The 123,220-nt window shown below is 42.0% G+C and overlaps 3 protein-coding genes across 3 annotated transcripts; 2 read left to right on the top strand and 1 right to left on the bottom strand.

The window, feature by feature from the left end:
* The first annotated feature begins 7,549 nt into the window (after positions 1 to 7,549).
* Positions 7,550 to 18,100, top strand: LOC111238899 (ras-related protein Rab-4B). Its single transcript, XM_022768619.1, has 8 exons — positions 7,550 to 7,709; positions 11,369 to 11,449; positions 12,382 to 12,496; positions 12,754 to 12,816; positions 14,460 to 14,614; positions 14,742 to 14,837; positions 15,005 to 15,181; positions 15,339 to 18,100. Exons 1-7 carry the CDS (start codon positions 7,694 to 7,696, stop codon positions 15,118 to 15,120), a joined length of 642 nt encoding a protein of 213 aa, XP_022624340.1. The 5' UTR covers positions 7,550 to 7,693; the 3' UTR covers positions 15,121 to 15,181; positions 15,339 to 18,100.
* Positions 18,101 to 18,658: 558 nt separating this feature from the next.
* ap2s1 (adaptor related protein complex 2 sigma 1 subunit) lies at positions 18,659 to 26,589 on the bottom strand. Its single transcript, XM_022768618.1, has 5 exons — positions 26,459 to 26,589; positions 24,809 to 24,958; positions 24,172 to 24,285; positions 21,072 to 21,131; positions 18,659 to 20,278 (listed from the first exon to the last, which is right to left on the bottom strand). The coding sequence occupies exons 1-5, from the start codon at positions 26,459 to 26,461 to the stop codon at positions 20,177 to 20,179; spliced, it is 429 nt and encodes a 142-aa protein (XP_022624339.1). The 5' UTR covers positions 26,462 to 26,589; the 3' UTR covers positions 18,659 to 20,176.
* Positions 26,590 to 30,130: 3,541 nt separating this feature from the next.
* arhgap35 (Rho GTPase activating protein 35) lies at positions 30,131 to 94,823 on the top strand. Its single transcript, XM_022768594.1, has 7 exons — positions 30,131 to 30,546; positions 68,912 to 72,761; positions 78,857 to 78,998; positions 85,471 to 85,548; positions 87,010 to 87,141; positions 88,750 to 88,855; positions 90,609 to 94,823. Exons 2-7 carry the CDS (start codon positions 69,024 to 69,026, stop codon positions 91,126 to 91,128), a joined length of 4,716 nt encoding a protein of 1,571 aa, XP_022624315.1. The 5' UTR covers positions 30,131 to 30,546; positions 68,912 to 69,023; the 3' UTR covers positions 91,129 to 94,823.
* The last annotated feature ends 28,397 nt before the right edge of the window (positions 94,824 to 123,220 follow it).

Raw genomic sequence — 123,220 nt, 5'->3', positions numbered from 1 at the left:
AGGAGAAAATGTGTTCTATATGAACCCATACCTTGTACATCTGATCATCTTGTAGTTCGAATTACTTGAATTAATTGAATTTAAGTAATTGAACATCAAACAGTATGTCCTATCAGCCACGCACTGACACAGTATACTCTCCTCTGCGTGAGAAGAAAGGGAAAAAAAAGAGAACGGCAGCACGAGGCGGGGCTGAGGTTGTGTTCAGAGCTTTCTGAGGGGATGTGGGATGAGAACACAATTAGAGGAGCTTAAAGGAGGGCAGCAGCGGGGGGAGTGGAGTGGTGGGGAGGTGATGAAGGTGAGCAACACTCACCTGCAAAGAGCGGTTCGACCAAAGCACAGGTGTTGCACACCTGGGCCTTTGGGTGTCCCCATTAGCTATAGATTGACCCGCCCTACTGAGGTCAATGACCCTCTCTCCTGTTACAAATAGAGAGGAGATTTTGTGAGGTGGAATTAGGACACATTAGCAGGTTCAGGCTTTTGACAGAAGATCTTTTAAGTTTACAGATGCATTTATTGCATATAGGGCTGCAACTTTCGATTATTTTGTTATCGATTATTCAGTTTTTCATTCATTTATTGTTTAGTCTGTAACTTGTATACAAAATAGTGAAAATTGTTCATTAAAATATCCAAGAACCCAAAGTGATGACCTCAAATTGTGTCTATAACAGTCTACAACCCAAAGATATTCAATTTACAATGATACAAAACAGATGAAAGCATCAAATCCTCACATTTAAGAAGCCATTTAATTGGCATTTTTGCTCACAAATAGACTAATCTGTCATAGTTCCAACACCAATAACAAGTTAAATGGATAAGATCTTACTTTGCATAATTAGTTGTGTTTGGTTTAATGAATTCAAACCATAACAAAAACCACATAGCTGATAAGAGAGTCAGAAAATGAATCAAGAGCATTTCTGTGGTGAGAACATCTTGTGAAATCCTTCCAACGATTTGAGACACAGAGAGGATGTGCATCTTTTTGATTTGTGGCCATAGGCCTACAGGTACTGTGGTCAGTGATGTCATCCATCATGGCCCCTGACATCATCCTCAGGGGGCGACTGTTTTCCCTCACTGACACATCGCTGCAGGGCCGGCCAAGGGCGTGCATGAACCTGCAAGAGCACACAAATGAACACCATGTCTCAGAGAGGGGCTCCTGCTCACTTCCTCACTTTTGAATTTCATTACATAAAAGTTCCGCTGACCTAGATTGTGCCTGTTGTCCTGAACTTTTAAAAAAATATATTTTTATCAACTTCAGTTTGGGTTTTGTTTTAGCAACATGCCTTCTTTTAGAAGATTATAATCGTAATACGTAATTGTCCCCTTCAGGCAGGGATTTGTGTAACATCTGTAATTACTTCATACATATAATAGCAAACCATAGACGGTGCACGTTGTCTTTGCATTACAAAGTGTGACAATCAAATAATTATGGGATTATATCTCTGTGGAGAAGATACATTCTCCGCCTGTCTGATAGGTGTGAGAGGAAAGGGAAAGATAGAGAAGGGTTTGGCATATGTTTGTGCCTGAGGGAGGTATATGAGCCCGCTGAGAACATGAGAGATAACCTCTGAGATAGAGGAGTTAGTGGCAGAGAAAGCAATTCAGGGAAAGAAAAGATGACGTCAAAGGCACAGATTGAGTAACTATTAATTGGGCTGTGATGTTGTTGAGGTTGTTTTTGCTCTATACTATAAATGCATTCTGGAGTGAGAGATAATAGGTCAAGAGGCGTTGTGGGTAGCAGGGATTTCCTCCCTCCTCTGCACACACACACACACACACACACACACACACACACACACACACACACAGACACAGATACAATGTAAAGGACATAGGCTTTTCTTCCAGGCAAGCATCAGCCTTTGTGTACGTGCAGTCTGGCGTGTTTTTCTGAAAGGCCTTGATGTTTTCTGGAGGGGTCTTTTCAGTTAAGTGTGTGTTAAAAGAGCAACTGACAATCACATTTACAGAATACCGCATAAATGAAAAAAAAAATATGACAGTTATAGAAGTGAGGAGCTCTGGTGCCTCTGGCTACCCTCTCACTTTTTACTCCGGGGACCTGCAAGACGATCTTTACTGCAGATCTTTATGAATTCCATTGTGAATGACATCATGCAAAGATTCTTTAACAAGTCACATCCAGCAGTCATGCAAAGAGAGAAGATGATAAGACCTTCCATATGTCAATATGTGTCATAACATGAGGCAAAAGACTGTGATTGATTATTTTAATGGGGCCAAGTAGAAGATAGGAACACATTAGGGCATGTTACTAATTTGAATATCATGTGGTAATTTTTTTTTCTCTTTGATGATTCTAGCCAAACTTCGGGCTGATGATTCCAAGGTTTTGTGCAGCTGACTGATGCAACATGTGAAAATAACTACTTGATTTAGTTGAACTTCGACTGAAGCATGTAGGAGAATACATGTTTTGAACAACAGGAACCTATAGCACAAACAGGGTAGAGTATGTTGCATTGTCTTCTTTCTTCATTGTTCTCTTTTTCCTCCCCCAGCAAATGATTCTCTCACCCCAACTTAAGTTTTCTACAGTGCTCTTTTCAATTCTCAAAAACATGAGCTGTCTGCAGACGTATGATGAAGGCTTTGTACATTTTTGTGCGGTTTCCCAAGATTAAGGGTATTTTTCAAAATATAAGTCTTTTCCACATCTGATATTTTGACTTGTCACGGTAGAAAAAGCACTGGCGTTACTGTGCTGTACTGAAGTGTTCCTGTCAGTGTGCACATGCAAAATCAGGACCCTGAAAGTGAAGCCGCTAAATGGAATTCAAGCTTAATTTTATTGATTACTTACACCCATTTACACATGTCAATTGTGAAATATTTCACAAATGTTCACTTTGAAAAAAACGTTTCATTGTAATCGCTGCATATAAAAAAAAAAAGGTTTTAATCTTGCGAGGCTTAATCTCTTCTTTTCCACATTTTACTGCCAAGTGAAAAAAAAGAAACCTTCTTGCTGACCACAAACAACCTCTGGCTCCCCCTCCTCTTCTCCTCCAGGCTGTGATGTGACAGTGCGAAAAGCGGAAGGTGAGCAGAATTGCTGGTGTGAAGGTGAAGAGAGGTGAGTTTGCACAAAGATAGAGGAAGATATATGGAAGAAGCTGCTGGGGCCTAGATAGTGATCTGCCACTGAAGAGGTCAGCAGGATTCCTTCCACTAACATAGCCGGTCCTGTTCACGCTCTTAACCCTTGACCTCTCCGGACCACATCTCTGCTTTAACTAACCTCTCTCTCTCTCTTAAACTAACCTCTCTCTCTCTCTCTCTCTCTCTCTCTCTCTCTCTCTCTGCAAAGAGATATTGGTTGAAGAACCTACTAATATCCATACATTTAGTGTATCCTTGAGTAAAGAATTTGGATGGACAAAATTATAGCCTCAAAAATGACTGTAGAGTTTAACAGAAGAATGAACATTGAAACCATTGATGTAGGATTTGTTGAAGGACTGTTGTATTAAACTGCATTAGCATTATATGTCCCTAATCCTGAAAACTGTGTGTATTTTAGAAATGCAATTTTGATCAGAATTCTTTGAGCATAATTGTTGTGAACCCCTGAAAAATTCTCTTAATGTTTTACTTTGCGGGTCATAAATCCTTTTGTCCGGCCTGCCAGCTCATGTGGAATGGATTTACTATGTGAATACACAGAGCTGATATTTGGCGTCTAGGCTCTGACCTCGGCACTTCCCTCAAAAATACAACGAGCTCAGAGGAGATTTGGAGTGATGATGATTAGTGACATATTGCCAAGCATGCAAACACCAACTGAACAGAGCCAAGAGATCTACTCATGATATCCATGTCGGCCAAAGTAACAAAAAACTGAGCTTGTTGAAGTGAATTGCTGATAACATTAACTCTTTGGGAAGAAGCACCACGGACACAAAATTGACACGATCAGGCTGTTCACTGGTGATTAAAAGAGTGGGCAGAGCTTTGACGATGGAAAAAGACCAAATCAATGCAAAGGGGGGTGTTGAATATATTGTAGCAAGCAGAGTGTGCCATGTGTGAATGTTGCAGTACAATTGCCCTGCTTCAGTAAATTGACCCTTTTGGGTTCACCTTGGCTTCTACCACTGTGGGATACTATGAAATGCTTGGGTTGTTGCTGATTAGGGTTTGCTTGGACCCTTGAACTCATTGACATTCTTCTGTTCCTTTCGAACCAGGTCTCACTTCAGTACCTCTCCTCTTCATGCCTGCCTACAGAGTGAACTCACAGTAAGAGGATTGGAAGATAGGCTTCATGCTTCTCTGAATCTTCAGTTGAGTCCGTGCTTGTGTTCAGTTTTAAATCTGAATGACATGGAGTGTTTTCTTGTGTGGAACTGACAAATTCTAAGTTACATGAATCAAACAGCAAAAATACCCCAGTTAGTAAAAGCAAATTGAATGTCCCCCTGTGACACTGAAGTGAAACCAGTGGGTCTGTGGGTCTTTGGGTAGGCTGTAATGCCTCCTATTTTAGATCACCTCTCCGCAACTCCCAATCTGCTTCGGCCATAAAGGAAGTTGCTTCTCATTATTTAACTGGCACATCAAGATGACTTATCAAGAGGGAAGTGGTAGACTTCTCTGTAAACATGCACGCCTTCCCAACTTAACCAAGATTTAATCATTAAACAAAGTGAAGCCTTTCTGAGGAAACAACTGAAACAAACACCTGTTGTCATAGCTGCATTATATCTGTCAACTGTTTTTTTTTCTAATTGTTCTTCTTTGTCTTTTTTTTTTTCACATGTTCCAAGTTTCGTACCACAGAGACATTTGAGCAACTGTTACAACAGGAGGATACAGGAAATATTCTAAATAAATAAAGAAATAACGCAATAAAACTTTGTTCTAAAAACAGTATGGGCATGATAAGATTGTCATCCCTTTATGGTCTTATAGATAAAACGTAGTACAGTAGTCTGTTGTCTATTTATAGCTGATTGTGGGGGTTCCACCACATTACATCTCTCTTGATAATGGAAAGATGAAAGATTAGGACTATAAATAGCTAAAAGGAACTTGATATGCGAGACCTTTCTCTTTTATATGTAACCTTCAGTATGACTTTAAGAGATGCTCTTTTATTCCTCTCAGTCATTTCAAAGGCTGCAGTCCCCCTTATGTTAACATGTTGCTCACATTCCCTTTACTTACAGTCAATCAAATAGCCTGGGGTTTCTGCTCTAATGTGTTGCAACCTACTAGGGGTTTACTGACTTGGGCAGTGCAGATTGAAGTGCAGTGAGGTGGGATAGAAAATGAAGGAGATGTCCTGGATGTGCAAACAAACAAAGTGCAAAGGCACTACTGCACAGTGTAGGTATGCACACAAATACACCCCCTCGGACTGAATCAGAGCTGTACAGTTTGTTCTCCACTCTAACACACATACTGTAACTGTCTGTCCAAGCGCTCTGTTAGGTTTTTGACAGTTGGGTTTTAGATGCCTTTACAAAACTCTTGTTCTTGCTTCTCCCCATTAGTACATTCACACCTTATGGCTTTGTTTACAGCACCATGTGTCTTAATAGCTGTTACTTCATAGAATCCATTTGTTTCTGTATATAAAACAACAGGTTGTCAAGAATCCCGCTGTGTTTACTGTATGGGCAATGACTCATGATGTGGCATACACCTTTATATTTACAGTGATGCCAGCCAACCACAGAGCTCACCTGTCCCAAGAAGTGATTCACTCAAATGATCCTCTGGAAAATGACTCATTGTTTGTAATAAACATTGTGAATGGTGTTGGGTTTTGTGGGGGCTTCCCCCATGTGCTCATCATGAACACATTTGTTTTGATCTTAGGTTGAAACTGTCTCAACAGGACATGAAAGGGTCTGATTTCTGTTTCTATGCCGCCCCCCTTCATCGCTATTTTCTATTTGACATGTTTTTCTAAAAGTACACGTGATTCCAGCAGGCCTGTCCGCTGCTAGTTTGAGCTGTTAGTGACAGGATAGTCCAAGGTCAAAATCCCCAAACAACCCACACACAGTCACACACAAGCATCTTGTTTGCCCCGAAATCCAAACAAATGTCTGCTCTGATGATGACACCTGCAATGAACAAGAGGACAAGAATTAGGACAAAGAAACAATAAGACACCCACAAAGGTAAGCACCTAACGGAAGAGCTTTTCTTTCAGCCCGCTGCACACCTTTGAGGCCGGCATTTCTTGTAGCCCACCTTAGGAAAACATCCGTGCCCCCACACGACGCTGAGCCTTGTGTTTCCTTCTGTCTTTAATCTTAGTGAAAAGAGCTTTTAACAAGGCTGGGGAGGATGAGGGGATCTGCCAAAGCAGAACAAAGGCAGGGAGGAACTCGGAGAGATAGTAGCAGAGTGGAAGGCTCTGTAATTTATCACCTGTTGCCCTTGGGCGGTCCTGTACTCCACGCCCTGGGCTCTGTGTGATTTTGTGTCCGTATGGAAGTATGGAAAGGTGATGAATGAATAAGCAAAGAACAAGAAAACAGACATTCCTCATTCCTCTAAAACCTCAAAAGACATTGGTTTGAGCAATTATTTCCAGGGGAAAGTAGTCGTCTGCTTGCCAAAGATACCACATTTATGCATAACTCCCTTTACCACAGATTTTGACACTACATGTTTATGTACTGATCTCTTTTTTGGCCAAAAAATGGGGGGTTGTACAAGTAGAATGGGCAATATATAAATTTCCATAGCAGACATTTGATATACAACAGTGCAAAATTACAAAATTAACAAAATGTTCCAAATTTGTGAGATCATGTTATGTCACATCGTGTTGAGGCAGCAGTATCTTACCAGGTTACACTATGCTGTCTCAAGTCCTAAAGTCCCTTAATCTTTGCCTGCCACCCTCTGGTCTGTTGTTGCAATTACAGACATATTTCTAAAACTAAAAACAACAGTGTATTCGTAATGTTTAATTTTAAACTATAACTGATCAGATTATTCGGACTAGACTAGCACAGCATTTTCTGAATAAAAGCTGCTTTGTTTTTCAGTGAGAAATATCTGAGCAAAGGCGGTGAGACAATGCTGCCTTCCCGTTCTTTAAATCAGTATTTTCTTTTCATAACTCACAAAGACTTGTCACAAATATAAGTAAATTACAGACAAAATAAAATTAAAATTGTAGTATAATACCATTTTATATGTTTTCTTTTATCTTAAAATCTACGGGAACACATTTAACAAGCTGAAGAAAACAAGTCCGAATATGATGATAAATAAGCAAATTTGATCGAATTTTCTATGCAATCTAAAGGGGTATTATTGAGGTATCCGACATTTACTCCAAATACAACGCATGTACAAACCGCAACTCATCAAATTTCTGTTATTCCAAATAAACCCAAACTTATTTTCGTTCAATTTGTCGGGTTGGTCATGTGCAACTCCAACATGACCAACAACACCTGAACGCCACGCTAGACTACGAATGACGTAGCACGCAGTCGCTATATTTGGTTGTGATCGGGGCAAAGGAAGCTAGGAAGGGATCAAGGAAACCTCTAGCATCGTAGATAAACACCCCGAAGAGGTGTGAACCCAGCGAGCGCACGGCTGTCACAGTACCGAGAGGACAGTAAAAAGGCCCGATTGAGTCCTTCATACAGCAAGGGTCAACATGTCTGAGACATACGGTATGTTGTTACGGGGCGGCAGACTGTAATTTCATGCTTGCTAGCCGCTCCGTGCTCTCCTGCGATAGACTGGCTCTTAGCAACGCTGCTAGTTAGCTGGCTACATGGTTAGCTTAGGTTAGCTGCTGGCTAACCTGCCACCTCATCATGTCTGTCGGTTTAAGTAGTGATAACTAACGTTTGCTTTTGGCATTTTATTCAAAAAAACGGGGATAGTCAAAGCGTTTTTTTGGATTAACTGACACATCTGTCCTACGATGGCGAGTGTAATGCTTCCTTAAACGGCCATTAACATGAGCAAACAGATGGTGATACATTCCCAGGTAAAAGTTGGCCAAACTTCAGAAACAAAGCCACAGTAACATGTTGATACATGAGGGATGTGTTATCAGATGCTGAGTAGCCTGAGTTGGTTGAAACTGAAGCAGACTCAGTGACCTTGTAAGCTGCAAGACTGTTTGCTTTTAGTCCTAGGTGTTGTGTATTTATACTCGAAAGGTAGCTTTAGCTACAGGGCCTATTTGAGGAAGTCAGATAGCTGTGACTGATCATCCCTGACTTACCTATAGAGCAGCAGCTGTTAGGTATGTAGTGGTCCACGTCTGTTCACATCCTCAATCCGAGTAACTTCACTTCTCTATTCAGTTCATACAGTCTACTTTACAAGTAAATGCTGACAGGAGACATGGTTGCACCTGTCTGTGGACACTGACATTATGACTGACCACCAGTATTACTGACAGAAATTACTATTCTGCATTAATACGGTTAACATGACTCTGTCTGATAGTACTGGTAGCCCAATTGACCAGACACAATAGACCCAGTTTTGAAATGGCACACCATCATCCTCTGCTGTTGTGCTCTCATGCACACACTCTCATCTGTTTCCACTTGTTCCCTTTCTCCATCATTCCTTGTATGAAACTTCATCTCAATGGGCAGTATTTATGTTAAAGTGCCTGTGCTAATGGTAGCTGTAATGGCCTTTTATTGATTTCCGTCTCAGTCTCCTGTGCTTTCGCTTCTCTGTAGGGCCAAAAGTGGAACTGGTTAAAAGTATATGAATACCAGAGCTGCAAGAAATAGTCGATTAATCTCAAATGCCAGGATTTACTACTTTTCTTTGTGATATATGATGGTAAACTAATTATCACACTTATCACCACCTTGGACTATGGGAAATTATATTGGCCATTTTTCACTATTTGATGTAAAGGGTTATAATAAAATTAATTGTTAGTTGCACCCTTAAGGTATACAATAAGTACATGGCCAGGTTAAATAGATCCCAGATGAAATTCATTACATTTTTCATTAATTTGGTCCTTATTCAGTGTGGCACTCTGTCATTATTTTGTCTTGTAAAGTTTCAGAATGTGGTGAATATAAGAAATTATCTGGCCAATTTTAAAAAGCCATGTTCTGGGATCAATTATTCAGAGTCATTCAGAAATAAAGCCTTACACTGATACTATTTTGAAAAATGCCATTTTACTTGACTATGTGTTTGTTGTTGTCATTATTGTTGGATTGTTTCTGCTATAAAATGTCAGGAAATTGTGAAAAATGTCCATCAGAGATCAAGTCATCAGATTGCTTGATTGTTTGACCGATTGTCCAATCCCCCAAAATATTCAATTTACTATGATGTCAAACAGATAAAACCATTAAATCCTCACATAGATAATCTGGAACCAGATAATGTTGATGTTTTTGCTAAATACATTGCTGAATTGATAACTCAATTATCAAAATATGACAATTAAATTTCTTTTTTTTTTTTTTTTCATTTTGATCAAATTATTGATTCACTCATCCACTGTATGAAATGATAGTTGTGTTGCTTTGCATTGATTTTTGGCCAGTGTTACACATTACATTTTTATATAATTTTACTACAAGTGAAATTCAATCTAATCTCTCCAGTTTCCATATTTTCCCTCTTTCTTGCACTGTATTCTTTGAGTTGAGATAAATATTCAGTAAGGCAACATCTCCTGTAACTTAAAGTGTAATCGCCCTTTGCAGTTTGTCAGTAGATCAGAGGACACACCAGACATAGTCCTTAAGTAGATCTGGGCCTGAGTGTGTTAAGTGTTGTCACAGTGTACGTGAATGCAGATAACAGTGTTAGTCTTTTTCCCTCAGGAGTTATTTAATATTGATGTGAAAGAATACAATAGCCTGAAAGGCTGCTGTTGAGAGGGCAGCGCTGCATTCTTTGCTCCTCATTGCTTTGACATATTGACAGCTTGATTGTTGTATGCAGATCTCGCATGGGAATATGTGATGTCTGGGAAGACACTAAAAAGCTGAGGCAAGCTTTTAAAACAGAGCTGTTTGCCTTTGAATCTGTCAGTTCTGCTGTCATGGCCACTGACAACGTGTGGTGGAGATGTAACGCTGACTGCTGTTGCTGAAGAAAACTGCAAGTGCTTGTAGGCACCTTTGCTTTGCCATAGCTGTTCTGTTACCATGAATTTGACCTCTAGCTTGTGTTACTTAAGAAAACACCCGCCTCAACAAACAAAGGTGCACCATAAACTGAGATGGTAGTTGTGTGTGTGCGTGTGTGTGTTTGGGTGTGTGTTTGGGTGTGTGTGTGTGTTTTGACCGGTGAAGGTGGCTCTAAAAGCACTAGCATAATTAGGATAAATGTCACACAGGAACTAAAGATCAATTTCATCCACCCTTCTTTTTTTCTAAACTACTGTGTCTGTTGACCTTGTGTGGAGCTGAATATTCACAGGATGTTCACCTGGGTGGTAATCTCAACAGCAGTCACTAATCATTTGCCAGGCCAGCACTTCTGCCTGCAGAGCCAGCGCTTAAGCTTAAACCTAAAATTGCACTCTGCCTTCAAATTCCAACTGAAGCAGACTCTCAGGAGGAAAGGTGTAGTTTGCAATCTTTCTTTGCTTGCACCGTCTTAGGAACACAGCATCACTCGAGGATTTCCTGTTATTCTTTTACTACCTCTCCATGCATTAGTCACTAACACAGACTCGCTTATGATTCTCATACACATATGCACACTTTTCACGTCCTCAGTCATCACTTTGTTTCATGTCACATGGATCTAGTTCGAACTGCAGTGCAGCCTACGTATTCAAATGTCCCCTGCACTATCTTTGGCCACAGCACACAAAGACTGTCTGTACTGGCCTTACGTGTCAGGGGCCCCGAGTCATTTTCTATCATATGCGTAGGTTGGGTTGAACTCTCCAGAGTAAGGCCCCACTCTCCACAACAACAACATCTGTACAACCAGCTGGCTGTGGTCATTCAATCCTTGCACAAGTCAGTTACCCTAAGCCATGTTTAATAACTCTAAAGCTCTGGCTTTGCTCTGATGACTTGTGTTATTAAGTGCTGTTGCTTCTTCAAGGCCTAAACACACACATTCATTTTCCACCTCAGACAAACAAGCATATTAAATTAGAATCATAAGTAACATGTTGTACTGATTACATGCAAGGCGTTGTGATTAGTAGGCTAATTTAAGGTTGTTGAATACTGTGAAAGTAGTAGCTCAATGGGATTAAGAGGAAATCTCAGGATTGTCTCTGAGGATGGAAGTGCAGAGAGCAGCAGGCTCAGATTCTCTCCTGACGTGGGTGTTGCATTGATCTCTACCTCCTCTCTTCTGCTTTCAGACTTCCTGTTTAAGTTCCTGGTGATTGGCAGTGCTGGGACGGGGAAATCCTGCCTCCTCCACCAGTTCATTGAGAACAAGTGTAAGTTTTCCCTCTATAAAGCTCATTAATCACCTCAGGAATAGGTGAATTCCTCAATGAATTCATAATTGTATTGCTACATGCACACACAGAAATGGAAACGATCATGTGATTAGTGCTGTTAATTTTCCGAGCTGTTCCATTCTCACATACGTTAAATAAACCCTCTCACTCCCCTGTGAGGTTACACTGAATTTTTCAAAGTTCCTCCTGAGAAAGTTATTCATTAACTTCCATGTGGAATCAAACTAAAGAGAGTGGATGAATTGTGTCTGTCTAGATTCCTCACATTCTCCATAGATAATTATCAAGCCAGCAAGATATAACACAAGACACCAGAGTTCTCAGGTTCAGACTTTCCTAGACTAACAGGATATAAAAAGAAAATACGTGCTTAATGTTCCAATTTTTATTTAAATGGAGTTTGATTTCTGGGGGTTTTTTTTGTACCCTGGAGTAACAGTGATTCATTTCAGCTGTAGTTTTTTATGGTTACATGACAGTTAACAGTAAACAGTAAACAGAAATTTGCTTTTACAACTTGTATTAATTTGATTAAAGGCGTAATAGGTCCCTATGCTGTCAGTGGAGAGAGGAATAGAAGACAGGTTGGCAGTGTTAATCTCATCGAGGCTCCCTCTTGTCTCTGATGTGGATATGATCTTTGAAGATAACAGCTTAAGTCTTTTAAACAAGCACAGCAAACCAACATATTATAGATTAGAAGTAAAGATTCTGGGAGCAGAGTTCGAACGTCTCCTTTGAGGTAGTGCACACCTGTTGTATAAATAGAATGGCATCTCTTTAAACACCACATCATTTTGCAAAGGAATTGCATTACTACAAGGAGTGTACAGAAGTTTGTTGTTCTGCCGTACTTTTACATCACATTTGTCATTTTTCACACTCTGTTCTCTGCGTTCCTGTCGCAGTTAAACAGGACTCTAACCACACCATCGGCGTGGAGTTTGGTTCCAGAGTGGTCAACGTTGGCGGAAAGACGGTCAAACTGCAGATCTGGGACACCGCTGGGCAGGAGCGATTCCGGTAATGGCCTGCAATATTTCCCGCTAAGGGTTTGGCAAAGTTTTTACAAATACAAGGTTAACGTGAATTACTGAGCTTACATGCTCTTTGGGAAACGTCCAGTTACCCACAGTTGCATGTGGAGATGCTTAATTAAGTGCCTGATGATAATAGTTAAAAGCAACCAGCAGTTTCTCATTCACCTGTCCAAGCCAAAACTCACCAGCTGACACTGACATTGTGGATGCCTCATTTTGACCAAGATTTTTTCTCCACAGTTCTGTTACACGCAGCTACTACAGAGGAGCAGCCGGAGCACTCCTCGTCTATGATATTACCAGGTAAAACAATTGCTGCACTTACTGGCCCTCTGCCTTCCCACAAATTATACCTTTTGTGTAACAGAATTAACATTCACAAATAATAACTTTCTCTATATTGTTGATATATATACTTTTTCATTACAGGGCAAAATAGTAAATAAACCACTAAAAAAACACACAACATTGCATAGCATAGAGGAGCATACTACTAGATATTCACAGCAGTGATATTTTGAACTGCTGAAATTGGATCTGGCTGAACTTGAAATTGAAATTTACTGACCCATGAAGTTTTACCGTAAATAGTATTTCACTTCTCCCTTTACTCACCTTATATTGTACATTATATTGTTGTTTTCAGTCTGTGTGGTGTGAAAAACTATAGTGTGTCCATACCATCTCCAGAAATTGTGCAATTTAATGACTAGGTGCTTGGACCCATACAATGAGATATAAACAACAGAACCCAGTCATGGGCCTGTATTTCATAAGCTTTGGGTTACAATGGAGGGATTGTGAAATCAAGACTGAGTGAATGCAGTAATGCAGAGAGACAGGAATGTAATATAGTTTGTGTTTGTTGGAATGTATGGCCTTTGTAGAGGGGAGGGTGGTGGAGTGCAGAGTGGCAGGAGCTGGAATATAGAGGCATCCTCTGGCAGGCAACAGCAGTCGACAAAGCAAAAGTCCATCACTGAAAGTGTCATCTGAAGGGGGAAAAAACAGGGAGAGTGGAGGGAGAAAACTGTGGGGAGAGGCAGCACGAGAAAGAGGAGACGGGAAAAACAAGAGAGTGAGTGGGAGATGGAGACATGTATCACTTCTCATGGGTGAAAAGGTTAGCAGGACGACGGACAGGAAAGTAGCTGAAAGGAGAGCGTACGTGAGCTGCTCGGTCCCATCAGTGTGCGGACGAGGAGTTGTCATTCTTTGGCTGTTTCTGAAAGCAGCTGTTAAACATCTCTCTGCTCACTCTGCTGACCCACACCCTTCTGCTCACCTCACTGGCCTCATGTTACCATGGTCACCAGGGTCCTGTCTCCATGGTGACCAGTGGCGACAACACAAAGAAGTCTCCATGAAAGTTGTGTGACTCTATCTTCACTGCCCAACTTGGCCTTACAAAGGGAGTGACTAGAGAAACAGTGAAGTTAAAGGGTTTGAAGTTTGAAGGCTAATAATAAATTCTACAAAACATTTATAAACTGCAGTCTTTTTGGTCCATCTAAAGGAAAACGCAATATCTACTCACAAAATATGTTTTTGGGGCATCAGCTTTGTTGTCCATTAACATTTGGGAATTACTTTAATGAAGTAATTGTGAACTAAATGCATTTAAATATGTGATTTGAAAGAAGCTCAACCACAGGAAATCACATGAATACAAGAGGTTATTCTGCTAAGCTAGGCTAGTTAGCTTTTAGCGGGACTAGTTTTGTTACTTTTTTCCTCCGTTATAATCTAATATGCAGCTATTGTCTTATTTATGTGGTATACAAAACTCTGTGATGAAGAATCAAAATTCATTTTTTCAGTTCCATGAAACAGGATAAAGTGGGTAAACTGGTCTCTGGTAAACTGTCAACTGTTTCCTATACCCTCATCGGTAAACTGGCCATTGTGCCTCACTATGTGTCCATGTGTCCTGTCCTGTCTTACAGCCGGGAGACATATAATGCTTTGACCAACTGGCTGACAGATGCACGGACACTGGCAAGCCCCAACATTGTTATTATCCTGTGTGGCAACAAGAAAGACCTGGACGCAGACAGAGAGGTGACCTTCCTAGAGGCCTCACGCTTCGCTCAGGAGAATGGTGACTGATGCTGAATCGATCACACATTTTTGTCTATTATTTTCTCCACTTTCCTTTTCATTTACACCTTCAATTCTGTATTTTTCTCCTCTCTTGTTCATTGTTTGTTTTTTTTATGTCTATAAAGAGCTGATGTTTCTAGAGACCAGTGCTCTGACAGGAGAAAATGTTGAGGAGGGTTTTCTGAAGTGTGCTCGCACCATCCTCAACAAGATAGATTCAGGTACACTTCTTTTCTTTGTTTGAAGAGGTTGGGCGTTTGTGTGAGAGAATACAGTCGTTTGTACTTATGATCTCTGTGCATGAAGCCCTGCGGATCCGCACTTAGTCGAGCGTATTTGTCTGTATATGTTTGCATTGCTGACACGTTTTTTGCCGTTCATTTCAAAGGTGAGTTGGACCCAGAGAGGATGGGTTCAGGTATCCAATATGGAGATGCTTCGTTGAGGCAGCTGCGACAGCCTAGAGGAACCACCACACAGAATAAGCAGCAGTGTAATTGCTAGGGATCGGGGCCCCACCCTCACCTCAGCCCACAGGCCCACACAGACAGGACGTCCCCTACAGGTCAGTGGTGTGTACTCACCTCAGGCTGTAACTGTAGTACTTTTAAATAAGAGACTTTACTTGAAATCTCTTTCTTTTGATTTTTCTACTTGCCTCAATATTGATGAGGGCCTGTCAGTGATCACCTTCTCGTTTCCCTTCTCTTCCCACATTTCAGCTCCAGGTGTTTTTTGGTGTGTGGGATCCTTCTCTCTGCAGAGAGTCTCACACACCTTGGATCACCTGGATGAGTGGTCGTGGAGATCACTGCAACCCCTGACCCCTGACCTCTGGTAAGAGTTTCTACTTCTTACCTAGGGGGTCAGCTTTGCACCTGTGTCTGGACAGGGAAACCACTTGGTGTGAACACACCGGGATCATAAAGATGAAGAATTCTCTTCTTCAAAAATCTATTTCTCAGTTACTTACCAGACAGGTGAAGGGTTGTGTGTATGGGCTGCCCTACTGTTGTTTTATCTCTGTGCTTTTTCATTCTGGTTTTAGTAGAACCTACATGCTTTCTGCGTTTGCACGTCATTGTTTGTAAATTATTATTGGTAAACTATTTTGCGCATATTCCTTGTTCAGGCAATCTGGACGGGATTCATGATTAGTTTGGTCAGCGTTTTAACATTCATGAAGGCACCCTTTGGTATTTAGCTTTTTATTATCCATTGTTTGAGTTAACTGTATTTACCATAAATTCAGCCTATTGTTGATAGTGACTAAGTGATAAACAGTCTAAAAGTGACCTCTTATTAAATAATATGAAGTCAACTTGCACAGATTTTGGGTTAGAATTATTGTATAGAAATTTAAACCAGATGCTATTCAAATCTTTACAAAGTTTTCTGCAGTTGTTGTCCATGAATGCTTTTCATCTGATCTGCAAATTGAAACAGCTACTCAGCAGATTAAACTGTATTTCAGATTTTTAAAGTCAGACAACCCCAAATGTAAAACCGAGGACTTTTAGTCACTCTGACGTGTGTTACGAGTCTTTTAAATTTTTGGTTTGCCTTAAAATGCACTGTTATGATGTAGAGTATTGGCCTTAGTAATATACTTGATATTGTGGATCTACAGTATATTATTCCCAGCCATCATGTCTCTAAACTGTCAAAGGGAATGATCCAGTCACTCCACTCTACATTCACATAGACAAGCCTGTGGGTCAGGTTGAAAGCACAAAAAAGAGAATTGTTGCTCTTTATTTTACTCCAAAGGCCCCAAAGTCTGTAGATTTGTATTATCTGATTCACACCATGTTCAAGTCCCTGTGTCTCTGGTCCTATCACAGTGAAAGATTAAGAAAGGATCAACAATCTTTGCAAAGCTAACAATGTTTTTGACTCCTCCTGCTGGGTTTTTTCTCCATGACCTCCCTTTGATTCATGCTCTACATGCACATACTGTATAAGGGACGTCACAGGAAACCACAGTTGGTTTTGCCTCAGTGCCATGTTTGGGAAACTTTCATGCCGCCCACCCAGTTCCCTCATAGAGGTTTGACATTGTTTAATCATGCAAGGCTTTGCCTTGATAAAAGTCAGGATTCTGTTTTTAACCTTCAAAGTAGTTTTCACTTGTCAAGCACAGAAGTAGCTCTGCTCTGCAGCAAAATGTTACTGAGTTTTTCGAGCCGACCCAGATGTTTTGTCCTTAGAGCAGACCCTGTGTTGCCCCAGAGAGAAAAGGGGAATTTCCACTGAAACGTGTTTCCTCTCTTCATGTAACACTGACAGTATGGCTTGTGGTGCTGCTGGAGGAGAATGAGGTTAAGTTAATAACCCAAACTTCCCGCCCTACTATTGAGTCAAAGGCACTGCGTCTGTCTGAACCACTGAGAGAGCAGGTCATACTGACCCAGCCAAGAGGAGATCAAAACAAACTGCTTGCAAACTTATCTCATGTCTTCTCTTCAAATGTTAGCATATGGCCTCCCAGACAAACCATATGTGTTTAAGCTCAAGTGAGCCAGCACACTCGAGGGAGAGACATGGTGAGTTGTGCAAACATGAGATAGTATAGGATATCACGAGACAGATGGTCAAAAAAAATGTTTCATAAAATATTGGCATTGTGTGATAGTTTGTCTCTTCTGCAAGTGCACTTTTATTTTTGAATTTTCTTTTTTTTTTGTTTATATGCTGTAACTATAGAATTGTACAATTTATTTTACTTGAACTGTAAACTGTAATAAAGATTTTAATTGTAGATGTTTTAATTTCTTACTAAATAACAACTGAGATTCTTAGTTTGATTTCCTCGTTTCTGCTGTCACGAGGCAAGACTGTTGTCTGAGGTTTGATTTGTTTGTTGCTCACTGCTGACATGGAGGTAATGATGAAAGGATGTTGACTTCCTGAGCTGTAGGAGGCCATCGACAGTGACTGATCACTCACAGTCACAAGTTCTATCATCATCTGTATTCAGTAATCAGATGATCTAAATGGGTAAAGCCTGTTGAACCAGAGTGAGCTTGCATTCATTTGTATGTATTTATTGTACAGTTCATATTAAGCACTCGTCAAAATAGCCATATGGTAAGCATTGTTTTTTTTCACTTATTCTAGTCTGAATTCAGTCCTGATGAATGCAGTCCAACTCAGTTGTTGTTTAGTAACTAATGTTATATAATCAACCTTAATACTACTGTACATCTCAAGTAACCTATGCTGTAAATAAGATTTGTCTATTGTCAATTGAGGGTGAGTGTTGCTCATTGATTGTAATGATTATGCAATTCCCAGTAAACTGCTTGTTTTTTCAGTAAATGCTTTTCACTTGTCTTCTGGATGTTGATGTTTATATCTGTGCCTTGTCTCTTAGCCGCTGTAGGTTCCTGTCAGTTTGTGGCTCCAGGTAGTTGACGAACATCCGATCGCGAATATTGGTAAATCTCAGGTGTTTGCCCTCTCTCCTGTGTGCACAAATGTGAGCAACAACTTACTACACATCAGATTTATATCCCTACTGAATTAACAGACCCTTGAATTTAATAATTGAATCCGTGTACATGATTCATTTGCCTCATCTTCCATTCTTCAGTCAAATCATTTCTCTCAAAGGCAGTCAGGGTGAGGTTAGGATATCAGAGGACTCCTATGATGAAGAGTAAATGCCCTCCTTGTCCAATTGTCTGGATTTATGTTCCTGGGTCGATGGAGTAACATCTAGAGTGGTTTAATGTAGCTGAAGTGGATATATTGACTGATTTATTGATCCTAGTCAGGCTGTCAGGATGACCTCATAACCAAATTGCAGAATTTATTGTGGAAGAGCTGATGTTTTACCACTAGATGGTGCTAAAATATTAGACAGAAAAATCTCCAGCTCCTGTATTTAAAGACATTGGCACTTAGAGATGAGGTTCAGTCTATTGTTTTCTTGTAGTCCTTAAAGCTAAGGTTATAACAATATGTGGGATAAGTTAGGTCCAGATCTAATTTTAAGAAAATTCCCTTCTCATAGAGGATTAATAAGAAATAGATTATGTTCATGTATCACTTCATCTGTTTATTATTTACATATAATGGGACATATTGATGTGGGTAGTTGAACTGGAGACAGTAATACATACACACGCCTTCCAACAACAAACTCACAAAAGTGTAGAAGGGAAGCAGTACATATTTCACTATTACTTAATCATTAAAAAAAAAAAAAAATACAAACGTTCAACAACAGTAACATTTGAAACCACCTTCATGACTGGATATTGTTAGAGTACGTAATTTCATTAACATTTAAGTCCAGCAAATGGAAATTAATAAAAGTGTGTTTCATTGTCAGAATTCATGAGGCTTGTGAGAGGAATCTAAAAAAAGTTATTTTATGCAATGCTAGAGGAATTTATTGATCTTAAACATGTAAATACTGCTCAGACCATATAGTGAGCAAGAACCACTTTTTCTGGAATGATTGTGTTCATTTCACAATATTCAACACACGCAAGTTACACACTATGTACACAAAGCAAACTTCACAGTACTGCTTTATGTAAAATATACTTTTTATGTCCAGGTCTTCTTCTGTCTGAGTGCATTTGTGTTTTAAGTGTTTAATGTGTGACCAACAAGCACCATATAATATAGTTGTTTTTTTGTTTTTTTTATAAAATGATTATAGAAGCCATCTGAGCTAACATAACCTACACCATTTATCATCATCAGCTGTGAGGATGTCTGGCACAGCACAGGTTACCATAACACACCGTCAAAATGGCTCTCATCCTAAGTACACTCCATTCAATTATGAACTTGCCGTGCTGGGTCAATTGCTCTAAAGGGCTTTCTAGTTGTAGTTTGCTTGTACTATGATCCAGACATAAAATGCAGCGTAGCCATGGTGAGTCCAATACCACAAAACTTGCAAGGTCTTTCCTTACGTGAGTTCGTAGAAACGGCTGCAAGGCTGTTTTTATTTCTCAGTGCACATTGAATCATTATAGGAGGTCTCTCTTTATATATGGTGCTTGTTAGTTACAGTAGTGCCATTAAATGAATGTTGAGGTTTAATGAATAGGAAAGAAGGAGGAGGGCAGGAGAGAGCAGTGCAACACTGGTGGTTCTACATCAGTGTTTCCACGCTCCATGGAGATAAATGCAATGACTACCTACATGAAATTACGCATTTCTGCAGCCTCTGGCTTTGGGGATAGGGAACACAATACAAATATGACTATAACTCAGGTGGTGTATGAAATGTCAACATGTTGAAATGTACAGCCTTTATACTGGGTGACTTCATTAGCAGTACAACAGCTACAGAATACTGCAACATATAGACTGCTATGACAAAGAGATGAATTGAGCCTCTATATTATATATCCATATGTAAACAATATTCTATTTCTAAACACCCCCCTCCTGAAGTTCTGTAAGTGTTGGCTCTGTGGAGGCAGGAAAAAGCTGGGGGGGGTTCCTTTCCAGAGTGACAGGAACAAGGAGCAGGTTGGTTTAGGCGCCAGGGCAGCAGATTATTGGGCAGGTAGGACAGATGGTTGTCTGGTTTCTACTCGAGCGACTGGAGCATGAGTAGCTGCTTGAGGACCTTGGTCTGACTGGTCTCCCTGATCTCCCCTGCTAGGAACATCTCATCCACCACCGTGTACACCTTAAAGTGCAGAGAGAGGAAGTGCATTAGAGGGCAGACAGGGCCCAACACTGTGATCAAAAGACATGAGAGGATTACGGGAATTAAGGACTAAAATAGACTAGATAACTACAAACTGCATGTGGCATTGATGAAACTGAAACCAAAACGACATTATCTTCTTCCCTACACATGAAAGCTTTGGGGCTCCTGGAAAATTCCACCTGTGTTGTCAAAATGTAAAAATAACTACTGGATGACTAAACACACTGAGTGGTTAACATTAGCACACGTGATAAATATGACTGGATGAATCAGCTGCCTTGCACCACACCTGAGAGAAGTGGGTGACTGAGCTTTTGAAACCTTTTTTTTTTTTTTTTTAACCTTTGAGCAGCAGTATATCAGTGGATGGGAAGGAGAGGCAGGTTAGGTTCCTCACATTGTCCAAAAATGCTGGTCCACTTGTGGTTGTAAATGCATTGTGCTTCTAAGGTTACGCATGTGGGCGGATGTTCAGACACCTTAGCTAATTAGCAAGAACACTGGCAACAGTTGGGGGGAGGGAATTCAGGTGCGTTTGTTGCTTAGCATTTCATTTTATGAAAAATATATAAGATCATTTAGATGGATCTCACTGAATAACGGATGACTGCTCTAGTTGTAAATATTACATCGGTTGCCATGGCAGCGTAATGAAAGAAACATATTCTCATCTGCCTTTTGTCCTCCTCTGCACCTTCTGTTTGATCCAGGTGTTTATTAAGTCATTTGAAGATCTCACAAGGTAAAGACAATCTCTCCTTATCCTTACCTTGTAGAAGTTGAAGACAAGGTCCAATTCGCACACGTTGTGAAAATACTCATTCAGCACCTTATAGGAAAGAGAGGACACCTTTTATTAAATCAGATAGCAGACAAGAGACAGGGAAATAGTCTACCTTGAGAAAACATCTAGTAATTCTGTGTTTTAATGTGATGCATTAGTGTAGAAATATAATGACGCTGTAATAAGAGCAGAAGCCACTTAACAACCACATAATAAGATGATTTCCGCTGCAAGCACCTCCATCCAAAATACGCCAAATTAAAATGTACGTGGTCAGATCATTTTAAGCAGTGATACAGTGTCCTGTTTGAGTCTTATGTCCAGTTAATCTTGAGTGAGTAGAGGGGCTAAATAAAAAATAATCTAAAAAGAAAAAAGAAAATCAATTGTATTGATTTTATATTGGTTATTTCTTCTTTAAGCATTTGGCCATATGCAGCAACAAGCTTAGAAAGAACAAATGTAGACTGCTGTGTATTTCAGAATGCATGTACCTGCATTCCTTCATAGTCAAACATTACATCAAATGACCTTCACTCCTGAGGGCTCTGGATAGAAAATCGTTTACTGTTTGTCTGAGCCCTACACAAACAATAGATCTTACTTCAAGATCACAGTTAAAGTTGGTACTATTTGATTTATAAAAGTGAATGTGTTTAGAAAAAGAAAAAGCTGTTAAACAGCAATTAACAAACTACGTGATAGAATGAGATGCCTAATGCCTCCACATAATTACCAAGATTCAGAATAAACAGACAGTTATGCTGATTAAGTCATTGATTAAAGTATATGATGAAATAATAAGCACATAAAATAGTTCTATTTTAAAAGATATATCCATCATTTAAAACAATGACACTACCTAATCTTTGGTTCTCCAAAGACAGAATGATTTCTTCAATTACTGCCTGACAAAGTCAATATTTCCAATATATAGATTCTGTTTATTGGAATAAAATAATTCAGACATTTCTGTGTCACCTCACTTGTCTTCATTCAACACATAGTTGGTATGCAAATTTTCTGCTGCAAAATTTTATGATATTATCAGCTCCAAAGGAGAAACCTGTTGTGTAAGTATGGAATTTCTATCATGGATTTACAGTCTTTGAAAAACTCTGCTGCAGAAACAAATGTCAACATGGTGGCAGGCATTAATACACTATAATACACTGCAGCTGTGTGAAGGACAAATTAAAACAAGAGCAATGATCAATGCAGTCCGATGTAACCTGCTGTTCCACACAGCTCCCCAATGAAACACTAATTTTTCATCAAAACCACACTGTCAAAGGTCTTTGGTTCCCTTCGTGAGCTGAGTCACAACTCTGTTCACCAAAGAAAAAAAGTCTTGGGTCCATTATCATCAAATATCATCTAACTTTCATTTATTTTATTTGTCATAAATAAAAGCAGCTTGACTGATTCACTTCACTGAGCTCTATTCATTCTCCTTTAAAAGGTTAAGACAGGTTTTATTCCATATTTTCCTTTTTTGTCAACAAATTTCAGGAAAGGGCCAAAACCAACAATTTATCAGTCCATCTCTAAATACTTTCTGACCTCCCTACTCTGTCTGGGGGTCTCAGCCCTAAGCCCACTGGTCCTACTTAGACAGAAGTCTATAAAAACCCCTTACAAACATATAGTTTCATTTTTTTTAATTTCCTAAAACTGCTGGGCACTGTAACACTGTACACTGTGTAATATATCAGTTGGGAACTATTTTCTGTAGCGGATTGATGGACTTTTTACACCAGCAAAACAGAGTGTGTGGACCAACACAAAATAAAAAATGTCCACCATCATTGTACTAAAGATGTTAACATCACCCAGTGCAGCTTATTTAAGTATCTTTAATGCTTTTCAGATAATAATGAAGGTCTACAGCATAGAGAGAGATGATATATCAAACTATGGTTACACAGACAACTTGTTAAAAGGATCAATTTATTGTTGGTTCTGGTCTTTTCATGGAATTTGTTAACAATAGGAAAAAGTATCACCAGCCTTATCCTTAAAGTTAGTTCCTAAAAACCTTTTTAGTCTACGAACTGAAACGACTATGCTTTCGCAATTAAATACTCTGGGACTATTCCTTGTTTATTCCCATGTACCGATAAACAGAGTTTTGAAAAGCAATATTTGTGATGCAATGTCTGCTAATTATAAAAAAGATTAAATCATTAGTAGATCTCCTATCAAGCACATCTGAAATGATGAGCCACAGAAAATACTGAAAAGCATTTAGTTTGCCGTTTTTGCTGCAGTAGCACTTTTTGGTCAACATGAGCACTGGCAGGAGGCAAATGTGCTGAAGCAGGTCATACAGTAACTTGCACATATACTATTAGGAAACTGGAATTTTTTTATCTGACCAAAATGCTTGCACCTTATGAAAGCATTAGTTCCCAAATCTGAAATTATTTGCTCATTGCTATTGAGTAGCCATTACAGTGTTTGCACAATGTCTGTGCAGTCAGGCTGTGAAATCAGACTCAGTTTGTAATTAGTCAATTTGCCAATCAATTTGTTGTTTTATTGCTGACAACTTATTTCTAGCATCACTTGACCTTGCGTTATCAAACACTTATCAAAAGTCGATAATGCTGCTCCCTGAACATAAGAATGTAAATTTGATTGTATGGAAATTTATTTAAGTGTTTTGGAATTTGTACTCAAATGGATTGTCACGCTAAACGCTTAAACTGTGACTCATTTCTTGGCTTTGCAACAATCTGATAATCCATATTCTGTTGCAGACAAAACAATGTGATATTTATCACAGTGATTTAAATACCACTGTGAAATCATACAGTTACTGTGGAAAATGCATTTTATGTCAAGTAATTTAAGGCGTATCACTAGCAAACTTGAGCCCTGAATAAATCACAATTAATTTCTAATTAGACTCCAGTCCACACTTCTCACAGGTTTGATAATAAGGAGCTGCAAGTCAGTAGAGGACAGAAAACTCTGAAAGAAATCATCAACAGACATTCCTGAAAACAATCAGACCATAAGAACTAAGTCATCATAGTTCACTTACTAAATCTATATATCATGTGTTGTGTGCGTCAGTTACCTCTACAAAATTGTGGATTCCCTCGAGGTATGCCAAGTTGTTATCAGTGACGTCCACACAAATACAGAAGTACAGACCAGCATAACGCCTGTAAATGATCTTGAAGTTTCTGAACTGTGAGAAAAACACAGATAAAGCCTCTCAACAATTTTGACGCTCTCATATTATGACAACAGCAGATTTACTTGGGCTTAAGCTTCCCAGCTTTAAGACAAACACACACAGTATATCTATAATAGCTTTGGAACAATGCACATAATAAAACTGATGAGCAGACAAGGATTTTGTTTTCTGTTAACAGTGAATTTCCCTATAATGCCACCCAATGTTTATAAAGGTTCCTTTTCAAATTGCTTTAGAAATTGCTCAAATTTCTTATGAGTAGCTAGTGGAAAAAGCTTGTAATGTGGGACACACATGAGTCACCTTATTATTTTACTGTAAAGTAACCACAACAGAGATGTTTAATGACAGTGTGGTTTCAGTCATTTAACTGTGGTCCTAAATAGGATTTAGAAAAAAAGTTCTGGTTGAATTTAACAGTAACAAATTGGGGCATGTCACTGAACTGCCCAAAAAAAAACAAAGGATACATACAACTGTACATCCATACATAAGATACAGACTGATCCCATACCTCCACAAAGTTGGTGTGTTTGGCATCCCTGACAGTTACCACAGCATGCACTTCCTCAATCAACTTCTGTTTCTCATCGTCATCAAACTGCATGTACCATTTGGCCAGTCGTGTTTTCCCTGCTCGATTCTGAATGAGGATAAAGCGGATCTATATGGAAAAAAAAATAGACGAAAATAGAAAGACAAAATGAGATTACAACATGATTAGTTTTTTGCTTTTTTTTTAGATTTTTTGGCAGATTTTGCTTTTATTTGGCAGTCCGGAATAGAGACGCAAACAGGAAACATGGGGGAGAGAGAAGGGGAACACAACAACACCCAACAAAGGTTCCTGGTCGAAATTGATTATGGATGTGATTGTATGGCATTCGCTGTAACCATTCCTCTACCAGAATATAACTTTACTTTTATTCAAGTACTGTACTTAAATATACATTTATGCTTTCATTTTTTTTCAAGCCACTATAAAGTTTTTACTACTCAACTACCTTTCAGAGGGAAATCTTTACTTTTCACACCACTACATTTATTTGCCATACAAAACTTATGAAGACCTTATATAATATCATGTATGTGTGTCATAAATTACACTACCCAACAGTAAAGTGGAGCAGAAACTTGCAACTATTCTGATCACTGTTTAAGTCATTTTTCAAGCAAAAATTCCAAACTCTTCATGGTACCAGTTTCTCAGGATGATTTGCTGCTTTTCACCTTAATTATTTTAATTTGAGTTTTTTTTATAATCATATTTCGGTTTGGACTATTTTTTGGACAAGCATTGAGAAGGTTTCACTTTGAGCTCTGCAATTCTGAAGCACATTTCAGACTGGTTTCAAAATCAATCAAGAAAAATCAAAATGAATACATTATGAAAGTAATCATTAGTTGCAGCCCTATATAAAACTGTGAAAAACACATTATTTGCATCAAAAATATTAACGAAATTATATAAGTTAATAGCATATCAGTCAGGGCCATTTATCTGCATTAAGTAGTTTTACTTTTGATAATGTAAGTACATTTCCTGATTATAATTTCACAATTTTACATGGGATTTTGAACGCACTACTTTAACGTGGAATAGAATATGCTGAGGCATTTGGTATTTGTAATATTACTTAACTAAAAGATTAGAATAGCTACCTCCTGCACCTCTGAATTAAAAGTAGAGAATTCAATGACCAGACACGACAATCTAACGTTACACTGTTGGCAACTAGCTATCATCCGTTTATTATATAGTTACCGTTATAAGTTGTTAATATCTAGCAACCCAATTAATGGACATCGAGGAGCCTCTCATTAAACTGCAGTTATTTCATTGTAAGTAACTACTGATTAGCATTAGCTTTAGCAAACGTGAAAGCTAGTGTTAGCTTAACCACACCCATTTATTTTGACAGCATGATTGAGCTAGACATTAGAGAGGGTAAAAATGATTGACATGTGATGTATTTCAGCTAAGTGGTGGTTAGTCTCTGTGGTAAAACATTGTGACTTTAAGTCTGTGGCCTTAGCGTGCTAGTTAGCTAACTAACTAGCTTCAGTTACCGTTTCCTACTGACTGAATGAAGTGGTTATTTAGCGCTAACATGCAACTGTTATGAGAAGAAAATAGAGCAGTATTCATCTGTGACATATTTACCATTTTCGTCTCCTAAATATGGACCTTAGAAACTCCACAATAGCACGTTCCTGAACAATTATGCTGCGATTTTTTATAAACACATCGGTAATTTTTTCGACCGCTCGTCCGCTATCTTCACAGAGCTAACAGGAAGAGCAAACTGACGATAAATTGCGGTGCATGATGGGGGCTGTAGTTTTTGTTGTAACATTTTGAACACATTGAAGACAATATGGCACTACAAGAACCAGTGTCCCTCTGCTCTGTATTTTGCTTTGGATCACATGAGGAGCAAAAGGGATGTTACTTCTATTTTCTGTAGCAGTCTGTGTGTAGACGTGTAGTTACTAAATCTGAATTTAACTGTGAAGATAGATAACGAGGGCAAACGTTTATGAAATAGTGTACCACCTTACATCACTGAATTGAACGAAACAAAAAACTTAACTACTTAAAATAAATAAATAAGACTATCCAACTCAAGTAACATTGAAATGTCTTACATGAAACAAACAGTATTTACATGTAACATATCAACGATATAATATAAATCGTTTTTTTAAATAGTAGGCCTATTTTAGTCACTTCTTAAAAATTGTGTTTCATTGTGTGTGTGGTTACATGTACCACATTTGTGACACACCTCAGAATTATTTTCAAACACAGAATGCAAAAGTAGCAATATACATTTCCAGCCTCTTGAGGTTACATTATTTGTGGTTGTTTTCTGCAGAGTCAGGGCTCAGAGTTTGTTTACGGGTCTGGTTGGGCAGCCAAGTCACCGCAGAACATTGCCCAGACAGCTTGGACAGCTCGCCTCTCTGAGTGTTCAGGGCGTTTAGGGAGTCAGAGGGGGATGGGGGAACTGTGATTGTCAGGGATTGCACAACTGTGAGTGGAGGAATGTGCTTGCCCTTGGGACCCAGAAATATTTCAGCTGCAAATACAGAGAGGGTTTAGGTGGGACGGGAAAAGAAATAAAATGAAAGAGAAAACAAACCAGTGATAACGATAAGTGTCGAGTTTTTCTTCTACATAATGCTTGCAGCTGTGTTTTTATAATGGTGTGTCCAACCCAGTGGTAATCTTTATATGAAAATGAAATAGCACAAATAAGCAGTGGGTGTCATAAATGAACAAAATTTTTATGATAGAGCCTTTCCCAGTGGTAGAAGAATGGGATGTAAAACAGAGGCAGATTATTCAACAGAAACTTTGACCCCTTCTAATCTTGCGCTGTATGATTGGGGTCATGCAAATATTGCTGAGAACACAGTGACTAATGTGACTGGACAGAAGCTTGTGGACTTATTCAAACAGAGGGCAGTGCACCTTGAACCCTGCCTGGCTGTGTGTTTAACGGTGGGTCACATTTCAAACTGTCAAAGCACACATAGTGCATTTTATACATCATAACTGTACAGCTCATGTAGGAATAATAGATCTTAAATTTACACATTATTTCTTATGTTTTGGTTTTCAAATGCATGAATACTGAATACTGTAACAGCTTTACTTTTGTTGAAATTTAAAAGATAAGCTTCTGACATGATGTCTGTATTGTTTCTAGGGTGTGATGTTTCAGTTTTAAATTTCCACTAAAGTGTCAAATTCCATTTCAAATCAATAAATTGTATTTTTTTTACAGCCATCATATCACAGAGTTTAGATTACCAGATTGGAATTACATGTTCTAGGAAGTTCATGTGTGGACTAATGAGGAGAGAGAAAAGAATTCCAGGAGAAAGCCCCAGTGCAAGACACTGAACATCTGTTTGAACTGTTAGTACAGGCAGTTGTCTTGTACAACATTGCAAACATTTCTCCAAGTATGTGGAAGTAATTGCATTGTCTTCCTGAAAAAACAAACCAAAATAAGTATGAAATCTTCTTTAGGATCTTAAATTTTTCATCACTGAGTGGCTGAAATGATCAAAGGACACAGGAATTCTTTTACCAAGTGGGTGACTCAGTGCACTATGCATACCGTGTAATTAGGACTAACCTTTGAGGTGATTGATTTTCTCAGTAAATAAATATTTTCCTTCTGTGCTGCTCGATAAGGTTTCAGGTAGGAGTCCTCAGGTGAACGCACAACAAACCTATTACACGTGATGCAGCCATGGAACATTAAAATCTGTTAGTCAGTGACTAATGTTGGCGCTTTTACAGGGAAATGGAGATCACTTGTGAAAGGAAGTGATGTGTAAGACATGGGGCCAAGAGGACAAATGGCCCAAAATAAAGTTAAAAAAAGTAAAAAAGTAGAAAAAAATAAAATTCCCTAATGATGACATGAACACATTTTTCTGTAGCTCAGAAACAATGTTGCAACAGAACAGACCAGGGTGGCCTGACATCAGTGATGTAGTAGCACATAAAAAGCAAGCAAACTCAGATCTGCAGTTGATCATCATAAGACAAACAACCACCAATAAAAACAACTTAACAGGGGCTCTGAGGAGAGTGAACTGAAAACCCATCTCAGAGATTGCTTGACGTGAAAAAACCCCACCTTACTCATTACAGATTATGGCCATTATCAGATTGTAATTTTGTTGGATTATTATTGTTTATGATGCCAGCAGTATTTTACTGTTGTAGTAAAGTTGAGGTGAAGTTTAACTACTTTAAACACTGTTGGGTACTTTAATCTAGGATAGTGCATCATATTTTGAGATCCATCGGATGTAAAGACTGACTCTAATACTGAGAGATTATCTATTTTAAGGTGGAAAAAGTGGAAAACATAGCTACTATATACAGTATGTCTGAAATATACAGTTGGTTTGCCTCCCCCACCTTTACCTCCTCCTTAGTTCCCACCCCCCATTTTTGTTGTTGTAGAGTATACTTATTATAAATGTATAAGTCCCTGAATTCCAGTGACTGTTATACTGGTGCCTGGCAATAATATTGTTTATGTTGTTTGTTTTGATATATTAAAAAATACTTCATAAATTTCAGTTTATGAAAATAACAATCCATCTTACATTGACTCTATATAAAAGAATTTTGAAACAAAGTGAAAATTGCAAATTTGTCATTAAAATACCATTTATTCAAGTACAGTCTTAATTCACATTTAGTGTGATTTTTTTTTTCTTTTTACAAATTAATCTTTTTACACATTTTTGTATTCAACACATTTCTCTTATTTTTATTTTACTTTACAATAAATTTGTATGAATGAATATATCAAACCACCAAAAAGTAAAGAAAAAAATCAACTCGGAGATGAATTCGAATAATGTATATTCTCTTGGGCTGTTTAAAATACATTTAACAAGAGTTATTCTCGTTTTTTTTACGTAATAGTCACCGTTGGGCTACATCTTACCGCGGAGTGAACAGCGGTATCATAAACAGCGTGCGTGTGTTGTAATTGTGTCCATGAACCGCTGGGAGAGACTCTCTCTCTCTGTTCTCTCGTAATAGGAGGGGAGATGCTGGATTCAGGAGAAGGTCCGCCATTATTGGGAAGCTGAAAAAAATAGACTTATACACACCGTCACACATTTAGCCTGTAAGGGGCTTAACATTAGAAAGGAAAACACAACGGTTACCGACGAGCTGTTGTACACTAAAAATCAGCGCTTTGCTAAATGAAGACAGGACATTGCGTTCGCGTTTCTCTACGGACTCTTTTATTTTTGACACAACAAAGGAAATAATAATTGGTCAAAACAACGTGGTGGTGAACCAAGAAGGAAAAACACACCGAAACAGCGCTTTCCAACGCCTCCCCCTTTTCTCCTCGTTTCCAGCCGTGGTGAAAAGACGAGTTTGAACAGCATTTTTTTTCTTTTCTTGACGAGAATTTAGTTGTTTGTTCCCCCTCTTCTCAGACATAGATAGATAGAGAGAGAGAGAAAAGGAGAGATGTGCATCTGAAAACTTCGGACTGATGAAAACGAGCACTTAACGTGGGGAGCAATGGACAGACAGCCCGTTTACTGAAAAAGAGGCGGAAAATAATCGATGTGAGTGCTTGCAGGGAGTGTTTTTGTCTGTTTTTTAAAAAGTCTTTCACCGGTTGTGAGTCGCAGAGGAGCAGAGGGAGAAAGAAAGGAGTGGACGCGAGCTGGACAGGGAGGAATGCTATGGTATGTATAATATACTCTCCCTTTACACCAAATAATACACGTGAATGGACAATTTGAAGAGCGAAACAATGCTGAAAAGCTGTTTTTAAGGCGTTCACTACTCCCCACATTGCAGCTTGGGGTTGAGAAGAAATTGCTGCGAATAACAAGAAACTGGGAGTCAACCCCTGTCCCCCCCTTGAGGGCTGGTGGGATTTGAAACCCTTAGTAGTAATAATAATGATTATTTTAATGATGATGCATGGGTGGATACAAATAAATAAATAAATAAATAAAGCAGTCTAATGTAGGTTAGGGTTAGCCTGTGCTTGTTAATATGGGAAGTTTACAGAGGATAAAATGGGTCATAAAAATGGATCTTGTCCAAACATTAAATATGTTTATACAACAACACCTGGAATGCATTGGTCTTGTCAGGTCTAGAGAGACTCCCCAGTATACCTTGAATTTCAGGACTGCATTGTTAAAGGGGAAATAGGATGTTTGTGTTGGACTATAGGACTGTCAAGCAACTGTTTGGTGCTGTGTCTGCATGTTTTGTTCGTTCATTAATGTGCTGATCATCTCCTGGTTAAAAATAACAATTAAATGGATTATAAATTAGTTTATCTTTAAAGTTTTAAATCCATTATTGTAACAGCCTGGGGTTTTTAATTTGGCATGATTAGCATTTTAATAGCAACAACTCTCGGCCCTTATCAGATTTAGGTCATAATATAAGACATTCTTTCATGTTAAACTTTGAAAACATCAAAGCTGCCAGTACAGGGCTTCCTGGTGACACAGTTGCCTAATGTGTATACGCCCGGTAACTCTGTTCTGTTCCCTTTTCATATAATTGTACCTGTCACACAAATGACTCAAATCTTTCTAGATTAGCTGCCTAGCTGTTTCTCCACCAATTAAATATCTCAGGTAGGGATATGTACCTTGAATCTCTGGATGCTGCCTGTCTACCCCTTTTATGCTGTAAGATGAACCACAGATAGGATGATTAGGTTTACCTGATGGTAATAATTAACACAACCAATAATCTGTTTTTGTGCCAGATCTAGTCACCAGTGTGTTACAGCTTAATCTCACAGCTACTGCAAAGTGGTCATTGCCCTGTCAGCCACTCCCTTTTTGTCAGTGTCCTTCCACTAGACTTCAGTACTTTAATTCAGAAGTGATATTTCCACCTGACTCTGAAATATTGATTTAAGATTGAGCGTGAAAGATTTCAGAGGGTGAGATAAGTGGGTGAATGTCTGTGTAGATTTGTGATATGGCCTTAACACAGAATTGCGTAGCAAGAGGATACTGCTGTGTCACTGTCAAAAAGAAGAGAGAGGAACTTGTCTTTTCAAGCAAGCTCATGCTTTTTCAAGCAAATAAGGCCCTGTTCACACTGGGCATTAACATGTGTCTTGGGTGATGTGATCACAAGTGTACAGCTCTAAGTACGTCAGTTCACATCTGGAATCAGAATGCGTCTCTGCGTGCGTCTCGAGTGACCACTTGTGATCCGATCTCACTTCCCCGCTCTAAACACTTACATTAATTTCATTTGCAAAGACCAAATGCGTTGTGGTATTTAACCGGCGGCAGGCAGCAATGCACTTCCTGTGTCATAGTCTGTTGGAAATTAAAAAAGAAGAAGAAATCAAAACAATACAGACTGCGTCTATTCCTTTACATGTTCCTGTCAAACCAAATCGCCCAAGACACACTCATAATACATCTCTATGGGATTTTTGAATAAATAAAAAAAAAAAGTTCCCTTTTGTTGCACTTTAATATCACACCATTGGCACATGAATGAATACGTATTCCACTCATGCAGAGGGCGTCAGTTGAGTAGGTGGTCCTTCAATGTGGCCTAGGACACATTCACGTACACACTGCTAAAAGAATGTAGCCATATGCGGCCTTGACCACGTCCAAATGTGGTCTGAGCAATCGGATCTCATTGGGTCCTCAATGCGTCAGTCCACTTGTGATTGGATCGCCCAAGATGCATGTTGATTGCATGGTGTGAACAGGACCTGAATTGACTCATAACCCTGCATTTGTTGGTGATGCTCTGGCTGATGGCTGAGTACTTTATGATGAGTTTCTCTCCCTTTGATCTTAATCAACCTTATTGGGAGGACCATGCGAAGGAGGAAGTAAACACACACACACACACACACACACACACACACACACACACACACACACACACACACACACACGTACAGACTCTTTCTTGGTAAGACAGTCTCTTTGCTCTCAGGTAAATGCATTAGCATCTGTCAGCACTTCTGTTCTCTGCTTGATTGGGCCCTTTGCAGTGCAGTCACACCTCCCCAGGAACCCTCTTCTTCCCCTAATAGCCGTGCCATTTGCCCAGGCAGCAGGCTAGCTACCAGCATACCCACTCACCCCTGTCTGTCTGCCTGCCTGCCTCTGGGCTGCGGATCGTGTTGTGAGTCCCAGGGCTAGAACGTGTTCGTGGGATTAGAGGAAGGCAGGCTTTGCTCGTCAGGATGTAGGTCAGAGATGCAGATACATCCTATGATGAGGACACTGGAAGTGAGAATCTGTCCCATATTATGTGGACAGATAAACACAGGGTTTGATGTGCTTTGTAAAAGAAACAGCGGAGGGATATCTGATATTCCTCATATCATATCTAATTCTGAGTCCTGGACCAGTAATCAAATGAGAAAGGTAATTGGTAAGTAGTTGAGTTTTTTAGTCTGAAACATGCCCTAAATCAGTAAACCCAGCTGTGAGCAAGTTATTTTAATAAAGGAACAGTGTGTTTCTGGCTTGTACCACTCACTTTGAAAACTTGCACCATACCATATTATTTCCATGTCAGCCCACAAACCACAAACCACTGTGTCACTGAATGAAACAGTGGACTCTCACCTGCTCATTTGTAGATTTCACAGCGAGCATACCTGTCAACGCAGGGTGATTCCATATGCCGAGGATGGAAAATTTCCCTGCTCATCTGAAAATCGCTAAATTGCTTCTCTCTCTTGTAATACAGGAGAGGTTTGCTTGTGAGTCAGTGTAAGCCTGTGTTTGATGGAGAAAGGAGCTAATTATAGCGGGCAGCTTTGGAGTTTGGTGGACCAGATTACAGTCACTCTCCTCTCAATGGCTGCCTTGTTCTAGTGGCCGATTATTAGGCAGAGAGAAGTGCATTCTGGGATGATTGTATCTGAATTTCCATTAGAAAGTGTGCCTGCCTCAGTTGAACTGAGGTTCTCTTCTCTCCCCACTGTTTCAGCTCCCTTGCTCATTACAGATTTGCAGATGGGGACAGATTGATATAAAGGCCTCTGTAGTGTGCCCCTATTCTGTTTTAGAGCCAGTTTAACTCTGTATCCTGAATGACCGAATTATGTATGAGGGAGCTGACCCCAAATCAGCAACGCTGGCTGTACGTAGTGTATGTTTGAGGGCATTAGCCCTTAATAACAAATGGGTCACCTATGAAATCAATCATTAACAAAGATTGCATTTGCCCTATATCCCGATCCCACCTTATTATGGTATTGCTTTTCCAATACAAATGCATTATTAATGTATAAGGCTAGTGAAAATAATGGCTTTAGATATGATTAATGGTTTGAATGGTCACTGTAGGGCTCTGTTGAGATAGTTTTAAACTAGCTTTCACATTCATTTCTTTGTCAAAGGCACTGACACTGTTTGGAAGCACGGTGACCATGGAGATAAAGGACCAGGATGTAAGCCACAGAGGAATGGTGACCTCTGGATGTGAGCGGCCCTGCTTTGCTATTCCAGATACAATTACACAACAGAGGGACAAGGGTAATGGGCTATGGTAATTTGGAAAGGCTGTAGAGAGGGAACATGAGGGGAGAACTGGGAGAAACTAGAACTAGGAACAGTGAGAGAGTGACACAACAAAGTAGGTAGTCAGTTGGAGGAAAAAAAAAAAAACCTACAAGAATGAGAGAGTAAAGTAAAACGCGAGCAAACTGCTGCCAGTTTCTGCTTCAGGCTGTGTTCCTGGTATGTGCCCTTTCAGCTTTGTGCTCAGGGATCGACCAATCAATGACAGCCATAAGTAACCCTGCTGCTTGGCTATTGGCCACAGCTGAATTCCATGACTCAGCATGTCCGTAGATAAGATGTTATGATTGAGTCGCTGCCAATGAAATGAGGCCACTGCCCAGAGTTCAATAGGTTGGACTTCTGCTTCTGTAATCGCACACACAAAAGTTTGTCCCACCTACATGCAGTGCCAACACGGTTCTTAACCCTAAAGTTCTCCAAGTTTTGTGGGTTGTGTAGGGGACTAGTCTGAAAAGAGAGGCTTGTTATGCATCAATACAAAAAGCGCTCCATTACATTATCATGTAAAGGGTATAATGGCTTCTGATTGTTTTCGAGTGACTCAGTGTTTATGCTCACTGTACTTGGGATTTTGAGAGGCTGTAGACGCTGGAAACCTCTCACCCTCAGAGACAAAGAGACTGCCCTGAAATCCACCTACGCAAGTATTAAAGGATAACTTTGAGCATATTTGTCGTCTGTGGACACATACACAGACTCACACATTTCCCACACCAACCCAGCACTTATTTTTTATTTTTGTCCCAACCTGTCGTGCTGACCCACCCTCATCTCATTCGCAAGTCTCCAGGCTTCATTGCCTAACTTGGGCTGGAGTCAAGAGGAGAAGTCCCTGTGTGTCATTGTTTGACTTTCTCTCTGGAGATTCTCCCTCATGGCGCCCCGGAGTTTCCTATAGGAAGTCCATCTACGATGCGTGGTTGTGTGGGGGGAAAATGGGAGGCCAGGAGAAGTGAATAGGGCGAGGAGAAGAGGAGAGCTGAGGGTCAAAGGTGAGGGGAAAGACTCGCAGGAGGGCAACAATGGAGTCTGTTTTATTCTACTTATAGTCAGAATAATAGCCAAATCAGAAAAAAAGCCTCAATTACCCACTTTGAACAGAATAAACTAGCCAGTGCCACAAGAAACTTCCCTTTCACAGATAATAGTTTGTCATATTATGTCATTGTCACATACCCCTCTGCATATAATATCATCTATTTCTAATTTGGAGATAGTAAGTAACAAATTAGGTAACAGGAAAAAGAACTGAATAGATACATTGGATTTTTACCTGTTGCAGAGAAGAGTGTAGGCTAGGAGAGGGGTTGACACATGTAAATGAGATGCAAAATGATTTGTTGAGATTAGTTTCAGTGCACACTTGGTCTCCACAGCTGTTGTAGTCCAAGGCTGGAGCAGGTCTTGGCAGTGTTGTCTGCAGGGCATCTCAGTCTGCTCAAGCATACAAATAAAGGCATATTTAAACCAGCTTAAGCCCTTTTCAGTGATGACCTCTTCCTCCGGATTGCTCTGAGACAATGCGCCTTTGGTTTTGTGTTTCCTTGGGTCCTTGGACTCCAGTATACCTGCTTTTATGTCTAGTATTTTTCTAATAATCAGTATAATATCCAATGTAACCATCCAGTCTGAATAAACTAGTCAGTTCCATTTGAAACACTTCCTTTCTGCAGATGATTGTTTGTCATGTAACTGCTAATTCCAGTTACTGTCTGTTTTCTGAATACTTACTACACATGCTTGGGGCAGGTGCCATTGGTGCCACACCTTCTTCCAGCTGCAGGAAAAGTTGTGTGTAGTCTGATACAACTGGTTAGTTCAGTAGGAAGCTCAGCAGTCATACGATAAAGGCACTGATCATTCAATGAATGTCCATCATTTTCAATAGTACAGAGAAGGAGTGCTGCATTTTTAAAATTTCCATATCAGTCGATATTGATATTTATCACGATAAATGCCACATTATTCTATCCTGTTCTATTTAGTCAGAACATGACAAACACTTGCCAAACAGCAGAACATTTTAAAACTCTGAGGTACAAACATTAAAAAATCCTCTTCAGTCCTTTTTACTCAACAAAGTGAATAGAAAATTAATATAATATCATATATAATATCACAGCTGGCCTGTGTTTATACCCGTCACCGTGCATCCTAACTTGCGCAATGCAGACCTCTGTTCCTGCGACATGATTGGCCATTCGTGATTAATTTGTGGGCATGCTATAAGCATTAATTCTATCTAACATTTATTGAAAATTTTTTATGTCTCTATCGAGGAAAATAATTTCACGATAATTATTGCTATCGTTAGCCAGCTCTACCTGCTGTGGAACATGTCAGTAGGATTTACACTTCCTTGGAAATCATCGTTGGGATAGGAATAAAAACAACAGCAACTTGTATGCCATTGAGAGACTCTGAGGTTGGGTGTTATCTGTGAAGACTGGCTATACATAATTACCTGTCAGGTATAATATTACAAAAAACTAGACAAAGTCGAAACCTTGTATATGGCTAGACTGTGTCCTATTTGAATTCTGCCTAGTGTCATCTGGTTATGGCCAAATTACCAATAAAGCTGTACTCCTTAACATGTTTTTCTGTTTCTGTTGTCAGACAGTGGAGCAAGTATAAAATAGTGACTGAAACACAGCCCATTAAGACTGCATATTAACCAGCAGTCACTTCCAAGCCATTCTCCTGCTGCTGTTCTGCTCTGCTAAAATCCAGATTTCATAACCGCACTGTTGTCTGACAAAATCACCAAACACATAAGTTAAAGACCAGTCAGAAAGTTAGAAGCTCATTCACATCTGCTGCTGTGTGATCAGCATAGACAGGTGTGTCACTGGAGGGAAAACCCAACCTTACCAAATCATCAAGGACCAATGGGGAAATTCCAAAACCCGGCCCACCGACCAGTCACATGGCATTCGGCTGACCAATGGTGTAACTTTGTCACTCAGTCAGTGAGTCAGTGAGTCAGTCAGTAACATTTGCATTCATAGAGCTGGCCCTGCTGTTGTGGACCAGCCAAAACTTAGCATCCCCACTTCTGCTCCTCTTCTCTGCTCAAACTGTTCTATAAACATTGTAATTGAAAAGCAATAGACTGTGTGACTAATTACAGCTATTCGCGTTTTCATTAAATTTTTACACATTAGCCATAATAAGATTAGTTGTCTAGTGAATTATGGTGAAGGGATGGTTTTAGTCTTTGGCAGTTTACAAACAGCGAACTGTGTGCAGAGGCAGGAAGTGAAGTTGTGGTGATACTTTAATTTAGTCTCTGGCACTCTACTGTAAGTCATCACTGTCTCTTAGGGTTTAGGTTTGTGCGTTGTCAAAAATATAACCGCTTTAGGTATGTGTATGTGAACGCTCATGGTTAATGCTAATTGACACTGCTGGAACATTATGTTTAGTTTGTGTGTTATACCGGCATGTTGTCTATTTATCTTCTCTTGTCTTAAACATGCTGCTTCTGCCCGGTGCTCTGACAACTTTATTGGAAGTGTCTTCTGTTGTACATCTGCAGCACTCAGACAGAGAAGAGAGAGGTGGAGAGTGGGAGGCAGTGAGGTGTTCTACTTGCAACATATTCTAATTAAAGTTGGCAAGTTTAATCACAGACTGATAAGCATCAGAGCAGAGGGAGAGGGACACAAGTAGAGAGGAGAGAGAAGGGAAAAGGCCTGCAGTCCCAGACAACCAGAGGCCTTTGAAAGAGCCTCACTTGACCTCAGGTTTTTCTTACTTTCCTCAAACTCCTCTTAAGCTCTATCGATTGCTCAGGCTTTCCCTCTGCCTGTTTGTCTGTGACCAAAATATTTCTGTTTCTGTTTATTTCTGTTCCCATGGCTCTTTTCATCCCTCAGTTTTTCTGTCCTAGGAGCGCAGTGCAGTGTTATTGTCAGCTGTGGTTAAGGACACAGGAAGGGCACCACCTTGTCACTAGATGTTTGTCTCAGATGCCACTTCAGGGGGATCTGGCCACCACTGTGGTGGCCTCTGGCATCTCCCCAGTGAACATGTGCTGACACTGTCTCTCTCCCACACATACAGGAACACACAAAACCCCTGTGTTTGGACAAGTAACTTTTTTACAATGTTGTTATTAGGTATTCTTAACTTAGAGCTTGCCTCAGGCATTTTAACATTTGCAAATCATTACCTGGCTGTTATTGTTTAGTATTCATGGTTGATACGGCTCAACTTTGAAAGTTTGGAAATTGGCAGTGGAAATGGTTAACCGTTGTCACGAGGGCATTAAAGAGACCTGAAACATTATGTGCACTACTCTACACACAATGTGACCAACAGTAGCTGACCCCTCCTCACCCTCATAACATAACTGTCAGAGTGGTTCTGGCCGTTAGGCAGCTGTGTGACGGCGGACATCATATCCTCTTTAAGGTGAGAAGATAAGGTGGCTGTTCATAGCCATTTGTTATCACAGGCAGCGAGCCCCTGACACCTCCACATCCCTTATCTGGCCCAGTCCCAGTTTCTGGCCCAAGTGAAGGCTCATGCAAGCCCAGGGCTGATGAGTAAGCACGGCTCAGCCTGCAGATGGCTGGGCCTGCCGTTATCGATCGCAGCGCCACTGCCTGTCATCCAGCCACCACTTAGCTAATGATGTCCATACTATTGTCTCACGGCTGGGAAAACGGCCATAAAACAGAGAGCGGCGACTAACGGCAGCGTCAGAGAGAAAGATGGATTTTACCGATAGAGCAGGCACACCCAAAGCAGCCTGAGCCAAGTGGTACTGTGTTATGTTAGGATGGTAACACTGTCATTCTTATTACTGCTTGCACTCTTTCTGTCTCTGCCCCCTCCCTTTCCTTTTCGTTGTTGGCTGCCTTTATTGTGATGCTGGTTGGTCCATCTGCATGAAACAAAGACCACAATTTCTGACAGTCTGCCAGTCCCTGCGTTGGCCTGTTTTTGACCTTGTTACTCTGATTGTTACTGTTGGGCAAACAGCACATTTGTTTGTGCTAAATAAATACTCCCAGTGATGAATCACCTTAAATGCTTGAATCTCGAGGCAATTAGAAAGTGCTGCTGTGAATGCCGTAAAGATGCATGTCCACTGTGCCATTTGAGAGGATTGTAAATAGATTTTGCACCAAGTTTGGTTTTCATGGGGGGTGACATGGGTCATTTCTCTTCTCAGTGCCATAATTTCCCAGGATGCAGTACAGGCCCCAAGGTCCATAGCTCTTATGTCAGAGTTCATTTCCTGTTGCAGTGCTCCAGCAGCTCCTGAGGATCCACCATTTTGTAACATTCCTGATGAGGACTGGAAACATGTGTCTCAATTCATTTTTCACTCCTAAAATGTATTTCAGTTTACAATAATCTAGGATCAGCTGACTCAACCAGTGGTGAGTGAAGAAAGTCAGAGAGAATTTCACACAAACGAGCTAAAGTGAATACACTAAGTGTATTTGAAGTCACAGTACGGCTGATATACACTAGTTGACGTGACATGGTGCATGTAGTATAAGATTAGCCCATTGAAGTTACTGTTCATGAGTCACAGTAGTGAGACAGTTGTGTTGTTTTAGAATGGCAGCCTCACAAAAGGTTTTGCTAGTGTTTCTAATAATACTTCTACAGTAACACATTATCCTTGGTTGTGAGTGGCCACAAACTGCAAAGCTGAGTCTGCTCAAGTCCTGCCTCTTCCTTTGTTGCTATGCTGACTTCCATGTATGCCATAAGTTGTGAAGATAAAAGTAAGGGAAACATGGGCAAGGAATGTAAACATTTCTAGGAGTTGTTTTTGGTCCGAGGGTTGTTCAGAGAGAGGACAGCCTTCACCAAACCACGGCTTGTGTTAGTCACAGTTGTCGGAGAGAAGAGAATGCAGACCTTTTTGCCCAATGAGGGAAAAGGTCGTTGGGAATGCAGTTTGTCAGGTCAGGGCGAGCTGGGCCTGTTGTAGCTTAAATTCATGTGACTGCCAGAAAGAGTATGAGATGGAGAAAGGAGAACCTCAACCGGGCAAATTTGTGTGTGCAGTTTATGTATTTACTTCTTGTCATCATTCTAGATGACTTATTGGATGTTAATTTGTTATTTCAGCTACAGTGTCAGTACAGTCTTAGATTTCCACAGACACCTTATCCCCAGTGTAATGCCAGAGTTGGGAGTTTATATTGCAGAGTGGAGGCAGCATTTCCCTCTTTACATTTGGATCAGCGTTTGGATTTTGCTATTTGGACAGCTGGAAGTGAGCTTTTCAAATGAAATGTCTAATGCACCGTTTCAAGTAATGAGAAAATGATTCACATCCATTAAAGGAGTTCTCTCGCTATTAAGTAATTCATTTCCATAAAGTTTTAAGAGATTTTTAAGATTTAAAAATGAATGCTCACATTTTTCATAACAGAAGCACTGACTTTTTGTCTCTAGTATAGGTTAAACTCCAAAAACACTGGATCCTACATTTCCCATAATGCAATTCAATAGTATTCAAGCTTACTTGAGTAATTTTGCCAGACCTGTCAGACACCAGCTTCACCAGAGCAACAGAAAACATTATATAGCTCTTACTTACAGGCTGTGTAGTTCTAACCGTGACTAGTATATTGACTTTTACATGTCCTTTTAAAAATTAATTATGATTATAATTAATAGATATACTGAAACCCTTTCAAAAGATGTTTCAAGAACAATTAAATTAATTAATTAAATGAAACTACAGAGGAGGAATATTATAATTTTAGTAGACAATCATACATTAACAGATTAGGCGATCAACAGAAAAATAATTGGCTTTTTTTTGATAAGTAGTTAAGTAATTTTTCAAGCAAAAATCCCCCCAAAAAAGGAAAAAAGGACAATTTTCTGTTTCTCTTTGTTTTCATCACAGTAAATTGAATGTCTTTGGATTACGGACTGTTGGTCAACACCATTTTCTCACAGTTTCTACACCAAATGATTAACTGATTAATCAATAATGTAAATAATTGTTAGTTGCAGCCCTAATGACACTAAACCTGACATGTCCGTTCTAAGTGGACCCCAACCAAGAGGGAAACGGTCCCTCTCACTTGTCTGGATCTTACTCCTGCATGTGAGGCAAACCTGTCAGTATTTGTTCATGCAGGCTGTTATGTTTTCAGTCATGCAGTTACTTCAAAAGGCAAAGTAGTTAATCACTAATGTCTCTGAATGACTAATGTGTTATTCATCCTACAGTGATTACGGGAAATGCTGTGTAAGAATTTCTTTTGTTCTCAGTTGTTGATCATATCTGGTCAATGAGAAGACATCATCATCCTTTTTAAGTAAAACACAAATCCTCAGCCGGGATTGGACCTCCTCACTAACCACGTGAGTGGCAGATACTGTAGCTTGGACAAAATGCTTTATACAAAAAGCAACATTAATGTAAACTCAGGCTGTTGGCATTGCCAGCCTCCTAGTCTACAGTCAAGCTAACAAATTTTTATTCCAGAGCTTCTATTGTGTTTCCAAGAATATCCATATGAAGTTTTAAACACCACCACTGCTTCTAATAAGCACAATTGAAAATTAGTAATTAAAGTTGCTTGAGAAGAATGAGTTGTTTGAGCTGATAAGTGGAAATCCATTCTAATTTTCTGCTAACGTATTGTGTGAGAGTTCTAATGTTTTTCCTTTTAACAATGAGACATGGATTGAATACTACGTTTCACATTAGTCGTACATCAATTGTGAGACATTATTATAACTATTGAAAACAAACAAGACAAGATCACAAAGAATAAAAACAGCATCTACCAGGTTATATTGTACTTACCATTTCATTCCATTTGTGAGCTGCCCAGATTTGTAGATATCATGCATGAGTGATGACATGAAGAAAGATTGTTTTACATCATAAAATTGGAACTGTTTTTGCTTTTAACCACCAGTACACAACAAATACACATGGTGATGGAACAGTGGAAACATCCCCTTTGTGACAGAAAGCAACAGCCATTTTTATGACAAATGTGATCCTAATTTAGTGAAATACACAATGTAACAAATAGTAGCTTTTAAAATAATGATTCTAAACAAAGCCAGGCATGAATCTGGTCTTGTCTGGGACCTGTGATTGAAATGGTGTTTTCCACTGCTGTTGTAATCTTGGAAATGAACATTCGGTATCACTGTGATAGCAGTAATTGTCAATTACCTTGCCGTTATGAGTTTCCTGTCAAATGTCTGCCAGAAATGACAAAAAAAAAAAAATCTTTATAGGGATGTTGATGCTTCCATTATTTCTGCCACCTGCAGGGTATATATTGTGAAAATGTGTATGTGGGTGTCAGAAAGATCAAGAGTCGAAAAGAAATAGGGAGGAATAGCAAGACGTAATAAACAAGACTTCATGAAAAATAGGAAGAGAAGAATAAAAAGGAAAAGAATATCTAAGAGTATATCAGAGCCATCAGCATAGGTGTTGACCTAAACATGTCAGATCATTTGAGTCATGCTCTTTTGATTGCAGGGTACTTCTTGTTTGTGTACTGTTTGGAAGAACGAACCAAACAAGTGCCTGAGACCAGTTTAACCTGTCCTTGAACCACAATTCAAGGTATTACGCATTAACACAGACCTTGAGCAAGCTCTGTTTCAACATACTCAGTCTTCCATTCACAATATTTCAGGTTTTGCTTCACAACCATATCAATATACCCTCTCTCTGTCCCTAGTCTGTCAGTATTTGGCCACAGTAGATCAGATTCTAGGAAACTGTGCAACTCGTGAGAGAATTCAGGTGCGGATTTTGGACCACGGAGCACAGTTTACATCTCGGGCCTTGCCTTTTCCTCTTCTGCCTTTCCTCCAGAGGTCATAGTTGACAGGAGACATGGGTGGGTGATGTCAGCCCTCTCCTTAGGGGACCCTGGAGGCCCTCGGGGATCCTGTGAGGTTGGGCAGCAGTTCCAAAGGGGAAGACGGGAAGCAGTGATGGCAGAGAGGGGGAAGGAACAACTCGCTGTTGTTCTACTTTGTTTGTTTTTTCACATGTCAGTGCTAAAGAGGGAGACACAGGATGTCAATGGTTCAGGCTTCACTGCCAAGAAGAGCTCATTCATGAATGTGTGTGTGTCTATAAGCAGCTGGAACCATATGATATGCCACGAGGTCACAGATTTGAATTGACTTGTCATTCGGCAGTATTTTGTTTTTCTCTTCTGCAGAGTTTGCTTGTTTTTGCTACATACAGTAGCTGTGAAGAATATGGTAAGTTGAGATTTGTGTTTCACGCTGTGGGAGTTTGCCACTTTTCAAGCAAAGGTTGTTTTAGCGCACGCTGGGTCGTTGACTCGTTCAGAGGGTCTATAATGTTCAACACCATGTGCTAAACACTTCTGCAACGTTTGTGAGAGCCCTGTGAGCTTGTGGGGCGATGCTCCCGGGGCTCCCTGATGATGTACCATGGTAAACAGTTCCCACTGCTTGCACAGCTGGGGCACACTTTACGGGCCTCTGCAGTGCATGTAGAGAGGGAGACGGACAGAGGCGTGGGGAGGAGGACGACAAAGGGAGAGAGAGAGGGGAGAAGGAGAGAGTGAGTGGACCGATACAACAGAAGAATGCTGTGAGGGCCTTTGGGGCAGGATACAAACTGCAAAAAGGACAAGCGAGTGCAGGGGAAACAAGAGCAGAAAACTGATTATAAATGACAAATCCCAAGCTCTTGCAACCAAACAGCGTTAGCTGCTGTGTCCTGAGGGTGGGAAAATGCAACAGTAATAGCTCTGACTCCAATCCAATCTCCTGTATGTATTCTGTGTGCATGTGTGTGACTATGTTTGTGTATGTGGCCTCCCTAAATTCAACAGACAGAGACAGGAAATTTTGCCCCTCCTCTCCTCTGTCCTCCCCTCATCCTCTGCCCGGTGCTCGCTGCCTGTCGCTGATTGGCTGGAGGGAAAGCGAGGGATGAGGTTTTGTCGCCTAATCTGCCAGCAGATCGCCACTGATGGGCCTCTGTAGAATGGCTTTAGTAAATTACTGTTCCAGGGAAGGGCAAATCCCTTCTATCAGATAGCAGCTCTCTCTTCATCTCTCCCTCCATTCGAAGTCCCGCACTCTCTTTCTCTTCACTACATCAGTCAGGCTTTGACTTTATCTCTTTATCGCTACCTTGCTCTCCTCTCCTCTCCTCTCTATCTGTTGTCCTCGACTTCTCTGTCTCTCTTCTCTTCTCTTCTCATTCTTTCTTTTCTTTTGTCATGTAAAGGCATTGTTTTGTGCACCTCTGTGTGTCTGCAGTAGACCTGATTTGGAGTGAGCGCACTGAGTTGGTGTCAGAAAGAATAGCTCTGTGGCTTTTGCTTTCGGGCTACTCATCAACATCAGTGAATTACAGCATGTGTGTGAACAGTTTCCACTATCCCCTGCTGTGTTTGTGCATGTTAACAAGATGGACCTGTTTCTAGGGCGGCCATTTTGCCTTGCCCAGCCTGAAATCACACAAGATACAATGCTGTACATCCTGCCTAAATACCTTGAAGATGGTGTCTGTGGATTAGAGGGAATTTATGTTTTGCATGTGGTTTTAGTTATGCATACCTGTGTCACAAAAGATAGAACTTAACCAAGGCAGAAATAAAGAAGATTAGGGAGTGAGATGGATACTGAAAAAGAAGGGAGTGTTTTTGTCTATGTCTAAATCACTGTCTGAGTACACACTCCCCTGAGGTGGGGAACGCTGCCTGGCATAGAAGGCTGAGTGAAGCCAAACTCTCAGTGACCTCCTGTGTTTTTGTTACAGCTACCGCTAACTCCTCCTCAGTTGCGTAAAACTGCCAGTGCAGTCTCTCAGCGCTGACATATGGCAGCCAGGCATTTCTGATGTCACACAGTGCTGCTGTCACCGCTGAACGATACTCCAGCTCTATAATTTACAGGTGGTGTATAGGAAGAGGTGGAGAGGCCACACGCACAAAAACACACTTCTTATGTAAAAGTGTGTTTTATTGCTTCGCTGCTGTGATGTAGTCATTCACCAAACAAGATTTACAGTAACTCAAGCCAGCAGAAATATCTGGCCGGTAAAGGTTGTTGTTGTTGCCGTTGTAACTTCTTTTATAATGAGTATGTTTGCATGCACAGCAGTATCTGAGTTCTGAGTCTTATGCTGGTTTTGATCATATTTGGGGAAAGACATTTACAAGGAACATGAAAAACCTGATTATTCACGCCTCCGTATACAGATCACAACATGACCCAGGTTTATAATCATTTGAGGCGGAGCGCTTTGTCTTTCTCTGTGAGGTTTCAGACATTCAGTTTGGATCATCCGATCTTTTTTGGCTTTAATCAGCATGATATAATCTCTCATTACATTTTTTTTATTTTACTTACTAAGTACTACAGAACTGGAGTCCAGGGTGTGTCTGCGTACAAGGCAGTGATCAGAAATCAGGATATTGTGTGATAAGGTGCGACACTAACTCCCTTTCTATTCTATCATACTGCAGCTAGTGTATCCAGGTTTCTTAAAGCCAGGATGAGGGTTTCAACCAGGTGTCTTAAACCAGGATATATGATTGTACACATCCTGATCATAACTGGAATGCTAGTTTGTATATTAACACACTAAATGTTCTCCTCCTCTTTGGCTCATAAAACTGTTAGGCAACTAATCACATGTAATTTTCGAGTGTTACCTGGACCACCCTGGTCTTGGTCTGTTTGCTAATGCTGCTGCCTGCTTGGCGATGTCCTGTTACACGCTCTGATAACAAGCAGAGTATATGGCCAAATTCTGGCTTGGACCAGTAATGATTAGAATGACAGGGGGACTCATGTTTGGTGAGCCCCACCCTTCTTTATTGACTCTCTCCCCCTGCAGTCTGAAAGGAAGCATCTGCCTGCCCCTCTGCCTCCCCACTGCTCGCCACACATGCTCTCTGCCTCTCTCTCTCTCTCTCTCTCTCCACAGCCCACACTGCTATCGCTGCGGCTGCTAGCTATCCAGCTCGCGCCAATGTCAGAGCCTCTAATCTCTCTTGCATAAAGGCCATGCAAAGGGAATTTATGTTAGTCTGCCACGGGAAGAAAAGCTGAAGCGGAGAATCGTTTGAGCAGGTTGACAGATAAGGCTCTTGTGCTTTCTGTGTGGTGCTTTTTAAGCCATGTTAAGCTGCTTAATTAGACATAATCTACAGACCCCAGACTGAGGCGGAACTAATGAAGTTAAAAGACTCAAATCCCATCCTACCATCACGCTCTCCTCTACTCCACACCATCACTCGCGCTCTCCGTCTCATCACTATGCTCTCCTCTTTGCTACCTGCCATCACACTCTCTCCTGCTCGCAGCACAGTCTGCCCTGTCTTCCTCCCTACCATCCCACTCTTTCCTTTGAACAGCATTAATGTCTTCCATCACACCCAAACACTCTGTCCTGCCTACATTACAAGCCACTAACACCTCAAACTGTTTTATCACCAGCTCATACTTCCTGCGCTTTGCTGTGTGATTGTTTCTTTAGAGCAGTGGTTTGTTACTGTTTAGCAGCAGCATATCATCAGAAAATGTAGCATGTCGAACCCCAGAAATGGACATAATTTTATGGACATGACAACTCAAGTTAGACGACTGTTAAACTGCACTCATAGTTTAGCCTCTCTGTCTGTAATCTGAACACTTGTGAACATGTAGCACCCCTACCCCCTATTTCCTGAGCAGTTGATTGAAATGAATGAAAATTATTAATTCAAAATGAAACTCATTTAGAAAGGTAAGATTTTACCTTTTTAAAGGAATAGTGTGGCATTTTGGGGAGTTTGATAGTGATCTCAAATGTGTCCAATAAATATGAAGCTGCAGCAGTCGATTAGCTCAGTTTAGCAAAAGGAGTAGAAACAGTTCAAACTGCCTATTTTAAACTCTAAAGCTCACTAACTTACATGTTTATATATTGTTTTATTAATCTATACAAAAATTCGTTTGTGATGTAACAGGGGGTTAAGGTGGTACCTTGATCTGGTCACCACTGGTTGGTCATCTAAAATGTTAAACTATTCCTTTAATGCCCGTGCTTTATATGCTGGGCTCTGTTGGCTGGTTTTTCTTTCTGAAACAGTTATCCCTCCTGCGATGTACCCTTGCAGGCCAGTTTCAAGATGAGAGAAAGGTAATATGACAGATGAAACTCAAACTCTGAAAAAATTATAGTAATGAATATAATGGGCGAGGGTGGTTGTACAATGCTCATACAATAGTATATATACAACACCAATACAATAACGGTGATAAATACTGTATATGTATATAAATATGTAAAAGGCAGGAGAAGTTCGGGCTAACTCATTATTTCTGTGAGGTCAATGAGGGCTGTCTGAGGTTGGGCACTAATGGTTCACTATGACCAAAATTCAAAAGGCTGAAGCCAGACTGAGAACCCGGGGGTAGTGTTATCACAAGATACTTGCCAGAGTATGCTGTATCTTAGCACATTTCCATCGCTGTATCAGACAGTTCTGCTTCCATTCTCCCCTGCCCTCGTTCTTACGCCGTCCCTCAGCCTCTTGCAGTAAGAAGAGGAGTGAAGAAGAAGTGCTTCTCATGTCACTAACACACTTCTCTCCCCTAATCCAACCATGGGATAAATCTGCGCCCTGGCCATGTGTATGAATATCTATCCGTAGGTGGGTGAGGGATTTCAACATTTTGCCAGCTTACAATACGCTTTGTTCCTACACCAGCTCTTGATGTGCCCCCCTGTTGTTGCCGTGCCGTGTTTACATATCTCTTCTATCTCTGCATCTTGCAGGACCAGTTTCTTTGTCATGTTTTGAGTTTTCCCTGAAGACGAACAGCAGTTATTTTCCTCCGCAGAGGAGCGGCTGGCATGCTAGCTTGAAAATCCTCATCCTCCATCCAGGAGGAGATTGCAGCTGACCATTGTTGGGTTTCATCATCGTCATGAATGCGCTGCCTCACTGGTGATAGCCTGTCAGAGAATTTTCTTCACCCCATTATCTTTCTGCCTCTCCTTCTGCCCTCCTCCCCACCTCGCCTTCACCTGTAGCGCTCACGGCCTTTTGTACTGTCAAACTCATTCTCCTCACTATTTCTTGGATGTATTGGTGTGTATTTAAATTCATTTAGATGAGGCACATATAAACAAGGCCTGGACCTTTGGAATGAAATAGCTTTTAGCTCTTATCAGCTGAAAACACTTAACAGGTAATATTGTCCTGTGCATATTTATTTTCCTCAAACCTTTCTGTCTCCCACTGCCTCTCCTCTTTATGTGACAAACTTCCTTCCTTTCCCCGTGCCGGGGTCCCAGTGCTGCCCAGTATCATAGTGCTGTTCAGTGGATCTGAGGGTTGCAGCATTCTGGTCTCGCTTGATTAACCAGTGTGTGATGCTTTAGGCAGCTTTGTTTTGCTGCTGAATGGGCTGTTCCACTGAGAGCACGGAAGATGACGAAGAGCAAGAGGGAATGGAGAAGAGAAGGGTGGAGTGGAAAAGGAAAAGCAGGAGAAGGCTTTAAAAAAAAAAAGGAAAAAAGCTAAAGGAGGAAGGATATAAAAGAAGAGGTGGGGAGTAGATAAATGAGACGGGAGGAAAGGCAGGCGCAGAGGGGGAAAGCAGAATTGAGGAGAGGACGGTGATGCAGAGGAGAAAAGAAAAAAGAAATGACCTCTCCTCCTGCGGAGAGGGAAGATAACTGTGAGTGTTTAGAAATGCTGAGGTGGACAGAAGCCATATCTTCTACCAACACAGCACCTGCTAGTCTGCCTGCCCCCTCCCATTCATTGACCGACTTTCTATTGTGGGTGTTTGTGTGCTTATGTGTGTGTGTCTTTCTGCCTGTGGAAGTGTGTGTGTGTATAAATGTGCACACGCATTATTATGCATATAGTTAGTGTACCATTTTTTGTTTCAGCCCACAAGATAGCAGCCTGAGATTTCTGTGCTTGAAACATGTTAATACTCAGACATGACAAATCCCAGAATCCCTGCGCTGCACCGCTTTAATACATGCATGATGGGCTTTAATAGCTTTTCTTGTAAAATATGGAAGGAGTTCTGTGCAGTAGTTTCTCCTTCAATGTCTGCACATACACCAAATGTAGCTCCTCTGTAAACCCGAGGGACCAGGACCATTGAGTTGTTTTAGAAGTCAGATTGAATGCTCTGGTAGTCACACTGCAGGTCCTGTAGATTGTGGGTGTGCTCACTGAGGAGCCATATTACAGTTATTTTTCTATAAATTAAACTACAGGCCTGTAATTATGGTCGACAAAAAACTGAACAATAATAACTATACCTCACACCAGCACAAACGCATCTTGTTTGGTTTTCACATAAAACAATGCAAGTTGTATACTTGACATCACTCAGTAATATTCAGATTCAACAGCTCCATTGCAGGGACAGTCATGGTAATAACAGACTACGCTTAATGCTATAATTAACAGCCTCTGCACTGTAGCTGCTTTAGCTAACGTTGGCTTCATGGACTTGACAAGGCGAGCTGCTGCTTCACAGCTTTGAATTCTGTAGAGCTTTTAAACTGATAAGCTTAAAGACACGAAGTGATGTGCTTAAAAACGTTTAAGTGGCAGATTCCGACGACTCCCTTTTACCAGCTGTCTGTCATTTGCACTCAACAACTGTCCAGCTAGCTGCTAGTACCTGCCTGAAATCAATGAAATGTTTTCTTTGATTTTTAAATTATACAGTGTGGCCTTTCTTCTTCAACAACCTTGTAAAAACTATAGCTGCAGCCATGTAGAGAGCCTTTTATAATTATAATGAGACAACAGTGTATCGTGGGGTAACTCAATTAACATTAATTAGCTACAGCTGAGCAAATTTGCCAATAACCGTTGTCATTATAGCCGTTGAAATCAGCAGTTGTTGGCTTAAACACTGCTTTCCAGCGGCTTGTTAAGACACTGTTAATTATGTAAGTTATAATTAAAACTTTGGCTCTTTAACTATTTCAATATAAAATCAGTTTATCATTCAGGTCTGCCATATTGTCCCTAGATGAAACTTTGAGGCTTTAAACCCTCTCCTCACACAGATACAAATACATGCAGAAGCATGGGCACAGAACGATCCTCAACACCTTCAATACCGCTTCAAACACAAATCCTCAACTGCTCTCAAAAACTAGCTCATCCCATCCTCTGTCCGTTGCATGTCTGATGACTAGACTCTGCAGTTTGTCCGGGGGAAAGAGAGATGGAGGATGATGAGAGAGCCCAGAAAATTTGAGGTTCTTTTTTTCATATCAGTTTGCAAAAGAATGATTTTTTTTTTTTTTTGTGCTTTCCAGGCCTTTCTTCCTGAGATGTTTTTTTGTGTGAGAATATGTGTGCAAGTCTGTATGCCTGTGCCAGCGTCTATGTTTGATTTTGTGGAAGCAGACTGCATTGTAGATGGAATAAAGCCCACTGTGAGTGTTGACAGTATTGGCTTGTTAGCGCTGATGGGGCGGATGAATGCTGAGTACTGTGGGCTAGAATGGGAAGGCGGTGTTTTCGTGTACTGTACGTGTCTGAATTCTACAAATCTCTTTTGATAAATTCAAGGTTGTACACTAAAATGAAAATTTGACGACGATAAGCCCCCTTGAGCTCCTTCTTTGCCATCTCCAAGCCTCACTTCCTCTTTCTTTGCCTTTCTCTTGTCACTTTCTCTTATTCCTCTGTCTGATAATTGATCCCTCTTTTCTGCCTCCTCTTATTTTTCCTTGCCCTAGAAACCCTCTTGCTTCCTTCCTTGGTGTCTCTGTATGTTTCCACTCCCTTTTTTTTTTTTTTTTTTTTTTTCACAAATGGTCTGTTTAATAGACGATGGGAAGAGCACACACATGCACACATTCATTCACACACAAGCGAAAGGCTGAAATAAAGAAGCCCCTTATCTCTCCTACCAGAGACACTTCGTTCATGTGCTCGCATGCAGATGAATAATATATGTGGATACAAGCACGTACACACACACAAACACACAAGTAACCCTGTTCGATTGGCGGTGATGCTGACATGGGCCGTTGTGCTGTGCTCTTGGTAACACAACTGCATGTGTGTGTGCGCGCGCGCTCTGCTGACTGCTGTCACTGTGAAGCGATGTAGAGTCTCCAGGGGCATGGTGATGAATGGGAGTGTTGTCACTAGTCAGGTCCAGCTCTTTGTGCTGCCTTTATGCTGCGTGTTCTCCTATTATACCACAAGCGCTGCATGTTTGGTGTGTCTGCACAGGGAGTGAGCGTGGGTGGGTTTTGTGTTAATGTAGCTTGAATTAAACAATTGTTACATGTGAGGGTGTTAAGATATTCACGCGCCATGCGTGTGAACAAAGTGTTAACACGGAGGATGTTTGAGTGCTGTGTATAAGCCATGCGTAGAACTCCAGACATGCACCTGTGTGGACGCGTGATTGCACCACACACACACACACACACACACACACATACACATACACACACACATTGCATGGATAATTACGTGAGCGTGTGTGTCTTTGGCTTTCGGCCGCTTAGAGAGGGTGTCTCCTGTGCCAGCATGTTGATATGTCAGTGTGTGAGTAGTGGGCTCTGAGAAAATGCTGTCAAAGCAGAAGCCAAAAAATTTGCCTGCAGACACATTCATGATTTGGTGACGTGTGCATAAATTTGCCTTCCAGTAGATGGGCTGTATGGCTTACAGATTGTGTGTGATATGAGAAAACCCATAGCTCAAGTGTGGAGGGCTTTTTTTTTTTTTTTCCCTCGCTGGTATACACATGGATATTGGTCCCACTGGGATCTCTCTTGGAAGACACACACTGCACACACACCCACTTTTACGTGGAGAGTAGAGAACTTGAGCCCTCTCTCCTGTGGTTTATGCAGATGAATAAGACTGTGATCTTTCTTCAGTGGGTGTGGAAGCAGGCTGTTCTGGGACGCAAGAAGTTAACGGAGTGCCATAAGACTTCCTATTTTGACCAAACATTTATCATGGCAGGCATGACTCCTTGATAACTCCGAACACAATACCAACATTTACACACATTTTCCTCCATCTTGCCTGATTGTATATTGGCTTTTTCTCTGCAGTGAGGTATTCTGGTCAGAGCTGATGCCTGTAATGCCACTGGCAACATTTTCTATGGATGCTGAGCCTTATACCGTCAGTGCTATAGGAAACTGTGTTCCGGCAATGACTTCTAATTTCTAGGAGAGTCAATTAGAGTAGTATTTCTATGCATTAATGCTTGGGTTTACCGTCTGGAAAGCATCCCTCTGAGTGTCTAGGGGCAGTGGTGGGTTGTTGTTTGTAGGTACCATGCTGTTTAAATGTTGCTGTGTCTCCCAGTTAAGTGAGACTCATCATTTGTGTAGATTCATGCTACAGTGTTTTCCAGCCTCTCTCTGCAATGCATCTGCCCTCTCTGATGGAGATGTTACTGACCAGCGCAGACCTCAAAAGTTTGATGTTGGATGATATAGCGCAGACTTTTCTGCTCCTTCATCATAAGGCACATAAACCGTCTCTGGAAATTGTTGCAGGCCGCCATTGCAAAGTGTATACAGTGGAAACACTGGTATCACTGTGCTCCAGGTCTTTCAACATCCTGTTAATGTCCTTGGATTTGAATATACTGGTATCATTGGAGCAGGTGGAGGATTGCTCAATAGATGTGGGGCAGGGTAATTTGCATGGTTTGAATGTGGCCGGCGTGTGTAAGCCCCACACCTACCAGACACAGTACAATACAGGATACTCATCATCTTACTCAGTTAAACAACTGTTGTTTTCATTACCTTGTTCATTATAGCTTATTTTCTTTTCAGTGATAATATTCTGGCACAGGTTGGGAATCAGACTGAACTCACTCACTCCACTGTTTATTTAGAAAAGCATTTAGAAACATAGGAGGTGATAGCAAAATTACAGCGAGGCTTTATGTTATTGTTGGGCACACAGACACACTCTCACCTCCTTCTGCTTCATCAAGGATCTAAATGGGAATCTGACTGGGGGTAAACATGTCATTGTGTAGAGCAGCCCAGCAAACAGACAGCCTGACAGGCCAGTTAATGGGGAGATGAAGGGATAGGGTTTAATAGGCAGCTAGGAAGAATAGTAGATTTATTTTAACAGGGAAATATTTACCAGTCTGGACAATGTCAGATTGTGTTTAAATTGTCCTCGCCGTTCCTTTGCATGTCATTTGTCTTTAAATTCTTCTCATTTAATTCTGCTCATTCATTATCATACTCCCCTGATTGTGCCAAGAGTTTGATTTAGCTTCCATCACAGGTTGTTTCTACTGAGGCAAGAGCCTCACTTGGAAACCTAAACATCAGAGTGGATTGTGGGATGGGAGCCAAGAGCAGTCTGCTGCTACTGCCGTGCGCCACAGCCACTGAAGGATTTTAAAGGTTATTGGACGCTAGGAACTAATATGTAGGTACATTGTTTTTAAATCAGTGTGGTTTATGAATTGAAAAGTTGAAGACATGTTTGCAGCTGCAGTATGGGCCAATCTAAAAGAAGACTTTTTTTATTCTGTGATAAAGTTGTGAACAGCTCTAGTAACGGGCTTCAGCTCACAACTTTCCCTTTCTTTCACTTCCAAGTGGCTTCTAAAGGTTTCTCTTCCTCCCTTTCCACCGCCATGGCAGCAAGTCTCCAGAGTGCAATAGGAACAAGGCTTTATCTGGCTTAATTCGTTTATTCCTTTCTTTCCGGCCCCCCCCCCCCACCCCTTCCAGAAGATTGTATCGCCTTTAAATGTTTAGTTGTGCCCCCCTGCTATGTAGTTTAGCTTTATGAAAGAGCACACTCAAGGTCATTTGGTCACTGTGACTGTCGCAGCTTTGCACACGCAGCTCACACATACTTCCTCTATCTCTTGATATAAAAAAAAAAAAAAAAAACTGCAACTTGTTGACTGGCTCATACCCCTCCCCCACCCCCACCCTCTATCTCTCTCTGCTCAAATCCCCATGGAGACAGGAGAGGAAGAAAAAGAAGAAAGTGAGCTGGAGAGATTTGTGAGAGAAAGAGAGAGATAAATACAAAAGAGAGAACCTTAAGTCCCCCGATGTGTGTCGAGTGGACACTGGCAAAATAATCCCGCTTTACCTTCACAAGACAATCACAGTAGCCGACCTTAGCCTGCGTTCATCAATAGGCAGACTCGCGTCTTTAGGGGGAAGACAGGTAGGGTGTAGTAAGACAAGAGTGTGCACCCCCCCCCCCCCCCCCCCTCTTTGTCTGAGATCAAGGATTAGAAAGGCTTAAAGATGGTACGCCTAGCCGGGTGCGTGCATTTGTGTGTCTTTGTGAGGTGAGCATTATCTAACATGACGTCAGCACTGAAAGAGAATGGTGTTGCATCTGAAACACTATCAAGTGTGGAGGCTGCTGAAATACTTGCACACTACTGCGAATGGGAAGTTTTGACATGAACATATTTGGTTTCATTTCTGCAAGTCATGATAGTCTCATGCGCTGTCTTCACAACTTTGAAAACAGGAATGTTTTTGCCCCTATTTTTGGCCAGATTGGCAACACTTTGCTTTAAACCTCCTATTTAGCATTCATGAGGAATATATAAATACTTAATAAATTGTTGGTAGCACATAATACCGTAGTTTTTCAGCAGACGTAAGTGTTTATGAATATATTTATCAATTCAATTTTAAAAGTATTACCAGAAAATTCAGGTTTAGTTTAACCTCTGTATTTTTAAGAAGAGAGGGGATATTAGAGCACAACACAGCATGAATGACTGCACACTTTTTCATCCTGGTATCCTTGTTCTGCCTTCCTGAAGAACTTGGAAACGTATCAGGTAACGTGATTGGCCAGTGGGCTCATACGAGAACCCTGGGATATGAGGTAGTGTGGAGCAACAGTGCCAATCAGCGGGAAAAGAAGGGATGGGTGGAGAGAGGAGGGGAATAGTGGAAAGGAGTCTTGGCATCACTAAGTATGGGAATTTAATAGTGTGTGTGTGTGCTTGTGTGTGTGTGTGTTTGTGTGTGTGTGTGTTCAGGGGGTGGGAGGTTGGGGGTTAACGCTTGGATTAGAGCCAGGAGAGCTGCTGTAAAATCCAACCTGGTTCCTTTCCTGTTTAAGCAGAGAGAATGGTGTAATTCTCACCCCCTGCCTTTTCCTGAGACATTTTCTTCCTGTGGGCCTGGAGAAGGAGCAGTACATCGAAACTAGTTTGAAGAATAAATAAATAATAAAAAGAATGATAAATAACATAGTGCATCTGTAACTTTTAGAAATGAGGAGGAGGATGAGGTCAACAGAGTTCAAGATCGATTTTTTTTTTTTTTCTATATGGCTGCATGTGTGTTGCACAGCATTGCAGAGTGTAGCTTCAGACTTATCTTCCAGTCTGCAAATCTACTCTTCAACCTGTCTTAACAGATCCAGACTTGTAGACCCCTGGTGGCCTCCACCTGCCACTCTCAACACAAGCAAAGGTTTCTGGGAGGCCGGGCTGGAAGGTCTCTAACCCAGGAAGAAATATGAAATATATGCAGTATTAAATGAATAGCTTGACATTTTTGGAATTACCCTTATTTGCTTTCTAGCAGAGAGAGGATTGATACTCATGTCTGTGCACTAAGCATGGAGCTGGACCCAGAGGGCGATTCGCTTAAATTAGCATAAAGAATGGTAGCACAGGGAAGCAACTAGCCTGACTCTGTCCACAGTTCAAAAATATTCCCACTGACACCTCTAAAGTTCACAATTAACATATTGCATCTTGTTTGTTTAACATGTGCACAAACATAAATGTAAAAAAAAAAAAAATGACAAGTTGCGGTTTTTGGAGTAAGACAAGCTAGCTATTTCCCCCACCTCCAGGTTTTATGTTAAGCTAAACTACGAATTAACGTTCAGACACATAGAGAATAAAATATGCAAACTATAAATGAGTTTCTGCACCTCATTGGGTGCATTGGCTACATGTGCTATAATGTTGTAGTGATACAGTATGTCTTATATCCCTTTTCCACTGCATTGTACAGCTCGACTGAACTCTACTCGCCTTTTTTGGTTTTCCATTGGGCAAAAACTTTTTTTGGTATCACCTACACTGAGGTTCCAAGTGAGTTGATGCAATACCAAGAGGTGACATGAAAACACTGCAGACCACTGATTGGTCAGAGAGAATCATCACTACTGTGTCATCACTGTACAAGATGAGACATACTTTACAAACCCATCATTTTTAAACAGCCAAGCAACTGTACACTGCTCACAGTAGCCTGTTACATTTCTGTTAGTTACTGTGCTATACGTTTACTATGGCAACCTGCAAAACCAGTTCAGGAGATGCAGATGTTTTTCTGTTTGATATTCCCTCAATATCCTCTGTTGTTCATGCGTGTGTCACATTGAAGATGATGTCACAATAGCTTTGTGCATCATCACTATAGCAATGTCAATGCATCAAGGGGATACTATCTGCACTGGAAAAAGAAATACTTGGTAGCAAAAGCAAGTAGAGTCGTGTTGAGTCGGCGCCATGTGGTGGAAAAACGCTATTACGTAAATTGATATTTTGGCTTTAACACAAATTAGTAAAAACAAGCTAAACAAGCACATTTAGCTCAAGAAATTTTTTTTTTAACAGTAGAAAGTGGCATCATGTCTTTCGGAGTGAAAAAATACAACTATTGTTGTATGTGATGTCGTCATCCACTCAATGCTCCCCTCATGGACAAATCATGTTACTGCATTAATAGTGCATACTATAGTGATAACATAAATCCATTGGCAATGTGATATCCACAGAATGCAAATGTCTGGCAACAATGTGATAACAAGAGTGCAGTGACCACAGAATTGTCATTTATGTACTTGAATATCAAATAAGACAACAAGACAGAGGTTAACGAAGCTGTTTTGTGGTTGTACATGCACAAAAACACAATTACAAAATACATTACCCCTCTGCAAAATGTTTATCTCACTATGGTAATATCTGACCCTCACCCTGAAAGGCTACACTCCTCTGACGGTGCTGTAGACAGGACCAACTGCACAGTGGACACAACTAAGTGAGTCTCGGCAGGCAGAGCTCGGCCTTGGGCACTAATAATGCTGCAGCTGCAGGCAGATCAGTGCAGAGCAGCAAAGTCTTGAGCTGTAATGGCGCTGTAGTGTCTGTCTGGAGACTGATTTAAAATGGATGACCAAGCATAACCCCTGTAACCCCTGGACTAGCTGCCCTAGAGCCTGTCAGCTTCCTCCACTCAGACTGCAGAAAGAGCTCAGAGGTGACACTCCCACATGTGCTCACACAAGCACTGCGAGAAGAGTACTAAAAGATGATGTGTTTACATATGCATACTCTGTTAGAACTTACAAGCTACATTAGACTGCAGGAGATTTACTGTAGTTAACCCTGCTCACCACTTCTCCATCTCGGTTATTCATCTCTGCACCTGAATCTGGTTCATTTGTTGTCAGTGAACAGACGAAGCAGAGGGTATTTTAGTTAGGAGTAATTAAAACGTGGAAATGGTTTATTTGTTTGGCTGTCTATTGCCCCTGCATGAATTGCACTTTGTGGTGGCGCTCGCAGGAGGGCAGAAAGAGAGAGTGAAGCTCTTGGAAAGAATGAAAGTGATAGAGGGTGGGAAGGAACGTTAGTGGGGGGAAACGCCTGTGCGGCCATCTGCTTTCGTGCCAACAGTTGGTTTCTGTGGCAACCAGTAAAAAGTCATTATCTTTAATTGACACTGTGGCAGGTTCAGGTGTTTTCAATTGTATCATTAGCTTTTTTCTCCCTGCGGTGACTCACCCGTCTTTGGCAGTGGTCCTCCACTTCATTCTGCCCCCCCCCTCGTGTCATCCTTTCTTTTAGCGTGCGGTGTACCTTTCTTTAGCTTCCTCAATGGGTGATTTAGGGTGTGTGTGCGTGTATCTCTAACACCTGTCTCCCTCTGTAAGGTTTCCCTGTTCCTAGGACATGCAGCATGATGCTACTGTGCTTCCAGATGGCACAGAGTACGGATGGATGACATGGTGACAGATAGAGCACAAAGTGACGAGAGAACAATTTAAAGAGGAAAATGACAAGAATATAAAAATTGAATGGTAGCGGAGACAACTGTGGGGAAGGTGGAGGGCTTAGAAGTAGAGAAAGTGGTTGTCTAGCCTTTTTAACAGGGCCTTATTTCTTTCGTGTTGAGGCTTGTCACAGCGGCAGCAAGAAGTGCAGATGAGCGATCGTAAAGTAGCCCTGTCTGTGTACCATTAGCCAACCGCAAGTGCTAAGCACTTACCAGAAGCTGCTTGTGTTAACCTCCTTCTCTCCACCCCCATCTCTCTCTTTCTCTCTCTCTCTCTCTCTCTCTCTCTCCCTCTCCCTCCCCCATCTTACCTCACTTTGCCTCATTTATGATTTCACACACTCATCGACCCCTTTCAACACATCCACAACCAACAAACTTTCATTCTTTTGTTTGGTTCTGTTTCATCTCTCTTTAATTGTGTGGAACACTGAAGGTTTTGAAAGTTCATATTCACTGATGGAAAAATAATTTATTTTTCTTTGAGCCCCTCAAAACGAAAAACACAGTTTTGCTCTGGTGTCGACAAACAATGCAAGTTCTTCAAAAATCATTTGTAGTTCTCAAATCCATTTTATAATAACAAGGTGTTTTTCACCACCATCGCTAGCTCAGTCGATCGGTTTGTGGGTGCAAAGAGTGTCCAATTCAATGAAAAAATAATTACACAGACAAAGCCAGTACTGGGATGCTCTGTCTACAACTATTGTTTGAATCTGGGTTGTGCCTTTAACTATTGGAGAGCCTGTCAAAACCAGTTGGCAGTGCAGAGTCCAGACGTACCTTTTATTACTGCTGGTTGCTTTATTAGCCTTTCACAGAGCAGGGAAGGATTGAGAGGATTGACTTGAGATGTGAGTGGAAGTGGCACCTATTGACTAGTTTGTCTTCTCGTGCTACTGGCAGGGTGCGATGATGCTATTAAGGATGCTGCTGCCTGGGACAGCCCATTAGCACGTAGGCTCCACACATGAGAACATGACAGGAGCAGACTGCATACAGCTTGGTATTCACAGCCTTGCAGTGGCATACCTTAGCTGCTGGCATACAGTGTTTTCACAGCCAGCTTTGTTTCTGAGACTTTCCAGCATTCTGTAGTGAACTGGTTTATATCATCCATTTCCCTCTTGGCCCATCCTTGTTCCTTCATTTCTGTCATTTTCACATTTAATTGGTCTCAAGATTCAGCAGCGCGTGAACATTTCTCTTGGCAGAGAAGATAAAAAAAAAAAAACACAGTTTTAAAAACACAATTTATTTAAACTTGCTATTTAAGCAGAGAGCTGGCTGAATCAGAGGGCATGTTAATGTGTGAGATGTGAACGTGCTGTATCAACGTTGGAGCATATGGTGGAGGTGTTGGGTGGCTGTTGAAGGACTAGGGCTGTGAAGACCATCTGTCAACTAGTAACAGTTTGGGTGATCTCTGGTTGATGTAAGATTTCCCTGTAGGGATCATAGCACCTGATTATATACAAAGCCTGCAGGTTCCACGTCCAGATGGGAAGAGTTTAGCAGCATTATCCTCATAGTCCTCATATCCTCATAGAGTACTGATTAGAAGGAAACTGCAGTGTTTTTTTGACTTCAGAGTGAAAAATATTCAAATGAAAAAGTCTTGGAAGCTGCATATTTCTGAATCCTGTGTGGTGACAAGTTTCAGTTGGTGCTGCAGTTTATTAACGGTCCTCTATTTGATATATAACAATATATATCAATTATTTTGGGAGTTTAATGAGGCCAAATAGAGAACTGTTCCAGCTAGCCAATGAATGAAAATGAAATATGGTTTTTGAAATCAAATCTCCCAGCAGCAGCCATTTTGAACTGGCCTTATTCCCCCCCACCCTTCCACTTCCCATCTAAAACAGGAAGCAGGGGATGAAAAAGACACAGGTGAATGCAGCCCATATGCTGCCAGATGGAAACTTTGCCATAGTAAGGCAAAACAATGGAAGCTGTGTGGCTCCAATCGAGCAATTGTTGCAATCAAGACTGTACCGAGAGTCTGGGCGTCACAATCTTCGCAGCAGTAGATAAAGTGATAAAAATTAAACTCTGGTGGCAGCAGCATCGCTCTGCGAGTGTGCACAGCTTTCCCGTCTCATTCACCATCTGGAAAACACACCCACCACATCTATTAGGAAGCCACTCTAGCTAAGGATGAGCGCTCCACTGAAAATGGGTTAATAATGACAATTACATTAAAGGTAATGCCCGCAGTTGATCTGTCGCTCACAGATCATAGTATTTTATGTGGATACTTTCTCTGCCTTGGAGGGAGGATTGTGGTTTTCAATAAGCACAAGTCACTGAGTCGAGTTATTGAATATCTAAGAAATGTATAACTGTAACATTTGTTCCATCAAGACGTTTTCTTACAACATGAATCCTTTCTACTCAGAGGTCAGAGTGTGAGAGGGGAGTCATCACTGGTAGTTATTCAGGAAATTAAGAGGACAAAGTTCTGTTCAGCAACTGTTCAGTTGCACTATTCCTGCAACAACTGCTTCTCTGGTTTATGGGCTTTTTTATTGAGGAAATCTATAATGCACAGACTGATTTTATTTGTAAACAGTGAGGATGCGCTGGAAGCAATTTTCAGTTTACACTAATGCACCAAGACATGAACATGTACAACACAGACAAATGTAGGACTTTTGCCTTGCTTGAAAATATAAGGTAAGAAAGCATTCCCCAAATGATATCCAGCCATTTATATTGAAGTGTGTCTCCATTTATGAAATGAGACACACACACACACACACACACACACACACACACACACACACACACACACACACACACACACACACACACACAACACCCACACACAATTTGTCAAACCAGTTACACTAGCAGTTAGAATTGGAGGCTTATTCAGGTGGAAGATTAGCAGCTGGGTTTGAAGAGCTTCCTCCCAATCCTCCTCCTTAAAGAAGAGAGCAAAACGCTGTAATATTTAACTACTTGCTGTATGTGTGCGCGCATTCATGCCCCGTCTGCATTTGATACCCTCTCCTGTTGATTGTATTGAACATATTTGTGTACAGTCTGTATCTTCCTGTGTTGTAGCTGTTTGTTTGTGCTGTTGCATCAAGTTTGGCTGTGAGGACAGGACAACCGTATTGGATGTCTGAATGTGTGTATACAGTTGTGCTGATGCTGACAAGCCTTCTGGCAGGGGAGCAGGGATCAGATGCATGCTAATATCACCAGCAGACAGTCTGCTAGTCTGACAGGGGCTGGGCTGCGAGGTTAGGTGCTACTGCATGGAGAAGACAGCTGAGGGAGCATGCTAAGAGAGAGAGAGGGAAATATTGGGAGAATTAGACAAGGGCCAGGGGCATTGAAAGAAATGAGGAGTAAGCCAGTTCATGTCTGGCAAAGGGAATTAAGAGGGAGGGAGAGAAGAGGCCCACAGATGAGCCTTTGTGCCAAAGAAAAACACAGGCTTGTCTGTCTGCCCTTGCATGTAAAGCAACAGTTGTTGTTGTTGTTGTTGATAATGTCGTGTAGCCTGATGAACAGGGAATTTCTGGAGCAAATGTTTCCATGTACCATAGTGTGTCTTTTGAATGCAAAGACTTTAGCGTTTTGGTTTCTAAAATCCCTGTCAGTTCAGCCACCACAAAAGATTATTTTCATTCATATTTTTTAGCAATCACCAAAAAATTGTGAAAAATACCCAACATAATTTCCTAGAGCCTAAGGTGAAGCTTTCCAAAAGCAGAAGATAAATTAAAATTACAATGACATAAAAATAGAGAGAGGCAGCAGCACATCCTCGCATTTGAGAAACACAAATCAGAGAGTGTTTGGAATATTTGCTCGATAAATGAATTAAAATGACTGAAATTAATGAAAACTTCACAGCAAACACGTGTGAAGGTCACAGAGCCTATGTTGGAGAAACACTGTAACCTCTCACTTTTCACTCGCATGCTGTCAGCTTTGGGGAGAAATGACCTTATCATTGAAGGAGGTACAACACTGTGAGTATTTGTGCTTGCGTGTGTGTGTGTGCGCACGTGGGAGTGGATTTATGTGGTAGTAGTTCAAATTTATAGCTGTCATTGTCCATGTTTCTAGCACATTATATTTAGCTGTGCTATCAGTGAGGCCTTCTGGCGCAGTTGAAGAGGTTAAACCACAGTTACATACTCCTTCTCTGCCCTCCCCGCTCTCTCCTTCCACTCTCTAAATAGATTGTCCATTCTTTCGAGATCCTTTCTTTATCTGACTTAAACCTTGCTCTTTTCGCTGTCTTCGCTCCTTGAACTTTTCAGTTATACTCTTGAATTTCAAATTACGCTGTGAATATGGTCTTCTCTGCCCACTTCCTTCTGTCTTATTCTTATACTGATATCTTTCATTCTCAATTGTCGAGTGTTTGTTTATGGTCTTTGTCTCTCTTGTGGCTTTTTTTCTGCTCTTATCCTGCATCCTTCCTCCCTCTGTCGGTCCGTTTGCCTCTCTCCTCAGGGGGTCTATCAGTAGCTAGCTCTCTATCTCCGCAGTGCCAGGCGGAGGGAGGAAGTGGAAGTCAACTTATAGCTGAGAGCCTAGTGCGACGTTACATGGCGGTAGCTTACGAAAAGCTATAATACTCTGAACACCTGGAACACAGGAGCTATTAATGTGGACTAAGTGATGTGTATCATATGTGAAATTATGCAGTATTAGAAGTTATGGAATCACCAATCATTTACTTCATGCCCATACTGTATGTGTGTTTGTGTGTCAGCATGGCTGTGTGCCTGGGCACATGTGTCAGTGTGCAGCGTGATAGAGCAGCCGTAGGGGGATTTGTTATCTGCTTCTTTTTTCATGTGGTTATATCACCATGCAATCAGATCATGCTAATGCACAGGCACCACCACTTGTGATCTTGCAAATGGAAAGATGCAAATAGCCGCAGCTAATCCACAGAGTGTCCATAATCCCTGTCACAACTGACCAGCTCTGCTGGATCAGGATGTGGATATGTGACGGCTGTTTGGTTGCTGCATTAATATTGTGCACAAAAATGATATTCTGTGTGTTATAAAGATGAGATTTTTGACATTGTATTTTATAAGGGAGATGTGGATTGACTCAGACTGTGCTGAGCTTTTGTGGTTAGTCTATGTGTTTTCTTCTTGTAGGAATAATTTATGACTGTTGGATAGGCTTGTGTGGTTTGGTTGGTGTATTTTGTGTGCCTGGCCACATGTGAAATGAATTAGCAATGGTGTGATTGCAGTGTTTATGTTTTCTGTTGGTGTGTGAACACAAACGGGATGGATGGAAACAGCGAGGAAATTTGTATTTCCTGTTTGGCAAGTGATAGATGGATTTGCCGCATTTGTGGAAGAGACAAATGACTTCTGTTGTTGTGGATGCGTTCAATACAGTGACACAGAGCAGTGCATGTAAAGTGCGTTGAATGTGGTGGATGGTGGCATTTACATATGCATGTATACAGTATTTATTTGAGTAATTTTATATCTGGTTACACATTATATATTTACATTATGTTGTATTGGACCAGTCTTCATCAGCACCCCCACCTACCCCCTCTTTATTTGGTGTATTCATCCATGCTCCAGTGTCCAGTGAGAGAGCTTGACAGGAAGTGGTATCAGTGCATAGACTGCCTCCACCCACCCACAGCTCAGTCCTCTGCCCACGACCCCAGTTTCTTACTAATGGACAACAAGTCTCCAGAGAGGGCGAGAAGATGGGAGGGAAGAGGAATGTGGGAGAGACTGATGGAGACAGCGTTAAAATTGGAAAAAAAAAAATCTTGACAGATGGGGATGGGAAATCTGTATGATGACGATTATGTTGTGGGTGAGAGCACGAGAGAGAGAGAGCGAGAGAGAGAAAAGAAGGGAACGGAAGTAAAACTGGCTGCAGACTTACATCTGGCAGAGGGAGTGAAAAATAGAGAGAAAACCATTTATTTTTTTTGTACTAAAGCAAAGGGAGGGCCAGCCAATCCTGTATCTTACAGAATAAGAGTTTTTCCCTGCTGCCTTTCTGTCATCATCATCACCATTACACTGCTTCATGACTATTTCATGACCTTTGTTTCTGTCAACTCCCTGCCTTCCTGAGTGTATAATACTGTACAACCGAAGGGCTTGCTGGGGGACCGTGCAAGCAGGCTTCCTTGTTTATCCTGGTTTAGCAGTTTTCAATGTGAGCTGTGTGGCAGTCAGCAAGAAATATGTGATATGTTTGGCACTGTGTTAAGGAAAACCATGAAGAACATCTCCAAAGTACCCCCCTCTATATTCACCCTCATTTGTATTATATTAGAAAAACTCCTCCTTTATTGTCGACATATAATATTCATATAATCTCCAAACTGCTTTACTTTTACATTGTGTAGAATTTATCAGTTCCCTAACATCTACTTTTCTTGACTTGGATTTTCCTCATACTCCTGAGATCCTACTTACACCCTTGATTAGTCTGTAGTTCAGCTAATCTGTCAAAGCAGTAAGGATTTTTTTGGTATATCAAAACAGGCCTGGCTGACAATAACTTTCAAACTCCTGTGCAATGCTCCCTTGCTAACTCCTCTTAACTTTGTAATGAAAGGAATGCAGCCACCCCGTGAAAGCTACATGGTCTCTCTTCATGGGTGGTGAACACAGCCTCTTCACTGCTGCCCTTTGTAGCACGTGTTATGATGAACTTCACGCCCTGCAGCCCCAGCGTTAACTTCAGCCTGCACTCCAGTACCCTACAGATGCATCCTATCTTCTCATCAGGCCAACTCATCCAGGCCTCACCACGCCCTGCCCCTCTTGCCTGAGGGGATTCCAATGTGCAGCTCACATGACCCAGGCCGCTGACCTCTATCCCCTTCCCCTCGTACCCATTCTTCTCTATACCCCCCATCCTCTCCGTTTGCACTAACTTCCCACCCCCTGTCTCCTCCCCCAATGCCTTCCACTCCTTCCTGCATCTCTTCCACCTCCTCATACTCTCTATACCTCTCCTTTTCTGCTTATGCTCATGTTTCAGGGTCAGAGGCAGATGCAACACAGCCCCTAACCTATCACTGCCTTAGCCCTAAACAGCCCTGGGCCTCGAGACAATGGTATGTGGCTGGACATGCGCACCAGACACCAGGCCTCAGGGTGAACTGGGAGACTGGCTGCCTGACTGCTCTGCAACTGGACTGCCACACTGAGGCTAGTAAAGCACAGGCAGCAGTGTCTTTATAGGTCTGCGGAAAGAGGAAGTGTATTCCCTAAATGACTAGATCTATTGTGTATGAAATGCTGCACTTAGACTGCCAGTAGACAGGCTGTTGCAACAAGCTGAATTGTGAGGTTGTATAATCTATGTTTCTGTCAGTTTGGCTTGGGCACAGCAGTCAGTCTCGTGAGGCATTTTATTTTCCTCCATTATCGTCTGCTGCTGTGTTCTAACCCATTGCATCCTCATATCACTTAAGACTGAATTCTGAGCTGTTTGTTTGCCTCTCGCATTGACATCTCACTCGGACAGACCAGAAAAAAAAAGAGAAAAAGAAGACTGCAATACCGCTTTGTTTGCTATTCCCTTTGAGGTTATTGCAAAAGTGCCACAGCTCTTTGTCACATAAGCACACACCTAACCTGCACTGTAGTGCAGTACTGCGTTAGTTGACTGTCACAAAATGTGTATGAACTTGTAGATCTTGTGCACTGTGTGTGTGAACACAGTGCACACATCGGGACATTCTTAGATAGGTGGGGTCATTGAAGCAGATGTTAGCAATGCATCTGTGAGAGCGCTGAGCTTGGCTTGCCTCCAGCTCCATAGGGAGTTTAGGAGTGTTTGACTATATTTAATCCACACACTCTCACAACTGGTCACAAATGACCTATTTCACACATGACACGGTGATCACTAGGATGTTGATAAAATTAGAGTTGTGTGTGTGTGTGTGTGTACGTGCACATGCATGTGTGTATTTTTATGTGTAAGCTCATATAGGTCATTTGTGCTAATGTGGGTCTACACCATGACTTCTACTTATCTGTTAATGTAACACCCTCCGTCAGCTCAGAAGGCAGCTACTTCAAGCATGTCACAACAGTTCACTCTGTGCAGAGATACAGTTCACAGAAACCTTTGCAACAGCAGACCTCACACACCTACCTGAAGTCTCTATGGGAAAAATGTATATATTTCCATAGGTAATATGTATGGAAAAGGAAAAATACAAAGTTGAGAATACAGTAAATGAGATCTGCCACACATTATTGCAATAGCACAAAATTGAAAAGACAGCAGTTATTAACCGTTACTGATTATTAGTGGACTTCATATGGAATATATTTAACATGTGACCATTTCATTTTTACATCTGGTCACTGGTTAGCGCAGGAGGGGATCATGTAGATACACTATTTAAAAAAAAAAAAAAAAAAAAAAAAAGTTGATTAGCAGGCTGGATACATGTTCTGTTTAGCCAGTGAACCATATCCAGGGGCAGCAGGTCATGTTTTTTTATGGCTGATTGTAGTAGAGGCTGTCTGCTCTGTAATGTGAACATGACTAGGTCAGGACACAGGTGCGCTTTTAACCTGCTGACTCCAGCTCTATAGATTCCACACCTGCAGTTCTTCTCATCTAGTCAAGGCTGTATATACACTGCCCTGCTTAAACTATTTACAGACAAGCTAATACACACGTACACAGTAAAAAATACTTCCAAGAGAGTCCAGAAAGAGCATGGCCACGAATTAACCGCATTTCCCAGGTCATACACTTATTCGAATATATTGACCAGCAACTCTGGGCTGAGCACAACACACACCACACCTTGTTATTGCAGGGACTGGGTATGTGTCTCTGCACCTTGATACATTTTTCATGCATGTTTCCTCTACAAATATCAAAACCACAAGACATTCTTTTTGATATTGACTCCTTTTTCTCCTGACACTTGGTTTTACACCTGGTGAAACACTGGGGAGGTCTTGTCTCTGTAGTATTAATTCATAGCCTGATTTGACTTTGCTTTAGAGATCTGTGTTTCAAAGCTTTGCTATGACTGTCAGCTTTGAACTTCAATTAGTTGCCCTCACATACACAATATGCAATAGTTGATACATGGTAGTTGTGGGGTTGATTTTTATCTACAGTGTGTTCCAGTGTAGTGAGTTTCTTTCTCCTCCTACCGCTTCCTTTTCATTGTCTAGCCCTCTGGTGTAGCAGTGTTACACTTTGAAGTTCATCTTTGCGCATCCACGGTTCTCTGTTGTCTGACAAACTCAATTCAGCAGCAATGAAGGCTTTGTCTGCTTTTGTGTTCTCTGTCAAAAGAGCTATTCATGATTAATAGTGGTTTTAATGTCTGTTTTACTACATTAACGCCTCAGTTATGACATGGAAGGGGTGGTCTCATACTGCAAGTCTCTGTGCTGGCTGTCTCACAACATTGGAAGATTTTTGTTCCTTACAAATTGCGCTGTCAAAGAAGGCCATTCCATAAAGAGCACCCCCGCCTCTTGTCTTCTCTCTCATTTATTTATTTTTAGGTCTGATCTACTAGTGGATAAAATTATATTGCAACTGGTCAATTAAGCCTCTATGTTTGTTCTTAAGTATATGCGCTATTTCTTGTCAGCACAGCACCAAATTGTTGCCTCTACTGTAGGTAAATATGTTGAGGCATTAGTGATGGTACATCAGCCAACTCTGATCTGTTTGCAGAGTGCTATTGGGTGAGGAACATAGGAAAACATGTTTTTGATGGAGACGAGTCAGCCAACAGGCAGTGCAGCCTTTTTAAATGCAGATGGCTTTCCCTAGTTGGCCAATTAGTAACTTCAGCTCTGGAACACTTATCTGCTTTCATCTTCTTGTGTGTGTCTTTCATTTGGGGTGCAGGGCGCTTAGTGTGCCTGTTTTCAAAAGTATGTGGTGGTGCGTGTGCGCATGTGTTTGCACATTCATGTGTCTGTTTTCTGCGATAGCGAAAACCCCACATAACTTTATTCTACTGCTGCTGGCAGTGAGACGACCAACCATACTGTTAGATGTCAGATAATAAGCCAAAACACATATCGAGTCTCAAATAACATGGGAATGAAATGTGGAAGGGACCAGTGAAAGCAGTGCAGTCCTGGCAGTGTAAAAATTAAATGAATTAAATGGGGAAAAATTGCCTTTTACTCAGCTACAGCTGAGTTAAGTAATGTGCAGCATTCCAGCAGCTTTGCCTCTGACCTCAATCTTTTCAGGAAACATTCAGTGGAGAAATAGGATCACAGATTAAACATTATTAACAGCCCATAGGCACACAGTAGGAATTTAGATGAGAGACACAATAGCTCTCTAATAATAAAGCCTGTCATTGGAATGGAATGTTTTTTCTGTATTTCTCTAGATTAATTATATCTCCTCATTCTCTCCCTCTCTCTCTCTATATATATCGTGCAGGGCCAGACCCCAGCCCAGTGAGCTCCCCTTGCATGGAAACCCTCCTTCGTTGGCAGCCTCCTCCTCTCCCTAAAGCTAGCGGCCAGCATGGCAGGATGAGCCTCTGCCAGCGATGATGATGGCCAAAAAGCAAGATGTCCGGGCACCCACCTACAACCTGGTCGTGGTTGGGCTGTCCGGCACGGAGAAGGAGAAAGGCCAGTGTGGTGTGGGCAAGTCCTGCCTGTGTAACCGCTTTGTCCGGCCAAGTGCAGATGACTTCTACCTAGACCACACCTCCGTTCTCAGCACCAGTGACTTTGGAGGCCGTGTGGTGAACAATGACCACTTCCTGTTCTGGGGTGAGGCTGGGCGGACGATGGAGGAGGGGCCAGAATGCCGTATGAATGTGGTGGAGCAGACGGAGTTCATTGATGATCAGACGTTCCAGCCACACCGAAGCACGGCACTCCAGCCTTACATCAAGAGGGCAGCTTCCACCAAGCTAGCTTCAGCTGAGAAACTGATGTACTTTTGCACAGATCAGCTGGGGCTGGAGCAGGACTTTGAGCAGAAACAGATGCCTGAAGGCAAGCTTATGGTGGATGGCTTCTTACTCTGTGTGGATGTTAGCAGGGGTATGAACCGTAGCTTTGAGGACCAGATGAAGTTTGTCACCAACCTGTACAACCAGCTAGCCAAAACGAAGAAACCTGTGGTACTGGTTCTTACCAAATGTGATGAAGGAGTTGAGCGCTATATTAAAGACTCACACACCTTTGCCCTCGCCAAGAAGAACCTACAGGTGGTAGAAACATCAGCACGCTCTAATGTCAATGTTGACCTAGCTTTTCTTACACTGGTTCAGCTAATAGACAAGGGTAGGGGAAAGCCCAAAATTATCCCTTACTTTGAGGCACTGAAACAGCAGAGTCAACAAATTGCCTCAGCCAAAGACCGCTATGAGTGGCTGGTCAACCGCATCGTGAAGAACCACAATGAGACATGGCCCACTGTCAGTCGCCGCATGCAGTCTGCCCCTGAGTACAAGGACTATGTTTTCCTTGAGGGGACAGCTAAAGCCAAGAAGCTTTTCCAGCAGCATGTGCACAGACTTAAACAAGAGCATATAGAGAAACGCAGGAAGGCCTATCTAACTACTCTACCACAGGCCCTGTCTTCACTGTTACCAGAGTTGGATGAGATAGATCACCTGAGCTGGTCTGGAGTTCAGAAAGTCCTGGAGACAAAGAGAGAATTCTCCCATTGGTTTGTAGTGCTAGATGACACCCCTTGGGAGACCACACCACACATTGATAACATGGAGGATGATCGAATCCCCCAGGACCTTCTGGAGACCCCTGCAGCTGAAATTATCTATGAGACCCACCTGGAGCAGCTAAGGAATGAGCGAAAACGGGCTGAGATGAGATGGGAGTTCAAGGAGAAGCTAAGTGTCTCTCCTTTCATCACACCAGGGAAACCCTGGGAGGAAGCCCGAAGCTTCATCATGAATGAAGACTTCTACCAGTGGCTGGATGAGGCTGAATATCTGGATATCTACAACAAACACCAGAAGGAAATAATTGACAGAGCCAAAGAGGACTTTCAGGAACTGCTTCTTGAATACTCTGAGCTCTTTTATGAGCTAGAAGTGGATGCAAAGCCAAGTAAAGAGAAAATGGGAGCCATTCAGGAGGTGTTGGGGGAGGAGCAAAGGTTTAAAGCCCTGCAGAAGCTGCAGGCAGAAAGGGATGCTCTGGTATTGAAACATATCCACTTTGTCTACCACCCCACAAAGGACACTTGTCCCAACAGTCCCCACTGTGTGGACAGTAAGATAGAGCAGATACTGGCCTCCAGATTCCCTACTCGCTACCCCTCATCAGACAGTTCAAGACTGGATGGGGGAAGGGCTGAACGGATAAATCTTGTCATCCTAGGGAAAGATGGGTTAGCCAGAGAAATGGCAAATGAGATAAGGGCCTTGTGCACCAGTGATGACCGGTACGTGTTAGATGGCAAGATGTATGAGTTAACCCTTCGTCCTATTGAGGGCAACGTACGTCTGCCAGTCAATTCCTTCCACACACCAACCTTCACACCCCACGGTTGCCTGTGTTTGTACAACTCAAAGGAATCCCTCTCGTATGTTGTCGAGAGTATAGAGAAGCTTAGGGAGTCAACTATAAACAGAAGGGAAAGGGAAAACAGCTTATCCCAACTCCCGCTGTCCCTCCTTCTGGTCACCAAGCGGGGGGTGGGGTCCATAGGAGATATTGGGGGGGAGACGGCTCAGACTCTTATCCAACAAGGGCAGCAGGTGTCTGGAAAGCTTCAGTGTGCATACCTAGACCCTGCCTCTCCAGGTATGGGTTACACTCGCAATGTCAGTGAGAAGCAGATCAACCAGATGCTGAAGGCACTCTTAGAATCACGGAGAAGCGTAGGGAGCAGCTCCCCTCCCTTGCCCCCTCCATCCTCTGCCTTCAGGGACTCTCAGTCCCAGCCAGTGCTGGAGGCAGACCTGAGGATAGTCATGTGCCTGATGTGCGGAGACACGTATGACCTAGACCAGCTCCTCGCTCCCTTCCTGTTGCCCCAGCATTGTCGTCCTGCCTCTACTCTCAGCAGTGGCACCTCCGTTCTGCTGGATCTCAGTATAGGAGGTCAGAGGCAGAATATTGAGCTGTCAATACTCTCTTTCCATTCCTCATTCTCCCTCCGTAAGACCAGGCTGGTCCACGGCTACATCGCAGTTTACTCTGCACGCCGCAAGGCCTCTATGGAGACATTATGTGCTTTCCTGTGTGAGGTCCAAGACATCATCCCAGTCCAGTTGCTAGCAGTAGGGGAAAGCCAGATGGAGCTGTCAGACTCAGAGTCAGCTAAGGAGCAGGTCAGTCAGGGAGATGAACTGGCCCATGAAATAGAGGCCAGGTTTAACACAGTAATATGTGGACATGGTGGGGTAGTAGGGGGACTTCATAAGATAGATCTTTTCCAACCCTTCCTCAAAGAGGTGGTAGAGAAGCGCACTATTGTTGAGGCCACACACATGTATGATCATGTGGCTGAGGCATGTACCAATGAGAGTATCAGCCCTCGTTGTGGCTCTCCTAGTCCAGTTAACATTCTTATGGACTCAGAGGACGATATCGACCCATCACCTCCTTATCCTACCCTGAGGGAGGATAGTAGTCTCAGTTCTCACCTTGGAAGCTTCAAGTTGCCAGATCTGGATTCAAGTGATACTTTTTCTGTCATTTCTGAGCTTAGCACCTTTGAGAGCAAACTTAACAACAAGGTTCCTCCTCAAGTGAAGCCCAAGCCTGTACGTAAAGTTAATCTCAGCCCCTACATGGACCAGCAAGGTGGCACCAACCGCCGCTCCTTGCCCCAAGCTGTCACCTGGGCTCCAGGTAGCGATGGTGGCTATGACCCCTCAGACTACGCAGAGCCCATGGATGCTGTGAGCAAACCTCGACCCACAGAAGAGGAGAATATTTACTCTGTCCCTCATGACAGCACACAGGGAAAGATTATCACTATCCGCAACGCCAACAAAGGTCACTCCAACGGGAGCGCTGGGGGGAACGGGTCAGACAGTGAGGCTGATAGCAGCTCACTCGAGCGCAGGAGAAAGTTGTCCGCCATTGGGGTAAAGCCTAAGCTTTACAGAGACAGATCCAAACGGCTTGGCAAGTTCAGCAGTTTTAGGACAAGCTTCTCTATAGGCAGTGATGATGAGATGGGGGGTCCACCCAAGGCTAGCCAGGATGAGGGAGGAGCCCAAAAGGACAACTCCATTGAAGAGAGTGAGGACCCCAAAAGGAGGAATATCCTCAAGAGCCTGCGCAGAAATACGAAGGTTTGTGTTCATGCATCTGTATGTTTATATTAAATATGAATGATATATGGGTTCATTATGCAAACACGTCTCTACTATGTGAAGTAACTAAAAAAAGTTTCACATCTTAAATTAAGAAGATTTAAAATTAATTAGTTGATCTGACTGTTCCTGAACACAACAGTTAACTTGTTAAATTTGTTTTGGAACACATCCCCTGCCCAAGTAAATCACTTAATTAATTTAAAAATGTTACGTGTTTTCTTAACTAAAGCTTAAAATAACCTTCCAACTGAAAAGTACCATGCCAAAGTTAAGAATTTTGGCAGGTAAAGTGTCTTTTAATAGCAGAAATTTTGAGCCAAACACTTTTTGTAAATTGTATCCAAGCAAAGTCTCACTCAAATCAATGACTACTTTAGCGATACAGGATGTTGTACCATTTTATCTGCAATATGTATGCAGATGTATTTGTTTTTGGACAGAATGTCCAAAATCCTCAGTATAATTGGTCCTTGGCAGAGATTCAACACCTGTTTGCTTTGTTGGATAATTCTGTTTATCACTAAGTTTTAGGAATACCTAGTGAGTTCAGTATAATCGCTCTACTTTCTGAAGCTTAGTTCAGTGAAAACATACTGTAGGGGTCCCTCTGAAAGCATGTTTGCCATGTTTTTTTCCCTGCCTGCTCTGTGGGAGCCCTTTAAACTAGCCAGATCATCAGAGCAAAAAGAGACAAATTCCAGTCACTAAACTTCTATAACCAGAAGCCAGAAACTCTTAATGAATAGGGACAGAGCCACAGTGTATACACTGTGCTATTTTATCTGCTCATGCACATGTGTATGTCTGCTTGGTTACATCAGGTTTCCCATTATACTAGAGCTGACATAATAGTGTTTGACATTTATTTCACCAAGATTTTGAAAGCATCAACATCCATCTTACAATTCTTATTTTACTGGCACATGAGGAGAAATTAAACTTAATGTCACATCTCGGCACATTAGCTGTTAACACCCCTGCTGTTAAGGAAATGATCGTAGTAAAAATGAGAGGCTTTCAGCACAGAGTTGTGTCCAGAAATAAAACATTGACTCTTTAATTGTAATTTACAAAACCCGATTGTGGAATGTGAAACCCTGGCTTCAGTCTCGCTTGTAGCATGGCTTCTTGTCTGGATGGCACATGCACTGCATCCTTTGACAAGATAGTTGCTAAAGGATGCAGTGCACATGCCAGTAGTGATCTTATGATCAGCATTAGTATCATCTAGTTGAGACAGTGTTTTTTTACTGTTCACCGTTGGGGTATTTCAGTGAAGTATGTGCCTCCCAATTCTTCCATGTCAGCTTGGCTTTCTTTGCTTCCTTCCTTTCATTCTCTCATATTCACAGTGTTTGTCTTCCCTTCTTGCTGATTCATACTTTCTGCTTCTCATATTCCTGTCACTCTCTCTCTCTCTCTCTCTCTCTCTCTCTCTCTCTCTCTTCCCATTATGTTCTCCTCATATCTGTCTCTCCTCTCTATTTTTCTGCTGGAGGCTTTTTTTTTCTTTCTTTTTTTTTTGCACACACCGGTGTCTCCCACTTGTTCCTCTGTCTGCCTCTGTCTACCCCTCTCCTGTTCATTTCTGTCTGTGTCTCTCACATGTGCTGTGGTGATACTTTTGACCTTACACTGTTAGGCTTATCAACCTGGCATGCTGTTCATTCAAACACATGGCGTGGCACAGAAGTGCCAGCTGAATAGGAGTTACAGCTGTGGATGTCGTGCTCGTGCGTCTGTGATAATTACCATGGCTGTCAGCAGGGTGGAACAGGAGTAGGATGATTAATGTTTTCACACACACAGCTGTAATGTCCAAGTACCTGTGTGAAGTCTGTCATCTCCCATAGCTCCTTACTGCCTAAACCACGTCCTTTCCTTTATGCACTAACTGACATAGTGCCATTTGTCTGTGTGTAAGCCCATCTCAAATGCCAGGCAGCGGGGTAGTTTATTGGTCAAACTGACTATCAGTGAAGTGGACAGTCAAGTCCAAGCCCCATGATAGTAAGTATTCAAGTTCCAGTAGCACTGACTTTTGCCTGACCCCATGCTCTGACCGTGCACTCAGAGGGGGGCAAGTCGAAAGGGGATCAATAAAGTGTCACATGACGCATTATTAACCTACATGTTCCTGAACAAATCCCCAAGAAAATGAAAGCCAGCAGAATTTAGATCAGTGTCATCATCATTACTCTAATTAGTGCCTCAGATTTGTGCCCTACAGCAGGTCTGGGATCTGGATATCCACATTACAGACCATAATGGCCTGATTGTGGTTGTAACAAAGTGATAGAGTTCCATCACCTGTTTTCTAAGCAGCTGTCTCAAAGATTAAAGCCCATTTTCAATCTGCTGCTGCCTGAAATCCCCTCAGGATGACATGTTATTGAGTTATTTGGTCGTCTCAGGGAGATGCATTGTAGCAGTGACCAGGGTTTGGAATAGAAACAGCCGTTCATGTTAGTGAGCTTGTCGGGGGTTAACGCAAACTCAGATTTTCAGTTGGTTTTAGAGTGAAGGTTTGGGTTTATGCAGTATAAACATTTTCCTGTTTGGAACCTTAGGGTACTGTCAACCAATCTCAGTCATGACAGGTAGGAACAAATAATTGAAAGTAAACTCAGAGCCCATTTTAAAAACCCTCTTTACCTCAGGCAATGACCAACTGTGTCTCTGTCCCGCCCTCCCTCCCTCAGTGAGAGGCCGGAAATGTTTCCTCTCTCTCTCTCCTGCAGCTTTTTTCAAACCTCCTCAGCCAGCAAGAGGAATGCTTCAAATTCCTCAGTCACCTAGTTCCAGTCTAGTGTCCTCATGCAAGAAATAAGAAGGAGGGAGACAATCAAAAAAACACAACCTCGGAAAAAAATAAAATGGAGCTGTAGAGAATCTTTAGAAATGATGGTACTCTTTTTTTTTTCTTTATGGATGGTGGCTTCGGGTTTCAGCATCCTACAGTGTGCAGTGTATGTAAACGCTCACCATGGTGTCTGTATGTTATTATTAAGGATATGTTTTGTTTGTCTTTTGTGGTAGAGGTCTGTTTTGTCTTCTCAGCGCTGGCAACATATCCTGTCTCAGTCAGCAACTAAAAGGAGTGGCCAGAAGGCAAAACTGCAGGGGGAGAAGACAGTAAGACAGAAAAGTGGGTGGAAGAGAGAAGGAGGGGGGGGTAGTATAGAGACAGTCTGCTAAACTGAGATAGGGCACAGATATACAGCACAGTCAGTGTGATAGGACACAAATAGATTATGAGCTGCTCCTTTGGAGCTAAAAAACCAAGCTGCCAGTGAGGCTTGTAGCATTGTGTCTTTTTAGTACTACCCCTTTTCATTCAGTGAAATAGTCATGTGGGTTTTTTTGTGCATAGATGAACACATGAGTGCACACTTTATATGTACTGTAGGCCTATATGCACAGATCTTCAGCTACAAAACACAAGTGTAAAGGCGTCTGTATGTGAGAGAGGGGGGTGTCACAGAGGGATCGGCCAGGGCAGTGGGGGAGGTAGCGATAGGTGAAGGAGTTTCCAGTTAGGAATTTGCTCATGTGTAGTTATAATGGGAAGATAACTGGGCAAAAGTCACTGACTTGATGGGAAAGCCTTCAGTTATTTAACCTACATATTTCAGCGCAGCATCTTTGTCAGCGTTGTTGAATGAAGTGTAGACTCTTCCAGTAGACCTGTCAGTGTTGCAAAGTTATCTCTTGACATTTTTTCATGTCACTTGAGCCCCAATTTGACAGGTGAAGTAGTGACAGTGCCCTTTTCTCTGCAGCTTATTATAGAAAAACTCTCTAGATAGAAGAGCCTTGTAATACTGGATTTTACAGGCCAACAAATTTGTATAAAAGACATGTCTGAGTAAAGTTATGAATGATTGAATTAATCAATTAATGAATGAATAACAGATTTCATAAATTACTGATGAATCTGTAGCTGGAAAAATCAGAAAGTAAATACCAACTAAAAATCTATCTCACCTTCTTTTCTAGGATTTTGAGACAAAGTTAGCAAAGTTAAATTCAAAGGCATTAAACACATTTTTGATCATCTTTACACCAGAACACTTCAGGGTTTTGTCCAGCCATTTCATGGAGAATTTGCTCTTTTTAAATTATCATAATGGGTGCACTGCAAAAAAAATTACTACTCACTTTCTACTTCACCCACATCAAGTAGATCATGCAATCCTCCTGGAAGTTTTTAAATTGACAAACGTCAGTAGCCAGAGGAAGAATACCAGCTCCCAAATGTGACACTAGATCTTTGGCTTCTAGAGATAAAGAAGATATGACATGTGATTCACAATCTCACAATGTTTTCAAACCACTTTTCTTCAAAACTACAATAAAAGGGCACTTTTATGAAAATTAACATAACAACACTTATTATTAAATATACAGCATGATCTTCTTAGAAACAGAGTAAAGCTCTTTTACCCATGTAGAACTGTATTATTTACTCCACATAAACACCTTTTTATGTATCTTCAGAGAGCACTGTATAGTTCTATTCTGTATAGAGTCTGCACTTTTAGATTTGTTTAAGCCCCACACCCCTGCAGCATAGTTTATCATAGCAGAGACACATGCATCATGGAATTAGGTATATGTAGAATAGCCAAGATCATTACATGATTTCAGTTTTTAATGACAAAGTCAACAAGGAACCCAATTTTGGTTGACTTGCAGTTGAAAATAACAGGAAATGTAACATTTACTTTGAACTGTAAACGTCATAAAATACAAGTCATTTTGCATTTTAAAGAAATACAAAATAAAGAAAAAAAGAATAAAATAAAGAAAAACACATTAAATTAAAGTATAAAGAATGTGAATTGAATAGAACCTGAGAAAAGCTACAAATATAAGAATGCTATCAATAAAACATTTATTATTGCAGGTTCCCTGCTTAGCCATGTCTTTTTGGTATTTCTTAACATATGCAGTGATAACAATGTATCTGTATCTCTATATCTCCACATTTAGCCAATAATATAGGGGCTGCAGATGTATCAGTTAGGCTCTATTAGGTAGACACTTGATGAAAGATGATAGCTCAGCAATACTGAGCCGGCTGAAAGACAAGTAAAATAACAGAATAGTTTTCAGACGTAGCAGAAAAAGCCCAGGTGAGCCCTTGTTGATCTGGTCAGTCTTAATTAGTGTTTCCCTGCTTGTTTCCTTCAGTAGCGCTGTAAGTGAGTGTGTGTATATGTGTTATCGAACATGTTTGGTGGAGTGCAGTGAGGCCAGTATCTGGAGCAGAGGGCACGCAGGGCTCCCCTCTCTCTAATGAGCACTCCTGCTCTTTTCCTGTGTCTGTCTGTCAGCCCTGCACTGCACCCACAGTCTATGTGCCCAGCCAACCATGCATCCTTTCCTCACCACCCAACCTGCCAGGGCAGAGCCTCAGGGGGCTGACAGACTTACTAGAGATCCAGGCCTCAGGGGCCTTCAAAACATTCCCACCGAACACCATTAAAGCGCAGTACAATTACTGCTGATGCCTCAGCCATATGGAAGCAGGCGGAGAATGTTACAGGAGTGAATTGGAGGTCTCTTAACAGGAGAATAACAGGAATTAGAAAGTAATTAAACAATGAATAAGAGAGTTTGATTATCTGAGAGTTGCAGCGCAGTGGAGAGAGAGCAAAAGAGAAACACTGAATGCCAAAGGAAGCAGGGCAAGGATGAAGAGACCGGAGTGATGAAGGAACTGATATATATCTCACTGATGCATGCAACAGGGCTCAAAACAGGAATGTATGATTACTTGTCATTTTAAGGTTTGAAAGACTGTGCGGGATGTGTATGTGTGCATGTGTGTGTGTTGGCCTTTTTGCTCAATAGATTCTAACATAAAAACAGTCACCTTAAAATAAGGTCATGGTCTTTTCCATCTAAATCAAGTCATTCTAATAACAATGCCTTTAGGTTCAGTGTCATTTTGGAAATGTGTGCCTGTGTCAGCAGTGTCGATGTCAATCAGGCTCAAATAATGTTGATGCTTTGTGCTCCCACCAATCTGGTCTGTCTTTCTTTAATTTATTTTTTTTCCCCAGAAACCACGAGCGAAACCGAGGCATTCCATCTCCAAACCCAATGAAAGCAACTACTTCGGCATGCCACTGGCCACCGTGGTCACCCCTGAGAGGCCAATCCCAGTCTTCATTGAGAAGTGCATCCGTTTCATTGAAACGACAGGTACAAATCTGTTCTACTTTACGTATTAAGGCGCCTGCAGATGCTTAATGGCATCCGGTCATACACAGCAAAGGCTGTTGTTTTCAGTCATTTAAGAATTACTTGTTATAAAATGATTTCAAAGGATCCATCCTTGCTCTGTGTGTGCTGCATCTGCCTCCCTGCATTATTATTTTTTTTATTTCCCTGCATTTTTTCCTTATCTTAATCCTCCTTCCTGGTGGAATTGTTACCTACTGTACCTACCAACGCTAAGAGTGTAATTCTGTCATCCTCCTTGAATCGTGCTCAGACTTTGTGTCTATGTGAACGTGCACATGCATCTGTGCTTTTGTGTCTCCCTTATTCTTTGTTCAGGTTTGATAAAGCGTAGTGTTTGGCTCAGATGTAGGCTTTACTCGTGGGCAACTCCAGGGACATGAATCAGGTTTTGGTGTTACCTTACGTCTCCATAACCTCAATAGCAAAAAAAAGCAAAATGAAGTGTAATAAAGCCTATGATAAAGGTACTTATTTGCATATGCATATTACATGAATATCATTACTGATTGTTTGTGTGGAAGCTCCTAAACTGGTCCAAGTAATAGCCAATCACGGTGGCTGTCTGTCTCACAGTCAAAGTATTTTGTGCTAGCTTTAGAGTGAGTCATCAGAGCCACATTCAGATGAATGGGATGATGAGAAAAGCCAAGGAGGATTTGAAGCAATGGAGTGTAATGTTAGAGTGGTTGTATGCATTTAGCTGAAATACTGTAGGTTAACCTTAACTATGACGTATATTAGCTGTTGGTTTGGTGTGTTCTAGCCAACGGGTCTTCAGTCTGTTGTCACCAACCATCAACAACGTCCCCTCCTCTCCTCTCCTCTGCTCTCCTCTGCTCTCTTCTCCTCTCCTCTCCTCTGCTCTCCTCTCCTCTCCTCTGCTCTCCTATGCTCTCCTCTCCTCTCCTCTCAGCTATCCACCACATCTGTGGTTGGATAGCCTCATCTAACCTTGGTACCCTGTTGCCCAGATGCCAAACCCCCTGCCAGTCTGGTCTGGTGCCCCACTGCCCCAGGACTGCCAGCTTGCCTCTCACCCTGCCACCAGCTGTTACATTAAACCAGAGGCGACTTAGTGCGGGGTCAATGCATGTGTATAGATGTTAGCACACATCTCCTTATTCTTGGCTGGGCTGTGACCAGGACTGTAGAAAGAGTGAAGTCATGAGTCAGTCTCCCACTCCTCTACTGCCAAACATCTCAAGGTTTTGTATTCGTTGAATTTTTCAGATTTTATTTATTTACTTTGCTCTTTAATTGCACTTTCTGCTCTTTTACTTAAGTGGAGGATTTGCTTGTGCTCTTAAAATCCTCTGGAAATCAACAACAGCTTATCAGCTCAACAGAACTAACTAATACCTATCTAAACAACCCGTCCCAGAACAATTTCTCTATTTTACATTTACCTACTAATAGTAATAGTGAAATGCTTATTTATTTCACTTCACATCTATTTAGTGAGGCAGGTGCGTAAGAGCAGGAAGACACACTCGGTTACATGTATCCTACTGCTACAATAAGATCTGCTTTAAAAAACATTTGCATATCATAAAGTCTGACCCTGCCATCTTTATGGGGCCTTTTATAAGGAACTACTTGCAGACATGATACAGTACAGGTATATTTGATTTGTGAGTTAAATATTTTTGCCCGCTTGAATTTTGAGAGATCTTATTTATTTTATGTTTACTAATGCATTGCTGCTGTTTTTTTAATAACATTTATTAATCCCTCAGAGGTTCATCTACAAATGTAACCTGAAACATTTGGGGATGGATCTTTGTATGAGTATATATTTCTTAAATATGTAGTTTATGCGCCTTCAGCTATCATTTATCTTTTTACAGTAATTTACCTATTCCATGTGGAAAAAATTAAGGGCACACTTATTATTTGTCACTGCATGGAGTTTTTAATCTTCTACCCCTTTTGTAAGATATCGGAAACTATTATATAGTGAATTGAGCTTTAATAATTGTTACTTTCTATTGCTCGTGGGGTGATGTGAGTGGTTGTAAGTTTACAGCCTCTTCTATTTAAGATGGCTCCTCATGGTCAAAAAGCATTTGCTTGATGAAAATCTAGCACTGAAACATTGCAAACAAATTCTTTATTCCAAGTTAGACAGTGTGCAGGATTTTTTAATTGCTACGTGGGAAAAATATTTGGTCTAAAAATAATGGAATCAGCCTATTAAAATTTATAAGTTTAACTGTAAAATGTAAATTTCCCCATGGTTGCTAAACCCCGCCATATTCCCAGGAAAAATAGATGGACAATGACGTCTGTGTTCGTTACTATCCAGATACTTGGGTTTGAATGTTTGTCTTAAAGCTAACTTAATGTGGTTAATGTGTTAGGAGACTTTATTACACATCTAAGTAATGTTTACTAAAATTATCTTCACTCCATTGCATAAAATTCTCTGTTTATTGCCTTCCATGATGTGAGTTGCCTCTGAGCGAGTGAGTTTGTCAAAACATTGCTGTTGCTTGCTGACAAGTCATTGCATTCCACTGTAATCTCTGTCCTGATTAAAGAGTCTGTATTTGCGGGTTACTGCAGCCTTACAAAACATCCAGCGCCTTCCTCTGTGTAGGAGTGTAGGGGCAAAGCTCTAGATAACAAGGCATCGCGTCAGATTTCACCTCAGCCTGTTCAGCTGTTAACTGGAGCAGTCACAGTTACTTCTGGATGAAGGAGAAGAACTGGTTGAATATGCGTTTTTATACATACACGCTGTGTATGTGTGTGTGTGCACATGAAGATGAATGCACAGCTCCTTCAGAGGTGTTTTTCCACTTTTTACCCTCACTCACTCCTTTAGTATTTCTCCTAATCCTCCGTTTCCTCTCCCCTCCTTTCTTTGCGTGTCCTTTTTTCTCCTGATCCACTCATCCTTCGCCCTCTGTCTCTCTCAGTACCTTCACTTGTCAGATGTGATTTCTTTCATCATCCTCCTAACCCATATTTCTATTTCTTCCCCTGTCCTATTGTCACTTCTCTCAATTAATTTCATTTTTCTTTCTCCTGCTATCCCCTCCATCTCTTTCCCCCCCATCATTTCTTTCTCTCCTTCCTCTTGTCATCAATGCTGTGTGTGTGTGTGTCCGGGCCCGATTTAGCCAGGGGGTTGCCAGGTAATGTTCTGCCCCATAGCTCCCTCTGTCCGATCAATATCACAAGGTAGGAAATTGGATGAACGTTTGGGCTCAGCTCTTTTCTATGTGTGTGTTTAGCTTGTGTTCTTTGTGTGTGTATGCAAGTGTGAGTAGTGCAGCCTCACACATCTTACAGTAAGATCCACTAGGAGTATGTGCGCAGAACCATTTTGTTTACATACTAACACATGTGGTGCAGGATGGCAGACCCAGACGGAGAATCACTGCGACTGGAAGGGGAAATGAGTTACAATGTGTTATTGAGTTTCGATTGTAGTTGCTGGTAAGTCAGACTTTACTTATCCTGTATCTGCATCTACAATCTGTGCGTATAATGACACACACAGGAAATTACCACACAGCGCTGACACTGTGTTTGTCACAATAGTGTGAGCTGATAATGAGTGACGTTGTGGGGCTGACCCTGGACCCGCAACTTTGACCTACATCCTTCCCTTTACCCTCTAACGCAGACAAAAATACTCACAGCTAACTTAAACCCAAACCCAGCGTCGCTGATAATCCTCTTACAGTCTTGTGTTCATGTATCTGACAAAACTTGACTTTGACTTGGGCACTGTGATATAAAAAAAAGTGTCCCAAGCCAGACAGAAATTCTGAATGTATTTGAATGCTGGCACTATCGACATTTTGGCAGTTCATGTGCTAATGTACTGAAGAAAAATTCAGTTTTCTGCTTTTATATTTTCTATACTAAAGTCTTTCTTTTTTTTTGCTTCTCTTATTCATGCTTCATAGCTCACTCCCTTTGTCCTTGAGAATAATGGGAGTGGATGTGGTATTTTGAGTTATTTTCATGCATTCTGAGCTTGTAGAAAAGCAGCTATATAAAATCAATCCACAGTGACTGCTGTTATCTCTCCTCAGCTCTGGCTTTCTCTCAGCGTGGTAGCCGCAGTGCGCTCTGCTCTTGGGTGCCGAGGTGATGAATGTGTGTTAGCGTGTGCGGGCATATCTGCTGGCCGTAGGAGCCTCCATAGCGACGTAAAGGGCAGCACCCAGCGACTGCCTGTCTCCATGGTGAACTATGAAATCAGCCTCTGGGCTGCTGAACCCAGAGAATCGCTGGGGTCTGGGCTGATGCGGGATCAGCTGGAGTGTTGTCAGACAGGAGCACAGCTGTTAACTGCGGGAGCATTTATCGCACTCTTAGAGTTTGTGTGATTGCAGGTTCCCAAGTGTTTGTCTGGTCACTCTAGGGTTGTTGGAAGCTCTGAAGTCACCATAGATGTGTTGTGTTTTTGGGTTCTTATGTGTGTGTGTATGTGCAGTGCATGACGATAAAGGCACCGAAAGCTGAATCATCTGTCCTAATATGCACTGTAGTATGGATTGATGATAGCCTACAAGAATGGAACGTTATCAGAAGAAGTTATACTTTTCATCACGGCTAAAGAAGAAGATACAGAACAAAACATTTGTTTGTTGCAGGAAGTGCTTGTATTTACATTGACCCCAGGAAGTGCTAGTGCTTTGTTTGAACCTCAGAGGAAGAGGATGCTGCTGTCTGTTTTGGAGAGCTCACCTTTCCAAGCCATCATGTAAAAACTCTTTATCTGCTGACTTTTCTTCCACTCCCACTGCTTTGAGGCTCCCCTTCCATTCTTTCCATTCTCCTGTAACCTCCATCTTCTCTGTGTTTTGTTGTTTCAAGCACATTTCCCATCCTTCTATGTATCCCCCCTTATCTTAATCCCTTTATTTTTTCTCGTTCTCTCTCTCATCGGTCTGACCCTGACTCCTATGTGTCCTCGCACTCCCCCCACTATCTTTTCTCATCTTTGGGTGCTTTTCCTGTTTGCCACTATCTCTCTCTCTCTCTCTCTCTCCCTCCCTCTCCCCACCACTGCTACACTACTCTCCCTCTCCCTATCTGTCCTCCCATCCCTGTTTTCCTAGTGTCTGGCTAGAAAAGCTTTTGTGGATAATTGATTGGTAGAAGGAGGAGATCGATGCCGTATGCCTTGACTGAGAGCTCTCTCATTTCCTCCCTGCCTCTCTCTATCTCTCCCTCTTTTTCTGCCACTCCCTATCCCCCTCACTCCCTCTGGATCGCTCTTTGTCTCGCTGAATCGCGAGCAAAGTGTGAACGAAGAGGGAATCAAGGGTAGGAGGTGAAATCTAATCTTTTTGTAAACTGGGAAAAAGTATTAATGAACCAAAATGAAGTGAGCTTTCTCTCCCACCACTTATCCATGTGCCTTTCCTTTCTGTCACTGTCCTGCTTTGACTCGGTTGCTTGTGTTTTTCGTGCCTGAGTACGTGGCTGCACTGCTAAAATACAAGACTGAAGGGGAAGTACTGCAAATTACTATCAAGGGGTTCACAGTTCTGTATCACCATAATTAAATTCATTGAATTTGTGAGGTATTTACTAAGACTACATATGTAAGTGACATGATATGTTAGTAAAAATATCAGACCGCTCCTTTCCTGCTCTTTTGCCTTGTACTGTTGTAGATGAATGGAGCACTCTCATTAAGTCACCTTATATGCATCTTTGAATTTGCTGCAGTATCCTTTATTGCTGTCACTAAAGTTAGATGGACCAAAGTTACCTATAAACTTCTCCCTCTGTGTTCAGTAAAACGCTGCCACAGACTTTACACCTCCTTTATCCAGATGTCAAAATATCAAACACAGTCTCTTCTGCTCCGCTGCTGCCAGTGGGTGTATTTTGTGCCTCTAAAACAGAAATGCGTTAAATGCATGTTACAAGAGCTCAAACATGCAAATTTTAGTGGCGCTGCTTTTCCTCCGTTTTCTGGCACAAAACCTTCTTGTGACACTTCAGTAAATATGGATGCAGTTTGACTGTCTGAATGTCTAAAGAAAAGCTGCAGATCCTAAGTAAATAACCTCTTAAGATTGAAGTTGTTACCAGATGGTCTCAGAACTGCCTTTTTAAAGTGTGTGGCATTAAGGTAGCCTCAGTTTGTCCCAGTGCACCAGTGGGCTCTTAGCAGGCCTGCAGGAGTGCTTTATAGGTTTAATAAATAGTGCTTATACTGTGTTTAGATGGAAGAGGACATGGGGAGAAGCCATTAGAGCAGCCTGCAGTAGCTCTTCTTTTCCAGCCCTTCAGAATGAAGCTATACACCTCATAATGATATATCAAAGGGATTTATCTTAGAGGTGATTGACCAGCCACTATGAATACTTGATAGTTTTTTTTGCAAATTAAACACAATAATAACTAATAACATGCTCATAACATTCCTCTTTATCTCTCTCTCTCTCTCCACCAGGCTTGAGCACAGAGGGCATCTACAGGGTCAGCGGGAACAAGGCAGAGATGGAGAGCATGCAGCGCCAATTTGACCAAGGTGTGTTACTCTCTGCTTACAGTGCTCACACATACATGTGCACATGTGTTCGTTCGTGCCTCAGCAGTACACTTACAGGCTGGGTATAAAGAAAAAGCAAGCGTGTGTATGTCTGCTTCTATCTATAACAAGCCTGAATCCCCTTAATTAACCAGGGAGCATTCACTCTAGCCAGGGAATTGGCCTTTGCTTTCTTTTAGACAGTGGAGCTGCCTCCTCAATCGTCTACCTGCTCCCGTGTGCGTGTGCATGTTCACACGTGTGCATGCTCACACATGCTCCCAATGTGCGGCTCCATGCGTGTGTCTGTCTGTTGCAGGCAGTTAATTACCTCCAGATTGGTTTGGTTAATGAAGCATGTCGCTGCCGAGATAGATAGCAGAGCAAGATGGCCTGTGTATGCGTGTGTGTACGTGTGCGTCCACGCCTGGTTGAGGTTAAATCCGGCTCAGATAATCAGAGTTGAAGCCCTGGGTTGAATCATTCTGAGCCTCAGGCCATCGGGACAAGACAATTACAGGTGAAACTACAGCACAGGTGTCTCATCGCTGCACTGAAGACGGCACTTCATAAGTTCCCTTAAGATTCAAATAACTCATTGCAGCAGAAAGCAGCCGCAGAAGCACTGCTCTTTTGAAACGCTCTAAGTGGGAGCTCTCCTCTGACTGTTCAAGAACTCTCTAACCATATCTCTATTACTTTTTTCTTTCTGCACATACAACCTTTTGTAAAGTAAAAAGTTACCAGAAAATAGTTTTTTTTAATTAAGCCTCTTCCTCACATACACACTCATAGTGGTGGTCTAGAGGTTTTACTGTTTTAGCCTCTGCTGTGTGTCTTTCTTCTTTTATTCAAGAATGTTTAACAACAGAAATGATCCAGTGGAACATCAGCAAAGATGCTATTTTTTTTTTATTTCTTAATTGTGATTAAATGATTATGGCAGCCCTGTTTGTGCAGGCATGTGAAAGCAATGCCTACCACCATACCCAGGTTCAGGCAAACTGTGACACTTTGCAGCACAAAAAAGCAGAAAATATGAAATAAAAGTCAAAGGCAGGAAGAACGGTTGAGTTTTGAGACATATTTTCAAGTTTTTGTTCACCTTTATATTGGTACAACTTTGATGGTATTGTGCCAGGCCCCTGCCCTCTAAAATTCCTGGGTGGACATTAAATGAAGAAAAGTTTGAGTAACAACGGTACAGCAAAAATTTCTAATGGTTGACAAATTTATATTGTCTCATGTTGTGTATCAATTTACAGCCCAGTCTGTGGGTGACTCAATATTTTCAAAGCAGGCTTCACAGGAGTGGTATTTTTTACAGAGCTGTTATTTTGGAAAGTGTTTATAAGGTGTTTATTTTGGCTTCCTCTCTTATATACTGCATACATGTAAGATTGTGATGTGTGATTCAAATGTCCTTTTCCATTTTTTTTTTTTTTTTTTTTTTTTTCCCAGACCACAACCTGGACCTGGTGGAGAAAGACTTCACCATCAACACAGTAGCAGGAGCCATGAAGGCCTTCTTCTCAGAGCTCCCGGAGCCTCTGGTGCCCTACAGCATGCAGGGAGAGCTGGTGGAGGCCTTCAGTAAGTCCTGGGGCTCTGGTGTGAGGGGACAAGGGTGCACAGGGATGTGGGCAGAGTTGTTCACTAAAACCTGAGGTGTATTGGATTTTGCCTGAAATCCTTTTCCCTTCATTGTAACTTTTCTTTAACCTAACAAGCAAAACTCTTGCAATCCAAATCCATCCATGGGGAGAATTGGATTTGCCACTTGGTGAGGAGTTGGAGAAGGGAGGAGAAAGGGAAGGAGGAGAGAATATTCAAGGCTTTAAGGCTTTAAGGACAAGCAGGAGGATGTAGGGATGATTGCACATGATGGAGGGATGCATGAGCGCTATGGATAACAGCGGTCTAAATGAAGTCATGAGAAAACAGTCATATTTTAGATAAATGAGGCTGCTCCTGCGCTCTCCACCTCCTTTCTTTTTCTCTTTGTGTCCTGTAATCTGTCGGAATGGAGATTTAAGGCATAGCTTAGTCTTGCATCTTGCCAGAGAGATTTACCCCAGGGCTGCAAGGCTGTCACTCACTGAGCACTGCGTGTGTGCGCAAATGTGTGTGTGTGTGTGTGTGTGTGTGCGAGTTTGTGTTTTTAACGGCCCCAGCGAGACCCTTCAGCCGTGACAGAGACCTGATAAAGCTCCTGCAGTCTCCGCTGCAACAGAGGAAAAGAAGAGAGAGCGAAAAAGAAAAGTGAGGTGGAGTTAGAGACAAGACAGCTTTCATTTGGTAGGAAATAGCAAATTGGGCTTGGCATTTCAGAATTTTATTTATTTATTTAATTTTTTTTAAACTGTTACCAGCCCGAGAGGTGGAGAAAAGGGGGAGGTTTAGAAGAAGCTGGGTTGGTGGATTTTGGTGGCTGTTGTCATGGTGACATTACTTTAAATAAGCTGTAGGAAGTTAAGTTTTGATTACTGATGATGGATGTACAGCGGGGTGGACTTGGGGCTGTGTGAAGTCATTCAGCCTCAAATCTGTTTTTGATCCACACTGACCTCATTGTGGGAAAACAAACTCAAATTCTCTGATTGTAAATCATGTTTGTGATGTGGAGGAGAACATCTGCTGTTCTCACTGCTGCTCTCTGCCTCGCTCACATACACACAGGATGGACTGTGTTAGCAGGTGACGTCAGCTCTTCTGACTCACTCCTTGCTGCCATCAGGCTTAACACACCCAGTGGATGTGTGTGTTTGTGTGTGAGTTGCTGTAATCTGTAGGACACTGTGATGGGCGGATGCTTGGTATGTTTCTCCTCTGGAATGTGTGTGGTCTTTGTTTGATTTTTTTTTTCTGAGAACTGTAGTATGGAGTCCTTTTTGAATCGTGTGTGTCTGTGTGTTTTCATCACAGGGATGTGTGAAACTCGTTCTATTGTAGGATCAAATCACTGTGTCCTGCACAGATTTTTGTGAGAGCTGAATCCAATTGCTTTCACTATGCTCTTCCAACTATCCTCTCGTCCACTGTACTCACCCCCCTATCCCTTTCCCTTTTCTTTACTCTCCCCTCACACTGCCCTGACATCTTTTCCTCAGATTCCCCTAATCTTTTCTTTCAGGCACTTTTCTTCCCTCCTCTAACCTGTCCTCTCTTTTTCTCTCTCTCTCTCTCTCTGCCACCATTCAGAGATCAACGATAGGGAGCAGCGCTTCCAGACGATGAAGGACATTCTGCGCCGCTTCCCCAAGGAGAATTACGAGGTCTTCAAATATGTCATCAGCCACTTGAACAAGTGAGTGAGTGATGTGGTCTGAGACGGCCTCTGACAGCCGTGCTGACTACACCGCCGGTCAAGTGACCTAGCAGTGACATCACTGAAACCAGCACATTGACAGAATAGAGGTTGAACGCAGTGGTTATTTAATCTCTATTTGTATGTTGATGTTTATATGTTATTAGCTATGTCATCTTACATATGACAAATTGACTCCTGTGCTTCAGAGATACAAGGTAAACTTTGTATTCTCAAGTATATTATAGATCAGTGGTTCACAACCTGAGGTTCAGGACCCCCAAGAGAACCTAAAATAAATCTGAGGGCTCACATGAAAATTAAAGAGAAAAGAGAAAAAAAGAGCAAAAAAATCATGTCTTTTACACAGTTATTTTTTGCTTTTTTATTGTCTAATAAAATATATGTTTGCTTTGTGCTTGTAAAAATCCTTCACAGTCTAAGAAGGATAACTCGCTCACTCTTTGATTCAGCTGCTCACAACTTATGTCTACAATAACAACATATTGCATCATCTTAAGATGCCCCAAGCCAAAAAGATTGGGAACCAGTATAACAGATAAAATATAGTACAGTTATTCAGGATGAAAGTGTGAACTGGGCACCGTAGAAGCACTTGATATCTGAAGCAGTGGAATTTTTAGCCATGTTAGCACATTGCTCGGGGAATGGAAGTGTTGATCAACCGGTCCACTGATTTGGTCCAGACTAAACTATTGTATGGATTGAAATTAAATTTTATAGAGACATTCATGGTCATCAGAGGATGAAGCCTGTTGCCTTTTTTGATCCCCTGACTTTCATTAAATGAATTGAATTAATTTAATACTTTGATTCATTTTACAGGTATTTAGTATTAAAGCATTCTCCTATCGGACTCAGCTGTACTTTTTGTTTAGTTCTAATTAGCAAATGTTAGCATGCTAACCAGCTAAACAAAGAGAACTTGCTAAACATTTCCATAAACAATGTGAACTTGCTAGCATGCTGGCATTAGCATTTAGCTTACAGCACCACTGTGCCTAAGTATAGACAAAAGACAAAATATTGGCGCTGCAGTAATCAAATTAATACACTTTTTTTATTTTATTTTTTTATAATTGATTAATATTTTTTAAGCAAAAATGCTAAGAATTTTCTGGTTTCATCTTCTCCAGTGTGAAGATTTTCTGCTCTCCTCTGCTTCATTGTGAACTAAATATCTTTAGACTATTAGGTGGACATAACAAGATGATGATCAGCTAGGATGTGGGGGAAATTATCAGCAGATTAATCATTAATGAAAATTGGGGGCGTCGAGTAGCTCAGTTGGTTGAGCATCCGCCCCATGTGCAGAGGCTAAGGTCCTCGCTGCAGTTGGCCACAGTTCGAGTCACGCATCGGATAGCCCTTTGCTGCATGTCATTCCCCCTCTCTCTGCCTCCCCATTTCCTGTCTCTCTCTACTGCACTGTCAATAAAGGCATAAAAGGCCCAAAAAAAATAATTAAAAAAAATATATATAATGAAAATTGTTCATTGCAAACCTACAGTGCACAGTACCCACCTCAGTAGATTCTTCTGACAATTTTAGAAAAGAGACCCCTGCTGTTTTCATTGCCTGCTCTGTAATTTGATTTATGTGGAGATTTTAGAAGACACCATCAGATTTTCTCAGCAGCAGATCATTTGAAGCATCACAAGTTTCCTGTGGAAACTGAAGAAATTAATTGTGGTCACTTCATTTCATTTTTTGATTTCTCTGTGTTTGCCAGGGTGAGTCAGAACAACAAGGTAAACCTGATGACCAGTGAGAACCTGTCCATCTGTTTCTGGCCCACACTGATGAGACCAGACTTCACCACCATGGACGCTCTGACTGCCACCCGCACCTACCAGACAATCATCGAGAGCTTCATCCACCAGTGCGCGTACTTCTTCTACAATCAGCCTCTGGCAGACGGCCTCCCCGGCTCCCCCACCTCTACGCTCTCCTCTGGGGGAGGAACCTCCGCCTACTCCTGCATGGCTGGAGGCTACTCATCCTCACCGACTCCGTCCCCGACTCCCTACGTCCTCCCCGCCACCCCTCCTGTCATTCCACACTATGGGCCTCCTATCCACCACCACCACCACCACCAACACCACCAACACCACCAACACCACCAACACCATCAACACCAACATCAGTCCCCACCCCACTCCCCACCTCCTACTCCCCAGTCCCCAATCCCAGCCCTGCTGCCGCCCTCTCTGCATCCTCATCACCCCCCTACGGAACAACACACGCTGTGAACCAGGGATCAAGGGAAAGAGAAGAAGGAAAAAAACAAGGAAGATAACAAGATTCAGAAAGGTTTAAGGGTTCAGAAGTAGAGATCTTGAAGTTTGGGAAGGGACTAAAGAAGAAAAATTGAAATGAGAACAGGAGGTAGGAGGAGAAGATGGGAGAGAATGAGTGAGCCGCAGTATGTACAGGGAGAAAAACCTACATGTTTGGGAGAAGAAGGGGGTGTTTGAGCCTCCGTTGCTTTTAGAATAATGGACACAGACACACACAAGACAGAAAAGGGGAACACTGATGAGCCTCTGAACTGGCAGTATGATCTTTTTCCCTCCTCCCCACTTTATCCCTTTGTCTCTCAGTCTCACTTCATCTAGACCTGCCCTCCTTGCCTTATAGAGAACCTACACACAAACACACTAATGAAGAGTGAGATGTTGCCAGTAACTGTTAAAGGGACTCAGGGAGGGACTCTGAAGTCAAGTGCAGGGGGAATGTGAACTCTGATATGTTGGGATTGCCTCACACACACACACGAACAGCCACACACTTGACACAAACATCCAGTGGCCATTGTGCCTCCGACAACCATTCTCCTCAATCCCTTAGCCTCTAACTGTGCTGGGAATTTTGTTGGCCGGCAAACTTTTTTTTTTTGCAAACGGACCTACCTGCTGTACCTACCTGGAGGCCGTGGCTGGGACAAAGTGGAGGCAGAGAGCGAGTCCTGAACACGTTTGTTTATTTCACCACTGTACGGAGAGGACTTAAATAAGAAACACGTGTTGCTACTCACCCAACAGGATGTTCTGTCCTCCGCAACTCACACATTCCTATCTGTCAACCACACACACACACACACACACACACACACACACACACACACTCAGACAAAATCAGTTTCAGTCGACACAGTATGCCAAGCACAGAAAACAAAAATCTCAACTGACTGGATCTTGCTGGGCAGCAAATTGGAGCAAAGGATTATGGGTGCCCTCAAACCCTTGGCTCCACCCATCTCTCTCGGTTTGAACTTTGACCTCATGCCCTGTCCTTGTAAACAAACAAAGCAAGCAGCTTAAAAAGTAGATTTGCTTTTTTTTAAATTGGTCTAAATCTTGATTCTACATTCACATTCCCATCGTGTTTTTCTGTTATGTTCTTCATTTGAGAAAACACACAGACCCGAGCCTATCTGTCAATGAATGGACTTGTGTGTAAGTGTCTGGCTGGCTGACTATCTGTCTGTCTGCACCTGTATCCATGCCTTTTTGTTTTACCTGAATTTACCTGTATAAGGCAGATAGTGGGAATAATTCCAGTGTTGGACCTTCACCTGTCATGTTGCTTCACTCACGCTGTGGTGGTTTTAAAAGTGAGTCAGTGCTGCAGTTTTCATAGTAAGGACCTTGTTCAAAAAGCACTTTTCTGAGCACTTTGAAGGCACATTTTAAATTGGAGCTGCCATGACATGACAGCCACAGTTCACTTTATTGTCAGTCCACCCTACCCTCTTTCTCTCTCTGTCTCTCTCTCTGGGAGCACACCACTGACATCTAGAGGAAGAAATTAATATTGCAGCCATAACCTCACTTCCACTACTGCATGGGCGTAGCACCATTTTCCTACTGTGGTTTTTGTAGCGTCAGATTCTCTTATAGGCGCAATTGTCGAGATTCATCTTCGTTGTATGTCTGATGAAAGTAATTTAGAGCTCATGACGTGTAAGAGTGTAAATAAAAGAAAAAAAAACTGCAGTTTTAAATTTGGTACACATCAGCTGAGATTACATAGATCCAGGCTCTGTTGCCACAAAGCATGTGGCCACATTGCAGTTGGTTAGACATGCAGTGAATGAAATTGCCTCTCTGTCTTTTGTTATTAGTTTTCACTTCCCTGTGTGCACCAAAACACCCAGCCATTTGTAAAGAAGTGCATACCACCTCCAAGATGAGGAAATGATGACTTACATGATTGTGGCACAATGTAGCATTACAGACCAGAAAGTAAGAGCTAGGAATTAGGCTCAAGCCTTGACAGGTGGGAGGCTTTGGCTTATGGTTGGAAATAATTGGCAACCACCACTCCAGGCCTCAGCATGCTGTCCTCTTAGGACACAGTGTTATGCCTCTGGAAAGGAGACTCAAACCTGCTCTCAGTGGACTCGAAATATAATTTGCAAGAGTGTAACCACTACACCAGATTCCCCCCTAGTCATTCCCTGTCCAAGAGAGACAGTTGGGTCTGGGAGAGACAGCAGACAGAACAGACAGTCCATTCATCCGTCTGCATGACTGGAATGGAGCATCACAGAATTCCTCGGCCCGGCCTGCTGTTACCATAGAAACCAGCGAGATGGGACTCGAAGAGAATTGCTGAGCCCTGATCGAAGCTTTTTAAAGTGTGTGTGTGTGCACGCATACGTGTCTCTGTGTTTGTGTGAGCTGGAGAAAGAGTGTGCGCTTGTAAACTTACGTGTGTTAACGCTAAGCAGATGCTCGCCAAGGTCACTTATTCTGTTTGACACTAAATTGCATCTCTGCATGTCTCCCTAGATTGCCCTCTCTGCCCAAAAGGAAAGAAAAAAACCTTTTAACCAATCACTGAACTCTTAAAGGAGCTTTTATCAGTCTACACTACCTATTTACCTTATGTGCGGGTGTATTTGTGTGTTTGTGTGTGTGCTATAGAGTTATTAAGAGCGAATGTTTGGGTGGGTTTGAGCTAACATGCTAGCAAGCGGTGCTTGGCAGGCGGCCAGACACCAGCGTGATCCAAACAAACGTGAAGGAGAGGAATGCAGTTCTCCTTGCGGTCATTACCCCTCTGTGTAACCCTGTTAGCTCGTCCAGATTACACACACTGATCCTCAGAGAAAGTGTGAGAGAGATGAGATGGGGGAGAGTGAGAGGGAGGGAAGACAGACAGACAGCAAATGGGTGAATGGGATCATTATTTGGGAGACGGAGGGAGGAAGGAGGGGTACCACTGGTACTTGTGTGTGTGAACGTCGGCCAGTGGCGTTCCCTGTGTATATCAATGTGTTAATACTGAACTGACTGTGAGGCAGCCAAAGACTGTGGAAAAAAGGGTCGAGGTAAAGATGGGAAGCAAAGTGACAGTTTAGAAGAACAATTGAATTAAAAATGTGACTTTGGTTCAGCGGTAATATGTGGCTGCATTGCTTTTCTTTTTTTTTTTTTTCTTTTTTTTTTTGCAACAATGGTGACAGATGTCTGTTAAGTTAAAATGAGAAACAAGCAAAACTATATTCAAATGGTTGTTTATTGGTATGTTAGGGGTCTAACACTTTGCCCTTTAGTCAGTGGTGATAGAAAAAAAAAGTTTCTTTTTATGTTTTATTTTAATAATTAAAAAATACAAAGCATTTTTTTTTTTTTTTAACAATTTCTTTGTGAACGACTGAGAGACCAGCCCAGTATAGTGCATGATTTCTTCCCGATCAAGGAAGAGGGCTCCACCACTCTCATTATTTAAAGAGATGATAAAAAAAAAAAATATTAAGAAATGATGGGGCGGGGGGGAGAAAATATTAAAAAAAATAATAAATGAAGTACTGTAAACTGAAAAGATAACATCAAACAAAAAAACTGTCATTATTTGCTGAGTATGGTAATTTGTCTAAATGGGAATGGTGTATACAGCAAGGCCTTATGTGATCTGTATCATAGTTAATAAATCAAATCTTGTAAAACTCCTGCTTTTCTTGTCTCCTTGTTGCATGTGATTAGCTGCTGACATGTGGAACAGTTTGCAGTGACTGGAAATAATTATTTGTCATTCATTCCAGTAACTTCAGACTGTGTTAAGTATTTACAAAGTCAAGAAATAAGTTATTTAATAATAGTTAGATGTCGACATGCATCTCGTCTATCCGCCATTGTATGTGTGTACTTATTACCAGTTTTACCAAAGTGAGAGTTTTTCCTTCATTTGAAATTCTTACAACACTTATTTTTAAGTCTAACATAAATATGTTTACTCTCATTCCAATCCTGTTAATCATCTTGCAACCCCTCAGATTTATATTGTGACGCCTTATGGGGTCAAGCCACGAAGTCCAAGGAACTCTCTGCAGACCTCTGAAATCAAAATTGTGGAGAGGCATAGATCAGAACAGGGGTATAAAACCATTTTTAAAGCTTTGAGTGTTTCAAGGACTCCAGTGGGCTCAATAATTGGGAAATGGAAGAAGTTTGGAACCACCAACTATCCTAGAGTTGGCCGTCTGGCCTTGGTCAGGGAGGTGCCCAAGAGCCCAAAAGTCACTAACAGAGCTTTAGAAATCCTCTGCGGAGATGGGAGAACCTGCCAGAAGGACGACTATCTCAGCAGCACTCCATCAATCAGGCCTTTATGGTGGAGTGGCTAAATGGAAGCCACTTTGAGTAAAAGGCATATGACAGGACACTTGAAGTTTGCCAAACAGCATTCAAAAGACTCATCGAGCACGAGGAAAGACATTCTCTGGTCTGATGAGACAAAAATGTAATTAATATATGTAAAATGTAGGGAGTCCATGACGAAAACCTGCTCCAGAGTGCACGCAACCTGAGACCGGAGTAATGGTTCACCTCTCAGCATGACAATGACCTGAAGCATACAGCCAAGACAATGTTGGAGTGGCTTTGGGACAAGACTCTAACTGTCCTTCAGTGGCCCAGCCAAAAGAACAGACTTAAACCCCATACAACATCTGTGGAGAGACCTCAAGCTGGCAGTTCACACATGCATCCAATTTGATAAAAGTTTGAGAGGATCTGCCACAAAGAATGGAATAATGTGACAAAATCCAGGTGTGTTTCTAAGCACTCAAGAAGACTTGACGTTGTAATTGCTATAAGACCTGAATACTTTTGTAAATGAGAGATTTCAGTTTTTCATTTTAAAAACCTGGTTTCACTTTGTAATTATGGGTTATTGAGTGTAGAATGATGGGCACACATGACAATTAAATCCACAATAAAATCGTTGTCTTGTTCAAGGACACTTCCACGCGTGGACAGGAAGAAAGTGGGATCCCCTCAGACCTTACAATTAATGGCCAATCTGAGCTACAACCAACTCGGAAACTGTTGTCGGCTGCAGGAGCAAAAATACACAGCAACCATGATACACTTTTACAGAGACAGGCCCTACTGACACACAAAAACACACTTATATTGGATACAAGAAAACAAGGTAAAGAGCAATATCCAAAATCTATTGTCAGCTGCAGTACAGTTTGTGTAACACTGTTGTTAGTAGAATATATTTAATTTTAATATAGATAGAGGCATTTACAGTCATGAGAAGGCGTGTTCATTAATTTGTTCCTCACTGCGCACTAAAACATTTCACACACAAATGCGATAATCTTTGTGCCCCGGATTGTTGCTCTGTTGTCTCTTCACACTGGTGAGGGACACTGAAGCCACATGGGGGGACCAGACGAGGTCACAGTGGCCCACGAGACCCTCCTGGGCTCAGCCTGTGCCATTTCAGGGTGATGTAAGGACTGCGGTCCCTGTGAGGGCGACGTGAAGGCCTCACTGCCATTTCATGGTGCCCTCATCTGACCTTTTCATTGAGTCAAACCAAAGGAAATCCATGTCCATGACCTTTGTGGTGCATCTCTCCATTCTGGCAAAGGAAAAAAAAAAAAAAAAAAAAAAAAAAAAAAGAGCAGCTGATTGGGAATGAAAAGGGCAGGCCTGTGTGCACACAGGACACACGACTCTTGAACTCTAACCTTTAAGAAGTGTCATGAGGGAGAGAGTGGTGTGGGGTTTGATTGGAAGTCATTGGAAGTCAAATATGGGGATAGTTAACATTGCTTGACTGGCCAACGTGGGGATGAAACCCATCAGGAATGGCAGGATTAGTCATAAGTATGAAATGAATTTGCACAGTTTGCAAAGTGAAACAACTTAATACAGCTATTAGAGCTCCACTGCCCCCATTAATCCATTTGACTAAGTCACAATTCTATTCCCTTTTTTTATTTAATCAAATGTTTCTCCACAGGCACTTTGGCTGCTTTTCCTTGTGCATACACGGAAGCGCCACTAGGGGGCTGACTTGTCCCACGTTACCCATCAACCATTGCTGTTTCTGTATCTGGGTAAAGGAGGCAAACGCAGAGAATGGGCCTAATTGATTGGGTCAAGATTTGGATGTCAGCAGTGAGACGACGCTTTAATCCCGCGCTCACAGAGAGATGAATGCATCTGAGGACTTTTCTCATTGATGTCGAGCTCCACTTCCCCTCTCACAGTTTGAAGTTGGAGGAGGAAATAGGTTTGACTAAACTCCAGAGATTGTGTTGGGGCGGAGGAGGTGGGGGTGCTCGGCAAAGTAAGCCGCCGAATAAAGACAAAGAACTTAATTTGAAGTCATTGTTGCTCAGTATTAGGGGCGTGATGTGCTTCTTTAGTGGAAGGCATGACAAAAAAAAAAGAAAGTTGCGAGGTAGACGGAGAAGAAGAGGAGGAATGGGGGGTGGGTGGGGTGGATATATGGAGAAAAGGAGACTGGCCTTATGATGAGTCGAGGCACGTATCTCCGCTCAACCGTGTCTTTCTGGGCTTCGAGCTCGCAGCTGCGGCGGCGGGTATTGAATTCAGATGCGCCCTGTCTCTCCGCTCCGGCCGCTACAGGTGGAAATGCTCTTATCAATACGGACTGTCCGAGTCTGACTGCGGGCTGATCCGTCTCATTGATGATTTTAGGTGCCCCTGCCCTCCCTCTCCTCCCGAAGGAGCCCATTGATTAATGTCTGGGTCACAGTGGTATTTCCATATTGATACCTCGATTGATGACGGCGCTCCAGGAACAAGCCATATTGACCAGTCGGAAAGTGATAGGTTTTTTACACGGTTTGGCGGATGTATTTATGCATAATGGACATAATGAGGGTTAGATACATGTAGCGGAAGCACAGGAGATCTTGGTGTGCATGATGAGCAAATATAATTTACGAGTAAATTCAGAAATGGAGAGAAAATCACATCAATATTCCTACAATAACAACAACCTGTTACTCTTACTGCCGCCATTACTAATTTAGATAATAGTGCTAATTATAACTAGATGGTGTGACTGCTGCACAGACATATTAATATTCCCTATTATAAAACAAGATAAAATAAGATTAAGCTTTATTTATCATCAGAAGGAAAATTAAGTATAACAGCAGCGCAAAAAGACCAGTGATGTAGGTCTAATATAGATGAGTAGAAAAAAACAACATACAACTAAGTCAAAGTGGGAAAGCTATATATGTAGTGTGCATAAATGTGATAAACTGTATGTGAACTTTTCTTTTAGGTGTCTGGTTTCCAACCCCTGATGCCTCACAAGACAAATCTAAGAAGACGTGAACTGATCGACAAGGTAGGAAAACAAAAGACAGCAACACAATATTTTTTTTTTTACCAATATTCCTCAAATGTTTGCTTTTTATTTTATAGTCCAAACACTAATTAATGGAATTAGTATGAAAGGAGAACCTAACTCTAGCTGAACTGTTCATGTTGTAGCTCATGGATGTGTCTGTAACATGTAAAGAGTGGTACTGTGGGTTAAAAATGTTTAATGGGTTTCCTTATGCACTTAACTTTTTGTAACAATACCCTTAAAACATCACAACAAAAATGACAGATAAATCATCATTAGAAAGTGCAAACATCAGGTCATGTTGCATGTCATTTGTCAGCTGCAGATAAAGACTGTATAAAACAGACCTGGCAATCAGTTCATTGATACATTAAAGTTTTCAAGGCAGCTAACAGATCTTCACATAAGCCAAATCATCTGTGCCCAACTGCAAAATCAGTGAGCCAGTCTTGAAAATCCTCACAACATATGCCAAACACAGAAAAAATGGCATCCATAGGGACAAACAACTGTCATACGGATGCAGTATGATGGAGGTACAGTCGTGTGCAGGGGTTTAAGCATTTGCTGCTAATTGACATGCAACTTAATGTGACCTTTGTAGCCGTGTTTGCACTGGTGATTTAGTTATTATGAAGGTTTTCCTGAGGTGTTTACATGGTTTTGTCAGCCCCTTATACTTCTATCTGATCATATTTCTGTGATATTTCTGCAGTATCTCTCTAAAAGTGGCCAGGTTTTTTTTTTTTTTTTTTTCAATGGGTCAAGTGCACACACTGCATAATGCAGAACAACTCCACAGAGAGCTGAGAGTTGTGAACCCAATTTTGCAGACACCCTAATTTAAAGGACAGGGAGACAACAACATGATTCTGTGGGACTTGTTCTGCTTGTTGTGGAGATTACTTTGGAGGCAGAGGGCATTGTGTGGAGATAATAGTCAGTCCGAAAAAAATAAAGCTTTGAGCAGAACTGATCCCACTTTACGCTTTTAGGGTCAGTGGTCGAAATAGGCGCTCGGCCTCCAGGTCCCCGTGACACGGATCAGGGGCCCCAACGTATATCTGCTGATTACATCTCCTGAAGTGGAAAAAATGCAAATAATAAATGTATGAGCAACGTGCTTGTTTTTTTGCTTGATTAATTATGCCGTTTAATTCCAGATCCACCACGCCGCTCCACCGTATAATTTCCCAGTGGTCTTGGCTGTTTCTTCTCTCACATGCGCTCTCTCCTTTTTTTTTCCTCATTGCAAAATGAATCATGGATCCAACCGTCTGTACCCGGGGGAGAGCGGCGAGCTGGCGAATGGGCTGACCAATCATGAGCATCAGAGGCAGACACACAGACGGAGGGAGCCTTTTGTTGTGCGCTGCACTCATCAAGTTAGAAGACAACTACCGATTTGGCCCGAAGAAAATTAAAAGATGGAGTGTAAGGAGACAAAATAACCAATCCCATCCATGTTTGTAAATCTGTTTTCTCTCTCTTTTTACATTAAATCTCCCCTTCTCCCCCTCGTGCTCTGCAGCTTATCCAATCTGACTGGCCAGTGTGTGTTTATCTGAGTGGGTGGCAGGATTTCAGTGCCATTCATAACGTCAACTGGGACCCCGGCCGTTCTTCTATTCCCAGCCTGGCCAACCCTCTCTCAGCCTCCTGACAGTTCCAGGTTAGCCCTCTCTCCTCTCTCTCCTGGCCCTCCTCTTCTCTCCCCTCCAGCTCTCCTCTCCAGCTCTCCCAGGGGCCCCACTGAGAATACTGCTCAGATCCAGGCCTCTGAGCCCCAAAGCCGGCCCTAATCCTCCTCATCGATCGCCCTGAGAATTTTCTCCCCAGCACAGCAGGCCCCGCTCCTCTGCGCTCACACTCCTCGACCCTGAACAGCCAGCACTTCTCAGTTAGAGAGACATAAAAAAAAACAGGGCCAGGCGCATTACCTGTGTCTTCTCAACAGATGGGTCCTGTCCATGCGATGTGTGTTATTAGGTGGTTATAGTGGGCTGCACGTCGCTCCTGAGAGTGCTGGTGTTGTTGCCTCTCCAAATTCAGATTGACTTGGCTGTGATCGGCTCAGTGAACATCTCTCAATGTTTCAAACTGAGTCGTCTATAAAGTCTTCGCTAACACAAGTTGCAGTCAGAACTGGTCTAGATCTCTGTGCCATTTTATTCCTCTACTACTACAATGATTCCCAACCAGGAGTACTACCCCATGAGCTGCTTCTGCAGTTGCCAGGGGGCACTTAGAAAGATTGCAGTGTGGTTCAATTATTTGAAAAACTAGAAATTACATCTGAACACCATGTGCTGTGATTAAGAGTGTGTGAAAACTACTGCAGTTAGCAAGCGAACAGAGAAGTCTAAACAGTTAAAACAGCTAAACATAATGGAGAAATGGTTGAAACTTCTTCACCTTTCACTCCAGATGGTAATAGAATGCAAACTAAACATTGAAAATTTGATTGAATGAAAAAAAATATTGTTACATTATCCAATTTTATATAATCGACAGTGTTAAATAATCAGGGCCAATCAAAATGAACATATTTAGAACATAACTGGTAGTATCAGTGCGAGGGTACTTGAGCTGATCTGAGAGGTCTGTGGGGACACATCAGACAAAAAAATATTAAGCACCGCTGCTCTGCTGGATAATTTTGAAGTACACCGTTCATTGTTGGAAAAAACTTCTCTTTGATCAGTCTAAAAACACAGATCTCTTGGCATTTCAGGATAGGCCATATTTCAATCCATCATGGTGATGAAGATGGAGTAATGGAAAGTGGTGTATGCTATACAACTCTGCTGGAAGATGAGAAAGCATCATTACTAGAGTCCTCTTGGGAAAGCTCCCAACCAACAGTCTATCCCGCGTAACATACTTGTTCATAATTTATTTACACTGTGAGCTTCCCCTGGACTCTGCTGTGTGTGTTTTACTGCAAGCGTGGAGGTATTCGAGAGGTATTTTCCTCCATCTCTGTCTGTTTGTGAACCAGACCTGCAAGGCCATGCATCCAATACAATCGTAGATGATTAAACCTCAATCTTGATTAAAACATTTGCTATGCGGTTGCCATGCTAAATTCAGGCCAATCATGAATGAGAGTGGGGAAATCTGGAACATTTGGCCCCCGTCAAAATGCTGGTCTGTGGACCAGTTAGTGCGTCTCTGTCTATACTGGCATTTAAGAGCCAGTACAGATGGTAATGTATCAATACTCTGTTTAAACAGGGCTCGGAGCCACATTTCTAAATCAGCCCCAGAGATATTTTTGGCAATATCGGTTGTCAGTCCTTCTTGGGTAAATTTACAAATTCAGTTGACTTGTGGTTCAGTGCATCACTGCGATATACAGTACTCCCCTTTTATCTACATTTGGATTTATTTGCTATAGGGATATATTAAATACTTATGTACCTTATACTCTCTCTGCCCATCTTCTTCAGTCTCTCTATACTTCTTGTTCATTAGCTTTTTTTGTACCTGAGCTGACCGCATACCCTTAGCCTTCACACACACACACTACTTTTGCAGCTTTTCTCTCCATGTCCTCGCTCCCAGCCCTCTATACTCCAGTGCGTCGCTCTTTCCTCTCGTACCGCTCTTTCCCTGCCCTTTCCTCGTGCCTGCTTCCTTCCCTCACTCTCTCTTCCCATTTTACCCTTGCTCTCCCTGCTCTCTTCTTGTCCGCTCCCTCCCCTCCCTCCCTCCTTCCCTTCCGCCTCCCTCCTCTCCCTCTTTCTCTTTATTAATTTATTGGGTTGTTATGCTCCTTGCCTGGCTCTGCTAATGAAGGCAGGATGCAGATGAGGGCGAAGGTCGTCTCTGTAGCGATCGACCCCACCGCCCCGCAGCATGGCACTCTGGCTGGCACAGGTCAGTGGCAGCTGTCAATCAAAACACACAAAACACACATATGCACGTGCACATTCACGTGCACGCATGCACTCACACATACTGACGCTAAAATAAATTCATACATGAAGATAACAGCTATGCTGTGCAACAATTAACAATTTATAATTAGCAACAAATTCAGGTGCCTTGGAGCAGATCATTGTATGGCCTCTTACAGCAATGGTCCCCAACCTTTATCCATTAAAATGAAACAGTGTGCACTTGGGACCCCTCATCATAAATTGTACGTGTCTGTGGTTGTGAGCAGTTTAACCAGAGTGATTCTCATGAGTCTCAGATTTTTAGATTTTGATCATTTTTAGAGGCCTGAGGACGTAAACAAAACAGCAAAGATAAGAGAAAAGTCTCAAAGAAAATTAACCGAATTTTGAGAATGAGATTATTAGGTACGCCTTGTTACCTATTCAGTCTACCCTCTTTGGACAGTGAGACGATGTGCTATAAAACACATCAGACAATACAAATATCACTCAGTACAATTCAGTTGCTTCCAAAATGGTCATAAAGTTGAATTAACACATCTCAAACCTTATACCCATGAAAGTAGAATTAATTGCAAGGCTGTCGTATTAGACTGTATTAGTTTTAACTAATAAATTGGCAACTGCAAGTGTTATGTAATGAGCCCTACTGAAGCATCTCAACAACTTGCTTTGTACAAACACTCACTGTGCCCAGAGGTTGAATATTGGAGACTCTGGTGAACCCCTGACTCTCCCTCTTGCACCATCAGCAGGTCAACATTTCAATTTGTCCCATAATTTGTTTTATAACTAAGCAACTGCAAAACTGCCATTCCCATCAGCCTCAGCTGTACTCACTGTTTGGTTCTAACTCGCAAATGTCAACATGCTAACACGCTAAAGTAAGATGGTACACCTGGTAAAAACATTACAGCTGCTACATGAGTAATAGCATGGCTTGTTTCTACCTTCTGTCTTGTTAATCATATTGAGACCCCAAAGATTGGAACCACTGTCTTACAGAGCATTAAATGTGCCCACAATGCATCACCCCAACACGTATATACACAAATATACTCACAGACAGTTTTTCATTTAACACATTAGCACGTACATTTGCGTGTTCACGGGTTGAAGTGTTAGTGTCTAACCCCTGCCCCTGTCGTTCATTGGCCTCGACATGGTGAAGACCTTTGAATCCCTGCATCCCGGATCTCAACACTTGTAGCTTTTACAACCTCTGCTCTTCATCACAGCATGTCAAAAGATTGTGTGTGTGTGTGTGTGTGTGTGTGTGTGTGTGTGTGTGTGTGTGTGTGTGTGTGTGTGTGTGTGCGTGCATGTTTGTAGATGCAATCTTCGTTCAGACATCTTGTATGCATGTTGATTTTGCTCATGGTTATTGCTGTCGGTTTATTTGTGTGCTCAGCCATGTTCTTGAGTGTGTTCACCTGCATCTGGGCATCAGTATCCCCCCCCACACACACACACACACACACATATCTCTATTAGCAGTATAGTAGTGTTAACAGTGTTATGCCTTGCGTGAACCTCCCCACCTTTCCCTCATATCTATGCAAAGCTGGGGTCCTGTCAATCAGTCACCTTGGTGACATAGAGCCCCACCTCCCCAATTAGAGCTGACAGGGCAGGATTAGGAGGGGGGCGGGCCCCCGCCGACCTGCCTACGTGTCAATCACGCGCCGGGCATCCACACGCCTGTTTACTGTCAGATCCCATCTCCGTCTGTCAGACTGCACGGCAACCGTCGCCCAGGGAGGAGAGGAGGAGGGTTGGGGGAGGCGGAGAGAGGGGAGGAGGAGATCTGATCGGAATTAACTATGCTTCTCCCCACAGACCGGCCGTGCTTTTAATTCATGAAAGGGATGAGAGGAAAGTGGGAAGAGAGAGGGAGTGATAGAGGGAGGAGAGCATTTAAAACCCAGAGCAGGGCCTTCTTTAGAAGTTTTCAGAGTGATGTTTCTTCTCTCCCTGACAATCACTTTTCTTCTCTCGCTAACTCTCCCTCCTGTCTTTCTCTCTCGCTTAAACTTCTTTCGAAGGTGTGCTTCACGCCGCCTTAGAGCTGCTACGATTTATCAGCAGCCTCCTACTCTCTCTGAAGTTGTTATTTGACCCTGGTTTTTTAAAGTCGCACAAATATGTATTCGTATTTTTTTGAGTTAGAGAGTTAAGGTCAATTTATTTAGTTCTGCACATGCTCATGCAAATTTGTGTCTCTGTTTCAGTTCGTGTCTGGCGATGTGGGTCCTGCCTACACACCTACAGTATGTGAATACATAATGCGGTTCTGCTCCTCAAACTGTGTGTGCTTTAAAGCAGCATAATGTGTGCAGAGTTCACATAATGCTAATGTGTGTGTGTTTGCCTGTGTATCCCTGGCTCTTTGGTCCCCGGTGTGTGTGCATTTCTTCTTTTTGAGGGTCTCTGGTGGTGGCCTTACTTTGACCTTGGTGCCCCCACTCTAATCCTTTAGCAAATGAGGGCTGTGTGGGGCTGAAGGGGGTATTTGGGGGTCTCTGCAAAGCCACAGTTTTAGGATTAGAGGACCAGAGTGAAGGTCTTGGGGTTATGAGGGATGAAGAAGAGGGAAACAATAGATTGTACTGGAGAAAAAAGGAAGGGTATTGTCAGGTCTGTGTTGGCCACCGGTGGTCGGTCATATGGGATGTCTTATTACCTCTACCAAAGAGGTTATGTTTTTAGTCTCCTCATCTGTTTTTGTTTGGTTTTTTTAGGAAGAAAGATCAAAATATACCTTACAGATTTCAGTGACACTGGTGGAAAGTTATACTGTTGTCCAAAAAAGGATTTACTGTTTTTTGGTGCAGCTATGTCCACTGCGTGACCATTTATAATTCAGGTTTTTCATTGTTGGCTATGTCGTTTTCAACCTGAACAGAACACAATCTTCACCAAGTTTGGTACATAATATATTTGGATCATGCTTAAAAAGTTATTAATTGGTTTATTTTTTATATGTCATATATATTACAATGCCAAATTATTACCAGGTTTTTTGTAGATGAACTTCCCTAAGTCTTGACTGCATCGTTCATTTGCAACCACATTCGGATAAAATATGAACATCTCAACTCTAAGCAATCCTGCACAATTTGATGGCATACCATCTGAACGTGGCGCTAAAATAAAAATTACTGGCAATAACTCACTGGTCATGAGTCTGATCGCTGTAATTCATCCTTATGCAAAGCCCAATTACAGTACAGAATTTAGGCAATCCCCAAAAATCCTCACGATTTAAACTTGCAATTACTGATTCATTTTTTTAGCCACTTGGGAACAAACAAGTTGCCATTACAGCAATGCCATATTGTCACTTTTTAATTTGATATGCTGAGCTTGTTGACAAACAGTCGCTTATTTAGACACTCGGCAGTTCCAGAGTATTATTATTAATTTGGACTTGTGTTTCCTGAATGTACGTCCAATATTGACTTGGTTTTAGCCCCATTTGCTAACTACAAACTCCTGATGTAAACATAGTGACGACCATCTCTGAGCAGGCCTCTCCCTGCAGGTGTCATCAGGGAGATTCTCTCACCAGGTCTGGCTCCACTATATAAACTTGTGGCTGTCGGCCAGCCTCTCTCTTTCTCTGTCTCTCCCTTTGCTTCCACCATTTTAACTTTGTTGTATTTATTTAGCTGCAAAATGCTCCACTATGTTCAGAGGCTTGTAGCCAACCGTGAGAGCGGCAAGAGTGACCCAAAACAGTGAAAGTGTGGGGTGGACAGTTAACTCACTGCTCCATAAAGCCCGGGGAGGGGGGAGGGGGGGGTCACTCATCACTATGAATGACCTGTTATTCTATACGTCTGATACATTATGTTATTATACAAATATCAATTATAGCCACTTTAAACAAAATATATCTGATTTTTTTTGTTTAGATGTGCTTTAAAAACATCTTAACATTGTTTGTTATTAAAATAAAGTACCTCGAATATTGTGCAGACTTGGCAGTGGTATGAAGTCACTGATTTTGTAGTTATCTCTATTTCCTGCTCCCACACTGTCTCTTAAATATATCTTTTACACTGCATCTGTACGGTTGTCAAGGTGAATTAATAAATGTCAGTTTATTTTGAATAAACTGCTTGTCAGCTATCGTGCAGTATGCCACTGTACCATGTCATTTCTGCTGATAGCTGTATGTTCACAGTATTTGTTGGTGCTAGGCATATGTGGGTTGAACACGTTTGTGTGTGTGTGTGTGTGTGTGTGTGTGTGTGTGTGTGTGTGTGTGTGTGTGTGTGTGTTTGCATTAGAGATGCGCTCCAGGGTTGTGTCTAAGACGCAGCTCAGGTGTCTGTTGGTGTCTGTTGAACGACCTCGCTGCAGGGAACAGGCTATCAGGCTGAGAGGGAGGCTATCATGTTAATTACTTTACACACACCCCGCCAACCAAGCGTGCAACACAACTGCTGAGCTCTCACACACACACACACACACACACAAACACACACATGCACACCAACACACATACATGCACCTGGGCACATACACTGTTAAGCACATGCACATGTACACACAAAATCAGCCGTCTTTTCTTTCATTTAGTCGTTTTTCTGTCTTCCCACTCTCGCTGTTTGAAGGCCTTGGACATCAATTCCCTTTTGCTTTCAAGAAAGATTGTTTTATATTCTAATCAATTCAACTCCGTCCTGTGAAATTAATTGACATTCATTCAATGATTTTAAATTCCTCCGAGGCTGTTCTTTTGTTTCAGCCTGTCAGTGAGCTGGAAGTGAGATCGGGCTAAATGTTTTGTCATCTCACACTCCAGGGTAAGCCTGCTCCAAAGCGTGAGCCTGAGGTCAGCTTAACCTCCTCACAGTCTCATCTCTCGGCGTCTTTACCGCTTGAGAAAGTGGGATGGGTGGGGTTGGGGGGGGGGGGGGGGGTAGGGCGGGGGGGGGGGGTGTACAGATTCATGATCAGGAATTTGGGTGAAGCTCATTCTTCTGTGGCAGCCTTCATATGTCTCCTCAGGAGGACTTTTTCAGAGTCATGTCAGGGGTTTGAAAGGCAGAGTCCGGCGTTCTCAGGCTAGGGAAACAGAGGAGTGGTATTGGCTGGGGCAGGTTGATGCCTTTAGTTAAATGATGCTGGCACGCAGAGGGATTGCTTTGGGAAGTTGTCATCCATCATGATTTTAGAATGACTCAAAGCAGCACTCTGCTTTTGGGGTTATGGTCTGGGATCAATGATTGATGTGAAGTGAATGTGTGTGTGTGTGTGTGCGGGAGGAGTGGAAAAGAGATAGTGTGTATTTGTGTGCTAAAAATAAGCAACGATAGGCCTGTAGTTATACTGTTCCTCTTTTGTTAAGGAAGCTAATGGGATCTCCGCTGGTTAAACTTACTCTGAATCAGACAATAATGATCAGTGCAGTCCTATCATGTGGCAAAATGTCCATACCTATTTATCTCTGAAGCAGCTCCGACTCCTTGCATGTCTTTTCCTCATTTTGTACGTGAGTGCCTGTTCATGCGCCTGGATGCACCCCTGAGTGTACTGTATTGTATTTCTTTAAGCTGAGGCATTTTGTCCGTCTTTGCCTTTCTCCCTCTTCCTTTTTCCAGGTCCAAGTCTCACCTAAGTTAATTCTTCAATTAGTGTGATCCAGATATTCAGGAGAGATCATGGAGAGGGCCCCGCCAATCGATGTCCAATTAGCAAGGCTCTGTAGCCCGGAGAACAGGGGGACGACCGCTGTGGTCATTTTTAGAGAACAGGAGGTTGGGGTGGGGTCTGGAGTTGAAGGTAGAGGTTTTAGGGGGGAGGGGGGCATGAAAGAGATGAAACGAGGGTGAGAAGAAAGCATTCGAGGTCTGTAAGTGGGTGGAGGTGAGGAGGGAGCAATCGGGGTCTGAGGAGGTGGGGTGTAGATGTTAGATGCTCAATCAAGCTGTGTGAGGACAGTGTAATTAATCCATTGAAGATGTCTGATTGCAGATGACTTTGGGAATACCAGAGTGGTGGCTGGGCCTGAGGGAAGGGGGAGGGCAGGAACAAGATGGATGCAGGGATGCGGGGAGAGGAAAAGCAGAAGGGCAAACAGAGGAAGAGAGGGAGATTAATTGAGACAAGGGAAATACAGTACCTTTTAAATGAGAAGGATGAGTTTTGGTGACAAAGCAGGAAAAGGAAAGAAACAGGGGAAAAAAAGAAGGAATTGATCGTGTCAGGGTTAGGTCGAACCATCACTCACGGCATTGTTGGGCGAAAGACCTCCACCAGATGTCACATATATGTAAAGAAAGAATCACGAGGCTGCTAACTCATCCCTGGGTATTTCACTGCTAAAACGCTCTCCTATGAGACAAATGAGTGTCTATCCTGTTCTAATGCTAATATGCTTTTAAGGCACTATTAGCTTCCAGAGCTTTGCTTTTATTTAATGGACTATTAATTTGTTTGAATGCATTTTGTCTCGGTGGCTACAGTACAAAGTTGGCTTGGCTTTAGCTCAGCTCCTGAGCGATTTACTAACCCACAGCTATTTGGAGGCTAAGCCTTTATAATCCAATTAAATTTGATAAAGCAGAGTAATCATCAGAGTATTAGGGCGAGTACTCATCATACTGATATGGTGATTTTGTTTCTGTCGCGATTGAATGTTTTCATTAAGGGTTTTTTTTTTTTTTTTTTTTTTGCATTCATGTCTAAATGTGTTTTAAGCTGTATTCACTTTGTTGCAGCTAGCAACAAAGCAAAACAAATGTTCACGGCTTTCAGGAGGAGAATGACAGTAAACTGCTGGATTTTCACAACTCTCGCACATGCTGGTAGAAAATGCTGACAAAAGTTGAGTTCTCAAAGTGTTTGACTTCTTTCATGGCAGAGAAGACAGACTGGATTTGACAAGTTGAAAAGCATTTTTCCTCTCTTGACAATTCAAGTCAAATGGGTTGCAGACGCCTGTACAAACAGCTCAGTCTGTAAGTAGTAGGACAGTGACATATTTTTGTTGTTTTGGCTCTGCGCTGTTTTTGTTTTTGTTTATATTTCATTCTCATGTTGTGTCTGAGTCTTTTTTTTTTTCTTTTTCCTGTTCAGTGCTGTTTTAAACTCACTTAATACTTAATTTTCCTTTTTTAAAAGAAATCTTTTTACTATCTGATCAAAGCTTTTTTGATTTTAAGTGTTCAAGTGTACTGTGTAACAGCTGCACCCCTTCTTGTACATACTGTAGTTGCTTAGTGGGGGGACAGAAGTACAAGTTAAAGATCCCCTCCAGGCATGTTTTAAGACGAATAGATGTAGTTTTTCAACAAAAAAAGTTCAGTTAAAAACTTAAAAATGACATCTTCTTTCTCCAGAATTTGTGAATATTCTATTCTCATTGTTTGTGCACTGGAGGGTTCAAGTTTCCACATTACATTTGTGTAAGTTGCCCATTGGACCACTTCCAAACTAGTTGTGATGCCACAAAATTATCTTGTACAGCACACGCCTTAAGCACAGAAAACAAACAAACAAAAAAAAAAATCTCTGCAAATATATCATTCTGCACCATGAAGGTTAAATATTCAAGTGAAGTAACCAAAACACATTTGTGAGTGGTGGGAGACTTTAAGATAAATGTGAATAAAATCATCATATTTAAGAATTCTGTATTGGACCATAGGCATTTTCAGGCCTTTACTGCATCCACCTTCACTTTGTTTGTTTCGGTGGCTTTCTGATTTCAGTCTGAGGCCTGTACTACGAAGCAGAATTTGGGGTTAGCGAGGTAACTTCAGGTTTAACCCTGGACTTTCAGGGTTAGGCCGCTAGTTAACTTCTTACTGGGGTACATCGCCATGGTAACTTATGCCGCATGCCTAACCTCCCCTGGAGTAGTTTATATTTGTTATAACATATCAACTCGTATAAAAGCGCAACCTACTCGCCCATCCCTCCTCTTGGAAAACAGCATCACCATTCGCAGAGGATCCCGGGAAGCTCAGTGCCCAGATTGTGAGAGGGTCTCGTAGGAGGGCAAGAGTGTTCAGAGACCGGTGAACCCCTTTGGCTTTCCCTGACGATTTTTTTATACGAGCGACCCTCGTTATTGCAGAGGGCCAGCTCCTCAGCAGGAGTATGCGCCTATGTTGGAGGACCTCCTCCCGTCTCCTTCATTTTGTTTTTTCCCTGTTGGCTGCAAGCAATGTCAAAGACATTTTAATGTGCTTTTGTACACTGATATCATCCTGCAACAGAGACTGATTGAAGCCCTAAAGCCTTGTAATTGTTTTACTTATAACATATGAAAGTTAAGCCTATTTATCGCTTTTAATTATGGTTTTATATGTATTTTTTATTTTCTCCCAAGTCAATTTGACACCGCAGGGGTGACAGCTGAAAGAATGAGGCTAAAATTGTCAGGCACGCCATAAGAATACATCTAAGCAAAACATAATTTAATGGAATACACAGATGTAATTATAGTCAGATCTATGTGCCCTAATGATGGGGCAGTGATATTATGAATCTATTAATGTCATACAGTCTGCAATTTTTTTGGTCAGCTGTCCTTCCTGCATTTTGAATAATGCTTAAGCTCTTCAGATTTGTCTAATATTACAGTTTTCTCTTTTTTTTGTAAAACGTGCTGCTCTGTTGCCAGTAGATTTGTGCTTGTGTGCAACTGGTCATATGCTGCAGACACCGCCCATTTTATGTGAACCCCCTTCGGGGAAAACCTGGGTTGAGTTACGGAGGTGATAATCACTGTTGTTTGACTTAATGAAGCCAGATAATGAACACATCCTGGGGATGTTGAACTTGCTTCATAGTGCAGGCCTCTGGTCTTCAGCAACACATGAGCAGTTGGATTGAAGTGAGGTGACTCACTGGGCCAGACACAGTCTGTTTGCCTAAAAAACTTTGCATTGTCTATATGTTTGTAGTCTTGTTGCTGCAGTGTTATCCCATGGATGAAAATGGTTACGATTGCTAGACTGTTGAAAGCTAAAAGCTGAAGGTCAGCAGTTGAACCTCATTTCAGATCCAATTTTGAGAACAGAACCAAAACAATGTAATCACTGTCCTGCTTCTTATGGACTGCACAGTACATTTATCCACACGCTGTCATCGTCTAATAAAGATAAGGTAGTGAGTGAACATCTTTTTCCTTCAGATTGTTGTACAGAAGATGAAATTTAAAGTTTTGGTTTGGCCGTGCCCCTTCTGTTTTTCTTGTATTCATTTACAGCAGGAATTATATTTAATAATGAATGCAAAAATACAACCTTTAATACATTCAATGAATAATTGAAAACGAACATGATACTATTTAATGGATTGCTTTTGATGTATCTGCATGCGTGGAGTGGTCAAGACGTGTGTTTATTAAAATCGCCATGGCAACAAAAGGGGGGAGGCCGCCTTTGCACTTGACTGACATCCTGCAACACTCACTTACATGACTGTATTTACACTTGTGTGACTCGACGACGTTGTCATACAATTTAATTTTAAATTCAAATTCACATTTTGTCTTTATGGCATTTAGCATTTTAATGGAATGATCTAATGAGGTGATCATAACAGCGTCTGTAGGAGTGCATCTTTGATATCAGCAAGCCATGCACAAAATGCTTATTTGTGCATGTGTAAATATGTATTATTTATTCACTGGGTCTGCCTTTTTTAATAGATACATCTGATATGTTACTTATTATGGAAACCTTACAAGTTTGAAGTGCCAACATCATGATACAGTACGTAGCTTCATGACTCACTCAACCTGTTATTTTGTCTCGGTAGTGAATAGCATCATTTCAAGGTGAGACTGTTGAGGGCACAAGGGGTCATGAATTAAAAAGAAAAGGTAAAGAGAAAAGGGGTCAAGTAGAAATTAGTAGAGAGAAAGATAAACAGGAAGATGACAGTCTGAGATAGAGTGATAGGGAGATACAAGAAGACTGCAGAGAAAATTGTCCAGAGTGGAGAAAAACAGTGACAGGCAGTGGCAGAGTGGAGGGAGAAATGTAACAGACAGTCTCAGGGAGAGCGAGAGAGAGAGACAGGCAGAGACAGACAGAGCGAGAGATAGACAGTGACAGAGGGAGAGATAGACGGGCTGTGTGAGGATGCAGAGAGTGTCCCCCTCTCTCGGCTGCTGCCAGAGGCAAACAGACAGCCTCTCTGCTGGTGGAATGCTAATGCAACAAGCTGCTCCTCTCTTGTCTTCCCTCCCTTCTTTACCTTTCTTCTTCTTTAACTCTCCTCTGTGCAGAAAGTTTAGAGACTGTAGACACAAGCATAGACTTTGATAATGGGGACCCCAATGCTTTTATGTTATTTGCACTTTGCACGTCCGTCTGCGCATGTTGGTTCTGCAAATCAGGTGCCGCAAGTGTTCTCAACGCAAGATAATGATTTTAATGGGAAGTTAGTTGTGTGAATGTCTGTGTATCCCCCCCATCCCCCCACCCCTCTCTCCACCAAGTCTCATACTGACATCATGTTTGTCTGCAGCTCAGTAGCCATGGCTACCATGGTGTCAGTGGGGGGTCGCCATGTCAGGGGCCAATCACAGGTCAGTCAGTCGACCTTTCTCTGTCTGTGTCACAGTCGGCTGACCTCTGACCCCCAGCTCTGTGCCACAGCCCGACCGAGAGACACAAAGCAGTTGTTCAGAGACGATAAATGTCTCCAGGCTTTATCATCCAGGCAGGTTGTTCCTCCATCATTTAAGACATTCACATCACATCGCATCACACGGAGAAATGCCCCCAAGTAAAGACAACGGTTATTTTTCCTCTTGAACTCTGGCACATTTTCCTACTGTGGCGACAGTCATCAGTTCTCAACTTCAGGCAGGACATAACCTTGAGTGGAGCAAGTCGGCTGAGCCTGCCCCCCACCCTCCACCCACCACCCTTCACCCCCCCGCAACCCTCCCCCCCTTCCAAAGTCTGTCTGTCTGTCTGCACGGAGATGGCAGCTTCTGAGAAATGGTGGCACACTCTGAAGTGTGATCCATTTAGATAGCAGCGAGGTGCTCTCCCTGCGCACACGCGCACAAGCATGAGCACTTCCTCTTAAGACACACCATGCAACAAACAAACACAGGCGTGAGCACTTGTGCACTTGCAAACACACACACACACACACAAACCAGTGCGCACACGGATACGAAGAAACAGAAACGGATCTCTCTTCTTTCTACGCAAACACACACGCACACGCACGCACACACACACACACACACACACACACACACACACACACACCACACACACACACACACTGCAGTCTCTTGGCATGCACTTGCTTGGTTGACAAGTCATCTCAGATAAGGTTGAGTGACAGGTTGGGAGTGTTGACTACTAGTGTGTGTAGAACACTTTGCTAGATATCGCCACCTTATGATTATTGTGTAGTATTTATTTAATCAGATTTGTATTATTTACCTCTAAAATAACAGGAATGTATTTATAACAGATATGGAGCAGATTCATTTTGCTTTTCCTATAGAGTTCTTCTTGTATCAGGTCTTTTTTTTTTTTTTTTTTTTTTTTTGGGACGCTGCGTCCCTGTTTCATTTTGGTTGTTAATTTCCCTGCCACCTTTTTCTATCTCTGTTCAAACATATTGCACTGCCTCTGTCATCTAGAGAGAATCTTGTCAGTTTTTTGGCAGTAGATGTTTGTTCAAGCTATATTTTGAGGATTCAGGGCTTGTATACCCGCTCGCTTACACCCCCCCCGCCCCACACTCCCTCTATCCCCAGGCCTCCCCATGCTCCATTCCTCTATTTTCTTATCTACTTTCTTCTCCTACTTGCTCCTCTATGTCATTGCCAAATCTCTCCTGTCTGCTCTTCTCTGTCTTCTCCTCTCCCTCCCTCCAACCTCTTTCTGTTTCTTTTACACACCCTCTTCTCTCTCTATCAGTCTCTCTATTCTGTGACTGCTCTGGCTGGTCCCCCTGTGGCACACCGTGTCGTGTCCCTAATTTATTTATAATTAGTGCTCTTTGTCGGGATGCGCTGGGAATGTTAAAAGTACACGCCACCTCGCTCTGGGTACAAATGGGCTGGTGTTCCTCCATCCTTTCTGCCCGCCCTGACTGCCCAACCGACACGGCCACTGGGATGGACAGATCCTACATCCCAAACCCAGACACAGACTCTTAAAATTATAACGACTCCATTGAGAGGAAGGCTGTACACTGCAAAAAAAATCCATCTTATTAAGTTATTTCTGTCTATAACTGAGTCCTAAACACCTATATGTGTCAGAACAAGTCATGAACTATAATTCTCTAGAAGCGAGGGTTTGTTTTCTGCTCCAAAAAAAGGAAAAATGCAGCTTGATTGTAGAAACTACTTGAAACAGAGTAAAAAAAATCCTACTTCACGTATAGATTCAGTCACTTGTTTTAAGAAAATAAAACTTTGAGACAAAATTGACTTAAGAAGGAGGGTTTACACCCTGACACCTGCTGAGATACAGATAAACATTGTCAGTGCGCTCACCTGTGCAACGCCTGAATGCAAAACAGAATAACAAGATGGGACAACATGTAATCTGAAAGTGTAATTTATTAAACATCCTGTTGAATTTTAATAGCCATCACTTGTAAAGTTGAGCTGTTTTGGGGTTCGAGCTGCAGGAAAAAAAAAGAGCTTTTTTTATCACACTACATTAATGTCAACGCCGTCGTCACACATAACGTACATGACCAGGAATGACGGCGCTGACAGGACTCGCTCTGTATGTGCGTGTGCGTGTGAGTGTGCGTGTGAGTGTTAGTGTGCATGTGTGTGTGTGTGATCAGCCAGGAAGAGCTTTTGTCCTTGGGCTGAGAGGGCACCTGGCTCCTCTTCCCGTCCTTGTGATCTCTCTGTTCCCTCTCTCTCGTGCCGCTCTATCCCTCCTCTATCTGTCTCTTCCTCTCTTCTCTCGGCTCGGATCCCTTCATCCCCCCATCTCGCACTCTCCCTCTCCTCTGCCCAAGGCAATGCCGTCCTGCAGGCTTTGATCAGGGGGCGAGGGAGGGGAGAGGAAGTGGGTCAGAAAGTTGTGCTGGAGACTGCAGGAGAACAAGGCTGGAATATCGAGTAGGTGAGGCTGGGAGAGGGAGAGAGGGAGAGATGGGGTAATCTAGTGAGAAAGTGATAGAGTGAGAGAGGGTGAGATAGTGGGGTTGGGGGGGGGTGGGAAGAGAGGGGGAGGTGAAATGAGCAACCGTGAAGGTAGAAGGGGAGGGGGGTGGGTGGGTGGGGGGGCTGGTGGGGGAGGGGGGGCTGCCTGAACTAAACAAGTAGAAAGAGATAAAAAGAAAATGAAGAGAGCAACAGGAGGAGATAGAGGAGAAGGACGTGGGAAAGGAGAGGTGTCTTCATTTACTGAGAGGAAAAAAAAGACAACGCATTTGTCTTGAACGTGATGCTCAGCATTTAAACAGCAGGTTGGAGGATAAGGCCCTGTTTTAACTAATCTACACAGTGCAGGACAGATAGTTCAGCTCAGAGTGTGTGTGTGCGGGTTTGCACAGGCCTTTCTGTGTATGTGAGTGTGTATATGTGTGTGTGTGTGTGTGTGTGTGTGTGTGTGTGTGTAGCCTGGAAGTATAGCGCTTTTCTGTGGCTCTTTGTGTGTGTGTGTGTGTTTTTTTTTAAAGATCATTAAGATGCATGGTTTATTAATATTCAGATCAAACCATTAATATTCGCCAAGTGTTTCTGCTCTCCTTGTGTCGTCAGCTCACCTGGGACTGGGGAGGGCAGAGGGGGAAGAATGGAGGAGCGAAGAGGGGTGGGGTGGGGGTTTGGGAGGAGGGGGGCAAAAGGAGGAGTTTAAGGGGTAAATGAAGGAGGAGAAAGACAGGATGATAGTAGATGGGGGACAAAGTGGGAGACATGGAGATGCTTTACAGAGACTTCTGGAGATGAGAGGAGCAGTGGTACAGTGGAGGTGGTGGAGGTCCTACGAGGGGGTCGGATATATTGTGATGGACAATCTGGCTATGCAGGGATGCGGGGCAGGGAAGGGTGGAGGGGTGGAAGGTTGGGGTGTTTGGGGGTTCCACCACTGGGACTGTGAGGTGAGAGGGGTGAGGGATTTTAGGGGGGAAGCAGGGAAGCAAAGGGGGGTTTGGTTCTGGAGTAATTGGGCCAATGGGAGGATAACCATAAACACACATTCACACACACACACGCACGCACGCACGCACGCACGCACGCACGCACGCACACACACACACATACACACACACACATTTAACTACAAAAACACACATCACACATCATTTCTTCTTTTAGATGCACACAATGTCTGAAAACATGCATAAACAAAACGTTCCAAAACATTCACATACACACATACATTTGAATACAAATTTTATGTAGGTGAATAATACATGCGCACGCTCACACACACACACACACACACACACACACACACACACACTGCACAGACCACGCACTGATGCAAGAAAATTAATGTAAACACGCTGAAACATTGAATGCACAGACCTAATGATTTCAATTGTTTGTTAGTCAGTCAATTTCTCTTGACAAATATGATTAATATGAAAAATATGATTTTTAAAATGTCAAAAAATAATGAAAAAAAAAAAAAAAAAAAAAACGCAATTTCACAGACTCCAAGGTGACATTTTCGGATGGCTTGCTTTGTCTGAGCAACAGCCCCAAACCAAAGTATATTCACTTTACAAAGATGTAAAAGAGAGTAAAGCAGCAAATCCTTATATTTGAGATGCTAGAACCAGTGACTGTAGTTTTGGTTGATAAATGACTTAACTAATTATGAAAAATGTTGTCAGTTCATTCCCTTTCTATCAACAAATCAATTATTAACTAGCTGTTTCAGCTCTACTCACATTTATATGAAGACATGCACTTCATTGCCTCTTGTATGCATACATGTACCCCCCCCCCCCCACACACACACACACACACACACACGCTCAGACACATACATAAATACACACACACAGCCAGCACTCCAGTCAGTTACAGATACACTCAGGCATGCACAAAAGCAGACAGAAAATTAAAGTGGTAATTACTTTTAAGCCCAGAAAGGTGAGGGATTGTATGGCAGGGAGCAATGGGTCACTGTTGAATAGAGAATAGCAGAGCAGGCAGACAGTGTGAAAGGCAGATATGCATCTCAATGAAATATGGAGGAGCACACTCAACAAAAGGCGAAATAGCTCCTTAATGGCCACATGCCCTCAAAGAATTATTGTCTGATAGATTTGGAATATTATCTACTCTATGGCAGTTATCTTTAAACAGCCCCTTCGTACTCATCATCCATGTGAGCCGCTGTAGGGGAAGGTGAAGAAAACGTTGCGTTCTGCTATATTTGAACAGTCTTAAATATTACGCTGGCAGCTACTGAGTCGGGATAAGTATTTTATCTCTTGACAGAAAAGGATGTCAGAACAAAACAAATTATTGTCAGTGTTGCACATACGGCTGCATCATGTCAACACCATCAATATTTTTATTTAAAAACAAACATTGTTTTAGGCACATTTGTCTTTCTCTCATAAAGGGTCCTATACTTCCCATAATGCTTTTTGGTATAATAAGCACTAAATTTGCCTCTGTGAAAATATTCCAATTACTCACTAACTATCAAGAATAAATAATCTCTATTTAATCTCTATTCAGCAGATGACTGTTATCCCAAGAGTTTTTTTCTTTGGGTGCTCTACACATTACAGCTACTATATGTTGAAATCAAATTTCAACATGTATACGTCGGATGTAGTCAGGTTTATTTTTGGAAGTATTTCAGCAGAGCAACTTCATTTTCATTCACTGCACACTCGTAGTGTGTTTTAGCTGTAAAGAATCAGCCAGTTTTCACCGTGTTTACTTCCTACGGAAACAGAAAGTCTGCGGTGGTTCAGAAGACCCACTATAAATCTGTTTTAACATGAAGCTGCCACACGTTGTCCCCCTGTTGTTTAGTGACCTCAGCTTTTTGTGTTTGAGTAAGTAGTAGTCACCTGCGATCCCTGAATGTTGAAAAAAACTTTACATTCTTTTGTCGACTTACTAGCTTTTTTCAAAACTTTCAACCACATCTCATAGCCTTCATCAGCAGATGGAGTTAAGACCGAGTTTCCAAGGTCAGGAATAAACATTTACGCTCAATTTCCATTCATTCTTTTAATCTCAGTGTCATTCTCTGCCTCCTGTGCTTCAGAGGGGGAATCGAAGATAGTGTAAGTACATAGTGTTCTTATTTACATGTTAGATGTATTTGTTCCCTTTTACTCTTATTTTATACTCATACTACACATGTGCGAGAGTAATATTGTGGTTTATACTCGGCTTCACTTATTTGACAGCTAGAGTTACTAGTTGCTCTACAGCAAAAGACAACACCATTTAAAATACTTGGTCAGCTTATAAGACATGATATTTGATCTAGATTGAAGTACTCAGTAGTATTTAATGGAGATAAAACTGTCTCGTCCTTGACCTGTTACATTAAAATGGTGCCTCATCAATAATGAATCAGTAATAAGTTTGATTAAAAAACCTAGAAGGGGTCATCTTTCTTTCAATACATATATTTAAAATTTTTCTGAACCATTCCTTGTAATTGAGGATGTTTTCATAAGCTAATGCTAGATATTTCTTCTGTCACTGGACTGAAAAGGCAGTTTTCTGTCACCACATTGAACTGACCACAGCCGATAGCATGTGAAGACAGGCGGAGAAACAAGGTCAGACATGGGTGTGACTGTCTCGCTGACTGCAATAGTCGTCACATGCTATTCCACATGCATGTGCAGACGCACACGCAGAGACGCACGCGCGCACTGACTAAGGCTTTTCACTCTCATTCACCCACTCGATTCCGTTACATTTCATTTTCATCAGGCCGGGTTAATTCTCCGGCCTCGGGTTGTGGTTTTTTTTTTACTTCCAGGAGCACCCTGATTTGTGAAGGGAACACCTGTAATACTGCTCCGCGAGGCAAGCCTCCGGTACTAAAATAAGCCTATGAGGGCTCAAACACATGCTCTCACACTCACACACACACACACACACACACACACACACACACACACACAGACAGACACACACACACACACACACACACACACACACACACACACACACACAGAGTCAGATATTCCCTGCAAGTCTCCTTCAAGGACGCCTGGGGAAGACTTGGAGGACAAAATCACACACTCCCTCTCCCAGTGTCTCAGACGCGCTGCACTTCTAATGCAGACAGAAAGCCTCCTCCAAAGAGACTAGGCACACACCAACTCTCTCTCTCTCTCCCACGCAAACACACACTTACACTTACACACACTTAAACACACAAATACCATGAAAGGCCCTTCCACCTTCCCATCCATTTGAGCAAAGCAGGACATTTTCTGTTTCTCTTATTGTGACTCTCTCCTGCTCTCAGCTGTTTCAAGCTGTTGAGAGTGTATGTGTTGGTGTGCGCGCGCGCTTGTGTGTGTGTGTGTGTGTGTGTGTGTGAGAAGTGGAGGGGGCTCACTGGGACTCTTTGACGACCTCATTCACTCCCTTCTCTCCCCCCACCTCGACCGCGCCATAGCCGACATGCCCAACAATGAGACGGGAGGGTGGGAGTCGGACAAAAAACACTGAATGCGTCTTCATTTGCCTGAACTTTTCACACGTCTTTTCCCTTTTGTTGCCGGCTGCCTGTTCACTACAGTGCTGCGAGCCGCTCAGCCAGTTTCCGCTGGCAAGACAGCCAACCAAAGCAGCACTTTTCCTCCCACCCCTCCCCTTCTCTGTCACCTCCCTCCCCTCTTTTCCACAATGTTAAGCCCATTTTTAGCTTGACATAATCTGAAATGGTACTTAAGTGAATTTATGTCTACCTCAGTGCATTAACTTCTGCTGTTTCCTCCTTTATGTTGCTGTTTTTTTTTTCTTTTCTTTTTTTTTTGTAGCGGGTGCAGCGATGGAGGCAGCGTGAGGGAGGGAGAGATTTGAAACTCAGACCACGGAGTAGACAGCCTATCAGTATTCAGTAGAGAAAGTGAGTGATGGAGGGAGAGAGAGAGGCGGAGAGAGAGAGAGAAAAAGGAGGAGGGAGTGATGTATCAATATTCTGAGTAGTGTTTGAGGGCAAGGGGAACGAACAGAGGAGAGGGGGGGAGGAGGGGGGAAGGAGGGGGGGGAGGGAGATTGGTGGGAGAGAGAGTACTTCAGTGAGTCTCTGAGTGTGATTATTTGTTCACGTATTCGCTTGCGTGTGTGGATGTGTGTGCGTGTGGATCTGTGATCGTATATGTTGTTTGCCTATGTGTATGTGGGTCTCAGCACATGTTGACTATAGGTTGAACATACAGTGTGACTAAGTACAACTACTGTACTCTAGTACAGTTTTTGGGTACTTGAGCGTTTCCTTTTTATGCTACTTTAGAGACCATATCAGAGTGGGAAGGCAGAACACCGTTAAGTATGTTAGACCATTAATTTCATACTGGCCTCCATCACTAAGAGAGGTCCACATTTCTTTTAATTCTCAAGTAAACGTAGTGCCCAGAAAAGTTTGCCTCCTGCCAGAGACCCAGCTCACTATCGGATGTTTACCACAAAACTTTATCCAAACTTTTGCCTCGTATGATTAAAGAAGACCAGTCAGGCTTTATTAAAAGCTCGGCTTGTGCATTCATTATAGAAGATCACTAAATGTTTCGGATGCAAAAAGCCAGAAGTGGATGGTTTTGTGGAAAAAGCCTTCAGCCACGTCAAATGACCATATCTGAGCCTCATTTCCCAAAAGCATCTTAAGATCTTAGCCAACAGACTCACACTGGGACTTAGATCATCTTAGCCTTAAGGCGCTTTTGGGAAAGGGGACCCTGTTTTTGTTTTTACCTCGGAGCAATTTGGTTTAAACTGTAAGTTTATTAAATGGTTGAAGGTCCTTCATAGTCATCTGTTGGCAGCGGACATCACAAGCAGTGGTGTGTGCAGAAACTTTGAGGCACTGAGGTTTCGTCGGAGGAGGGCAGCGGCTCTCTGCTGCCCTTCACTTTGCCAATCGACTGGCATGATGCTGTTTTATATTATTACTCCTCTACATTTCAGAGAGAAACTCCTTTAGTTTTCATTCTGCTACATTATTTGACACATAGTGTTACTTTGCACATTGACAAACATTTCAGTGTATAAAATATGATGTAATACTTCATTCAAAAACAATATATGAAGTAGTTACAATTACACCACCCAAAACATAATATTAAAGCATCAGTAATAGTAATCCAATAATATGACATTTCCTGTATAATGACTACTTTTGCTTTAAACTTTGCTTTTATGACTTCTGTCCTTTTACTTATGTAAGATTTTGTTTGCGGGAGTGTTTTTACATTGTTTTCTCAAGTAAAGGGGCCGTCTTCACCGTAGTCATGTGGATAGCTTGCAGGCTGAGTGTGTGTGACACACTTCGTCGCAGCTGTTGTGAGTAAAACAACAGGTAGTCGTATTGCTCACTTCCACACAGTCACGTTACGGTGGCTCATCTTCCATTTATGGACAAAAATAGATGAATTAAAGCCTTCGCTCATTTGTTTAATTGCCTAGAACAACCTATGTTTATGTGTACCTGACAAGCACCTCTTGTGGCATTCCGAGTTCGATCTTTTTTTTTTTTGCCTCAGATGCAGAGGCAGACGTAGCGTGACATTGGTATATGTTATGGATGGACGGATCAAAAAATTTGTATGACTGCTGGTCACATCCTGTTTCCTACTGCCAGTCAACGCTGTTTTCTTTTAAACCACGGCCAGAATCTTTCTCTAAAGTTGTAGCTGTTGTGCCTAAACCTTGTCAGTAGTGGTGGCAGGTTGGTGTTGATTTATTAGGATGGGAGCTCTATAAATTCTGTAAGTTTTTAACGATAAATAAATTGATCTCTCAACCTTGAAGAGATTAGAAAATAGTCATATAAATGATGTTTTATATTGATCAACAAAGGCAGAAAATGCTGATTCTGTATTAGTGGATTTGGAAGATTTCATTTCATTTAGTTTGGAGAAATGTGTTACCACCATGATGAAACATTATATGTTTGAGGTAAAACATGTTTTTGTGGTTGAGGGTAAGTCTCCAGGAATATGCAATGTCCTGCTAAGTGACAGAAACAAGTTTGTGTGTGTGTGTCTGTACGGGATGGGAGTCACAGTTTACAATACGTTTGGATGTGATGGAATCTCCCACTTGTTTCAGTCATCCTCTCTCCCTCTCTCTCCTTCTCTCTCTCTCACTCTCTCTCTCTCTTTTACTCTGGCTGCTAATCAGCATTTGAAAGGCAGCTTTGACAGTGAGAAAGAAAGTGAGGAGGAGGGAGGGGGGCGCAGAGAGGTGGGGGCAAACGAAAGCATGAGACACAGTGAGTTAGGGAGGGAGAGCCAGAGAGAGACTGAGGCGAGGGGCTGTACAAGCATGCCTTTTATATTTACTAGTGACTGAGAGAGAGAGAGAGAGAGAGGGAGCAGCTGAAGGCAGAGACAACTGGTGTGCACGGCTTTCCCAAGAGGAAATGAAAAGAAAGAAGCTCAGCGAGGAGAGTGAATGAGTGAGCGGGAGAGAGGAAGGGTGGGAGGGAGCATGCCGGCTGGAGAGAGAGAGAGAGAGAGAAGGAGAGAGAAGGAGAGAGAGAGAGAGCGAGAGGGAGAGAGAGTGAGAAAGAGATTCTCACACTGGCTGTGTCCTAATCCGAGTCCATCTCCAAGAAGCAGCGGAGCAGAGTGTTAGTGAAGTGAGTCTGAGAGCCAAGGA

This window comes from Seriola dumerili, unplaced genomic scaffold, assembly GCF_002260705.1.
Source record: "Seriola dumerili isolate Sdu_G_001 unplaced genomic scaffold, Sdu_1.0 BDQW01001731.1, whole genome shotgun sequence".
NCBI classification, from domain to species: domain Eukaryota; kingdom Metazoa; phylum Chordata; class Actinopteri; order Carangiformes; family Carangidae; genus Seriola; species Seriola dumerili.
Note: the sequence above shows the minus strand (reverse complement) of the source record. Positions and strands in the feature narration are given on the sequence as shown.

Bases quoted from the DNA above. Each gene is read 5' to 3' on its own strand.
- LOC111238899 (XM_022768619.1), top strand. The intron at 11,450-12,381 runs GTAAGTTTTCCC...TTCCTGTCGCAG, and splicing joins CCAGTTCATTGAGAACAAGT to TTAAACAGGACTCTAACCAC. The intron at 12,497-12,753 runs GTAATGGCCTGC...TTTTCTCCACAG, and splicing joins GCTGGGCAGGAGCGATTCCG to TTCTGTTACACGCAGCTACT.
- ap2s1 (XM_022768618.1), bottom strand. The intron at 24,286-24,808 runs GTATGGGATCAG...TTTTTCTCACAG, and splicing joins AACACACCAACTTTGTGGAG to TTCAGAAACTTCAAGATCAT. The intron at 21,132-24,171 runs GTAACTGACGCA...CTTTCCTATAAG, and splicing joins GAATCCACAATTTTGTAGAG to GTGCTGAATGAGTATTTTCA.
- arhgap35 (XM_022768594.1), top strand. From the start codon at position 69,024: ATGATGATGGCCAAAAAGCAAGATGTCCGGGCACCCACCTACAACCTG. The intron at 72,762-78,856 runs GTTTGTGTTCAT...TTTTTTCCCCAG, and splicing joins GCCTGCGCAGAAATACGAAG to AAACCACGAGCGAAACCGAG. The intron at 85,549-87,009 runs GTGTGTTACTCT...TTTTTTTCCCAG, and splicing joins GCAGCGCCAATTTGACCAAG to ACCACAACCTGGACCTGGTG.